This window comes from Amblyomma mixtum, chromosome 3 (assembly GCF_055824585.1).
Source record: "Amblyomma mixtum isolate Tamu chromosome 3, ASM5582458v1, whole genome shotgun sequence".
NCBI lineage: Eukaryota > Metazoa > Arthropoda > Arachnida > Ixodida > Ixodidae > Amblyomma > Amblyomma mixtum.
This window is the reverse complement of record NC_143014.1, coordinates 58,593,671-58,710,212: the sequence shown is the minus strand read 5'-3', so window position 1 is coordinate 58,710,212 and position 116,542 is coordinate 58,593,671. Positions and strand designations below refer to the sequence as shown.

The following is a 116,542-nucleotide window of genomic DNA, read 5'->3' as shown; positions in this document are numbered from 1 at the left end:
GCAACCAGAGAAAGTATGGCAGTGGGATGCCTCAGAGTTTTTTTTTTTTTAAACCTTGATTCATTATTTCAAACTGATGTAATGTTCTTACTTTTCAAAGGCATTCGATTGTGCACCCCGTTTACGTCTCTGTAAACCCTGTTCTCTCAGCCTCAATCCATTAATGTTATCTTGGATTAAATGTTTTCTCACCAACCGCTTGTACAGTCATAGGAGAGCATCCCTCATCCACAAGGACCAATTCATTAACGACTTCACCCTCTGGCATTTCATCAACCATACGCCTCTTCGCAGATGATTATGTCCTTTACCACTGAATTTCTTCTCAGATCAACCAGATCATTCTTCAGTACGGCTTACTTTTAATAGACGTACCATAGGTGTACCAAATGGCTGATGCAAATATTTCTAAATGCAAATTTATGCAACTTTCCCGCAAGTACTGCATTATCACCCACGAGTACTCATTAAACTCAGTCAACACTATTTCACAAGTGCAAACATATTGTTACCTTGGTGTCTCAATTGCACGAATTGAAAGTGGTCGGAACATATCATGAAACTGGTCGCCGACAGCTCAAAAGCACTTGGCTTTAACAGATTATAGCTGTTACCCTCTTCTGTCCGTAAATGGCACATGAAACTTTTGTCTGAACCAAACTAGAATATACATCCGCCATTTGCTGTCCAATCAGACTTACCTAAATAATTGATTCGAACCTGTCCAGAACCACATGGCACATTTTATATCTTAAAAGTACGCCTTCAAAATCAGTATGAACAATGTCAGATCATTGTTCCAGCTTCCCACATTGGTCTCTTGACGCAAAACATCACGACTGTGCCTGTTTGACAAGTTATTTCACCAGTTCCACCATCTGTGTCAATCACTTCTTCACCCACCAACACGTTCGTCACGTTTGTTCAGTACTACGAGTAACAGCACCTGCATGGATCAACTTCTGCTTTTAATAAATAATTTTTACCCACAATTCAGGAACAGAGCGAACTACCAGATTCACTTGCCACTGAATGTGATCCTGTCAAATACAAAGAGCGGCTACTGCCTCACTTTGAACATTAGAATAATGCAGATTTCTGTTCACATTCCAAGTGTTGCCGTACTTCAGCAACTCATTTCTACTTCTCTCGCTGTGTTTGACTGATTTTTTGAACTGTTTTAATTGGATTTATGTTGTATTGCAACGTCTTTGACTTAGTGTTCTATGATTTTACGAAGACCCCTTTATGTAATACCCACTGAAAGGTCCTTAAGGGTTGAAGAAACGATGATGATGAAGAAGTACCTGCATTCAAACATTAATATGCTGCACTGAACAGCCATGGTTGGCACCAAGAGGCAATTCTGCAAGAATCTAGGAATGAAGTAAAGTGCTACATGCCAGGCAGGCTCTGTGAAAAACTGTACAAACCAATGCCAGACAATTAGCAAAAGTTTATTGTCAATGAACTGTACAAACGAAAAAATGAATCTTTTACATCACCACTTAATCTGCACAAGAAAAACAATGGTCCATTTGTATTTAGCTGTACAGGGAAATGTGCAAATCAACATGATAATTCTCTAAATTGTACAAAGTGAAAGTGTTTCCAGCTTTCTGATGGAACATTGTTCCAGCTTCACAGTGCTTTCCCTGAACATAAGAGCGTCCAAATTCGTAACTCTGTGAGAAAAACAACTTCAAATAAAATATCGGTTCTCACACTAAACAACCCAACAGAAAAGAATTTGTTTTCAGGCTCTGTTTTTTTACAAAGGCAAACCCATGGCCAGTCTTTGGATACATAAATATGAAAGTTCAGAGATGCTGCCAATTCCATTTGTTATACTTGAACATCTGATTTAATTGATCAACCACTTATACAGCAAGTTCTACAGACAAATAAAAATGTGAATGCCAGCTCTACAGAGACAAGCGCTGAGACCGCACACAACTCCCCAGAATGTATTCTGAACTTGGTCACTGAGGAACTAATAGCAAAATGCATCCGACTCCTAGAAAGGGAACTTCAAATACACTTAACTAGCTTCTTTTTCAGATACCATGTGCTAACCTGTGCACATCCCTGAAGATCATGCTTCTTGCAGAAGGGCATGCAAAGGTACTGTAATACTCATGCCACATATGTGCGAGGAATGACATCAAGTGCTTAACGCCATGTTTGTTAATGCCACTATTTTTGAGGTCAGTGCTATGTGTCTTGATTTAATGGCATGAAGATACTGTTCAAGTAACAGTAAAAATTTCAACTGCATATAAAGCTCTGTTCAAAGTCGCAAAATGTGTTCACAATTGCTTCAATGTAATGCAATAACCTGGCAGAGAATGATACTGCTTTTGCTTGACAAGTAAAATAAACAGTAGCCATGAAATCGTATGCCGGCACTCAAGCCAAACATTGTTTTTACCTGAAACAGTAGCAAAAGTGACACCCAATGCATTTAAAAGGTTGCACAGATGCCCTGTCTGAGTGCAAGGTGTGAATAAATTATGTTACTTGGCAGGATGTTGTTTCTAACGGACCATATACTGTAGTACAGAAACAGGATAGGTGAGAGTGCGCTTTATGGGTGAAAAAGAGGAGATGAACTTATTGGATTGTGCATGATGTCAATGTGACACGAAATAAACGGCACTAAAACCTGAGGCATTGGGCACTTGTCATCAATTTTGTGCACGTGTGGCATGGGTGTAAAACTGCTTGCACCCACTGCCTTCCGCAAGTGTTTGCACAGCCTCTTCACAACACAGTGTGGCTGCAAATCTTTGTGCGCTTGCCTTGTCTGGCGGCAGGTGCCAGAACAACAAGCAGCAAATCACTGACATAGCTTTATCATTTTTTTTTTTTTGCAGAAAATGGGCAGTAGACGCAGTACTGCAATGCGTGTCGTTGGTCAGTGCACTAAATGCACAAAATACAGATAAAAAGCCGCATACTCAATACCACATTTTAGGCACAACGAAGTGGCATGAAACCCACAAGACAACAAAACAAATACTTTCCTGAACACAAACCTCCATTACTTTAACATTCATCAAAAGATAGAGAGTCCTCATTCCCAGTGACTCCAAGAAACATGACAAAAAAAAAAAAGGAAGTGATGAAATGTGGCCAAGTCTTTTCATATATATCTCTATATATATATATATATCTCTATACTCCAAAAGAAATAAAATTCAGTACCTACGAGACACAGCAGTAACATCTTTCTCAGAGTGATAATCTTAAAACACAAGCTTATTCCTACGAAAAACAGAGAATACGGTGTGTGCATTTCAGTAGTCATGCGATTGTGCAACATGCTGCAGGCCCTGTCCAAGTCATAATGTTTGATCTCGAGACATCGCGCCTAACCTGCACCAAGTAATGTGCAAACAGACCACTGGAAATGTAGCTCTTTATGGAACACAGCTTCCTCAGCTTTACAGTGGTTCTTATAGCAGTTGATGCTGCATGGAATGCTGAAAAAATGTGAATGCGTGGAACAGCTCCTCTGACAGCCGCTCGCCTAAGGTCCACAGCTTTTCTGCACCGCTTGTTCATAACTCCATGTCAAAGCAGAGTATTCTAGTGGTACTTAAAAAATTCAGTGATCAGTGCATTGCATGTAGGTACTGACCACGAATATGCAACTAGAGCCCAATTGCTTTCTAATCATTACAATAGGCATCAACACAAGTGATTCTTCTGCAGGACATTATTTTGTCAACATAAATTGGAAGATAAAAAATTGTCATGTGCATACAAAACAAAATATGTAATGAAAGTAGGCATTAAACTGGTAATGACAAATGGGAAGCTGCTTGAGAAAGCAGCTTTAAAGCTGCACTAAGAGAAAGAGAAAAAAAGAAAAATGCAGCCAGATAGGACAACACATAATTTCTGTCTCGAATGAAATGTGTGTTGAGCACACAGGCACACAGGCACACACACAAGCACATAGCCTCTAAATGTGCTCCTGCACCACCATAAGGAAAATCCAACTCTTTTCAGACCCATGTGCTAACGCTTGAGAATGTACACAGGCACAAAAAAGGGGCAGGATAAGAAAAAAAGAAAAGCTGCTTTAACCCCTTCACACAATTGAGCTTGGTTTAAAGACAGAATAAACGCTGAACAGCACCACTTTCACCTACAGCTGCCAAAGAAGCTATAAGCAGCATCAGTCTGTGCATGCGAACACAGGGCACAAAGGTAAGGTAGAAAGAGAAGAAATAGCAGCATATCCTATCCAGTATTCCTCACTGTTCAACACCTTTTTCTACTTTACAGAACCAGTGACACACAATGTGAGGGGCACAGACTTCTCGAAACAAGAATGCATTTCACTTATACTGTACCAGTTTGAACACTGAAATGCAATGCAGCAGAGTAGTAGCTTTTACAGCCTTTCCCACTGGATAAAAATTGAAATGCATAGTGAAGGCATAAAGTCTGAAGAAACCTGAAAATCACGACAAGCCACGCCCAAATAAGACATCCAAGTCACTTGGTTCCTGCCTGGAATGCCCAGGGAGCTAATGAAACCAGCATAATTTTCAGCTGCCTTGACAATACTATGTGTACTGCTGCATTTCAGTCATTTTCAACCCATGATCAGCTTAAATCGCTCCAGGCTCCTCAATTCAATGCAATTCAAACTGCTCTGGACTTTTGGCTGTACCCTTCACTCCAACTAGTTCAGGTTGCATCGAGTTTGCAGTAAAACTGTCTTCTGTGCAATGCTTGTGCTCGAGAGCTCCTCCTTTGGGCAGGAAAAATAGAGAAAAGTGGAAAACATGGGCCACAAGCAGGAGAGTGGTTGCTACCACATTGGACCCCCAGCGTTTTACTGTACCACAATTTTATGCACCATGCCCACTATTCTTTCATGCGCAAGTGCTATGTACACGCTCCAACACGTACACATTCCTCATCCGCTTCAGGTGACCAGCACATTGGCCGTTTGAACAAGATGTCCTTGCATGTCTCCTCACCCAATCTTTCATTCACTCAACAGAAAAAAAAAGTGCTATGCATATACATATATATATCTATATATAAAAATGTCTCGCAAAGTGGTGAATGTTGTGTTGGCACTGCTTGCTGCAAAAAAAAAAAAAAAGAAGAAGGTGCCCTCCATCTTCAGGCGGCTCTTGCTTTTTGTTCCTCTTAAGGACCAGCCCTGCAGTAAATAGTGTTGAGTCCTTCAAAGACAGCTTCTCAACATACACCAGTGAAAGAACAGATATATAAAAGCTGTTGTAAATAATCTACATTGCAGAAACCGCCAGTTAGAAATTCATTACTTCAGATAATTGAAACCAAATGATATTCTGCATTTTAAACCAAACATCCCTCTGCAACGTGAAGGCTTTGTTGACACACCTCTGAAATATGTAAAGTAACCGATTATCAAGCCAGAATTTGCAATTCAGAAACACACATAAAAAATTATAAAATTATAAGAAATCAAACCATAGAAGGTTCTCATTGTAAGCATAATTAACAACCCATACAACGAAAGTGAAAACCTGCATTGAACACAGACTGTCACCTTGAAATCCACTCTGCAGGTTTCCTGCCTTCAGTTCGAACTGAAGGCAGTTGCAGTTCAAACCTGATATATTTATGTAGAGCTAACACAGAAGGACTCTGCAACATATTATAGTAGCGTGAATTTAAACAAACCCTTTCTTCCCACTTGTGGATCCTTAAACTAGAGGGTGATATGAGCTTAGAACAGAAGTGTGCTTACATTCAGTATTGTGCCGTTTTATTCTGAAATATGGTCATCAGAAGATGAAGGGAAGTGTGTGCTTAGAATTCATGCTATAGTAAACAAAATACGTAGTCACGTGAGAATGGCTTGCATGGATTAAACATACAGCAGGATCACTTTATAAGCAGTGCAGCCACACAAACCAATGTAAACCAGAAGTTGCTCCGTGCTTCAGGCTTACACTGTAAAAGCTGTACGTATTGATGAAATACCTCTGCCACCATCAAGAAGCAAGAAAGACCACCGACTCATTCACTGAGGCGACGGTTCCTTGCTTTTTTTTTTTTAAATACAATACTTTTAACCACAAACAGCCAGCCACACCTTAGGAAAGATGGCGATGAACATGATATGAAACTTCCAACAGTCCTCCACATTTCAGAGTATGCAAAAATAATTTTCTTCTTCAATCAAAATGCATGTGCCAAACAGTATACATGTGCCACCTAGGTGATGGCAATCACATTCTCTAAGAAATGCCTCTCCAGCTGACGCCAAAGTGTTTTTAGATTCTTTCAAGATAACCAGAACCCTATGCTTTCCAAAAGGAGTTTTCAGTGCACCTTTTGTGAACTGCAATAACCACTTTTCCTTCCACCTTCCTGTCATGCTTACTGCACTCTACAGACAGTGAGGATGGTGCCCATTTCCATAATCTTGGGCATCTTGGTTAAGGCACTAGTCTACTGAGCCGGAGTACCCGAGTTCAAAGCTGACCGCGGCGGCCGCGTTTCGATGAAGATGAAATGCAAAAGGCGCCCATGTGCTGTGCGATGTCAATGTACATTAAAGATCCCCACACGGTTGAAATTATTTCGGACACCTCGACTACGGCACTTCTTTCTCTCTTTCTTCTTTCACTCCCACCTTCCTCCCTTCCCTTACGGCGCGGTTCGGGTGTCCACCAAGATGAGACAATTACTGCGCCATTTCCTTTCCTCAAAAACCAATTTTCAATTTTTGGGCACCTCAACTGTCAAGAGTGCAACAAGATCCCCACTGCACGGCTAGGCACCTGTTGCCGTCACATGCAAAGTAGCCTGGTAACTGCTGAATGCACTGTGCATCACAAATACTACGTCTGTCAAGTACAAAAATACCAGTAAATAGGGACACCAGAATTAAAAATGAGAGGCGCGGGGATTCAACTCTTTCATCCTAGATTCCACAATGCATAAAAATGATAAACAGCCCTTTGCAACTTCAGCACAAGTTGGATTCTATGCTACTCAATGATTATGCTCAACTGCTGCCTTTAGCCTCAGCCTTTAATTTTATACAGCTAAAGCAATGGTAGCTTTACCAATGAGAACAAAGGAACAAAATATTTTCCTACTATCCTATAACCATACGATGAAAACAACTGCTGGAGCAATGTGTAAGTAATATGAGAATAAAGTACACAAAAAGCTACTAAAGAAAAGAAAAGGCACTTATAACCCTGCACTAGAGGAATATACCTAGAAAGAGAAAAAAATTATTGGCTGCTAACTGTACAAGCACACTAATCATCAAGCTGCTCTAAAATTCTTACCTGAGAGAAAACTGTGCCAAGGTCTAGTGTAGCTGTGCTCCATTCCATACAATCTGTGCCTGTGCACCCTGCAAACATACAAACAACAAAATGAAACGAGGAGGCCTCATTCACGACTGTCAAATTTTTTTCAAACTATACTGTCTTTCGTAGGACTGCTCCAAAACTACAGTATGATGAACAGAAGCTTTTAAACAGTTGTAGTCCTATACCATAATAAATAAGAATAGCCAAATTATACAGACTAGCCAAGACAAGAGGCTAAACACAAATACTGCTGAGTAACTGCTGATCTCCTGGATCAATACAGCAATGCTGCTCTCACAGTTGGGCCTAAATCACGAAGGCGCAAAACAGCAGCTTCCCTTAGGGCAAAGCCAAGAGGAGGCACTTAGATATCTTAGATATCTAAGTTCCACAATGGGGTTCAAAGTTCAAGAAATGGACCTGCTCTAGAAAAACCAAACAATAGAACTGAAACTAAGCTTGCAAAGCTTAAACCATCTAGCACCTGAAGCACCTAATCGTGTTTTCGTGAGGTATGTCAGTTCTGTGAAGAAGGCCGACATGTGTACAAATGAAGATGGTACTACTGTGACAAGGCATGATCTGAGCTGGTTGTTAGGATGATGGATCCTGTGAAAAAAATAAACAAATATGAGACATCTCACAATGAACAACAAGGGGAAGGTTATTAAGATGATTTGTGGTTTTTGGGGGGTTTAAAGTCCCAAATCGACTCAGACTATGAGGGACGCCATAGTGAAGGACTCCAGAAACTTCGACCACCTGGGGTTCTTTAACGTGCACTGGCATCGCACAGTACACAGGCCTCAAGAATTTTGCCTCCTCAAAATTCGCACCCGCGACTTTCAGGTCAGCAGCCATGCGTCATAACCACCGAGTCACTGCAGCGGTTGGAAGGATGCTAAGAATTTGTGTTATGTAAGTGATGATTGCAATACGGTGATAACTGTACAGAATCAAATGAACTGAGTAATTCTGTACATTCTTCAAGGCGATAATTAGTGAAATGTTACCAAGGTCTCAACTGGAACAAATGTAATCAAGACTAAGTCAGACATAGGTAGCATAAAGTCATTAATTCAATCATGATGCGATTAGCTCTGGATGCTATGTAAGCTAGTATGAACTTTTCTGGAAAGATTATAAGTAGAGGGTGTGCGAATATTGAAATTTTCGAATACAAATCGAATAGAATATGAAGAAAAAATGGCTGCAAATACTGAATACTATCCGTACACTACGAAAAAAATATTTCAGAATGTGATATACGGGCAAATGCTGTGGCACCCGAGCTTTTCAGAATGATGCATGTTCTTTGCAACTGAAATAAACAAAACCAGACTTATTCAGCACCATAAAAAAAAACATGATGTGCACAGAAATGCATACTATTGATAAGATGGCATAACAGTATCCAACCTGTAATGTGGTCCTGTAAAATGAAATCCATAAAATGACACGACTGGCAGCTAAAAATAACATGATGGCTAGTAAAGCCTCATTAATTTGGAGTTTAAGGGACCGGAAGAAATGCCTGAATTACATGGAGATCGATTTCTTAAACTAAAGCCAAAAGAGTGTGAGTGGACGTGAGTGTGAGTGGTCATGATTGCGAGTGTGAGTGAGTGTGAGTGCAGATGAGTGCGAGAGAGTCAACATGAGTGGTGAGTGGATGTGAGTGGAAGTGAGTCCACGTGAGTGGTGAGTGGATGTGAGTGGTCGTGAGTGCACGGGAGTGGTGGAAATACGTGACAGCCAAGTCTGCCACCTGTGTTTTGCAACGACGGTATCTGCTTAGCTTTCTTCATAATGTTGACAGCTGATGGGAGCAAATATTCACTGCCAAGGGCACTCGAGGGCGAGCGCCTTTGTCTTTGGGCAACCGGAGCAAAGGATTCTGCTGGCCCAGGAACGCCAGGTTTTCTTTCCATCCTGTTCCTTACTATAGTTCGGTGTTGGCATGGGTGCAGGCCCTTTGCGGGTGCAATGAGCCTCTGCGGATTGTGTTGGGCCCTTTGATCAAATTTCGTGTTGCCACTGCTAGACAGATGGATGTCTCTTGTCATGCCTCCTACACAGCTCAAGCTCATAAGCGCAGAGTTCCAATGCTTGCTGCTCAAATGACTGTCTGCTTATTGGCACTAATTAGCATAAGGTGGGATCTTGAGTACTGCAGTGGACGCATAGATTTTTTCACGCCTGGGTGTGTGCATAATAGAGCTCTGCACTGCCCATAATTATCTGACTGGACCGGGCACGGAGCTGGCAGAGCCTTCCATTGTCCCACTGACAAAACTGACCTACTTGGCCTGGCCTGCAAAACTTGGCTCAAGTCAGGTGCTCTTCTCGATAACGCCAGATGTACTTATTTCTAACATGCAGTTGAAGAAGCCCTGCGACGCAAATCAAGCATGTACTTTCTATCTTTTGTATACATAGCATAGGGCATGGTGATGTCTCGACACCAAAGGAGATGTCGAAATGGTAAAATAAAATGTTTAATCTGCTCCAGAAATGCTCGTTTCGAGCCGATGTTGACAAAACATAGCAGCGATTTTTGGCAGTATATATGAGGCGCCAACCAAATTGGCAGTTACCTTATTGATTGGCAAGGCATACAGTTTGAACTTAACTTAATTCTTTCATACTCAGAAAACGGATCCTAAATATGCCTCTGAGTATCGTAGGCTTTTCACTCAAGAAAAAAAGAACAAAATAAGAAAAGCAGTACAAGCAAATGAAAGCTCATAAGAATCAAGCTGGGGGTGACAGTTTTCATTTCGCTTAAAAGTCTCATGGAAGTGACGGCTTCTGTGCAAACTTCCGATACCGCGAAGGCAGCGAAGAAAAAACCGCCTGACAGACCCCACAGCCGAGAAGAGAGAAGAGAACAGGAAACTGAGGGTGAGGGTGTTGGGGGCATTGGGGAGCTCCCCCTATTGTGGTTCCAACCTTCCAGTCGCAGCTCCCCAGTCTGCAAGATGTACACGGACGACGACGCCAGCCGCTGCCCTGGCAAGCGAACAACTACATACAGGCTTCCACTGCTTGTATGCAAGGCGCGGTTCTGATTTGTGGCGGCCAATATTCTGCACTGGGCAAGTAAAATGGGCGCATGAAATGCGGTTTCATTTGACCTTTGTATTTTGATATTGTCAGTGGAATAACTTTTGTTTGCATGCTCCGATTTCAGCAATTCTTTCCACACTGATATCAGGACTTCATGAGGAATCCTTAGAACTGGGTACTACAATCTCCTCTAAGAAGTTCTGAAATGTGCCTTTTTTTCGGTAATGTACTGCCCAAGCCCATAGCCTCCTTGCCACAGCTTCCAAAGGTCATGCACTACAAAACAGATGATAAAAAAACTACATTTGCGTTCTTCCACGAACGATATGTGCTGCAAACTTTAGTGAGTGAACGTGAATGTGAATGAGTGGATGCAAGTGTGAATGAGTGGATGTGAGTGGTTGTGAGTGCGAGTCTGAGTGGATATGAGTGCAAGTGTGAGTGGACATGAGCGCGTGTGTCAGTGAGTGGATGTGAGTGTCAGTGAGTGGATGTGAGTGTCAGTGAGTGGATGTGAGTGCGAGTGAGCCACCTCTCATGGTGCCGAGTTATGGTGGCCTTTGGGCTGCGGTGGAATCAACCTGACTTATGATGATGGTGATGCCTACACCATGGAAATTCATTACACTGCAGAACAATGCACGCTGAAAAGAGACATAAGTTGTCCAGAACACGAATGAACAAGGCTATTCTGTTGCGATAACAGAAGAGCGGTAATTTGGGCTTATTGGTAGGACATGATGAAGATGTCAGCAGTGCAAAAGAACACAAGGACGAGAGCAAAAGAAGAGCACAGGACATTTTTTCTCTTGTCCTTGAGTTTTTTGAGTTTTGCACTATTTACATTCCGATCTCTCGCGATAACACCTAGGCACATATAAGTAGATTAACGACACAAGTCTGGGCAGACAACTGCTGGCCACTAATAAGGTTGAGGCAACATGTGCTTCCGTTTAGCGAGTCTTCATACCTGAGGTGGTGGCTCCCCCCGGGCTGCTGACCCCTGTGCCTGCAGCCTCCGCACGTGGCAGCCCTGGCAAAGCAAGTGGCCATCCAGTGGGTAGCACCGCTTGTCCCTGTCATCCGTCAGCTGCAGGCTACACTCCTGAAATATCAATCAGCCATGAAAGCCACCCCTCAACACGTCAGCACCTCCACCGAGATTAAAAGTTTGGCGCCTGCTTATACAAAACACAGATTGAAATAAGCCATATGCGAGCTTAAAGGCCTATCTCCACGGACCCATCCGTGGAGCACGAGCGCAGCGCCTATGCGTACCAGTGTACGCCGGAGCCAGCCTGCACATGCGCGAGGCGCAGACGCAAGCTGATGCTGGCGCTTGGCAAATATCTGCCCATGTCAGATATATTTGTGCCGCGCTCGCACCGGCGCCAGAAGTGGCTCGCTGGTTTGTGGTCGGTGTACACCAATCAGTGAACGCAGTTCTCTCGACATCCGGTACGGCCCTTTGTGAGCTGAGCATGAGTACCAGCGACAGGAGGTGACAGGCCATCAAGTTGTGTATGTTTTCAGATGCTTGTCGCAGTGTGGCGCTGGGTGTGTAGACGCTGTGCTCGTGCGCCTCGGTTGGGTCCATGGAGATGCGCTTCAAGTTAACTATGGCAAACAACTTGTCTCACGACACTGATATCTTTAACTAGCATCACACTATAGTGACAACATTTAGAGCCACTAAAACACAATGTAGCACTCTGTGTGCACAAGTTTCAAGCGTCTACCACAAAGCACTCCACCATGCTGTCCGCTTTTTATTTATCTTGCATAACCCTCCTATTAATTGGTTTCCTGATGACTGCACAGTTTTAGTGCAAAGGCACTACTTCACTAGCAATCTTGAGAAAGCCAATGGGTCTCAGAAGCCTTGACCTCTGACCCTTGACCTTACAGATGAAATGACCCTGGCCGAATTTGACTGCTGGTGAACCTGGGTGTGCTCAGGTGGAAGATAGGCTTGACCTTCTTTCAAAATGGAACTGGCCCACCTCCAAAAATGGGGCTGGCCCACCCCCAAAAATTTGAAATTGAGCTGACCCCCATCTGAAACCAACCTGGAACACCCGCAAAATGGGCTTGGCACTCCCCAAATTTGGGTGGCCCAACCTAGAAATTTTCAAAACTGAGTTTACCCCTGTTCAGAGCCAACCTAGGACACCCCAAGAAAGGATTTGGCCTGTTCCAAAATTTGGGTGGCCAACCCCCAAAATTTGAAAATTGATTTGACCCACGTTCGGGACCATGCTTTCGCACAATATTTCGTACTTAGCAATGCTAAATCACCAGCAATTTTTGTGGCAACAATTTGCCTGGGATAACTTGCACATTCTATTTCTGCAGTATGAAAAATGGTTGCATTGATTGGTACATGCAATTAAACACTAAAAAATAAATTTATGCACATGGCGAGACCATCTTCTAACTTCGTTGTTGCTATTTTAGCTGATGCCTCTTTCAGCTCTGTGCATTATTATTGACTTGTACCCACTTACATTACAATACAAATTAAACAACTGACCATGGTGGCTCAGTGGTTAAGGTGCTCAGGTGGTCGAAATATGCCTTTTTCTCTCTTCCTTTTTTCACTCCCTTCCTTCATCTCTTCCCCCACAGTGCGGTTTGGGTGTTCACCGAGAAGTGAAACAGTTACTATGCCTTTCTTTTCCTAAGAACGAATCTCAATTTTTTTTTATATATTTCCCAAACACTAGTCTGACGATATGCATTACACCTTTTTCCCAAGCTGTTCAATTATTTCCGCACATGTACTTTCCCTCATGCGCACCATGTGCACATGCATCCAAATACTGACTTTCCAATTAGAGAAACTTAAGCAAATCATCACATTACTGATGCAATAAATATGCCATCTTGAAAGCCGTGTGTTACCTGTGTATAGATTAATAATAAATTCCCTGCAAAATAGTTCCTCCAGACTTGTGTAAGAGTTCACACCATAATATTAACAAATATACACCAAAATACAGAGTTAAAAATTCACTTACCTCACAGACATAGCAGTCCACATGGAAGTCTTTGTCCATTGAAACAACCCGAACAGTTTCATCTGTTCCCTGTTCAAATAAATAACATAAATGAGCACAAATGACACTCCAAGACAAATACAGATTAAACCTTACCTCCACTGGTGTAATTGCCTTTCCACAGGCTGCACACTTTGGAGCAAACATTCTGAAAAAACAAAAACAAAATTCAAGCAACAGACAAATGCTGCATAGCCCTTTGTGGCAAAGTGTCTAAGATTGTGCATATGACTGTGCAAATTTTTCTTCGAAGCAAGTGCTGTTGTCACCAAGTCAAAATATGCCAGCCAAATTTGGTATTTCTGTGCCACAGAATGGTAGAGCCACTTTGTGAATAAAAAAAGAATTTTAAATTGTAAATTTTGAGATTTAACATCCTGAAGTGACTCATGGGCAACAAGGAATGCTGTAGTGGAGGGCTCCGGATTAAATTAGACCACCTGGGGCTCTTTATTGTGCACTAACATCACACAGCACATGGGTGCCTTTGTGTTTTACCTCAATCAAAATGCGGCTGCTGCCGCCGCGGTGGCTCAGCGGTTATGGTGCTCGGCTGCTGACCCAAAAGACGCGGGTTCGATCCCGGCTGCGGCGGCTAGAATTTCTTTGGAGGAGAAATTCTAGAGGCCCGTGTACTGTGCGATGTCAGTGCACGTTAAAGAACCCCAGGTGGTCGAAATTTCCGGAGCCCTCCACTACGGCGTCTCTCATAGCCTGAGTCGCTTTGGGACGTTAAACCCCATAAACCAACCAAAATGCGGCTACTGCAGCTGTGACTGAACCCAGCTCCTCTGGCTCAGTAGCCGAGTGCTCCAACCATTCAGCACCACAACGGGTAGAAAAAATAATTGCTCTTTTAAAACAAGAAAAAGACAGATGTCGCGAAGTTTAATGGTGCACCAAGGAAGTGCTGTCCAGTGCCGTTACTTTTTTTCCTCTGACAGGGTGTACTGTTTTATTAAAGGGCACTATAGCTCAGTTTTTGACCGACAAATAAGGCTGCGATTCTACATACGTGCAAATGTATGTGCATATGTGATTTCATATATGTGTTTCTGAGTCATTCATGTTTTTTTTATTAAACAGGGGTTCTAGTTCTAAATACAGACACACACATTTTCAATGTTTTTTGTGGCCCCCTGCTACGCTTGCCTACTCTTGGAATCCAATCCGTTACCCTTAAGGACCAGCAGTTATTTTCCCTTCCCATTACATGCCCTGCCCAAGACCATTTGTTCCTCGATTTCGACCAGGATGTCATTAACCCGTGTTTGTTCCCTCACCCACTCTGTCCGCTTTCAGTCTCTTACGTTATGCCTATCATTTTTCTTTCCATAGCTTGCTGCGTTGTCCTTAACTTAAGCCGAGCCCTTTTCATTAGTCTCCACATTTCTGCCCCATAGGCGAGTACCGGTAAGATACAGCCGTTGTATACTTTTCTCTTGAGGGATATTGGTAAACTGCCATTCATGACCTGAGAGAACCTGCCATATGCGCACCACCCCATTCTTATTCTCCTAGTTATGTATCTCCCTCTCATGATCCGGATCAGCAGTCACTACTTGCCCTAAGTAGGCGTGCTCCCACACATGCATGCATGCACGCACGCAGCTCAGCTGCTGACCCAAAGAATGCGAGTTTGATCCCGGCTGCGGCGATCAAAGTTGAAATTTCCGGTACCCTTCACTATGGCGTTCCTCATAGCCTGAGTCACTTTCAAATGTTAAACCCCGATAGAACCCCCCCCCCCCCCCCCCCCCCCCACACACACACACAAACACTCTCTCTTGCCTGCTGCAGACTAAAATTGCAAATAAAAAGTGCTGCAGCCTGTACTTGTCTATCACCACAGTGTATTGCTGTTAATGTACATTAACACACCATGGGCAATGAATATATACGCATGGTGTGTTGTAGAAAATATAAACAAGAGTATACTATTAAATGTGTGCTTTTATTTCTTTCTGGTGGTGGCTTTTATGGCCCAAAGATGTGATGCTGTGAGAAGTACAAATGTTGGCAAGTGGAAAACTTGCAAAATACAGACAGCACCAGAGAGCAACAAAAGTGCATGCTTTCTAATGCTGGCAACACTTGCTGTACAGGTAGCCACAGAATATTTTGGAAAACAGAAGCCAGGGAAAAGCTGGATGCCCTTGCTGTCTGGAGGCGTGGCTTAGCATTGAGGGGGCACATTGCACAAGCCACGCATGTAAATGCAAAGCACACTCTTCAGTCCGTGGCTGCATGCTTAGACAGCCAAGCAGCTAAGCTTTTTTCGTGCTTTCAGTTTTCTAAAACTTCTGTGGTCAGCTGTGCGTTTAACCTGCCTACTCCTTTCGGTAAAGCACAATTATTCAAACTGGCACAGCCTCCCAAAGGCTTCCGGAAAAACTCACTCTGTCAAGACACTCAAAAGTACAAATCAATCCCCACAGAAGTACTGCAAAAGAATACTGACTTGTGATAATCGTTGACACAGTATATCTTGTTGTCCATGTCGATTGTGAATGGAACGCCATCCAAGCATTCATTGCAGATGCAACAGCGGAAACAGCCAGGGTGGTAAGACTTCCCCATGGCTTGCAAAATCTACAACATCAAATCATGCAGTAATGCACAATGAAAACTCAGTACATGTTACCAACAAAACCATTTTTCAATTATGTATTCAAAAAGGTTGGTTTTTTTATGCACCATTATGTGTTTCTGAATATTTCTTCACAAGATGAAACTGCTAAAACAGCTAACACACTTGTGTTAGCATGTAATATCACAGAGCTATGTACTGATTAAAAATCTTAATCTGATTAACTGTTTGCTCCTAAAATAAAACTGCATTTTACAGAACAGTTTGAATCAAAACAACATACCAGATTTACTTGCATAGTGGGCCCACTTTCGTAATGAATGAACCCATTATTTTGGATACTAAAGTATAATACATTGCAACTGAATGCACCCCAAAAGTTTGATACACTTTTCGGGAAGAAAAAAAAACAAAAACAAAAAAAGTGCACTCACTATGCCTGCGAGGACATGGTAATAGTGGCACAGGGCAAACCGAACTTTTCATCTTGACGGTGACCAAATTATTCCTTATACTTAGGCAACAAACTGATTGCTATATGTCTGACTGCAACTCTAAGACTTTTTCAAGCTCATGTTTACTCTTGGGGTGGTTTTCATAGTTTATAAGTTGCTGCAAAGCTATTGCTGAAAGCTGCACATTTATATAGCAGCCACCTTCTTTGTTTTCTGGCACTGTAGACTTGCACGTTTGATCACTGCAATATCTCACCTCACCGGCAGACAATCGACACAACTGCACTCACCATGCTGCCGAAACATAAGACACACTAACTGAACACAAAGTATACACCAAGACAACTGCAAAAAGAATTTGAACAGTTCTTGCTTGTCTCATTTGTCTATTGTTTGATTTCATAGCCTAGGTAATAAAAAATTGACTGCAATTAAAGTAGAAATCAATTAATCAAAAGGTTACTCAATCTATTACACAGCTCTGTATCAGTAATACTCGCTACTTCATTAATCATACTCCATCAAAGCAGGTGGAAATAAAATGAAGTGTAATTTAAGCTCCCTCCGTCGTTTCCATTCTTAGTTCCTGTTTACATACACAAGGATGAGCACATTCATTAAGATAACCTCCGCCCACTGAAAAGCACTCTCATCACTGGACATGTTATCCAAGAGAAAACCTTCATTAACAATGCAGTTTACAGTGGAAACAAGCAGTAACCACAGCACACCACATAGGGCACAGTGTCATGATGCCAACAGACTACACAGGCAATGATTATGTTTCAGTCTAAGACTCAATTCAAGCCCATGCCAAGAATAATGTCTAACAGTGTTCATGTAAATTATGTGAATTTCTAAGCATGCAGTGAATAGTGATGAAAATACTTCTGTCATATGTACTGTTTTCATAATAGGGCCTCTTTTTCAGCAGATCTTAAATAAAACTGCAATGAGTTCTAATTAGTACAGCAGTACTACACTTATCTAACAACTGTTGAATGTTGATTTAAACTCTCATCCAGAGAATGAACTGTTTTGTAGAGAGATCTAGTTAAGTCTGGTTCACATAGTGGTCAGGTACAGAGCTAATAATATGTGGAAAAAAATTTCGAGGGGGCACTTTGGTGATCTAAAGTGCGATGAGGTGAAAGCCTTTCCTGCAAAGCTCTCTAGCATCCTTACGCTAGACAAGGAGAACTGCATATGCGTTGGCAGGAAGTCGGCGTAGCATAGTGGTTAGCACGCTTGGCTATGGAACGGAAGGATGGTGGTTCGATTCTCGCCGTGCACAAGGTTTTAGGATTTTCTTTCTGGTTAATGACTAGTTAGTCATGACTAGTTATGACTGCCACTTCAGATGTAACGGACAAACAGACGGACAGAGTCATGGCCGCGAGTACGAGCCATTAAAGGCTTTCGCCTTAAAATCTCCATAAATGAATGGCCTTGAACATATGGGGTGAGGGTGTGAAGGACTGTGTACGGGAGGCCTAGGCATGGCCCAAAAGAACTCTCCATCCACTAGCACCAGAGACACTGTGTCTGCCTTCAAAATTATCGCTCTGCCCCGTCAGCGAAGGCGGTTGTGTGGAATGCGGCGGGCGCAGCAGAAAGACGTGCGAAGTAGCCAGAGGGCTAAGGAGGAGAGGCCGCGCGGGGCGCCCAGCGCGACCACACGCATCCCTGCGGCCCGTTTTGCAGCGCGTCCCCAACTTCCCCCCCTTTGGCGCAGAGACAGGCACGTTTGTGCGTTTGTGTGTGCGCGCATGCACGCCTGCAGACGGCCTTGTTGCGAGGTGCGGGCTGTGGACTCAGAGAAGGCTAGCAGTTGGGTCTTTATTAAGGGAAGTTAACCAAAAAGAAAAGAGGGCCCCAGGCCCTTGGAAAGTACAGACTGGCTCCCCGAGCAGCTGCTCTCTTCCGCTACTAGAGGAGGACTCTCGTTGTCCGTTGACGGCCAAGTTTTCGAATGCCGTGGTCACGTGACCAAGCCGCGGTTCTTGGAAGAGACCACCCTGAGTTCCGATGCGAGAAGAGAGAGGACAGCCGTGACCCTCATAAACATGTCAATTTCGAGAGGAGTGCGTCTTCGGCTGAACATGAACCCCGCGTTCGCGAAGTGGCCGGCACCCTGCGGCGCCGAGGGTAGGCCGGAACGTTCGCGGCACAAACAGTTTCCCGGAGTTCGCGGGCCCACAGGCCTGCAGTGTCTTGCAACGCAACGGCCTTACTAATGGCTCGAGGTGGCGAGGGAGGCCGGCAAGTTAGCACCAGGAGGGCTCCCAGCAGAGGAGGCGAGGCGCTGGTTTAGGGGAACCGCTGCCCTCCGAGGGACACCTGATCCCCTTCGACCCATCCCCAACGGGGCCCTCGGCCTTCGCGACCGGCTCGGCCGCGGCTTCGTGGAAAAATCGGCGGGCGCCCTTGGTCGGCTGCATGAGCAGCGGCGGCGAAAAACCGTTGGGCGAGGAGGACACCGAAGGAAAGAGAGAGAGTCCTCAGAGAGACGCGTTGTAGACAGGAGAGAAAAGGACAGGAGAGAAAAGGACAGGAGAGAACGAGCAGAGACGGGCGAAGTGGACGGAAGCAGATCGCGCTGGTCAGTAGTCAGTGAGGCTGGACCCGAGGGCATCCGCTGCAAACTGACCGCCAGCCGAGACGCCCAAGAAGCCGGACGCCACAACCCGTCAGAGTACCGCCAGCCGAGACGCCTAAGAAGCCTGACGCCACCACCCGTCATAGTCACCGAAACGTGGGACCGCCACCAGCCTGAGCGCCACCCTGCCAGAGCAGCCGAAAGCGAGGCACCTGTTGGCCGGACTGCACCGCGACGCCTGATACAAGACAGCGGTGAGCGGAACTCCCAGTTTCACCTTCAGGCAGAGTGTAAATAAATAAGGTTGACTCGGAGGCGTTGTGTGTTGGCTCAATTCTCCTCGCTTCAGCAGAACCCGTAGATGGCAACAAACAACTGTGTTGCATTGTGACTGACCCCCGACAGGCGGGAACGTCACAAGGGGATTCCTACTTGGTTTGTGTGTGGAACATAATTAGCATGTCTCAGGAACTGCACTGCAGGCTCCATTGACAACTGTGGTTGATGCCCTTACCATTTCCATGATCAGATGTCCACACACAGCACACTTCTCCGCGGTCTGCTGAAAACCAGAGTACTGCAAGAGATGCATGAGAATGCAAAGCTGTAGTTGTCCATTTGAATTGTCCAGGAGTGAACATTATCTTAAATTGAATTTCAAATATTTGAATGCTGACGCGTGTGAATGTTGCTGCGACTATAATTAACAGTACCTGACAAAGAGTGTGTGCTAACTGACCCATCATGGTGACTCAATAGCCATAGCATTCCATTGCTAAAATGCGGGTTCAATTCCAGCTATGGTGGTCATGTTTGATGGAGACCATGATGTACAAATGCTCGTGCATTGAGGTTTACTACACATTAAAGAAGCCCAACAGTCAAAATTAATTGCAACCCTCCACTACAATATACCTCAATGCCCTGATGAAGCTTCAGTGCACAAAAATCATTTAAGTATTGAGGTGTCCTGATCCATAGTGACATTACAGCTATGAGGTGCTACTTTAAACACATGAGCCACTCGTGTGTTACGGTGACAAGAAACGGTGAAATACTAAAGGAACGTGCATTTGTTATAATTTCGTGCTTCACTGGTCAGCTTTTGATGTGCACAAAAAAGAATGGCAGTTATGATGCCATTTCACCACACTCACGAAGGAAACAAACACAGCAAATGTACAGCAAATGAGCTGCAGAAATCATTATGCATTGCTCGCAACACAAAAATATACACCTTCAGCTTTTCTGATGAGTATCAAAATGTGACCAGGAGACGTCACCCACAACCACCATGCAATTACACTAAGAAGCTGCCTAAGATACTGGAGCCAGATAGCAACTAGCCTGACTTTAGGGCATTTGCAGAGTTGTGCATAACACCTTGCTAAGTACTGACAGACATATAGATGTGTGGGCTGCTGAAGGACACAATGGCACCATACTAAGAAAGCACTAGAAGCAGCTGGTAAAGGCACTTCCTTGATTGCATTTTAACAAAAACAACAGCATAAAAATTTTTGCATGCAGAAAATATATATAGTTTGAAACTGAGGTGCAACATCCTGCTCATAATAATGTGTTGACCAATGCAGGGTCTGCACAGTGCTGCAAGGAAATGCAGTAGTATCAATACAGTGTTGCAGTATGTGTTTCAGCTTCTATGTGGAGAAAGCAGATAACAGCACTGGTTACATATACTGTTAGAAATCATAGCACCTGTGAATTCCAAATGAAAAAGTCAGTCATAATTCATACTATTAACCACTCTAGTTTAAAATTACTGGCTGTATTTCATTTTGCCAAATAACTAGCTGTAAGTAGCCTTTGCACATTTCAACAGCTACGGGGCACAGCAACAGCTGCAATATAACTTAACTCAACAAATGCTAATTCCTGTGAATTGACAGCCACAAATAATTCTGGTTCCCATGATTGCAATGCTCGGTTCATTAGCTGCGCTATGCACCAAAACATGGAGCCAATGACCTGCAGCAATTTTTAGAAACCTGAAAAGACAGTACCTCACAGCAAACAAATCTTTCCTGTGAGCCAAGTCACACAGAATGAGGGAAGCTGACTCAGAAAACAAGAAATATCAGTGCAGACATTTGAAATCCTGCATCTGATGCGAAACACAAGGAAATGAAAGTTTGCCAATAACCATACTGCAAATGCAATACAATATGATTACTGGCTAAAAACAAGCACTGCAGGATTCCATTCCAAGGCTACAACATCTGAAATACCGACTGAATAATGGAGAATGTGAGGTATTCCCTACAGAAGGGATAGGTTGAAAGTAAGGCTATCCCCAGAAAGCATTTTTGGCAGTTACCTGCCCTCGGTTACAACCACCTATTCCCCTGTCAAATTTCCAAATATCAGTAAGAACTTGTGTGCCCAGCTGTACTGTCAGACCAAGACATGTCACTAATTTTGCAACCTCAAGATAGGTTTTCCATGCACTAAATGTTTTGCAGTGATTTAAGCACAGGGAAAGCCAAGCTAAAGAAACAGTTGCTTCTTTGGAAAAAACTGGCCAGTTGCAACAAATAACCATTTTGTGACACTCGTAATTCTCGATATCAGCATGTAAATATAGACAGCAGATCCCTCTTAAGATGAACTTGAACCGGACATGATAGCTTGTCTGGCTTGTCAAACGTATAGTATTACTGCACTATCAGAAACCACACGCTAGGTGTGAGCCAGTAATAGCTGTTACAAGAAAAACTTAATAAATAAGAAACAAAATAATAAGATACTGTAATAACATCTAGTATAACAAATATACAATTTATTATGCCTCAAAACTAATGTCAAATAGTTCAACCTGGCATAGTTCACTCTTATCCTCTAGCACCTTTGCCGCGCAAACGAAGACTTACCACGTGTCTCATGTTGCTTAAAAATCAATCATTGCCTTTACTACAAGAACCAGTATACTACTGAATTCAGAAAAATGTCAACACCATCACATACCAGCAGTTCCTTACCAAGAGCAACATTATAGTTGTCATTATCATGGCGACCAGCTTGTAACTGTACAGGTAGAAGATATACGAAAGCGAACACAGGATCGTGTGGCCGCCGCACTTCACAAAGCACTGCCGCCAAGAGTCGGTAAGAACTGGCGGCAGAGGCAGATGCCCCGTAAGCATGGTCGGTTGCTCTTTCTGTGCATGCGCCTGGTGCTGCCCATTCTAGGTGGCTCTCAGCAGCAGTGCTTCATGAAGCGCGGAGGCGATGCGCTCCCCTGGTGCTTTTCACATCACTTCTACGTGTACCTCATTAACTTTGTCAGCTACTTTTTTGAATCAATATTCCCTTCTCACATTAATTTTCTTCAATTTTTACATGCTATCTTCTACACCTCAAAGAGTGTTGCAAGTTTCTCAGTGCTCTTGGCATGCAGTATTACCTGACAGGCAGCCACTGTGAAAGTTTAGCTCAACTATCCTCCATCAACAAGGCTCTTTTGTGCATTTTTTTTCGCACTGCACGCCTTGCAGAGGCTGATGAAGCATAACCGATCAGTTCAGTTACAGCTTGAGCCTGCACTATCAAGTGTATGCAGGACTTGGTCAGTCTGCACTGTCGAGTGGCTGCAGAACTTGTCCTTAGAGATCAGTCCTGACTACAGCTGCAGTGTCAAAGTGCCAAATGTACAGTGATAATGCATATAAGGAATACACACCAGGTAGTCCTCTTCACAATACACCTTGCCATGTACATTGTAGAATGCCTTTCCCCGTAATGCTCGCCCTGCACACATGAATTGGAATCAAGTTCCGAAGATTCAATGACTAGTAAAGGCATGTTGACATTCACTTTGCACAGCAAATCAAAAGGCTTAAATTTTCACATACGTCTGTACTAAATGGGACTCGTTTAAAACTGGATTAAAGGGCAGGCAATTTATTTTAGCAATGTGGTCTGATAATTATTAATTTGCATTAATACTTGAGTTATTCTTTGTGATACTTTTGTTTATGTTACCCGGTAAAGCTAAAACCTGCTTTGCTGTTTGAACAACATTTTAGTACAGACACCATGCTACATAATTTTTCACCAAGGTACAAGTCGACATTCTGCATTAAAAAACTAATACAAACGATAATCAGTGTTGCCAACCCAAGGGATTACCCCTTGATGCACAAATCTCAAACATCGTTTAAGGCAAGGAGAAATTTGTAAAATTCAGGCATATACATTAAGGTTTCCTTTGAACAGTTCTTCAATGAAAGACACTTTCTTGTAGTATGCTGTAAGATAAAGATAATAGAGCTGATGGGCGAGAGAAAAAAGAGAAGAAAAAGCAGAAGTGACCATTTTTTCATAGCTATCTGAAATTGCCCAATGCTTACTATGCCATGTTCCTAAACACAGTGCTAGTGCTACGAATACAGCAGCAACAAGTAATATTCACTGTTTACTATATTATCTCTAGTAGGCTGTATGATTAATACCTGCAGAGTGCCATTTCACTACTTTCCCTTCCATGCATGTAACAATGTTTTTTCTACTTTCTGTTTTAAAAACTATTCTGGCTCCTCACGTGAAAGTGAAAGCTTGATTACGATCATACTTCTTAGTTGTGAGCTGTGATGTGACACATATAATTAAACAATTTTTGAATGCTGCTTTATTCTGTGTATAACTTCCATTCCATTGAACTACTAGTGTTTATACAACTGTGAAGCTACTTTTTTGTTTCATAGGAAGGCAATAAGACTCCTTACCACATGAACAGCAAATAAAGCAGTTTGTGTGGTATAAATTTCCCATTGCTTGACAGGCCTGGCCGGCACCTGTCACCTTCTCGCCACATGTATGGCAAATTCCTGCAGAGACAAAAACACCAGACAACAGTATTACACAAATAAAAGCAGCAAGTTACATAATGTCGCAAAGCTCAGGCCCAATAAACAATACCGTATTCGCCTTACCACCAGCTCACTGCAATGCAATGTGCAAATGAACATCAACAAACTCTGTTCTGAAGAGACTGCTGTCAAATCAACTAAGCTGGTAGTGCAGCAGTGGGTGAGCTACAAAGTCTACAGTTACACATCAGTCGTAAAATTTCGGATTTGAACTAGGATTTCTACAATGAAATTTGTATTACAAAAATGCAAAAAAACTGTTCAAGGCATGGATACACTGTGGAAAAAAAAAAAAAAAAATGAAATATAGAGCGAAAACTGATTTATACAAAAAAATTAAGGCAGTTTTCAAACCTGCTGTCATGAATTCAAAGGTTTCAACGAGCTGAGCTTGACAGCCATCATACTTCTAAACAAGTTATCACTGCGCTATATGTTGGCTATGACAATGGCCCTCCAAGTATCAACAGCAAATCAGCTTGCATACCTTTTTGTCTTTCAAAAAAAACCACACCATGTCAGCTAAGTCACTGAATGTCACAATTTTAAGCAATTTTAAGCAATGTGAAAGTATACAACTGTCAGTGTGCCTCAAAGATAGCTATTCCATAGAATACCCCCCCCCCCCCCCCCCCCCTCCGCAGTAATTTAGGTGCAGTGGAGAAAAGAGAGTTCCTAACCAAATTATCCTGAACAATGCCAACATCTCTGCACAAGCTAAAGGACATGGTTTTCAAATTCTTGCTTTTATTAGTCATACCATAAATGCATCTGTCAGCTGAACCAACATACAGTTGCGGACAGAATAATATGCACCACATTTTTGCTTTCCAACTCTTCCTTCCCTCACGCTGCATAATGGAAATAGAAGAGTTTGCTGCATTTGCACACAAGTGCACGAGTGGCATTTACTTGCATAAATATCAAAGACTTAAAACTTTTTACCAGATAACGCAACAGAAGAGTTTGACTGCTGAAGCGTGGTCTATATTATTATGCCTGCAATTGTACATACACAAGTTTGGGCATAATTAGGGCCCCTAGCTTTGGGGTAAAACCAGACCATTTCCGATCTTCTGCATCACTGTCAAGTTGCAGAAAAAATTATTACCCAATTTCTACCACAAAACAGCCTTTTAGAAACATACTTTGTCACTGCAAATAGCAGAACTGAGGTACCGCACAAAAACAAGCAGCCACTCTATAGCCATTTTGTAAGTTCACTGTAGGAGTTAACATTTTTATGACCCTCTTTTCAACACTACTTTTTTCTTACTCAAAGCACACTTCTGAATAAGGATGATGATTACTGATTAGAAGTTGGGACCCAAAACATAGGCTGGCTCTCCCATGCTTCTAAAACTCAAATACAAAGTGTTCTTCCTTCATATAACTGATGTTCACAAGCTATCAAAACTCACAAGAAAATGTTTACCTACTTATGGCAACACAAATTTCATGCTGGAAAGCTGTCGTAACTAACATGACACCAGTGACCAGTGTATGCAAAAGATATCTGAATGAAACAAGCCACCGTAACTGACGGGACAATGTTGACTGGTGTACAGTGATATACACTACGGATATACACTATGGATACACTATGGATATATACTATGCATTCCTTTTCTCGTGGGCAAATTCTGCGTGGCAGTCATGAATGTAGGAGGAACATCACTGCAGACATATGTTGTATCTGACTATAAGAATAAAAGTTATATGCAGTTGTCTTTAGTGACCCTTTAAAGGCCAACTTGACCGAAGTTTACTTCGGCTAATTTTGCGCTGGATAAAGTGTGCATGTTATGAACAATATTTATATTTAATATTAGGGCTGTGAAGCGTCTAGAATTTTAGTTAGAAGCGTTCAAAAACCTCTGTAGCAGACGACGCAGTCCCCTAGCGGTGTGCTGGACAACTAACAAACCTGACCGGAAATGACGCACGAATGAGACACCGGCATCGCCGGCTCGCCAGTTTCAGGCGTTCAGAAGTGAGTGCGCACTCCTTGTAAGCTCTTCTTCTGGCGCGTTTCTGGTTGTTTTCACCGCGAAGCTCGATAGTCTCCGAGAAAAATAAACTGCTAGCATCATGTTGATGAAGTGCGTGGCCGCGGAAAGGAATACTAGGAATGAGGAAAGCACCATGTATACCTCTCGGCCACTGCCCTTCACCCCGATCTTCACCCCGAGAACTGAACGCATGTTATTTGAATGATAATATTTTCAAAGGAAGACAACACGTAATTTTGATTATATGTTCTGCATTATTACTCAGTCGGTACAGACACACTGCCTACAGTAATTTGCGCGGTGGGTGTAAACGGTCGACTGGGGTCTGGCAACCACGTCGTTCTGCCCAGTTGTGTGGTTTGAAAAGATTAGAAAAACTTTTCCGTCCCTGCAGTACACGGGCTGTAAGTGATTCTAGGTAAATACAGTAATGAACGTAGCGCATAAGTTTTTGTTCATTTGAATCGGCATGTATTTCGCAACGCGCAGTGGCAGGCCCGACCGAGGCGTGCAAAGATGAACCAGCCCACCATCGGCACCGCATTGATGCCACGGCCCTCGAAGAGAAAAATATATATTTATTTTGCAACACAAATTTTGCTTCTGGCATATTCTTTCGCTTAACGCAGCGCTTGATTCTCTTGAGCTCCCTTTTTAGACATCCAGCTGTTTTTATTGATTTACCTCGCGTTCACAGCACCTGTTACAAATTTCTATGCGCAGGTGGGAATACCTTTCGACGGGGGAGAAAAATGAGAAGGAAAAGGAGAAGCAGGTCATTTTTTTTATCAAGACAACAACCATACTGCACGCACAGGAGAGCGCACATGTGCTGTTGGCAGGCGCGTGCCCGCTCAAAAAAGCCGACTTGATAATACAAGCACTTCTACTTGGCCTCCATTTGATTCCTTTCTCCGCTATGTCCGAACTTTGCGCAAGCTGTAATCGAATACTGCCAGGCAAACAACGCTCACTAACATTGCGGCGCGATCATCTTCGCTGAGGTTGAGTGAGTAGTTTTGTAGTCTACTACAGCAAATAAAACACGTCTAAAACTTTTTCTAGGGTCTTTGATCCGTTTTAAGATGTGTGTTTTCACATATAACCAGTATTTATCGCACAAAGTGCTGCACGCGCTACCGGTACCAGTGCTTTGCTCGGGCCGCAACGAGCAGACGCTCCGAACCTGTCAGGCCTCCAGTCTCAAACATGCGTCACTTCCGGCGGGCGGCAATGGCGCCCGTTTTTCCAGTTTCGGTATTGAAAACTCTGATTTTTGCGTGCCTTTGGCACCGTAACTGCTTGAAACTGGAGCGTAATGTTTTGTGGGTAGCATAATACGCGGGTGTACTATGAAAAAACAACGTTTTTACGATTAGAAAAATTTCGGTCAAGTAGGCCTTTAAGGTACAGCCGGCCAAATCTTTAGCTGGCGTGCGTGACCGACCGCGTTTTCCGTGCTCCTGCAACTCATGACGGAGCAAACTTGTTAAAATATCAAATCTAAGCAGAAGTTCACTAAGCCCGTGCTTAATATTGAGCTTTCCAGACGTTTGCTTTGTTTCAAAGCGCAGTAGCGCAGAAAAAGCGGCCTTCACGAACGCCAGCTAAAGATTTGGCCGGCTGTACATTATAAGCACTCATTATTATGAAATAATGAGTTATAAAATATAACTCGAAAAAAAAAGAGAAGTTCTCGAACAATTGCAAGAAAAACTCATTTCTACACAGTTTTTGATTAAAAATGTAACAGTCAATTTTTTTTATCCCCTCCCCCATATCCTAAAAAAAAAACGAAAATGAAGGACCCCCAGTTGAATGCACAAGAAATCAGATGCTGGCATTTACTCTGCTCCCGGTCTAGTTAAGATCGTAAACTTAAAATTGAACTCTCACGCGCGTTTGATATGAATCAACTGTAACTGTGGCGGAGTGAAGCCTTCACGACCTTCGTCAGCTTACTAACAAAAACGAAACAAAATAAAGGCGCGCTGACGCACGCTGTAATTCCTACACAAAGCTTACAGGCCCCTGCCAGCATTTGCCGCACAAAGAATAGCTTACGAAAAGCGCAAAAAAAAAAAAAAAAACAAGGGTGAAGTAAAGTCCCGGGGCGTTCGCTACAGCGCTGGGCGCGGCACGCCGTTATCGCCGGCGCGGGGCTTCTACGGGCTCACCGGGAGTCGAGGCATTAACAATAAAGGGGTAGAGAAAAAACAAGAAAAACTGCAAGCACGGGGCGCTCCAAAAAGGAAAAGAGGCGAAACGCCAAGAGGAAGACCGCCTGAGAACACACACACAGTGTGTGACTCAAGCAAGGCGCATGAGTCAGTGTCCCTGGCAGCAGCAGCAGGCGTGTGTACAGGCCACCGCCGCCGCAGAAGCAGCAAAGGGTGGGGGGAGGGGGCACAGGGCGCGACGGCCGCCCGACCCCCAAGGCGATCGGCTCGCCTACCTGTTTCTTCGGTGGCACCACCACACGCGCGCTCTCGCACAACACCCACGAGCCTCTTCCCCCCCCCCGGCTAACAGGCCGCGGCCAAACCACTCGCCTGTGACGCCCGCTGCTATCTCCTCGGAAGGTACTGCACCTCCAGCCATGCACGAAGAGCTCCGGCTGCGGTCCTCGGGGCTCTCCAAGAGCCGCCCATAGAAACGGCACCGCGGCTTGCTTACTCCTACAGTTAGCGCGGCCACGTCTCTGGCACCGCGAGTGCGAATTCGCCGCGCTTCAGGCATGGCTGAACCGGCGCAAAGGCAGGGGAAAAGAAAAGGAACCGCTGCTTTTGTAAGGCGAGCATTACAACAACCCCGCCTCCCAGTAGCACGGGGCCCGTCTTACAGGAATAAAGCAACAACGAAATCTCGGAAATATCACAGCGCCCGCGTTTAAGAGCGACAAACGAGGCTGCAATTACGCTTAACAGTGCCGTCGGTAACCACCGTCTATGAAGCCAGTCAGTGGCAAAGGGTTCTGCGGCTTTGCCAGTGAACGCTTCAGCCACCGACACTGCTCAATAGCCGCTTTCGCCTAGCGCGGATTACGCGCAGTATGCCTGCCTCCTATTTACTATTCGCCAGCCGGTGAGAAAAGGATGCCCTCTTTTGCTTTCCACTTCTTACATTTTCTTTTTCCCCTCCGCGCCTCGGCAGCACCAAACGGCGTGCCAAGACTAGGAAAGCCGCCGCCGTGCTCGCTATTGTGGCTCGGCGACTCACTACTGCGCCCACACACACGCGCAGCCGACCTCGCCACAAGTTGGAAAACGCCCAAATGGCGATTTCCGGCGGTCGAACAGGATTACAACTGCTACGTTCCCAGGGCGGACTGCCTCCAGCCACGGAGGAGACCGCTCGGTACGGGCTAAGGAGGAGCGCGCGAACAAGCACACCATCGCCAGATTGCAACGCCTAGTTCCGTCCCTTCTTACATCACCAAATCAAGTTACACATATTTTGTTAAGCCTTCAGTAGTAACATATCTGAGAAACTGCAATAGTTTAGTTCCTATTCACCTTTCTTTCTTTCTGCATGCTGATGAAGCGACAAAAGGGTACCCAACGTGCTCCACATTTTCGGCAGCGACACACAACCCCGAGCTGCGTTCTCGGCCAAGCGCCCGTCCTGTTTCTCGGTACGCTGACGCACTTTCCAATGCCAATTAGCGGCAGCAGCATTCTCACGAGCGCGCTCCTGCTTAAACCACTAACAAAACGCAGCAGCCAGCTCCATGTTGGTTTAAAGCCAAGAACGAGCAGCGCCGAGTCACTACACAAAATTTTAACACGACTCGATGGGAGCTGCCACCTCGAACGCTAGGTCGTTAATGCGTCAATTATCTCATTGGCTGAACTAGGCTACGCTAACTTAACGCACTCGCGCAGCGTCAAGACGTCTTGTAAGGCTCTCCTGCTGTTCGCGAACTGACCTTATAAGATCAGCACGTTAGGGGTCGGCTGCCGTGGGAAAACTTCCGTACCAACAGGCCAGCTCACGAGACCGCGAGGTTTCGCCAGCCCAGCGGGCAGGCCGGGAGCCGCTGGCGTAGTTCGTTCGTCAAGCGGGCGACTCCCACTGTCCCCGAACACGGAAAATCGCCGTCAGTCCACGCAGGTGCCTTATTTGAGGGTTTTAGCACATCGCTACCTCATACCACTACCGCCAATGGCGCATGCGCAAACGGCCCCAAGCCAGGTGCGCATGCGCATTTGGCGGATGGCGGCCCACAGTAACGCTATGCTACAACTCTATTACTTATAGTGGTAAGACTGTACCATTCCGTGCTTTCTCGCAGCTGCGCTATGTGTGACACAGTCACCGGGACGCCAAATGTTTCGGAGAAACAGCACTTCGTTATAACGGGCAATTCTAGTCGTCCGAAATTGCTCGAGACCGCTTCGGAAGAATACAGGAAATAACAATGAATGGAACGAACGCTAGTTACGGCCAAACTCAAGGCGAGACAAAGGTGGCGATGGTTCCGGAAGCAGACGCACCCCTTGCATAATTCGTGAAGTCGGCTTCGCCTCGCTGCGCTTTGCCCCAAACAGGCCGTCACGTGTTTTCAGTAAGACGAGGATAAAAACCTAAACCCTAGTGCCTCACAGGTGTACGTGTTGTTGTTGTCACGGTAAACACCTAGACATGTTCCGCCTAATAGGACACGGACTACACCTATGTTCTGTTTTCGAAATCGACAGTTCGGCCAATAGGCGGACAAGCGACAATGAGGTGAAGCCAGACTAACATTTAATGAAAGTGGTCTATTAACTATCAGTAATCGGGTGAAAAATCACAGAAGTAAAAAAAAAAATCTCGATCGAGAGCCAAAACAAGATAGACCGCGATGCAGTTCTCCGAACGATTGTTTGATACCAGCAGATTTACACAGTGTGGTCTCACGCACGCACAGCCAGAAACAGAAGCGAATGTGAGCAAAACATCCGGGCAGCCCCGGCCGCACCTTGAAGCGCCGAGAACAATGGCGCCAGCGGCCACCCCAGGCCAGTCGCGCGGGGGGGACAGCCAACAGTCTGCGCACCCGCCGTAGTGATACGGTGGTGCCATAGTATTGAAGGCAAGCATTATCACTTTTCATTGAACGTTGCAAAGAAATACCAAAGCGAATACAGAAATGCGACCTCTTCTGCAAAATGCAGATAACACCCTTGACACAATGGAAGATTTAAAGCCAATCGAATCGAATTCCTTAGCATATGTTGTCATTGATCGGTTGCTACACGGAATTTGATATCACTAGGGGGCGAATGACACCACTGAATGAGTCTCAAAAACTCTGTTCACTTTCCATCCCAAATCAGCAGTGAAAACAAACACCGAAAAATGACTGCCTCTGCATTAACAACTAAAAATGTTATTTCTCGTATATCATAACACTCATGATAGCTTCAGCAAAACTATCCATACTGCAGGAGGTCAGAGAGAGCTGTTAATTGTTCCAGTAAAGCCTTCTGTGGGGAAATTTGATCTACTTCAAAGGGTGAAATTTGAATATACATAACTGAATTTACTAATCCCACATGCAGCAGCTAGGTAGGCAAAAATTGTCAGCAACATAAATTCTATAATCTCGCCGCAGTGAAGGAAGAATCACATTTCTCCAAATGTGGTTATAATGTGTCGCGTCTAGCAGTATAATTCGAGCGTTTATGTTAATCACGCCGCAAGTGTACGAACTGTGCAGTATTACATGCCATGCAGGTAACATGACGCCTCGGTACAAATATTCCTTCACAGACCACGTGTCGTAAGCTCACACAAAACGACACGAAATAATTGCCCTAACACCTAGAGGCCACGCACAATTTTTCACGAGGTTTCATCTCCGAGTGCCAATATTCACCTTGCAACAGGAACAGCTTGCTTGCAACACGATGGTAACGATGGATTTGCCGGCGTTGAACGCAAATATAAGATGAGGTGCAAAATATGCGATAACAGCACGGCCAAACAATGGACAATGGAAGTGGAAAATCGAAACACGGGACATATAGTTTGCAGGGGGCACCGAACACGATGTCCATTCAATGGAGACACTTTTTACGCGTTATTGATTTTTAACATTGACATTACTTTCCCGGAGGTGATGGCCCACCACAGGGACACTTACGGGCGAAAAGTAGCTTTGCTAATAAAGCCACAGGTGCGTTTTTGGGCACACCACATGCGTATGATTGGCTATTCGGGAAAGGGAAGCTGTAGCACCTAGCTACACCTGCTTCAGGAATCTTTGCTCGGCACCTTCGCTCATAGCCGAGACACGCATGCCGCACCGCGGCCCGAAACCCTGGTGCGAAACTGAACGCCACATTTACAAAGCTGTTCGTATTTACATACAGTCACCGTCAAAAATTTATGGCAGGCGACTCAGTCATAGAAGTTTAATCTGTTCGCATGCAGAGCGTATTGCTGGAGGTTTAGTGGCGCAACGTGTAATTCGCACAATGGCAATTAGACTGCACAACGCTTTGTTGAAGGAAACATGTGGACCGATCTTTTTCAAGAGTGATTTGTCTTCGTTGGTGTTTCTCCTTTTATAGGGGTAGGCCAATGAACAGGCGAGCGAAAGACGGATAGAGAATAGAGAAACAATTAAACAGAAGTAAAAATAAATACGCATAGATATGAAGGAGGAGAAAAGGGATGCGAAGTTGGAGACATACGAAAAAAGGGAATGAGCAGAATATGTAAGCAGTGAGGGAATAAAATACCCAGACGCGACCCCTGCTTGGTTACTTACTACACGCTTGTTTACTGACAGGCTTGCCGAGCTGAGATGGGCGACAGCGCGTGTGGCCACGCGGCGACGTTCGTGGAAGATTGCGGGGGAGGTTGTCGCTCGTATTGGCCGTACGGGTATGCGAAAAGATTATATATATATATATATATATATATATATATATATATATATATATATATATATATATATATATATATATATATATATATATATATATATGGCAATAAAGTTACTTTCTGTATATTGCCTTCCATAAACTTTACACTGCGGGTGTACGTCTATGTGCCAGCCCTGCCTAAAGAAAACTGAACAACCGATCGATATTCGCTGGATTCCGGAGGTTCTAAAACCCGGAGAGACGGTGCGTAGGCGCCCAGCCCGTCAGCGCCTTCGACCTCGGAACTGGGCTCAGTTTCCCTCTAACGCCACTAGTACGCACCATCGGTTCGCTAGCTGACCAGGGCACAAATGACGGGCCAATCGCAAAACATTCTTTAACGCAGGGGTTCTCAAACTGGGTTCCGCGGAACACGGGGGTTCCGCGGGCTGTCTTCTTGTGTTCCGCGAGAACCCTCACCGGCCCTGACCCGGCAGCTGATGAGTCTGGCTCGGAGTGCTACTGAGCCACGCTTTGACTTGCTCTTAAAAGGGAAGCAGTACCACCCATCACATTAGTATTTGTATTAATCTGTGCAATAAACATTTAACCTCTGCAACTCTCTCTTTGCAAAAATGCCCTCGATAACATTGCTGGTAAGTGAAAGCGGGGGGGTTCCCTGGAACTTATTGAAGGCTTTTGGGGTTCCTCCAAGCAAAAAAGTTTGAGAACCCCTGCTTTAACGTATCGACCGGCTTTGGTCCAGGAATCCTCGCCGCAGTCGGCGCTAGTCAAACACGCGGTGCATAAGTTCACAATGCTCGAACCACGACCCCAAGCAGCGCGCTCAACAACGAAACAAGAGGTCCTCTATCTAGGAACTCTATACGCGAAGGAAGGCGCCGGCGTAGCCCCCGGCCGCGTATGACGGGGCAACGCCACGCGCTGTGCGACTATGCACGGAACGCTTCCTGGCCAGCAGCTTTGCGTGGTTTTGCTCCCGCCTCCGACAAAGAGAAAGGATCGGTGGCTGTCGCTCCCGGAAGCTGCGCGAGATGGACGTGAGGGGCATGCGCACGCGGCGAGCAGCCGAGGCGCTGTGCGGAGACGTTTCCTTCCTTGCAGTGGGCGTAGACTGTCGCTAGGCGCACGGAGAACGATAGTCACGCGACATCTTCAGTTTCAGTGCCCGCCGCAAGCGGTAGGAACTAGCTAAGGCTATCGGGCAACCGTGCCCAGTGCGCGAATGGACAGTCCGAACACGGTTTGCGACAAAATACGCCGAGATAAGCCACGCTATACAGGAGAGCACATAACCAACACGCGGAGTAATGGTGCCACGCATGATAGTGCGGCGCACCGCGTTATTATTAACCGTAATGACAATGTTTTCCTCACCTCAGACCGTACCCACGACCCCTTGCTGAAAACGGAACTTCCTCCACACGCTGCCGGACGACGGCTTGACGCCGGTGTCCATGGCTGCAGCCGCAGTTCTTAGCTCAGAGCGCCAGTGACCGATGAAAGTTCACGGGGCCGCGTGCTTTCACTGCGGCGGTTCCCAATGCTGTGTGCCAGAGAGATTCGGCTGTACGTACGCACTTCAGCGCACATTCTATCCGATAGATATCTGCTCGGCAGTGAGCTTCCACTGAATTAACTGAACACCGTCCGTGCTGCAGGGCTACATGAGCAGGCAAAAGCGCTTGCAGCAGCAGATGCATTGGTCAGCTCACGAAGAAGTCAACTTTACTGACCTCAGGGCACATTTTAAACTCTTAATATTGAAAGCCTAAAGCGGACAACGCAAGGTTCACATCTTTAGTGAAGGTCTATCGAGCGCGCTATTGAATTTCCCTTTATACCTCTTCGCTTTCCGGTGAAGCCCGACTTATGCCGATTTTCCAGCCTGAGCAAGGCTTGTAACTATATAAATATCGGATTAAATCGATCTCTACCCAGAACCCCGCCTTCTCGATGATGCAGTCTGCGAGGGTAAACAGCTGAAGGTACCGCACGCAAATAGCCGCTAACCTGAACCCATTCCAGAAGTGACTGCCGTTGACTGTCGGGGACTGTAAACCCCCTTTTTTAACCCTTGCCCAGTAAGCCCTGACTTCTCTTCAGAACAAGGTCGAACTCTACGCAAGAAGCGAGGGCCTTGAACTCCTCCGCCACGGCCGGGATCGAACCCGCGACCCTGGGATCAGCAGCCGAACGCCAAAGCCATCGCGGCGGGCGCCCCTCGGCACACAATAATAGTGGCAATAAATCTGCGGCTTGATTATGTCACGCTTCACAAAGGAAACATTTAGCACCTTTCTAACCACTTATCTTTCACCATAAAATGATTACACTATTAATTTCCAATTGATCAATACCACAAATTTAAAAGCAAATTTAGGTGACTGCTTTCTTCCTTAATAATTGAAAATCAGGCAATTCATGGCCCACGGCTAAAGAAATTCTCGCTTGTTTTCTTTTCTTAGCAAAAATCGTGCATAAAAAGCCCTTATGGCACATTTCTTAGGAAAAGAAAAACATTTGCGCGGGATTTTCAACTAAAACGCAGGACCAAAATTTTACGCCAATATAAAAGTAATAAATGAATAAGTATTAAAAATTACAACCAGGAAACGAAGACCCATAGAGTTACACTTCTCCATACGTTCTTCCTATCTGTCGGCACGCGGATGAAGCTTCCCGGACAAGCATCGGCTTACAGGATGAAATTTATTAGTTCACATCGTCATCGGAACTAAAATTCCCCCTCTCATGCTTACATGCTACGTAGTTTAATACCCTTCACACACAATGCCCACCAATGGGGTCCGAGGTTCAGCCCCGGGGCGGCGACGCCCGCCCCCCGGCAACGTTCCTTCTTTCCATCGGAGATGGCCGCAAATCAACATCGGATACACACCCTCGCCCCACAGGTGACACCATCGCGCAGCTCCTCATCTGCGCGTTCTCCAGTTCTGGGAAGATGTCCTGCCGTTGCTGCTGTCATCACCGCCGCCGGCCTCGCTGCCGTCTCCACCAAGGTCGGCCGCGAACCTTCGCGTATCGTCTTCACCAATTTCCGCCACATGGCGCAACCCGAGAATAGCACAACCGCCAAGTCAGCGGTCTTCACGCAGGGCACTCGATCCGCGCCCCTGTCCGGCACACAGGGGGTGGGTGCCTTGATGTCCGATGTCCGCCGCCGCCGGCCTGTCCCGGTGCGGCAGCCATTAGGCAGCCAGTCGTTTGCAATGGACAGCTGGCAGACCGCGTACGTGCGTCGCGTTTGTGCTACTTGAGCTGGGTGCCTTGATGTCCCTAGGGGGGTCACTGATCTGCGGGACACCAGCGCTAATCCCTTTAGACTCTGGCGACGATTCGTGTAAGGGATCGGTAGTGCGTGCGGGGTCATTACTACCGCTAATTCTTTCTCAGTACCCCGCCGCTGCCGTCTTCAATAGACCCCCCCCCCCCCCCCCCCCCCCCCCCTCGACGGGACGGGACGGGACGGTGGGGTGCGCTCGAAGGGAAGAATGACATTTCTTGGAACGATGCGCGCGCGCGCGCGCAGGCGCCGGGCCGCTCGGGCGTCCATCGCCCCTTGGGGCTGATTCGCGCCGGCTAGGCAAAAGAGCGGTGAAAGCTATGTGGCTGAAGGGCCGCCACACGTCGACCCCCCCTTGTCTTAATCCCCTCGTCTGGCGGACACCAGATATGCGACACAAGCACGCGACGAACGTCTCGTTCCAAAAGACTGCAGAATTCCTGAGGATTAAGCACTGCCGGACGGAACGGCGTCAGGGCGGCTAGCCGGGAGGAGCGAAGGCCCGAGTTGTGTGACGCTACTGACCGGGGGTCGGTGAGACGCCGACTAAACAGCCTTGGGAAGGCTAAGTCGCCTTGGAATGCAGGTCCGAGCTCGCAGTGTCAGCTACAGCGGTAGCTGCCCGCTTAAGCCCGATAATCCCCAATTCCGAGACGACGCCAAGGTCGGGAGGTCATTGGGGAAACGGTTAGCACGTGCTCGCACGAGTGTGTTTTGTGTTTGTTTTTACTTTTATTTTGGAGGGATAGAATGTTCTACCCCGCGCATGGAGAGGGTGTTTTGCCCTACGGAGGCTAGAGGGCTGGCCATGCTCTCGATGAGCCAATCGTAGGAAGAGTGCAGCATGATTGGAAGCTACCAAATGTGGGCCGGGCCTTACGGGCTTTAAAACCGGGCCCCGGAGCAGGAAAAAGGGTTCTGAGCTAAGGTCAGGTGCTATGCATCTTCGGCTACGCCGAGTAGGGGCCTCCCCTAGTGTTAGCCAGTTCCACCTTTTTGTTGTTTGTCCTTTTGCTGCTTAATATGTCTCCAGTGCCTTAACTTGTACATGCTGTAAATATCTGTACATAAATTTCAAGTATTCCCTTTATCCCTGCATCGTAACTCATCTTGAGACCGTCTCTGACGGGGCACCCCTGGTGCGAAGAAAAGCTTCAGTCTTCCAGTTAAACAAACTGTCTCTGGCGGGAGGCTGACTGGAGGAAACCGCTCATTTCCGGTGCTCAGGCGACTTTGCGGTCGGCGTCGAGAGTAACACATACGTCGATTATTTAACACCGAGGCACTTTCGATCGAGATGGTCGGAAACCAACTGAAATGTAAATCCGACGTTGCAACATGGCCACGTGGATCGCGATCGAGGGCTGCTACCCTCGTGCTCAGGAAACAGTGGAATGCAAAACAAATGAAGCATGCAAAATGGTATTCTTTAAAAGCTATAAAATTTCAAAATAGTTTATTCAGTGCGGCTTGATTTCCAAAATGGTGTTAACACTCTCAACGCTGCCTGCCTGCCTGGGCGGTAAACGAACGGCACCCACGTGCACACGCCAGTGGTATGGTGTTTGGCGCGTGCGTCTTTGATGGAACCTCCTGTAGCTGCGTCACAGCCACGGGATTTTTGATCAGAACTGTTTTTTGTTCACTTTTCCTTCATTACAAACATTTGTTTGCTATACAGTCACGTGGGCATGCAGCACCACCTGTCGTTTAGCAGGCCAACTCGCCGATCGGGATCGAGTGTTCGGAAAGCGTATCAACCTACCACGTGCAGCGCGCTCGGAACTTCAAACGAGATCGGGCTCGATAGGGATCGTAACTGCCCACGTGACAGCAGTACAAGCTACGATTCACAAGTGGCGGTGGCATAGTGGCTTTGGCGCTGTGCTGCTAAGCGACAGTCTGGCGGCATCAATTACCGGCCGGATTTTGCACCTTCACGGAAGCGAAGTGCAGAAATAACGCCCGCCGCGGTGGCTCCAATGGCATCGGTGTTCGGCTGCTAATCCCAACGTCGCGGGACCGAATCCCGGCCGCGTTAGCCGCATTTCGATGGAAGCGAAATACATTTGCGATGTCAGCGCGAGCACGTTAAAAGACCTCAGGTGGCTTACACATTAATCCGGGGACCTCTACTACGGCGTCCCTCATTGTCCATGCGTAGCTTCGGGACGTTAAGCCTCACAATTCAGACTTCGGTGGAGATGGGTCCGGGGCATTCCACTATGGCGTGCCTCATAGGCCGCCCACTGAACTGTTAAGACCCTCCCATAAAATTTCCAGTAGAATTTGCGCGACGTTCAGCGGCTCGGAGCTGGCTCCAATGTCCTGATTCGATGGACGCGCAGACCCGACGCGTTGATTCGTTTTGTTTGCTTACGGCCGGCCCGGTGATAAGGAGCTATCAGTTCTGGCCCGTCGGGATGCGGCATCGCTCGCCGACACGAGCATGTCGCTCTTCAGCCTGACGCCTGCGCCGGGGCATGCGACGCGCCTCGGTGCCAAGTGAGCCGCGCTGAACGACGGCCTTTGACGACAAATTACCGTCAACGGGAATCCCTTGCAAAGCTGCGGTTTGGCATCGAGGCCTCTGCAGGAGTATTTGCTCTTCGTTTAAATAATCCCCGTCACACTAGTCTACAGCGCCATTCATCACCATTTCCTCCTTTCCTATCTACCCTGTTCTTCACCTTCGACCCCCAGCCCCCGGAATCTCCCATGGGCAAAAAAAAAAAAAAAAAAAAATGGCCGGGTCCTATCATGCCAAGGCCGATCTTTAAGCCTGTCCTTAAAACTATTCCTATAAGAAATGCGATAACGTCAGATAACGAAGGTATGCGGTAAAAACATACGTCATAAATTGAGGGCTTAAAATGCCAATACCTGTATTTATGTAGTCAACCGACCATTGTAGCACATTTTTAAAAGTTCAGTCTGCCTGCTCGTAAAACCAGGCCGAAAGACGGACCGCGCCCAAAGTGATGAGGATGCACACTATGCCACGCAATGCGCCCACGCGGAAGGAACGACAATGGACATCCACTGGCGCCAACATCGCAGCGAGGGTAATTTCCACACAGGCAGCTGTTTTTTTTTTTTGCTAGCCAAATTAATTCGGTTTGACCTCCTGCAACGAACAATCGTCTGCAGCCCGCAAACACTCTTCTATAGGACGTAGACGTCCAGGTACGAACGCGGAACATGAAAACGAAAGTTCTTCGATTGAAGGTCAGGAGGACTGGCGGAAGCTGTAGACAGTATGCCTGCTGAGGCTCTTGTGAAAACGTCAAAGGCAACACAGAGTGCTACAGCATATCCACGCCCTAGAGATACTACGATGGGTAACGTGACCTTGCTAAGTGATGACGCCACTTGATGCGGACGCCCACAAAATAGATAAAATCGCCAATAAGCGAAAAGCCCGACGTTTGTTGGCATCACATGGACATTCTAGTCATCAGACCCTGAATGAATGGACCTCTCCCAGCCTACGTCATCAGCGCACGTGTTTCTGGTCTGGTGGGCAAAACACGGGACTTCTGGCACCGTGGTCCAGCAGGTGCGACGAGCACCGAGGCGGGTCTCATAGGGGAAGAAAGGCGGTGGGGGAACGCTTGACACGTGCAGAACTGCTCCAGAAGCGAAAGTGGATGACTTTGCCCACCAGAACACGCCCCTTGGACGTCAAACTGTTTACACTAGAAAGTCCCGGCGACTTGCGGTCATCGTCGCCGACGACGAAGCGCGAGACGCCGCTTCCGGCGCGCATCCGTTGACTGGCCGCACCTCTTTTACGCCCGTCACCGAGCTGATTGCATTTATTGCCATTACTCCCACGCAGCTACCCATCTTTGATATCCGACAGTTATTGCCTGTTTAGATAAATCGGCAACACGCGGGGCTCTCGGACGGCAGGAGGTTCCCGCGATAACAACCTTGCATGAACTCGCTCCACATACCGATCAGATTTCTTTTTTGTTGTTGTTGTTTTGTCTGGCCGTCGCCCCGACTTTCATCTGCAACCGTCGCGTCAAAGGCCACCACGCAAAAAGAATACAACGAGGACTGCAGATACAACAGGTGCGCTGTGTGACAGCTCCCTTCTCTGATGAAGTAAGCGCGTGGCCCTAGCGTGGGCATGCGAATGAAGCCTCTAGCCCACACCTTTCTACAGTGGCGCAAGGCTCGCTGTTCCCGCCTGACCGAATGAAACGATTCAAGCTATAGCTACATTTTTTTTTTTCTGTTCATCCTCATGTCACCTCCGCCGTGTGTATGCCTCCGGTTAGAACCCGGAAGCTCAAATGGCTAAAACACCGAAATAGGCAGGATCAGTACCAGCTCGACACTTCAAAAAAATAAAAACAAAATTAGAATTTTGACGGCAGAAAGAGAGAGGGCGAGGTGAGAGAAAAGAGCGAGAACCGACGAAGCATCGAAAGAGCGACGAGCCAGATATATATGTGCGCGCCGAGACGTCGCTCCCACGGGAATCCAAACGCCTGCTAGCCCAGTAATGCACACCCCAGCACAGGCACGCAGCAAATGCAAGCCAAAAGAATAGACTGAGAAAAAAAAAGAGAGAGAGAGAGGCGCGACTGCTCGGCGCAGAACAAGAGGCTCTCGTTCCCAGGATTTCCGACTGCCTGAGGCCCGCAGTAAAGTCGACGTTCAGCGATGCGGTTTGCTCACGGCAAAGATGAAACCGAGCGCTGCGCTTCCCACAAAGAAGATATCGCTAACGGAGCGTTCGGGCAAAAGTTATCTGCGTGCGTCAGCCGTCAAAACTTTTGGAACACAACTTAGTCGAATAATTTTTAATCTATTCCATTTGCATTCGGATGCACTGCTTGGCATATATATCTATGGTGCAGTGTGTCTATTTCGCTTATATCTATTCCAAGCTGTAAGCGAATACGGGGATGAAATTGCGTTTGTTTTCGATGATTTCGATCATCCCATAAACTTCTCCTTCAGTGTGTACTCCGATTTTTTCGCGCACATCGGACAGGAGCTTGCGATTGCTGTGATTCCAGGAAACTAAAAACCGCGGCCAGCAGCTGAAGACACAGATATAACCGTGACGCGAAGGGCTAGCGCGATACAACAGCACCTGCGATGCCCAGCGAAAAGCGCAGACTCCAGAGGGTGGCCCACCTGGGACGCCGGGGCATCAAAAGTCTATCAGGGCGCGAGGTCACCATGCACCTTGGTGGCGAATGATGCGTGCTTGTATAACCCAGTTGAAGAATGCGTCGCAAAATAAAACACGGAGAAATTAGAGGCTAAAATGAATGCCAGCACTGAGACGAGTCAGTGGCTAGTAGTGTACGTCGCGCCCCTGCTTCCTTCGCCTTTTATTTTGCGACGCATTCTATACCTATCAGCTAGGCTTGCCAGGACACTAGATGACGTCACGGCCAACTCGATACGCCTCGCAGTGCAAAAACCGAAACTACACGCAACGAATTGATCTACAACCAAGCTATTCGTATCCCGTTGAAATATCTCAGGTTCGTTGTCATGGTTACTGGGTCAACAGTCACTCATTAAACGAGAACAGAAAATAAAAAAATTCAAAAGACTTCGTGCCACTACTCGCTTGAGGTCTTTTAAAAGTTGTGCGCGCAGTCTCGCACAAAACAGCCCGCGTAGCATATTAATATTCTTTTTCCTTCCTTTTTGCCCGAACAATTAGTTTCGGACCGGCCTATCCCTCCAACCTCTCTTTTTCTCTTCCGGCACTTGAGCGGAAGGCGGCATAAACAGCCACGCGAAACCATGACTACGTGAAGCCACGACCGACCGCTAGAGTGCAGTCGCTCAAACGAAATGTAGAGCCACGTCAACATGGAGCACGAGGTGGACTGAAGCAAAGTGAGGCAAAGCACGGTGCCTTCGGTGAAATAAAAACAAAACCGGCCCACTTTCATCATCGCTTCACGGAGAACATGCGACGGCTGAACCTTACAGGCATGCACAGTGGTGGTATTTACGCGCCGCCGCACCAGTGCGAAGTAGTACTGCACACGGAGAACGTAACCAGATTCCGAAGAAGTGCGAATAAAAATAAGACTCTCCTTACGTTCCCAACCACACTGTTGTCCTGTAGCTGACTGATCTGTGTTGTTAAGTGTGCGCATTTATTTGCATAGTGAATAACCATATTCATTTTGAGATGTCGGGAATGAAAGCGGCTGACGTGATCAGCAGCTCTGAATGCATTCAACAAACATTTTGGGAAGCCTCTCAGACTGACCCATATTCATTTTGAGATGTCGGGAATGAAAGCGGCTGACGTGATCAGCAGCTCTGAATGCATTCAACAAACATTTTGGGAAGCCTCTCAGACTGACGCTGATATCGCACAACACATGGGCTCATTTCGCGGGACTGAACCCGGGTCTTTCGGCTCAGTCGACGAGCGCTCTTATCACTGGCCACCGCGACGGGTTAAGACGTAGCTGCGAGTTTCGCAAATCCTCCTGGCTGCTTCTAGAAGGGGCATCATCATCATCAGCCTGACACGCCCACTACATGGCAAAGGCCTCTCCCGTATCTATCAAATCGACCCTGTCCTTTGCCAGCTGCGGGCACCGTATCCCCGCAAATTTCTTAATCTCATCCGCCCACCTAACTTTCCGCCGCCCCCGGCTACGCTTGCTTTCTCTTGATATCTATTCAATTATTCTTGACGACCACCGGCTATCTTGCCTTCGCATTATATGCCCTGCCCAAGTCCATTTCTTCTTGATTTCGAATAGGGTATCGTTAACCCATGTTTGATCCCTGACCCAACCTGCCCTCTTCCTGTTTCTTAATGTTACACCTATTTGTCTTTCCATAGCTCGCTGCATTGTCCTCAATTTAAGCTAATTTAGTTAGCCTCCACGTTTCTACGCCATAGGTAAGTACCGGTAAGATACACCTGTTGTATACTCTTCTCTGGAGGGATATTGGTAAACTGCCACTCATGATCCGAGAGGAACTGCCAAGTGCACTCCATACCATTCTTATTCTTCTCAATATTTCACTCTCGTGATCAGGATCAGCGGCCACTACCTGCCCTAAGTAGACGTATTCCCTTACCACTGACAACGCCTCGCTACCAATCGTAAACTGCTGTTCCTTTCCGAGGCTGTTGGACATTACTTTGGTTGTCTGCATATTAATTTTTAGACCCACCATTCCGCTCTGCCTGTCTAACTCATTGATCATGCTTTGCAGTTAATCTCCTGCAAAGCGTGCAGGGCAATGTCATCAGCGAATCGCAGATTACTTAGGTATTCTCAATCAGCTCTTCTCCCCAAATGTTCCCAATGCAGGCCTCGGAATACCTCCTGTAAACAGGCGGTGAATAGCACTGGCGAGATCATATCTCCCTGCTTGACACCCTTCCTTAATGGAATTTTATTGCTGACTTTATGGAGGACTATGGTAGCTGTGCAGTCGTTATACATCTTCCAGTATTTTCACGTAAGACTCTTCTACGCCCTGATTCCTAAGGGTCTGCATGACTGCTGAGGTTTCCACTGAGTCAAATGCTTTCTCGTAATCAATGAAGGCCATATACAGGGATTGATTATATTCTGCGTACTTCTCTATTCCCTGATTGATAGCGTAAATATGGTCCATTGCCGAGTATCCTTTACGACAGGCTGCCTGATCATTTGGTTGATTGATTGAACAGTTGGAAGTTCTGCGCTTTGTGTGTGCGTCTTTGTGGCTCTTCTTGTCCCGTCGTCTTCGCGCAGTTTTTTTTTTTTTTTGGCAATCACTATGAACCGACTAGCCCAACAGCATGTCTTATTTCAATTGAAGTGTAAGGTTGTCCTTACTCTCTTAGCGATTATCTTAGTAAATACCTTCTACGCAACGGAGAGTAAGCTGATCGGTCTGCTATTTTTGAAGTCCTTAACTTCTCCTTTCTTATGGATTAAGATTATATTAGCGTACTTCGAAGCTTCTGTTACACCCGAGGTCATAAGGCATTGTGTATACAGGCTGGCTAGTTTTTCTATTACCATATTCCCTCCGTCCTTCAACAGATCTGCTGTTACCTAATCCTCACCAGCTGTTTTCCCCTTTGCATTGCTGCTGAGGCTTTCTTCCTCTTTCGTTGCTGGCGGGATGTCCCACTACTGTACGCTACTGCCCCTCTCATTAACGCTCCGATTACATTGGGTACTATATAGATCTGAGTAGAATACCTCGGCTACTTATCTATATTGCTAACGACATTGCCCTATTTGTCCCTTAACGCACACAGCTGGTTGTTACCAATGCCTAGCTTCCTCTTCACCGCTTTTAGACTACCTCCGTTCTTTAGAGCATGCTCGATTCCCTCCATACTAAACTTCCTTATGTCGGGTACCTTGCGCTTATTTATTAACTCTGATAGACCTGCCAGTTCTACTCTGTCTGTAGGGTTAGACACTTTCATACTCTGGCGGCTCTTAATCAGATCTTTCGTCTTCTGAGATAGTTTGCCGGTGTCACTTCGAAAATTACGGCGTCGAATAAGGGTTTGGCGGGGGATTACGCACAAAATACGAACGGAAGACGGCAATATTTTTTTCTGAAGAACCGAGACGTCGAACCCTGGCACAAGACGTGTTTAATCACAAAGGGGGGCATTGAAAAAACAGGGCCTCGCTAACATGCTGACCGCGTCCGACGCAGTGGCGTCTACGTTGCCGCGTAAACAGAGACGCCGCTTCCCGAGGCCGTTAACGCCAGGGCCCTAACGCTTCTCAGTGGCGGTGCTCAGAGGCGCCGTGTATCGACCCCGGGGGACCAACCGCTAAAGTTAGCAGCGGCTCGCTAACCCCCTGGCCCAAGTCGCCGCTGCCAAAAAAACGCGGCTCCCGCAGACTACCAGCCCGCTCTCACAACTAAACCGCTACTCGTGGCCACTGTGTGACGCCAGCGTGGGGCGCCCCGTCGGCGAGCCAGCTCGCGAGAAATGGGTGCCCCTCCTGCGGGAAGGAGGGGGGCAAAATGGGGGCCGCTGCCGCGAAAGGATTCCCCGCCGGACGGCGGTCTGCTGCCGGGCCGGAGAAGACGAGCAGCTGCGCCCCCGGCGGCACGCGGGGGGCCACGCAGCGGGGGCCAGCTGCAGCCGAGAATGCGCCGCCGTCCAAGGCCGCATACCTGGCTCCTTCTTCCGCGTCTGCCCGAACCCCGGACGCCCCCCTCGCCCGCCGAAGAAGCGCGCCTCCGCGGCAGCAGCTGGCGCCCGGACGCCGCGGCGAGAGGAGGAGGCAGCTGCCGCTCTTTATCAGCTGAGGCGGCGGTTTTAAATTAGGCAATGTCAAGGACCCAGCACTCGACCGCTCTTTTTGAGCATGGCGCCACGCAGGATGTTCAACGAGCAGCAGAGCCGTAAGCAACGCGAGGGCGATCACATTAGGCCTATCTTAATGGGATTAAAGTGCTCCACCGCAGTTCGTTTTCCAGAGAAAAGCGAACAGATCAGACAAAGTTCGAACGTCAGATGCAGAAAAACCGCGTGGCTAGGGTTGCCGAAACGTCCTTTTCATGCATAGGCGTGCGCAGTGGGGGAGCAAGAGGGGGAGGGGGGGCGCAAATTTTGTGCCATATTCTTCCCTGCTGTCCAGAAGACATGAAAGGACGTTACCATAAACTTTGCCCCCGTCCCCAACCCCCTTCTCTTATGGAAAGACCTGTGCCGCCTATGTTCACACGGTTTAGTGCGCTCCTCTGTGTCGCGTCTTTCAGCGGGCCCAGTGCTCTCATCGGGCAGACGCTCAACCGGCACAAATGAAGCTTCGCTTGGGACGAAATTCCAGTTGGCCCCACCCTTATGTGGCATGCAACAAACGGAAGCAGCGTTTTCTAGTAAACGAAGCGCCCATGTGCAGCATCAATAAAATTTCTCTATTCTTACCTCGGAGGCCACTTCGCAGCAGGTAAAAACAAACAGGAAGAGTCAGAAGAAAAGAGAAAGCAAGGAACTAGGCCATGGAGCAGACAGCCTCGGTCGGGGCCCTTATTTCGGGCATTCCAGCAAGCGTGTCGTGCGGGGCACGTTCGCGACCGAAAAGTCGCCTCTCGGCGGGAACTAACGGCAAAAGGAGGGGCGTGGAAGCCGGGCAGAAGGGAGGGTAGGGAAGGGAGGAACGCAGAATCCTTTTTCACGCCACCGGGCACGGCAGCGGCGACCGTCCGAGCGGGCGACAGCTGCCGCCTCCGGCCGCCTTTGGTCACGGCGTGAATGTCCGGCTTCCTGGACGGCGGCCGCCACACTCTCCCCGCTGGGAACAATGCAGCGCGAGGCCGCTTTCCATCTTGCAGCCGCGGCGGCAGAGGTCGACCCCCGCTGCCACGCAGCAGCTGCTCGCTGGTCAAGTGCAGCGCGCAAGGAGGAGGCTCGGGGAGAACGAGAGGGGTCGCCGACAGCACGGCGCAAGCTGGTGCGCGGCGTGACGTCACCTGCCAATAGTGAGAACCCCTACTACCTCACTGCAGGACGTCGAAAGTTGCCAGCGCAGTTTTATGTGCGTGGGGGCGCACAAGGCGAGTTCAGAGCCTTCTTTGCGAGGCCGGTGGTGACTGTACAGCGTGTGCAGAGAGGGGTATTGCTCTGCGCAGGTCCCGACAGAGCGCATGCATGCGATTAAAGGGTTAGTGAGAAACCAAAAAAAAAAAAAAAAGAAACGCTTGAAGTAAAGCTTCGCCAATTCGGCCGCTCTCCTGCACACCCGGATGTCAAGTGTTTGGGATAATAAATACTGGCCGAAGCATAAACAAACACGTATTTACCTGCTTGATGCAGACCAAACAAAACAAGGGCGAAAATATTTCCGGGATGCCGGCGTCTGAAGAGTCATTGAATAGACAAAGGCCAGAAGTTTACAAACAACACGGGCTCCGTCCGAGCGCTGCCCTTCACACTCGCACAACAAAACCCGCTACCATTTTCCGACAGTAAACCGAAGTTCACCAAACCTAGCTTTCTGTCAGGCCTTTACTTACCGCCAACACTTCATCAAACGCTCGGGTGTGCTAGCTGCAAGTAGACGAGCACAGAGCGAAGCTGCCCTTTGTCTCATGCAGGCAAAAACAACTTTTCGGCCATTTCCTCTTCTTCCGACATAAAATTTGCTCAAATTTCGGCTTTCTCAACAGCTGAGCTGTGTTCTCGGTGTCTGATAGCGACCCTCTTTCTATGCCCCTCTAGCTCACGAACAGAGTGGGCGTCAGTGGATTTTAGCTCAGATGAGAGACAACCGTCCCCCGTGCAAGGCCAATATTACTGGGCCTCGGCAGCGAACAATGGACGAAGATGCAGGACGCCCTGCGGACCAGCGCGCGCCACCGCCGCGAAACAGAGCGCGATTAGGGCGATCGCGGGACGCATCAAACGAGGTCGCGCGGACAACGGCGAAAGGTCGTCAGCACTGAGCGAGTTCCTCCAGCACAGGCCAAGAGGCGCCACTGGAGCGGGCGACGGTTGCCTCTGAGCAATCTTCGGAAATGGAAAAAGTAGCCAGGAACAGATGAGCACGGACGAACGCCGCAACTAAGCTCAGACACCGAAATCAAAAGAAGGATGGATGCGCCGACTGCCAAGCCAAGGGCGCTGCAGCGCCAGGATGAACTCCGATCTGACCACTTCCGCACAGCGCACATCGCTTGTTGCCGCGCGCGCTAGATGGAGGTCGGCGAGCTTCCTGCCAAGAGACCACGCACGACGCACGCGGCCAGTTTCAAGAGCGGCTGCACGAGGCGGGAGCAACGTTCCGCACGGCTGCTGGGCGACCAATTCAGAGTTGGTCTTGACTAACGTAGGCGTGCGCAACGCAACACCGGGTCGCGGACAAAGCGGGACAGCGCACGCAACGCGGCCGCTCGCCGACCGCAGGCCAAGGTACAGCGCACATCTTGGGGGCAAGCATCGCGGCCTACCCATGTAAAATTAGACCCTGTGGGGGCGGGAGCCGCGCGGGAGTTCGTCGTCACACACTGCTCACTCCGCGGGCGACAGGCCGAGAGGGAGGGAGAAATGGAATGCTCGGCGCACATGTTCCGCGGCGGCCGCATAACGCCCCCCGGGAATGCATGCAACGCGAGCAGCCCGCAGACGATATACTCGCCCGCACGCAGTGTCACTGCACCCTGCAGTACGCGCCGCGCGCGCGAAGGAATGCCGCACCGGAACAAAGTCCCCCGCAGAACGCCGAAACACGAGCGAACCAACAACCGTGGCAGCGTCAAACGTGAGCGGAACGCATGACACTTTAAACTTGGTCCGCCGCAGACGCGGAGCAGGGCGGGGGCTAAACAAAAGCGCTCGCCGGCAGAGGCGCACCGCAGGTTTTCCAGCGCAGACGGCACGACGACGATACGGCCAACGATACGAGCACTTGAGGTGCCAGCGCGCACAGCGGCGTGTTCGCTTAGAAGAGGGCATGCGAATCCCGGAGCCCTCGCGGCATTCCAGCGCCTTTAATGAGCACAAACTGGCTGTTTCAGCCTAATCTCGCTCCTCGTCACACTCCGTCAGGGGTTGCTGCTCTTCAGCGTTGGCGTGTTTTTCTCTCGTGCTTTTCTCTGGACGCACGGAGAAGCGGGGGAAGTCTGAATGCCATCAGGAGAACGGGGGTGAATGCTTTTTGTCCGCTGCTTAGCCGGCGGCGGCGCTGCCGGAGAGGAGGGGAGCGCCCCCTCGCCCGCGATTCAAGCTCGTCCCCTCCGCGTCGGCTGCCCACCGGGGGCCAAGATCACGAGCGCACGTTTGAATCGTACACCGCCGGCGGATAGGTGGGCAGGAGGAGACGGCGCAGAGGCGGCGGCCGCGCATGCGTGCTGGCCAGCGGCGCCCTTCCTCTCCGCCGAGGTGGCTGACCCCGGGCGGTCCGGGGAGACGACGCCGGTCGCGCCTTGCCCGCCGATGGACACACTCCGCCCAGAGGAGCTCCGGCAACCGCCCGGCGACGGGATGCCGCTGCCCACCGGCCAGGACCCTCCGCTGCCGCGCCCCGGGGTTCAAGGGGATAGATAGCGCACAGAAGCAGCAACCTGCGGCCCGCAGCGCTACTCGCCATGTTTTCTCTCTCAAACTCCATGGTCCGCCACATCCTGAACGTCGGAACCCTAGCGCCGGGCATACGCTTCCGCGGTGCGTAAACAAGTCCAGTGCAGGATGAGCTCCCATCGGACCGCGCGTCTCGAAAACGCCGACAAGTCGGGAGAACATACGCGGCGACGAGTGGCAAGCAGCTCATCAGTAGCGTGATAGCATCGAAGCAAGCACAAACGTAACCTCCAATTTAACGGATATCAGTGCCGGGCCGGCCACTAACCTTCCGCTCAGCGTCAAATATCCAACCAGGCGCATAAACCTGTTTGCGTGCACTGTTCCCCCTACAAGTGTTTTCAGTGGCCCCACCGCTATAATTCGGTCACTACCCGTGTCATGCATCGTTCGATAATAAAACCACTCTCCGATCCACGACATACGTAAGCGTTGCAGCGTCACATTTTACAGGCAAAAGACTAAGCCCCCATATTTTCAATACCCCGTGGACGACAGCTGCTCTAGATCACGGAAACAAGTTCCGTTTTTCTGACGCGACAGTTAAAAATGCGAAACATACGCACCGCACAATGCTCGCTATTCAAATGAAAAAGCATTCGAAGTACGCAGTCGGCGTCGGGAACGCGCGTCAGACTTATTTATTTATTTATTTGTGACGCTGAGTGTGCCGCGCGGCATAAAACGTGGTGTTAGTGACTAACGGTAGAATATGTTACAAAAACGCATGAAGCCCGGTTGCGTGTAAAAAGTCACATAAGCTTCGGGCGTAAATGTTTTTCGTTATCCACACGTGCAAATTAGTCATTGTTGGCAGACAGGCCTGCCTGCGTCAGACTTATCTACATAAAAATACAATGCAAAAACGGTTCGAGACTACCCAGAGCGCCGGCTGCGGGCAGTTTTGTCAGTCCTTGTGATACAGGCATAGACGGTACGTTAATACGGTTTTCATAATTTCTTGCTAGGTGCGTGACATATATTCTTAGCGAGCGCATCTTGCGTACCTTGGTCAATGGCACAGGATACGCAGTTCCGCGCAAAGAATTTTACCCGTGACACCACACAGGCAGATGACCACTGAAGTTAAGGAAGAAACGCCGGCCTTCGTTAACACGACTGCCGTTCCTAAACGTAGGCATGCGTGCATTCAGCTCCACTCACGAGAGCTCAACTGACAAAGGAATGGAAAGAGGTGCTCGTTATGACATCAATGACGGAAGCCAGCAGTCATCGAAACCAAGGAGCATATGGGATGTCTATTTTTGTAGTTGTTGTCTTTATTATCAATGGGAGATTAATAAAAGCTGAAGAAAAAAACCACATGCCGCTGGTGGGACGTGGTTGTACCAAGCACCGGACGAGAAATTCAGAGGTCGTGGGTTCGGATCCCACCGGCGGCATGAGGTTGTTTTTCTTCGGCTTTTATTAATCTCCCATTGATTAAAAAAACTACAAAAAAAGGCATCCCCCTATGCTCCTTGGTTTCCATGAGTGTTGGCTTCCGTCATTTAGGACCTCAAAAGAAGTTCACTCATTCCTGTTAACTGAAAACGCTTCCACACGCGTACAACTAATAAACCGCTTCGGAGCCGCGTTAACACATTTACAGCGAGCATTCCATATGATAGTGAAACTAATAACCGTGCTAAGCGAGTGCTTTAAATGCCCCCTAACTGAATGCCATTCGACTCGAATGCAAGCTCAGTGACGTCACACGAGGTTTTTCAACGGCATTCGGTTAAAAACGTCATTCGAGTCGATGGATCATCCCGACGACATTTGAGACTTCCAAATGCCTCCGAAACGCGACCTCGTAGAAAGAGTCTTCGCACCAACGTTTGCAAAACAAAAATTTGAGTAAATATACAGCTTAACAACATCCTTAACAAGGAAATTAATGCATATTCATGCAATATAGTTACCTTCAAGTATTGCGCCAATGCGGCTATATAACATTGCGGCTGCAGTGGTTACGCAGATGAAAAGATGCAGCTGATATATTAGCTTCGCTGGCTTCGGCTTTTGCCGCCTCTATTTCGAAGTCTATAAGGATGACAGCAGCCGGTCTATATGCAAACCAAAAGCTTTCATCACCGGCTCTTTGTTTCGCCGTCATTCACATTCGTCGTAGAACAGAGATGACATACAAAACGAGCGAACGGATAACGCCCACCTCACGGCATCACTTCAAATCATAACCCGCGTCCATAGAAAAAAGAAGAAACACGAAATTATGTCTGCACTCCTTGCGGAGCATAGCTATATGAAAGCTGCAGGTGAAGTCGGACGACGAATACAGTAATTTCACTAGAAGAGTGAATCCCGGAAACGCAGAAAACGCCGCAGAAATTAAGCGCAGGTGTCGAAGTCCGCTAAATTACTTCGCGTCGAGCACCGTGACGCATATCACAGGGGCCAGCAGATTTGCCGAGGACAGTAAATGATTCTGAAAACAGCAAAAAAAGAAAGAAAGAAAAGGAAACAAAGCAATCGCGAAAAACACCCATACTCGGCACTTTTAACAAAAGCGAAACAGAACGGACACAAAGCAATAACGAAGCACTGAAAACACTCGCTGCGGCCATATATTAATGGAGGGACTGAGTCAAGCTTTGGTTTTTAACTGCGTCCCTCCGTTGAGACTGACTCCCAATATTAGCGGCCTCGCAATCATGGCGGAGTTAACCTGAGACGAGAGCGGAACCTTGCGTGTTCGCACACGACGACTGCGCCCACACATTCGGGAACCCGCCTCCGGAGCACCACCGCATGCGACCAGCTGTGTCCACCATTCCTTGTCTGGCCAAGGCCGGTACCACTCATCAATGACGCAAACTGGCGGTCAGCTTCGCTTGTCAACGCTGTGGGCGGCGCAGAGGAGCAAGCGCCGTATCCGTGCCAGTGACGCCGGGGGCGTGTGTTACTTATCGGTAGCTGCGCTTCCTGCCGCACTGCGCGGATGCTCTTCGCGCGTTGAGTCATACATACTCAACGCTGCGAATTTCGATGCGGGCGACGCGAAAGGGAAATCCGCCCCGCGATTACAAATTCATGGACAAAGACGGCCGCCTTCTCGCTTCCGAACACGCGGCGCATCCAGGGAGGTCCCGAAGGTACCGCCACTACTGAATCATTAAAAAAAGGACAATACTGAAAGAACGCGAGTCACCCTGGCACGTATCTAGAGATTTCGGCCAGAGATTATAATGTCGCTAAGCCCGCGTAATAACAAGAACAGCGAATCGGTGATTCAATTAACAGTCCCAGACAGCCTGAATTATGACCGATCCCGCGTACTGCAGATCACCAAGTCCTTCTTGCGACGAAGCTACTTCGGTACGCACAGTGTTTTCCGGGCCGCCGCGGTGGCTCAGCGGTTATGGTGCTCGGCTGCTGACCCGAAAGACGCGGGTTCGATCCCGGCCGCGGCGGCTGGAATTTCTTTGGAGGAGAAATTCTAGAGGCCCGTGTACTGTGCGATGTCAGTGCACGTTAAAGAACCCCAGGTGGTCGAAATTTCCGGAGCCCTCCACTACGGCGTCTCTCATAGCCTTAGTCGCTTTGGGACGTTAAACCCCACAAACCATAAACCAAACCAAACAGTGTTTTCCGAAAGTTCTCAGGCCACATCTTGCATGACCGTAATTGCTGCTGAGCTGAGACGAGCGCTAGAGCTGCTGAAGCTCCACAGGGCGTCTACGTGATGGTGGGTTGACTCGCAACCCCCTCTGAAAATTACATTTAATCCTATTTCACGCTTGGGAAACGCATTTTTTGCAGCGGAGAACAGAAGCGGGCGCCGGTTCACTACTCGTGCGGTAGCGCCTCGCAGGAAGCGCCGCGAGAGTCCACTCGCTTATATCGAGTTGGGTTGACCTTGCTACTCGACCCGCCGCTGTCGGGTTCATGAAAACGAGGCTACAGTTGACACCGTTTGAAGCACGCAGGCCTTCCAGCCAATGGCGCCGACCGATTTCCATGACGCCGCGGTTAACCCGATTAAGCCGTGGTTATTCCCCATTCATCTGCCACCCCCCGCGATTTCACGCCTGCAGGTCGAAGGGGGTCGGTAAAGGGGGAGAATCGGTCGACGCCACTGGCTGGAGGACCTCCTTTGAGGGTACATTTGCGGCTTCATTCTTGAGTTGTATCAGACTATAGCAAACTTTCGAAAACCGCTGTACGTAAAGTCCCAAGCTAACGCGCTTTTCTGTAGCAGCTTCGAGAGCACACATTTTTTTTTTTGCCGAACGGACAGAACTGAAGAAAGTGAGCAGGCAAATAATTAAACGCGCTAGGAGGAGTGAGGATGACGCTAGAAAAATAAACACGACCAGACTGGGCAAAGCACGCCTGGGACCGGTGCCAGCAAGCAGCAGCAGGCATCCAACAAGGGAGAGAGGCGCGGGGGTCAGGTCCTCGCCCCACTGCCTCGTTGCAGGGAATAGCTAACCTCACTTGAAAAACGACAACAAAGGCCAGCGATCGCGAGCGGCCATTCCACCTGTTCCGACGTCGCAGTAAAAGATGCTGGAACGAGCGTGCGCCGGTCGCTCTATGTAAGGACGTCCTGGCGTGTCCGTTGGTCTTTATATCCCAACAGAAGAATGGCCCCGCCGTTGTCTTTGTCGTCACAAATCTTATCGGGGTATAAAAAAAAAAAAGGATGCGAAACTCTAAAAACCATAGTTTAGTTGCTAATGTTGACACCCCATTAGTTTTAGTATTAAAAAAAATGAGTGGAGAGAATCTGGGAGGGAGGGGACGGAATGGCAGAGAGAGGAATTCCATAATTCGTGGTGTCCGCCACTGCACAGTAGTCCAGTGTCGGCCTAGCCACAGGTGTGTTCCGCCAGCGGTATTTCCAACGGAATACATCTGTGGACAAACAGCTCCACAAAGCCGTGGGCCGAAAGGCACCCTCACGACCACACAGCGAATACGAACTGGTAAGCTCTTGTCTAGACAAAAACGCAACAATGATGGTGTCACGCCACATTCATCCCTCATAAGGCTGCGCCGCCTGACTACAAGGCCGAAACGAAGTGGGAAAACTAAACGCACCGTTAACACGCCGCTACTTTAAAAAAAAGACACACGAGACAAAAAAGCGTTCCGCCAAGCGCGGTATGGCTCGGCGACGTTTGCAAATGAGCAGGGAGAGACGAGACTGCCGTCTCCACGGCGGCGCCGCGACAGCGCGTGGCTGAACGCCAAGACGCCGGCGCTCGGCATGCGACACTGCAGCCAGACCGCAGAGCGAAGGTCGCCGCTCACCCCCGTTCGCGACTCCGGTGCTCACACGGCCCGCTCGTGCGGTGGGCACCCACCACGTCCCATGAGGAGCAGAGGGGCCCTAAGGTCTGCTCTTCTCTTCCAGGAGCAGGCCACGGCGGTAAACGCGGGCGACGGCGAAATGTTCCGGACGCCGAAAGGCCTCCAGTCGAGGATCACGCACACACGGCCACACGAACCTGCCCGTCGGCCACCGCGAGTAGTCTTCGCAACAACGGGCAAGCTTTGCGACGTGTGGGCGCCGCGGTTTGCTGGGCTCCTGTGCTCGTGCTTTACTTATCCGAGTTTACTCACTCGCCACAAACTTCACAGCGAACATCTGGCTATAGAAAAGAAAATGTACATTGAAGTATTCAAACGGGCATACACACGGCAGCAACGTTCGCTGCGGCTTTCCGTTCTGCCTGTCTCAAGCATAAAAGGACCGCAGCGAACAGCTGCTCTGGACTAAAGTTTCTACGCACACGTGCTGATGTGCAACGTGCGATCTACATGCAAGTAGGCTATGAGTACGCTCATCGAACAGTCACCGACTGGAAGGGCACGAGTAACACTAAAGTACCACGCGAGTATCGCCACATCTGGCAGCTACGAGCTCTGGCACAAAACAACAAAAAGCAACAAAGCGGGTATCAGTTGAACTAGGGAGACTGCATCTTAAGCGTCGACGACAGCAGCGCGCACTGTAAGCAGAACGGCTCTTTGAGACCACCCCAAAGAGGAGCGTCGCCATGACGCCCAAGTCCAGAAAGGGGGAGCGAGAAGCAACGAGCGTGCGGACCCCAGTCGAACGCGGCAAGCCGTAGGTTCCCGGAGCCGCACTGAGAGCGGCCGACGCCGGGGCACACAAAGAAGACCCGCCGCAGCCGCAGCATCCGCAGAGGACGGAAGACCTTACGCTTTACCTGGAGCCAAGACAACCGCCTCGGCCAGCGGCGTCGAACCCGACGCTCCGAGGGCATCTTCGCCGGCAGCATCCACGGCCAGCAGGTTCATGGCGGGGGACGACGCGCAGGAGGCCGCACCGACCGCCGCCGCACACGGGTCCCAGCCTCTGGCCCGGAGGCCCTCCCCGAGCGCCCAGCGACGCCGCCTCCCGGCGAGCCAGAAATAAACGTCCGCCACGGATGCCCGCCGCCGCAGAGACGGTGCGACGCCAAAACAAAGATGGCACGCCCGGCGGCAGCAGCAGTGTGCCAGACAAACAACGCTTCCAGCGAGCGTGTGCCTCGCGCCCAGAAAAACGCGGCTATGGGGGAAACGCAAACACGCGGAGCTGCCTGCGGCCGGAGGGACTCGCTCCGCGATTGCGAACCAATTTGGCAGCCACGGACGTGCACTGACCCGGGGCAGCGAAGGCGCGGCAGCTGGTAGGTTGCACTGGCCTCCGTGCGCCCGATTCCCAGGGGTGTGCGAACAGTCTCGCTCCCTCCTTTATCCCCCTTCACTTACGGCGAGGTTCAGGTGTCCACCAGTATGTGAGAAGATACTGCGCCATTTCCTTTCCTCAAAAACCAATTTTCAATTTTCTCTTTGCTGCCTAATCGAATACGAATCTAATATTTTCATGAACATTATCAAAAGTAATGATTACTCTTACAAAACGATTGATCGTGCAAAACAGCCCAGTGTGAGTGGCGGCGCTATAACTTACAGTCATATCTGTCAAAAGACGCAACACTGATCTCCACTAGGAGCTCTGCAACACGAAGTTGGCAACAAAACTTTATGACCGTCATGAAAGAAAGGAAAAAGAAAAATCAATTAACAATGGGGGAAGTACAGGCTAGGTGGCGCAAACTGCCGCCCGCTACAAGGGGTAAAGCCATTATCACCCATCCATCCATGTTATACGCATAGGTGAAATCACTTTTTGCTACTGATGATCACGGCGAATAAGCTCACAAGTTAGCAGCGCGCTGTGAAAGGCACAGCTCTCTTCCAATCAGGGCCAGGGAAGACAATTAGTCGCTAAAATATTTGTCTAGTGTTGTTATTATTTCTCAAACAATTACTGCAGTAATTGTTTAGCAGACATTTAGTCTTTAGACATTTAGACATTAGCAGACAAAGTCCGCATGGACACAGAACAGCAGAAGCGTGCTCCGAAGTGGTGCGCCGCCATTCGTAAACATGACGTCCGCCGAGTCTCCTGCGCGCAGGACACTACACCGTTTCATACACAGCAAGCAACGCTGCTAACGCTAGCCGGCCTGTTCGCGCAGGCTAAGTCCGCGCCCAAAAAGTAGTTCGCCCTACAACCAAAGTGAACACAAGCATATTTCTTTGCGACAGATCTCAAGTGCCGTGAGTGGTAACCTCCTGCACTTTTATCTCCTGCCACATTTTCATCCTCCAGCTCATCGAGACTTCGAGAAGAATGACATCGGCGATCTGACACGTGGCTGGCAGGGCGAATCGCCCTTACTCCATCCGCGCCTAAAAAGTAGTTCACACTCAGTGAAATTTATAGCCAGAGGGTCCGAGTACTAAGCGCCTCACAACTTGGACCGCAATTTTCTGAGCGACCACTTCTTTTTATACTGTTTTTTGTTTTCGTCTAAACACTCACCGAGGCTTCGAGAAGGACGAATTATACGTGGCGGAGTAATATGGTTTCGCGGATGCACTGCGTCCGCAGCGTTACCTGCTTATTATGAAACGGAAAGTGATCTTCATTGCCCAGAGATGGAGCTACCAGTCGCGGGGGGTAAGAGGAACGGAGGAACACGTTTTGTAGCGCACGCCGTTCTGATTGGCTCAGACCGCCGCGGCCTTCACAGCGCTGCTAACTTGAGAGATGGAGAATAGCGCCACATCTCTGCAGATGTGAAGCCATGGCCTTCGAGTTTCGGTATCAAAGCAGGTTTGCTTCTTGGGGCCTACCGCGTCGCCCAATCTTGAAGACTGGGTATGAGCACTGTGAACGCCGCACGCTGCAGCATGTTGTGCGGCGTCTCAGTGGGTCATTTTTGTAACCGTAGCTAAAGTAGGTGGAATGATCAGATTTTGAAGTTTACGGGTATAAGGTGGCCGATCTATCACAGGACCAGGTTAACTGCAGACATATGGGAGAGGCCTTTTTCCTGCAGTGGGTGCAGTCAGGCTGATGATGACGATGATGGAGAGCAGCTTTATTCTAGGTCAAAATGAGGTCTTTGTGAAAAGAAGTGCTTGCTCCGCTAGGCCTTGCCAGAGGTCAGTCGAGTCCGAACGAAGCCAAGCACTCTGGGAGGAAGGGAAAGAGTGTTGGGAAAGCTTCATCGTCAGACTAACTACACCCACTCGAGCACAACTTCGGACCTCAAATTAATCCTCCCCTGCGCCAGCTACAGCGACCTTATCCAAAACTTATACGCCCGCCTGACTCAGTGCCGCCAGCAGCTAGGTTTGCCTTGCTTTGGAATCCATTCCTTCATGCTTTGGAATCCATTTCTGCTCTCCGAACTGTGGGAAATAGGGAGAGGTAACGTTACGGAAGCGTTACGCCTGCACAGAATGCGTTCTGTAGCTGTCGTTATCTCTGGCCAGTTCGGACACTGAGCCGTTTCATGTTATCCGAAGCTGCAGAACACAGTTTTAGCATAGGTGGCTCAGTGGCTATGGTGCTCGGCTGCTGTCCCGAAAGACGCGGGTTCGATCCCGGCCGCGGCGGTTGAATTTCTTTGGAGGAGAAATTCTGGAGGCCCGTGTACTGTGCGATGTCAGTGCACGTTAAAGAACCCCAGGTGGTCGAAATTTCCGGAGCCCTCCACTACGGCGTCTCTCATAGCCTTAGTCGCTTTGGGACGTTAAACCCCATAAACCAACCAACAGTTTTAGCATAGCGGATACATACTAGTGTAGACGTATACCGATTTGCCGAGAACACACTACTTGGACATGATTTCAGAATGAAAAGAAAATCTGAAAGCACTGAAAGAAAACTCGCATGTACCTGAGCACCTCCGCCGAGAGTTCGAGAGTCCAACATTTGATCAGTGCTTTTGAATATTTTTTTAAGGAAACAAAGGGTGCTTTCATTCGCATTAACACGGCATGTACAGGCGCGGCCAAAAGTAAACGGAGCACGCTATTGCGTTCGAAGTGCAATCACGCTGTCTCCATTGGTAATGAAGAAGCGTTGTTTGTCTACAAGAAAGCTCACCAACCTCCTCTACCAGCATGCGCGTACCACTGCTAGAAATTTCAATTAGGTGACGCGTGAAAAATATTCGAAGACAGTTGCGAGCTCCGTTTACTTTTGTCCGCGCCTGTACGCAAGAAAAGCACACAACATTGTGCACAAGATTAAGCCGAGGCTGTATCGTGTTAACAACATCTGAAAAACTGTATTTACGTCCAGCTCTCGCAATTTTTCTTGCCTGACATAATGCAGCATGCACGCATATACTCCAGGAATACAAAGCGTTCAATATAGATTTATCACAAATATTGTCATTATATCTAGAGCGCCGCTTCCGAAGTTGTGTTGTCTGACTGGGCATCTTGTCCCAACATACTTGTAAATATTTACGGATCAGTAACCAGACATATTCTAATTAACTTTTAAATTTAATAGTATTTAATGAAATGAAACACCCTGCCTATGTCTGCTTCCAGGCAGCAATGCTTCACGGCGAAGTTCTCGCGGCAAGAAGTCGCGGGAGCAACGCATGGCGTTGGCGCTGCGCAAAAGTAGCAGGCTTGGAGCTGTTGCTTTCATCAATCGTGCGTTAACTGAGTTCAATTAGAACGTTAAAGCGTTTCCACGAGCGACAGACTGTACACGCCATGCACGCGACTGAATAGCTATCCGCACTGACAACACCCGCATCCCAGAGGGTGACGTGGGACGGCGCACGGAGACCCACTTGACCCATGGGTGGTGGCGTGCAAAAAAGCACCCGTGGAGAGGAGAGCGCCTTGCTGAAACGAAGGCTGTCTCGAAGCGAGGGATGACGCGGATATAAGGGCGTACGACGCCTGAGGCACAGGGGCGAATCTGAGGCCTACAAGAGGTTCTCAAAAGCGAACCTAAATACCTAGAGTTGGCTAATTCTTTACACTGTAAGACGCACCGAAAGGCAGCGCTGCGGGTAAATCGTACAAAACATCGAAATGGCAGCCATCGCATGTCCAGACTGGAGCTAGGCAGTGCGAGGAAGCCGCAGTATTAAAACGATAGCGTTAAAGAGCCAGTGTCGCAGAAAAGCCGGCGTCGCTGGCCGTGAGCGAAAAATACCCGGAGAAGCAACCTAGGTGGCATGTGGGCCACTATAGGTCATGTGACCTTGTGACGTCATCACAACCCGCCCATCGGATTGTGAGCAAACTGCCCAACGCGGCAGTTAAATTAACGACTGGCCGCGAGAGCTTGCTCGGGAAGAGCGAGACCTGGGTCTCACAAGCCCCACCCGTGGCAGCACCTGACATCGCGGGGCAGTGGCGAATCGCTTGACCACTGCGCCAGGAGGGGTTATGAGGAATCGCAGGAATCTATTAATGTAAAGTCGAGAACGACCAACTCCGCATATATGAGCATTAACCCAATCGCGGAGCTTAAGTGCCCCTCCAATTTTATTTCCTTTTTATATGACGTCTCTTAAAACTAGCACATTACTTTGGTTAACATGCAGAAAACCAAAGTAATGTTCAATAGCCTAGCAAGGGAACAGCAGTTCGCCATTGGTAGCGAGGTGATGGAAGTAGTGAGAGAATATGTCTACTTAGGGCAGGTAGTGACCGCAGATCCGGATCATGAGAGGGAAATAACTAGAAGAATAAGAATGGGGTGGAGCGCATATGGCAGGTTCTCTCAGATCATGAATGGTAGCTTACCAATATCCCTGAAGAGAAAAGTATGCAACAGCTGTATCCTACCGGTACTCACCTATGGGGCAGAAACGTGGAGGCTAACAAAGAGGGTCCAGCTTAAAGGGGCCCAGAAACACAACTTTAGTTGACTGTTCTGCCTGTTGATCGCGTACAGTGAGTTATAATGGTGCTATTAGCGTCGGTAATACCGCGTATATTCCGTTTTTTAATATTTTAATGTCCTCCCAAAAATAAATTCATGGCTCTGATGGTGTCGCCACACAGGAGCGGGTTTTAGCAGCGGATATGACGTCACCTGGCGCGAGCTTGATGATCGGACAAAGAGTAAATAAACTGCTAATTGTGTGAATAAATAGAGACACATTGTCACCTGTCTGCGTTTTATATTAGATCAACAAAAACAACTTGTTTGTCTTAGATAAAAGCCCTGAAAAGCAAGAAAAATAAAAATACACCACCAGGGGCGCTCTGGCATGAAAACGACGCTGCCAATCTCAGCAAGAACGAGTTACAGAGAGCAGGCAACCATGGAGTACAAACTTCCGCGACGTGCTCTGACAGGCTGTTTTGATTGGTTGCGCCAGGTGCCGTCATTGAGAGAGCGAAATAGGAGTGGGAAGCCCCGCCAAAATCGAGTTGAGGGCAGCGTTTTGTTTGCTTGTATTTTGAAATTTCTTCACTGAATAACTCCCGTTCCTGTGCATCGATTCCTGTAATTCTTTTTAAGTCAGTATCTGTGTGACATAAAGAACCTACCTGAAGTATAGCCGGTATCACCCCAAGCAGTGTTTCGCAGCCCCTTTAAGTTAAGAACAACGCAGCGAGCTATGGAAAGGAAAATGATAGGTGTAACGTTAAGAGATCGAAAGCGGGCGGAGTGGGTGAGGGAACAAACGCGGGTTAATGACATCTTAGTTGAAATCAAGAGGAAGAAATGGGCTTGGGCAGGGCATGTAATGCGAAGGCAAGATAACCGCTGGTCCTTAAGGGTAACGGAGTGGATTCCAAGAGAAAGCAAACGTAGCAGGGGACGGAAGAAAGTTAGGTGGGCGGATGAGATTAAGAAGTTTGCGGGGATACAGTGGCGGCAACTGACAAAGGACAGGGTTAATTGGAGAGACATGGGAGAGGCCTTTGCCCTGCAGTGGGTGTAGTCAGGCTGATGATGATGATGATGAAAACTAGCGCGATGGCAGAAAAAAAGGATTGCTGATAGGTGGCGTCGAACCAGGGGCACCGGAGCGGTTAACAGAAGCATTCGGCTGACTAAGCACACAAGCGGCAAAGTCACTTTAATAAAAGAAAATATATTTCTACTTCGAGTAAGAACTCCTCAATCGATCGAGTCTTCGCCATTTTAACCGACCGAGCTAAACTGCAAGGCATCCGAATAACCAGTCCGCCGCTACAGCTGAATGGTGCGCTCTTCGCGGTCCCCTAAGCTTCTACACCGACATAAATGGAGTCTGTGTACGCCGCCGCGACCGAACGGGCGGCAGGCAGATCGGGGAGCGACGGCCGCACGCGACGATGCCGGGCCGTGGGCAGCGGTGGCGGCGAGACTGTCCCGCCCACGGCGAGATAAGCAACGCGACAGCCAAGGAATGGCCACCGATGCCGTGCTCCTCCGCGAACGGCTTCGAACCCGTCCCAGACTCGCATCTAAGCGCGCCGCCGGCCGAAAAAGAAGAGGCACGAAACACGGCCAACGGCTGCGCGGGATGGCCCGATAAGGCCGCATTCCACGCGCCGACTATCCGCAGCCGCTTCTCGCGGAGACATGCGACGCGACTGCCAACAGATCGGTCAAGCGCGCACAATATCAGCCTCTCCAATTTCTCCCGCGTAGAATACGTGCGCGCGCGCCGGGTCCACCAGCGGCGGCGGTTCGCAGATAGCCGTGCACCGCGGAGTCGCGCCACGAACAAAGTCCGGCTATCTTCGAGGCAGGCGGCGTGCGACTCGAGACGAGACCGCCGAGCAAACGCGAACACAAGTGCATCGTCACGTGCCCGCCGCTCGCACGTGCAGCGGCTTCTGCGGTGAACGGGCGCGTCTCATCGGCTGGCTGGACGTAGAGGGAGCTTAGAATGATCCGATAAGAGAAGCTAACTGCGGTTTCCCGAAGGAGCGGCAATGCTTCGACATCGGCTCTCCCTCGAAACGATTTCACCGGAATTGCGCCACACGATATCTGAGCGTCGCGCTCCGAGTGATGGCAACCTTTGTACGCAAAACTAGCCACTCTGCGGCCTCTATACGTCACGAAGAGCACAGTGCGCCTCAATTTTCAACAGCCCCTTCCCCGCCCGCTCTGCCTAATCGCTTCGCGCAGTGCCACGTCTCGGCTATTTCTGCTTGCTTTTCTTGCTGTGCGTATACTGAGTTCAGCAACCCCGCCCATAGCCTGTAACAAAAGAAATCAGCCAGCCCTTGTACACACTACTTTGCACTCAATCTGACAGCAAAGGCATTGTACAGTCCGCAACAAAAGTTACAAGGTGCGCGTGCTCGGGAACAACTGAACTGGCGTGCTATGGTATGATGCCATGAGGTGCAACGTCCCAGAGCGTCATGAAATACGATGGGCGAATTAGTGGAGGGCTCCGGATTAATTTCGACCGCCTGGGGATTCTTAACGTACACTGCATTGCACAGTACACAGGCGCCTTCGTTTCGCCTCCGTCGAAACGCAGCCGCCGCGGCCAGGATCGAACCCGTGTCCTCGGGCTCTGCAGCCGAGTGCCCTGACCACTGAGCCACCGCGGCGGGGCCGGAATAAACGTACAGTCGTGAGCAACGTGAGCGGGAACAAAGTTTGAGCATTCATTTATGATTTGTGAAAAGCACAGTTTCTTCCCAATTTCTTCTCTTGGCATATAATATCCAAAAGTCATCATCGAATTTAGAAAATTCGAATTTCTGTACAATACGTTCCGTCTCATCACCTGGTAGTGATTGACAGCAGCGATGGAGCATGCATGCCTTCTTATACTTGCAGGCATTTAAGGTGAGTGGCATCCGTGAGTTCCCTGAAACTGACTGTCTTCTGCGCACCAGCATCCCGTAAACTTTTGCTGCCGACTGTAGATCAGCCTTGGGAATCGGATCTTTTTTTCAAGCGCCGCATACATTAGCTGATTCATTTTTTTTCAACATGGTATTTATTACAACAATGCCGTTTTATGAACATGAACTATGTACGAACCACGAGGAAAACAGTGGCAAATCAACATAATACGACGCACCTAACCAACCCAGCCTTACAAAAAAGTCAGTGAAGAGTACAGCACTATGAGTGCGTGTCACTCCCGTTCGAACTCGGTCTGGGCGTACACTTACTTTAGACGAACAATCGGTTTGGTTTAGGTTTATGGGGTTTAACGTCCCAAAGCGACTAAGGCTATGAGAGACGCCGTAGTGGAGGGCTCCGGAAATTTCGACCACCTGGGGTTCTTTAACGTGCACTGACATCGCACAGTACACGGGCCTCGAATTTCTCCTCCAAAGAAATTCAGCCGCCGCGGCCGGGATCGAACCCGCGTCTTTCGGGCCAGCAGCCGAGCACCATAGCCACTGAGCCACCGCGGCGGCAGACGAACAATCATTCAACTGAAGTGGTCTTCTGCAGAAACAATAGATTCACAATGCCGGTCCATCATGCGTGTTTTCCAGCGGCTGTGTAGTCCAATTAGAAAGAACATGTCTCAGGGTTCATCAACAAATGGCAGTGCAGTGATATCGTACAGAATGCGGTGTCAAAGTCTTTCCTTCAATGTCCGTTGCATGATATCCCAGAAGAGAACTGCATCTTTGCAATTAGATGAAACAATGCTCAATCATTTATGAAGCATCAGAAAGGAGGCAATTCAGCGTAGACACAAAAGTGCCGTTTTCCTCTAACCGTGTTTTACCGGGCAATGTCTCGCAGTGCAGTTTACAGAAAAATGTCTGTAGACAGCGAGAGGGTCATTTCACCTACTCTTTTGAGTACGTCGTTACCGATGCTACCGGCGGTACCGATGCAGTCAAGTGACCATCATATGCTCATAATAATAATAATAATAATAATAATAATAATAATAATAATAATAATAATAATAATAATAATAAAACACTAATAGTGGACGCCAAAATTTTAGGCCTTCAGGATCCTGCCTGAAAGAGCACCGAAACCTTACAGTACAGTCGCGTTTTCGCATTTCCGACCGCACGAAAATACGACCACAACAGCGGCGGGCACAGCCGTAGCGCAAGTGACGCGAAAAATGACGCCAATTATCCGCGACGAGAGAACGGCTGGCGCATGCGTATCTCATCACAATGAGGCGACGACAGCGACGGAACTGCGAATGCAAATACATCATTAAGGCAACACGGAAACGCCACAGCAGCGGCCCGCAAATGAGCGCACTACAGTCCTGCGCTGACCTCAACTCGTCCCTTTACTGCGTCGCGTGACGAGATGACCCTTCCCTTTCTCGCTTGATGGCACGGGAGAGAAGGAAAGAGGGGCTATGTGCTACCGCAAGCCAACTTCCAAACATTACCAGCGTTGCCTCGGTTTGGCATGCGGACGACATCGGAAGGAATTCTTTTCAGCACACTTTTCCGTGGGGGTTTGACAAAAATCAGCCGCTGCATACGCGCCGAAAACAAGAAGGCAAAGACCCGAGGCAGCGCCCTGACAGGCGAAAAGTATCCGCGGAATGCAAAACGTGTCACGCAGCGTCCCCGCCGGGAGCAGCGAGCGACTCGATGCGTCGACTGCGGAGCGATAACAAAAGCCGCTCCAGATTAGCCCGAGCAGCGCCGCCGGCGATAGCGCCCGCCACGCGGGCCCGATAACCGCCAGGCAAGCCAAACACACAGACGCGGGGGCGGCGAGTTCCGGGCCCGTTTGTAGAGGCCGGGTAGAGCACAAGGCGCGTCGTTTGCAAGGGGCGCCCCCCTTCAATGAGAAGACAACGCGGCACAAACACCGCACCGGAGGAAGCGCCGCTGCCACGTCGAGGCCTTTCCATTTCCTCGTTTTCGCTTCGGAACACGGTTGCGCAAGCACGCGGCAGCAGCAGCCGGCGACGAGGGCGAGGAAAGCGACGGAAGAGAGGGCGAGGGGGCAAGAAAAAAAGGAGAAGCACGCCGCCTTTCGCGCGCTCGGTGAGCCGGCCGAAGAGGGAAAGAAATAAGCTACCTGGCAAACTAAGTAACAGCGGCACGCTACTCAAGAAATTCCGCGCGCCAGCAGCAGCAGCCGAGGAATTCCTGCCCGAGGGGGGTCGGGAGGCTTTCTCGCGCTTTTCCCTTTCTTCCGCGGCGACGGGTCGCGCGCCCAGAGACGGCGGCAGAAGCCCCCGGCGAGAGTCCGTGACCCAAATCCGCGCCGGCGACGCTCCTCGGCGGCGGCGCGTCCGCGACAGCTCGGACGCGCGGTGCCGCATTGCCGACGTCATGTGGCACGACGACCGCCGTCCGGTGTTACGTCGACGCAGCTGGTCCGGCCATATCGCCCCTCGGCCGGAGAGAAGCGCCCGCCTGCACTCAGCGGCCTGCACGACTGCCTACCCGAGAACGCCAGACGTCGCAGGATCATATAGGCGTGTAACAGCGACCGGGCCGCAATCAGTCCGTTCACTTGTGTTTATTTTCGCTGAATTGTTCACGCAACGAGCTCCCGCGGTGACAACTGACAGCCTCATTCGTGAGCTTTCATTACGAAGCTGTTTCAGGCCCTGGCGTCATCAGCTTCGAATCTGCGCCGAAATAACCGCGCGCGCACACCTGCCAATACGCCGTTGCAGCATACAACGAGAGATGTAAGTGCGAATATTTAGACCACATAGAGAAAACCCTGTTCGCTGAAGCCGGGTTTTTACAGCAAGCCCCCGCCCCTAACTAAGCGTGATGAGCCGCGCTCCTCCATGCAAGCGATAACGCGCAGAGTTCATACGCAGCTCCCGCAAGCGCAGTAATGGGCGAGATTCCTCAGTGGCAATTATACGGGTCTTTAGACTTCCAGTAGGCTGCGAAGCGTATCGACGCCACAGGTTCGAAGCGCCGTAGGAAATAAAAGGCTCTCTCGAGGTAATGCTTCTCGTAACGCCGAAGCAGAGTGCGTTTGGTAGACAGCTGACGACGGAGCGAAACTGCGCGCCTCTTTGCAGCTTCCGTTATCAAGAGTGTGGCGCCTCACTGGCGCCCTGTAGTCACGCGCGTAGAACCCGAGGCGCCAAACAAAAGCACGTGGCGGCCCAGAGGCGCCGAGGGAAGCACTCCTCCAACGGTGCAACGCAGGGCAGGACGCGGCTGGGGGCAAAGCACAGACGTCCGGCCAGGAAAGGCGCACGCTCTCCCAGGGCAAAGTACGCTTTCCCAGCACGCGTCCTCTTTTACCTCCTGATGGGCCGCCACGAGAAGAACCCGAGGCACCGACCGACGGCGGCGTGCGCTATGATGTCGCGGAGGCTCTCCCGTATACATCCGGCCCCGACGCGAGCGCAGTCACAGCGCGGCACCCTTGTGCGGGCGTCGGTTTCTTCTCAGGTGATCCGATCCGCCGGTGCGCTTTCGCTTCCCGAGAGCCGCCGCGTGCGGCGGCTCATTGTTTCCCAGGTGCTGCACGCAGTAGCTGCGGCACGATATACGCGCGAATCCGAATGCTGTCCGTGCCGCGTGAGAAAGCGGAAAACGCGCCAAAACGCGGGGCACGAAGCTGCGCGCGGCTCGACGAAAAGGCGAAGTAACGCGTCGAGGTAACGCTCTGTCTGTCTGTCTGAAAAACTTTATTATTGTTACATAATAGGGAGGGAGTTTGAGGTATCCGGACGGATGGCTCGTGAACTCACACTCGGAGCTTCGGCATACTTTCTGCTCGCCGTTCTTTAGTATTTATTCGCAGTAAGTGAAAAATCGTCGGCACATCACTCGCGGCTTCATTACAACCGCAACATGAGATCTCGCAGTCGTAAGACCCTCTAGGTTTCCCTCTACTAAACAACATGTAAGTAAACTAGAACAAGTACAAAGGAAGGCAATCAGATTCATTTTTAATAAATATAGCCAAACTGACTCACCAACTGACCTACTCCATAAAGCTGGTATGCTTACCTTGCAGAAGACAGCCAAACTAGCACGTCTTAGATTCATGCACCATTTGCTCAATAATCAGCTGCATATTGACACTTCCAAATATTTATCCTTTACAGATACCAGGCCCACACGCCATAAGCACTCTCATACTTTAAACGAGTACACTTTCCGGACCGACTGCTTTAAACACTCATTCTTCCCACTAACCATACGCGAATGGAATACCCTTGACCCAACCATCACAAGCTGCTCATCATTAAATACCTTTGTAGCCCTCGTCGAACACCAACTGGGTACGGAATAAATGCTTGACGTACTTTTTCATATGTACCCGCCTTCCAGTCAGGCTCAAATCGTGTTCATTGTGTGCGCTTTTCTATATGTTCTTCCGTTGCATTACCTTCCATTTTTGCCTATTATTTTTCAAATATTGATTCATTGGCTTCCAGTGTCTGTTCTGTTCCATGATTACTGTTTTCTGTTCTGTCCATTTGAAAGTTTATACCCCTTTACTTCTATTCTTGAGTTCTTGTTAAACATCTTACCCCCACAACGCTGAGTGTTTACCTTTGTATTATGCTTGCTTGCCTTATTGTTCTTTAGACTGTTCAACTTATGCCCTTCCTGTTATAATCCCATATGGGATTGACAGTATGTACCAATAAATAAATAAAATAAATAAACATGAGTCACTGAAAATACGACAAAGTATGTTTGTGTACGCTATATGTCGCAGGGACCAAAGCTCGCACAATGATTTTTAAAAGAAACAAAAACGAAGTTGTGAGAATTCCATGTTTACTGAGGAGGAGAAGAAGAAAGAGCAGCAAAAACGTTGGCGTTTCATTGTCTACACCGAACTCTACGAAACAGAACTCTACGAACCCTGAACACGAGAAGCTCGACTACTCATCACGGCCACACCCACCGCACATACGCGCAACCAGGTCACAGCACACACACAGGTGGAGGGAAAAACTTCAGTGAAAAAAAAAAAAAAAAAAAAAAACTACCTAACGGTTTTTCGCAGTGTCGACATAGCTGCACGTTAGCAGGGACGCTAGCATACGTTTTGGCGAATAGCATGGCGTGTATCAGTAGGCCGCCCCAACAGCTTTCACGACAGTTTTCTCGCTAGCGCACTCTTAGACCGAACGATATCACAACTTCTTGCTGGGCAGTGGAAGCTGCGCGAGCAAGGCGAAAGCTTAATTAGTAATAACAATAATTGGCAATAAGGAAATGAAGCGCTCTCACTCAGAGTGGACACCTGAACTGCGCCAAGAGGGAAAGCATGAATGAAGAAGGATACCGTGCTGCCCCTTTGATACGACTCGAATTATGGACAGTTTTTCTGGGGATCAAACTTCTGCAATGTATTTACGCCTCGTTAATATGAAAACTCGCTATCCGGACAACGGAAAAGGGGAAAACCTAGAGTCCATTGCAGGCCATGTATTTTTGTCGGGTTAATATGGACAGGGACGAGAACATAATCTCTACTGTCCCAGCCAGATATTTTATTTTCTGTATTTTGAGTGCAGGGCACAAGAGAAAGACATGCGCTAGAATGGGCTGGAAAAAGAAAGTAAAACAAAAGTGCCCAGCCCGCGCCGCCGGTTAGCACAAGGAGCTACAGGCGAAAGACAGTAGGAAAGCGCGAATGCCTGAGTGATGGCTTCTCTTCTGTGGTTTCATGCTTTAATGTGCCAAGCGGTCCGGTCGACGCGCCTTACTATATTCGCCGTAATGCGTGAATGGCCGTGAAGAAAATTCGTTCCACTGTACATGAAGTACCGCATTCGGCAGCTGCCAACCGACCGAGTACAGGTGTGTACTTGCGGTTTGAGATCTGGGCAGTTGAGACGCGGCATCACGCTATGAGACGGTATAATACGGGTCTCCTGGACCGCTAGGCGCTTCAAACTGCACCAAATTAGCTTAAAAGATAACGGCTACAACGATAATGCACTCGGAGATCCCAAGATTTTGTATAATTTCCAATTCACGTCCCACCGCTATGCGCAGAAGCAGACCTCAGCCATATAATTGCTTTTCTGAACATTTGTTTTCCCTTCACAATTCGTTATTACGGACGATCTGCTTTGTGGAAAGTTTTGCTCGGGGACTAAGGTGCCCATATTAACGCGGCACGACTGTGCACTAAAGGAAGACGGGGTAAGAGACTACGTAATAGTGGACTCCGGACTAATTTGGGCCACCTCAAGTTCTTGAACGTGAGCACAGAACACGGTCGTCTTTTGTATTTCGCCTCCATCAAAATGCAGCCGGGATTCGATGCCGCGACCTCGTGCCCACCAGCCGAACGCGCCACAGCTGTGCTGTCCTCGCGCGCTCACCAGCAAGGCGGTCCTTGCCTCCACTCCACTGCAAGCGCTTGTGATAAATCGTGGGTTGGCGCAGGCACCAGAAATGCTTTGCTGTACAAAACGTTTTCGGCGCTAGACTCCCTAGATTCGTGCTCTGTTTACGCGTAAGCTGCCTCGTGCTTCGCACAGCGAGAAGGCCGGTACTACATGCGATAAACGTCGAATGCCGTGTGGAAACGACTGTTAAGACAAAACTTCAAAACCGAGGGCTGAATTAACGTCCTCTTGTACGCAAGGTCAGTGCGTGATTTGCTCAACAGTCACAATGGCGAATGAGGCGACAGCCATCCACTCTAAAATATATTGAAAAATTCGTGAATACGTCCCTAGATCTCCTCGCTTAAGCAATAGGCCCTGAAAAGGTCGGCTTTCAAGCTATAGAGGCAGACCCAACAGAAAAGGTCGCTGTCCTATGCGCAGCAGCAGCAGCCAGAATTTGCGAACCGGCAAAAGGTTTCCGCCCGAGGCTCCGAAATCCAAATCTACCAGAGCGGCACAACACGAGCACCGAGAGCCGGAAAAATGGGACTTGAAACGGTTCCGAAAGTCGCGCTACATTTGGGCCGTTCCTTCGCCGCTCTGGTCAGATAAGTCAAGCTTGGCCTGCTCAAGGAGGGCCTGTCGTCGCTGAAAGCGGACTCCACAATCGCGAGAGCAAAAAGAGAAAGAAAAGACGGCGGGAAAGGGCTTGCGACACCCGCGACCAGGAGCAACAATCCTCCGCCTTTTTACCCCGCGAAGGACATTGCGACAGCGTGTTTGTGGTGCGGCGATGTACCCAACGACACGCCGCGTTCGCTTGAGGGACTAGGACGTGCCGCCGCTGCGCACAACGCCCGGAGTTTGGTTCGCGGTGCTCCGAGGGACGCACTGAGACGTCGAAACGCATTGACGGCGCTCCACCAGTCCCTCGCGTATCGAGACGCATTGCTCAGGGAGGCGAAACCGCGCCAATTCGATTCGACACGTATCCGCAGCCGCTGAAAGCAGAGCAATCCGGCGTACCGCAATGCGGAAGTCACGACCGCGCTCCGCTGGAGCTGCCGCTGAAATCCGTCGTCGTTGGCGGAGAAACAAAGAGCGCGCGCTGCGCGGCGGAGGTAGCAGCCGCTCCGGAACGACTAGCGAAACTCGCCAGACCTGCTTGTGCGCGACCACTGGCGCACGCGTTGGCCCGCGCCAAGGGAAGCAGAGAGAGAGAAATATCAGAATATTGCTGGAGATCGACCAGTGGGATTCGCCCGTCAGAATAATTCTTGCACGCGGCGTTCCGTACACTGCTAAAGTATACACGGTTGCCCACGACTGCGGCTGCGGCAGGAGTGCGGCTGGAGACACCAGACAGTCTTTTCCAAGACTTTCACCAAGACCAGTATAGTTGGTCTCGGCGGCACAGTGATTCGCACCCAGTACTTCCGCCAAACTAGGCAGGCAGCCTTCCCTCGACTTGTCACAGACGGTAGCAAACAGTTCCAACAAGTGTTCTAAGCGGAGCAGAGCTGGATCTGAAACGCCTTCTTCGCAGACTAGGCCCCTTCACAAGTTACGTTCGCGAGCACATGACGCCGCGCGGTCACAACGCCCAAAAACGCTGCACTGCAAGCCTCACGAAATGCCTTTCACCGGTCACGTTAAGCCTCTAAACAAATGTGTAAAATCCCACAATTTTGCAGCCGACAGCCAGCATGCTCGCGAGAAGTTCGACATCGAGTGCAAGACGCGTGCCGTGGTCTGAAAGAGCATTTCAGTACTTCCTGGCAGCTTCAGACGCCGCAACGACACCGCCAAGGTGTCCAGAAGACGGGCTGATTTTTAGACATGGGATGGGGGGTAATTCTGCTCTTGTTTGGAGAAGCGCTCTGGACGAACAGGGCAAAATCACGAAAGTGAAGCGCTCCTGATTCTTCCTGCGACAGAGCATCGACTCCTACCTGAAGGCAACTTAGAGCTAACTATACAACGGCGGGTTCTCGCGAGCATGTAGGAGAACAGCCTGCACCGCAAGCGCTGCTGTCAACTCATTTGTTTTATATGACGGGAATGGCACATTCGATCGATCGGCCAGCTATGCAAACCCCGGCCTTCGGGGAAAAGCGACAAAGCGACGATAAAGTTTACGTCGCTCGAATTTCCGTAACCCTCAAGGCACCTTCACCGTGACAGCCGACGTGAGAGGCTTCGACATGCCCACTCCGACCGGGACATCGGGGTTCTTTCAGGTGTGTGTGTGTGTGTGTGTGTGTGTGGGGGGGGGGGGGGGGGGGGCTGCGGCCGAAGACGACACTACGCCGCCAACCACGTCGGCATGCTGCGGAAGATAACGGGCCTCACACCCAAAGCTTGCCGTGAGCTCGACGCACCGCGCGAACAGTTGCAGTGAAGACAGCGAGACAGATTTGAGAACTCGCGTTTTAGCCTGATGCTCTGTGAATTATTATTATTATTGGTTGAATGAAAGGGACACGAAAGCTTGAGTGATATGAGCCAAATCGGCGCAGCTGGGCTGCCGGTGTCAGAACGCCACAAGTACCGGCAATTTTCAGTGTGCGTTGCGAATGCATTTTAATACAGTGAATGATGTGCCAGACCACTGTACAGTACATGACATCTGCTTCCGATCATCATTTACGGGCACACTCTGGCAGCTGATCCATGTCGCCATCGCGCCGCGAAATATGGCCTCGCACATCACGCAAGCTGTGCAGTAGGAAGAGGAGGAGCAGGTGGCCAAGGGGAGCTCAGTAGTACGTAAGTCGCGCTCGCATGAATGCGACAGCAGCACGTCGTGTACGCTGGCACATCGAAGTGATTTGATGCGCCACCGTTTACATGTAGTACATCACCCCTCGCGTCAAGGAGGGAACGCGTCGAGTCGAGTCGCTGGTACCACCTGTCGCACACAATCCCGCTCTCTTCCACTGATGCGAGGCATCATTTACCGCTTATGTGCACCGAAAATGTGGACGCCCACCTGGCGCACTGATGAGGTGAGCTTTCCTATAGTGCACTGCTTCCGTTCACATGGATCCGTTCGAAAGTTGAAGCGATGCCCTAGTCGCAGCAGTGCGGAGGACAGGCGCAGATGATACGCGAGGGGGCCAGCTGCGTAGGAGGGCGGAGGTTGTGAGGAAAACAGAAGCAAAACTGTTTTACAAGTCTGAACCGCGCCGTGAGGAACGGGATGCGCTGAGAGGCGCCCGGCAGCGCGGTACCTCGACGTGACGGCAGTGGTGCCTCGGATCGCTCACAGGAACACCACTCCACCTAGGCCCGTGACGCAGGCCAAGCACGGTCGCTGAAGAAAAACGGGTTTACTCCGGCTTGCGGCCCAGTCGGCGAAGCGGGTTCGGCCAGCGCTGATTCGGTCAGGAAGGGCAGGCTGCTTTCCTCGGCGTCTGCCTCCGAGTTTGACGCGGACATAGGCTGCCGACCGCATTTGCAATGCGTCTACGGGAATGAGTTCCTGAATATTCTAGTGGACCAACCTTGGACAAGTGCTCTACCCCGCGGCCGTCAACAAAGCGAAGCTAAGAACAGCAACACCAACAGCGTCGTGCAAATGCCATTAAAATTAGCGCTCGGCTCACGAGGAAAGGAAGGCCGGGCCTTTTCACCGGCAAACTTCCAGCGATCCCTTCGAGGAAAGCCTTTCGCGACAGCCCGCGCGTGCGACGGTCCAGGAGACCGTAGCCACCTGCACGGCCGCGCTGGAGACAAAACAACCGCCGCCCGGAAACGGCCACGGCTTGGTAGGCGCTCGCGCGCTGGTGCACCGCCCGTCGGCCACAATGGCCGCGGAATAACGGACGACAGAAATGTCTGCCGCGCCGCGACCTTGCTTCGGGCGTCATTCAGTTGCCCCGCTGAGCTTTGCTTACGCGCGTTCCCGGCGGGGGCACGCGAGAAAAAGCGCGATCGCGTGCTGCCGGCCACGGAACAGAGCACGCGATCGGCACTTGAGGAGACGCCAGCCGGGCTCGTTAGGCGCTGATGCCGCTGAGGATTCTACACGTAGGCTATATTTGAGCTATGCTGACAGCTGCGGCAAACCCCAGCAATAACGAGGTACTTCACAGATGACATGAACGGGCTGGGACTAAACAACGCGCCACGGTACCCGCATTGCGTAAGATACCACGTTGCGTTGCGAACACTGTTCACCTTTCTCAGTGACAATGTCGGCTACAGCAGACCCCACAGGCACCATCGATGGCGAAGCTACAGAACAATACCACTGAAACGTGGTTCCTCCCAAGCCTTTCCCGTTACACTCCATACACCCTCAGCACTAGGTTAGCACCGCCTCTTGACTGGAAGACAGAAATCAGTCTACCGCATTTTCCGGTTTAGAACTGGCGCCTGACCATTAACAATGGTATCAGTGTTAAAATGACGCGCAGGTCATACCGCTGCCATAATACCGTCAAGCCTAGGCGTAGCACGAGCCGCTTCGCTTGTTGCGACGTCGCCTCATTTCGTCCTCCTCGGCATTCGCCGCTGCTACAGCCCGCTTCCCAAGCGTCGCTCTCAACGCAGATGCGATCAGACGAGCTAGTTCTTGTGTGCTGTTGATAATCTTGCCGCGAGCTAGTTCTTGTGTACTGTTGATAATCTTGCCGCGAGCTAGTTCTTGTGTACTGCTGATAATCTTGCCGCGGGCTAGTTCTTGTGTACTGTTTGTAATCTTGCCGCAGCCTCACTCAATTAGAGCCAATGAGCCGCACCGGTGCGTATTAGAGAAAATAACAACCACACACCAAAAACAAGCTTGTTCACACCTGACCTTGACGCACGATCTCGACAAACGAGCCATGCTTCACCGTGGTTTCCTTTGACGTCCTGCAAGATTCTGTGATTAAAAATAGCAGCCAAAATGCTCAGTATCCCATTCAATATGGAAAAGAGAGATTGAAAGTTCTTGGGTGGATCAAAGCCTCTAGATCAGTTTTGAGGCGGATAACAAACTGGCAACTACCCAAAGACAAGTCGATTCCGAGAAGCATTCAACTGATTTTACTTTCGTGACGTTATCAGTACGCCATCCTCCCAGTTTTCTCTAACGCTAAAAAACGGGGTTGTGCACGGGGAGGGGAATTATAAGATAAGAGAGGAAAATTGGGGAACGGGAAGAATCGTGCTAGCCCCGCGAACCTTAGATTTCAGATGGACGCAAGAGCGCCGAGTGCAGAAGCATAACTATACATATAGCGGCCGCCATCTTCAGGCCTAGAGAGCGTGGCGAAAGCCAGGCTGTTTTCCTAATATGCTTCTCGCCAACCAGTTACTTTTCATGGCAATGCAGCAGATGGTAGACAGGAAAGGAGAGACGGTCCTTTGTCCGTACGGTAGTGAATGGGGAAAGTTGGACAGAGGGTGCGGGGCGGCTAGTGCTGAGGAGCCATTCTCCACGGCACGGGGAACGTCTTACACACGCAGTGCCGAGCGGTGAGGGTTTAACCTTATTCTTTGTTTTTGCATATTTCAGCAGACAGGCATCGTCCGCGACCCTCCACGTCGTGGAGGACAGCAGGGCCTGGTTGTGCGGCACACGCCTGCTGCTGTCTCCACCACCAACCCTCATAGCGCGGTTAAGGCGATTACTACGTCTTCCCGCTTTTCGATAACCTCTTTCCGCGTCAGACCAGCCACGAACGAGAGTCCGGCAACCGCGAGAGCCACTTGAGAGGACGATATCGAGGGAGCCCACCGCTACGCCTCAGGCGAGAAGCAGATACGACGCCGAGAAACCGAACACCGAGAAAGGTGGCGGCGGCGGCGCGCACACGTGTCGCTAGCCCCCAGTTCCGTCAAACAAACGACCCCCCCCCCCCCCCATCTGCTCACCCATCCTTCAGGACTCTCTTTCAGCGGATAAGCCAACAAAGGACTGCGCCTGCGCAATCGGCAAACGCGCCAGCTAAGGGAACGCATGGTGTTGGCGCGCCCCAGCGCGCACGGTTCAAACACCGTTGCATCCGGTGATGAGCGATAGCCAAACAGGCCACGCGATACTAGAAGGAATGTCAAACTCGCCGGCATTACACTCCAGCACAAGGACAGATGTTATCGGCCATCTACTGATGCACAAACTCGGGCGCGAGCAACGTCAATGTGCACTTAAGGGACGCTGAGGACAACGCCACACAATTTTTTTTTTCTTGGTAGAAATCGATTGTTCGCTCTTAGTGGCTACACTGATGTTTTTAGAAATGTTAATCAACCTCGCTTGTATTTCCTCTCCAGGAGTTGACATTTTTATGTTTTTGAGTTGTTATTGCAGTTCTATTGTTTGCATTTCTTTTGTTGCTGATAGTATGCATGCTATGAAGCAAGCATAGAGATAAGTAACTATGGTATAAGAGAACAAACTTGCGGCCCACTGCCCAATTTTTACAGATAGTCAAACCAGAATGACGCACAGCTTTGCTAGCACAGTGCCTTTCAGGGCATTTATCACTGTAGCCGAACTTAACACAGCCAACATATTGCCCCTGAGCTTGATTTCATAGAGCTAATTAATCAGTGAGTCCATCTATGGTATCTGGACATCAAAGCCTGTGATATCAGCTTGATGGCTACCGCTGAACAGCTCCTAGCACTGCTCCGGTCTGCTTAGCAGCTCCCTATAAAAGTAATTGCGATCTTCAATAAGCAGCAACAAAAAGGGTTTCAATAGCAATGTATCAGCAGCAAGCTACAAGTATGGACACCGACACCATAGTATTTGAAAACATTAATGCCATACAAGAAAACTTCCTCTTATTATGCCAGAAATATTCGTAATCTTTCCTTTTGTCTCAATACATACACCCATAGTACACCTTTTCCTCATGCCCTTTTATATTATGCTGTGCCAAGTAATTAGCCAAAGGCACCAATGCCTGCACGAGCAACCTATGTTAGCAAGAAGCATTGGATCCCAAAAAAATTGTTGGATCATTTCGCAATTACAAAAAAAAAGAGCCAAGTGCCCTTATGAAGCTTTAAACCTGCACTGAATCATCACATGAAAGATGTGTCCGTTCCCATCCAAGCACAGAACAATAGGGTGTATAATAACCAAGAAAACTGCCTGACACTAAATCACAGAGCCCTGTCATGTGCCAAAACAGGAGATGCATTTAATCAGATGCACACAGTTCCACTTGAAAACCAAAAAATTTGACACTTTAATTTCATCGGTCTTTTTGTCCAGAAATGTACATTTGCTTCAAATAAGAATTCAATTTGTAACAAAATGTCCTGCTTAAATGCCCTAAAAAAATGACTGCCATGCCACTGCACTTTAGCATAAACTCAGTGTGCAAATCCTACCCTCAACAATACATGACACTCACAAACATAACAAGAGCATTACATTGAGCTGCACACATTACGTTCCAAAATCTTCTATTTTCACACAGACATCTACACTTGACATCTAATATTGATATCATTAGCATTTGAGCTTTCGCATTACAAATGCAACCCCATGGCAGAATGTGAAGTTCCTAAGGGCTGCTGGTTGATGTAGAATGATCTGGGCTCCTGTGGCTATGCTGAAGTCTTGATACATGAGTTCTGTAGTTAACACCAAATGGAACATAGACAACGACTGAATCAGCAACCTCATTTTGTGCTCAGCAGAAAAATATCTTGGATGTTGAGATGCCATAAAAGATGCTTCTGTATTATGCACCTAAAAATAAAGCCACTAGTCTAACAACAAAACAACTACCACAAGGCCAGGACGAATATAGCCCACAAGACAGTACCCTAACAAGTCCACACGGAAGTGCAAAACTCTATCAAAGTTTATTAGCTTTTTGAATGATGGCAGCATGCCCTGTTGGATACAGTGTTTGCAGTTCAGACAAAAACAGAGAAGCGCAATCATTAAATGTTAGTTCAAGAAATAATGTAGAAATAAAGCAGCCAGCAGAAGCTCAAGTATTGTTGAGTGAATGAGTACTGCGAAAGTACAGTCTTTGTCAAAAGTAACCAGGCTCCATGGTTTGCTTCTCATTCATATAACAGAGCCCTCATGGCTTCCCTGAAGGTCAAAAAGTCTTTTGAAGGTGAGAACAGGGGTTCTTCTTACCATACAGAGATTTAGAGCTTGAGTGCTGGCATAATAGCTTTAGTATAGGACTGAGAAGAAAAACGTGCAGCCTGGTTACTTTTGACAAAGACTGAACATGCTAAACAGTGGCACCTGGCTTTAAATAGTCCAAATTTGCATTAAATAGTTTAGCTTTCATATTAAAGTTGTCTGCTGGATGTTTAAGTGCAAAATCATCAATGGTGACAGTGTTGCCACAAGCGCTTGGTGTGAGATCACCGGGACTTTCGATGGCAATCGAATTTTCCATGCAAGAGCAACAAATGATGCAATTTTGAGAGTATGGAACCCTGAAGGGCTTCGATTTGACAGCCAACTAAAAGTAACTATGTGACACAGGTATGATTGAGCAATGGTGGTACTCTTGATGCGATGCTGAACTATGTCAGAGCAAATACTAGATCGGCACAATAAAAAGCCTCCCCACTCAAAGATGATCTTAATAAGAAGAGTGTAGCCTACACATATAATGACATGGTGTTCAGATAAGCCATAAATACTATTGTGCAAGCATGCCATACTTTGTCACACAGTTTTTGTGCTCCCTATTTTTGACGCAACAAGTACATAAGACCCTAGTGCTCATAAAGTAGCATCAGGAGCATAAAGAATATTTTATAATTCAGAAGACAGCTAGGTCTGAGCCACATCAGAGTAAATTGCAAGCTTGTTGAAGCCAGACTCCAAGACAGTGTGGGGATAGAAATAAACGTTACTTATAGAAATCAAGCTTGAGTTTTCCGATTTTCCGAAAAAAAAAAATATACCAACTGTAATCAGAATCTAGAAATTTTACCATGAAATGTCAACACACAAGAATGTATGCAAATGAAACTTCTGACTGTGTAAGCTCGAACATAATAAAAAAAAAGTAGAAAAAGGGAGGAATGTCACTATCACAAGTAAGTAATGAATGTGAACGTTGCTTTTGATCTCATAGCATTTGAATGCATCTTAAGGCTTTTCAGTGTATGCCATGAAATGTAGGCAATAAAAAAAAAAGTCTAGCCTCAACAGCTGCTCCAGAACATGCCTGCATGTTGCATATTTTCAGCAAATGTAATGTGACTGCCCTGTAATGCATGACAAAAATTTCTGACTACGTTTCATGAACACCTGCCACAGATGCAAGAAGCAGAAGTTGCACAATCCTCTGTAGTACCACATGCAACCAATCAACTGGTGTTCTCTGGTGGGTAATGTGAGCAGACACGTATGTAGTACAACAAAGTGCACTCGTAAATAAAATGCACAGAAATGAGGTGCCCTGCATGAGGTGCGAGAGCATAAAGACATGGAACATTCTTATCAATTCACACATATTTTTGCAGCAGCATTAGTTATTCCACGTAATGAAAACCAAGCTTGTTCTTCAGGCAGTGCTGCAAGAGCAGACATTGTGCTGTCAGACTGCACATTATCTGCTGGCATGGGACATGGCCCGGCAGCTGACACACCTCGTCCATCCATGCTCAGTCGGCACGTAGAGGAGAGGCAGCTCGCGCGTTTCTGAACAAATGCGAGGTGCTCAGTGACAACCGAGGACCTGTAGTCAGTGAGCACTCACGCTTTGGTCACCGATCGCGCGCTCCGGACTGACGTGACACGGATTACTCACCGAAAAACTCTCCCTCCGGCGGGTTCTGCTCGAGCTCGTCTTCGATCTGGCGCATGAGGGCCTCGATCTTCTTCTCGGCCTCGGTGGGACCTTTGGGCCGCGGCGGGGTCACGTTGTACGGCAGCAGCGTCTTGGTGTTTAGCGTGTTGGGCTTGTAGCCAGGGTAGGGGGGCGGCGGCGGCAGTGTCTGCGGGCAGGGCGCCTGAGCAGGAACTTGCGGACAGGCGGCCTGGGGGCTGCGCGCTGCAAGTCCCGCGGCGTTCTCGCAGGGCTGGCTCTTCATTTGGAAAACCTGCTGCTGCTTGCCGATCGGATACGAGCAGGACAAGCTGTTGTTGCCTGCTGTCGAGTATCGCACGCTCGACGCGTACGACGACGGCTTCTGAGCGCAGGGCCTGACCAGGCCGTTTCGCTGCAGTGATGAGCCGTCCAGATTGGCGTAGATGGGGTACTCGGGAGGGGGCTTCGCATGCGGGTACGGCGGCGGTTCGCAGTGGCTGGCCCGTGGGCTCGGAGGCTTCGAGTCCTGCGAACTGAGTGACGATCGAGGGCTCTGCAAGGCCGTCACGTTCTCGTAGATGGGTGCAGCGCCGGCGGAGCTGTTCGAGTGCTGCGAGTCTCGGCTAGACGAACTGACGCTGCTGCGTGGACTCGAGTGAGCGCTGTCCGGCAGTCTTGTTTTGCAAGCAGCCCACCGAGCATAATCGGGCGGCGGCACTCCACTCGCCACTTCGGTGCACGGTGCTTTGGGCGTCGCGAACTTAGAAGCGGCAATTACGCTGGCACGGTCAATCCTGGCGTATACAGGCAACTCTTTGCCGTCGGCTAGGCTCTCGATTGCACCCAAAGCACGCCTGCTGGATGGGAGGTATCGTCGGGGACTGCCCAGCACATCCGCCGAAGCGTAGCTGCCTTGAGAGGTGGCTGCCCGAGACAGAATGCGCCCATAGTCGTGATCACCCGCCAGCGCAAAGTCCGGGTAAGACTTGCTGTTCAGATTAGCATATATTTCTCGTTTCTTTTCAAAATCCTCGCCTGCAGAAGTGTCCGTGCGTTTCGGCGTCGCAGCCGTCAAGTGATCCCTGGTCGGCACCTCAAACAGACTCAGATCTTGCAGTATCCGAGTCGCGTCGCTCGCCAGCTCGTCGTCGTACATTGTTGCCTCGTTCGTCCGTTGGTCACTTTACTCATCCGCTGCGACGAAAATTTGGAACTTTGTGATCTTGCAGAACAACGCCACCGCACAGAAGCAATGAACAAAACAGAGCATTGCAAGGTTACATGCTCCCGCATGCACACCTGCCAAGAGGCAGGGCACCAACTTTCACCATTCTTCCCCGCTGCGTCTCTCCGTCGGCCGCGTACGAGCGCAACCAGCGGAACACCGCCAGGTATGACGTCACAACAGGCGCTTTTTGCAAAGAGCCGTCGCACCTACGAGCGCGAAGATAGTGCAAAATGTACAGTTTTTCCTTCGATGATCCAAAGCATATCAGTGCAAGTTTGCAGAGCAGAAGAATTCTTCATGTGCTATACACTTCTAATGAGGTTTCAATACTGAAGCAGTTATTGCTGGTCCCATTTTGTACGTAATTACAAAAGTTGTAACCATCCGCCCCAATACACACACGCACACACACAAAAAAATTAAAACAGTGGAAGAGACATTTGTTGTTGATCGTGTTTAAATGAAATTTGTTGCTCGTACACACTCATAATCAGCTCGCATCATTTGAACCGTACTCAATTTTAATGCATCATCACAAGCACAGCTAGCACAGCTCCGCCAAACATCTGAAAAAACTACGGAAAAGCTCGATGCGCGCAGGCGCTTGCGGCCTGTGCCATCTGTTGAATACTTTTGTAATCTTTGTAATTTTCGTAAAGAAAGAGAAGTAAATACTTACTTGAATACTTTTTAAAGTTACCAATGCTAATTAATGTTATTAAATGTACAAAAAGTACGGCTACGCTTTAGTTTTAAAGGTCCTAAAAAAAAAAAAAAGCTGTGGGTTGAGGCGGCGGCCGGCAAGAACTTTCTTCAACATGGCAGCCTCGTTGCGGCGGCAGCCTGTGAGTTCTGAGGTTAAGATATTGTTTATTTCAGTATTTCTTCGCTATCCGAGGCTCAGAAAGTATATAAGCTGTGCTGATGTCTTGGAACGTGCTATTTTTGCTGCGTATATGTGTGTTTCTGTTCACAACTTGCCAAAAAGTAATCTGAGCCGCGTGCATGGAACCCTTGACGTTTCTGTCTCATGTGACAAACGTGCGTTTAGGCCGAGAGAATTTTTTTTCGATTTTCTCTGATTTACGCAGCAGTCGGTATTTAGATCTGCCTTAACCACATGTGATATTACATGTGGAATTGCGTCCCGCTCGAGTGCATTAAAAGTTGATGTTCAGTCTGCTTACTGAAATTTACGGGATCCTCTTTAGCTCCGATCTCAGACAACGAAGTTGTGCTTTGCTCTTGTTTACTGGTTGAATTTTGACAGGTTTAGAGATTGCATCTACGTTCTCTCTGAGCTGTGGGGTCTTACTCTGGCCCCGAGGATCATGCAGGGTGGGAACACTGCAAAAACCGGAAAATTCGTGTCGCACTCCGCCCGCCCACAGCCCCCCTCCCACGCCCACGCTTATAGAGTAGCATGCGTGCCCAGTGACATAAAATAAAAAGAGAGCATGCTGCGCTGGATCCATTAATTTTTCGCCACCAACTGCGGTTCTGGAGTTCCAGCTCAAATATGTGCTGGGAAACTTGATACAAGAGACGGGAAGAAATTTATTCGTCGTACTGCGAACGCCGTTCACACGAACCACTCATGACCGATGCATCGGTTACCTCCACAAGTGCATCGGTTACCGCCACGGTTTATCTATAACTGCCGGTTTTACTCCCAGTGCCATCAAAAACGTGTGCGGTATGGTGTGATGAGCGTTGGCCACTGCATTTCAGGAAGGCGATGTGCAAGTCACTGCTAAGGACCAGGAGATGATCAACAATTTCGCGAGGCAGAACGCCAGGCTTGAAGATGCAACAGAAGAAATGAAACAGCTAGAGGTATGTTTGTCGTCAGTAAGCATTTTTTGTTTGCAAATGATTCACTTGTTCACCCCGGGATGAGGAAGTATTGAAAATGTCTGCTAAATGTTAAGAAATTCCACGATTTCATTACTAATGGTCTCTTCATTGCAGAAATGTGAAACATTGGCAGATTTATTAAAGAAATTATCATTACAGCAGAGTTAAGATTTAACTAATTTTGATAATTCTGAATGTCTGAGGACCATAAAACCACATGCAATTACGAAGGCAAGTTGAGTAAATCAAAACACCATCAGGCTGTTTTGCTGTTAGGGTTAATTTGGCATGTATTTATCTTTAAGCACGCCTCCTGCATCTTTAGCAGCTGGCACTTCAACCTTGTTTAGTTGAATATTCTTGCAGAACAGCACAAAAGATATGGACGAAGGCACAGAACGGATACATACAGCGCTTACTCTCAGCTACATTTAACAGTCGAAATTTTACACATATATATACATGTCTGGATGCATGATGGATGGCAAAAGGGTACAATGCGCAAGCAAGAAAGAAAAGTGGCGTTAATCGCCTTTTTACAGGTCCTGCCATGTATGTGATTTCCTTCTCCGATAATGCAATGAAATGGGTGCATGAATCACCCAGTGCAGTGATACTTTGGGCTTGGATAATTTCTTTCATGGTACGATCCTTGCTTCTGCAAGTTCTGCACTTCTTGAACAATGGTTTTCACTTTTATTTGCGGTCTTTAGATTTTGTCCAACTTTGTGCCTTTGACTGTGTCTTTTGCATTGTTTTGCAAGCATGAAAAATCAGCTAGCCTGCACTTCTACCCTTGTTAAATATGTCGGAAAAAAGCTGCTGTTTCTGCAAGTGTGTTAGCGATGTATGTAGTTTTTGGCAGCAGAAATGAAAGTTATTAACTTTTTTGCACTCTGCTTTGGAGTGATATTCTGGGCATTATGTAATGGTTTGAGAGCAAAAGCTACTGGCCTGCAGTTTCTTGTGGTGCCAGAATATTGCTTCACGTGATTAGTTTTACTTTTAACCCTAAACTGCCTCAGCCCTTTTAACTGCCAACCCCGAGCTGTATTCATCGTTGGAGATTGTACCACTATCCCCATTGACTAGTCACACTTGTCTGGTTTGATGTTGGGCTGCTCACGCTGCCAGAGAAGAGTTATGGCTGGCAGTTGCATTGCTTGCAATTTTCGACACTAGAGGGCAGTAGTTGGCCATGAAAAAGTGTTTCGCGTTTTTAGTGCATGTTTTAAGCCTGACAATAGTCATTTAGTGAAGACATGAAGAATGCCGGTGGCGGCGATGTCCCAAGAAAAATAGCTGTTTCCTGAAGTAGATCTGACAGCAGCGTTGCTGAGAATTGAGAATTTGTTTCTTACAGTGACTTTGTTTGCGAGCTGGAGATGTCTTCAGATGACGGCGAGAGTGACGGTGACGCGGTGGGTAGTGCACATTAAATGTGAATGAAGAAACCTTGTTTGTGTTAGGACGAAGCAACGTCTGCACTTTGCAGAGTGTTACAGCGTATCAGATCAAAAAAAATACGGCACATTTCAGTACGTTGTAACACATTGCTGTGGCATGCACCGAGAGAAAGCTGCCCTCAAGAACAGCTCTTTTTTTTAATTTTGTTCATTCTAACCAAAAACCGATAAAGTACTATATATTCAGAATCAGAATTACATTTTAAAAATTATGGCGACTTAAAAAAATCTGGCAATTTTGGTATGTTTTTTGGGAATTAATTTTGTAGTTGAAGGGTTACCATGAAGTGCCTCCTTTTTCTTGCTACAGTTAATGCTACAGTATGTATGGAAGGCTCATAGCACAAAAGGTGGTAAAGAGCAGTTCGTGTGACTGCTAATGAGGAAAGTTGTTTGAATATTTGTACCTGCTTTGCTATTGGAACTATCATAGCTATTGAAATTATTTTGCCTTTGCAGCAAGAGCTACGTAACTTGGAAGATGCTGCAGATGAAATCCTGGTGGTTGAAGACGACGTCCCTATACCATATCCTTAATCGCTTTGGATGCCTTTTTGGTTGCTTTCTACTGCTTGGACATTTTGCATTTTCCGTATTTCGTAAGAATTCCAGTGTGCATTGGGACTATATCAGTCCCCTCTTTGTTTATCCATCGGAGGCTCAGCAACAGAGATTTAATTTATTTTACTGGGTAAGGTTATGGCCAGTCTGTAAATACTGCAAGGTTTATCGTCATGCATGTTTGTTGTTTCATATTTTGTGCAGCTGGAAGCTGGGAAGTGCTTGGCAACTTGAAAGGGACACTGAAGACAAAGTGCAGTTTGGCCTGTATCAATAGGATACCACATTCTAACCATAGAGAGATTACTCTCACCAGAAATTGAATTTAGCTACAAAAGCTAGAAAAGACAAACAAAACAAAATACAGGCGTTGCAGTAAACTGCGTGCATCAACACCGATTTTTGGGCACTGATCCCAGAAGCCAGGCTACACTGCCATTCACTTCAACAAAACGATGGCAGTTGGTCCTTTTTGCTGAGCGCATCACGAGTTTGCATCGTGTGGCGTGAAAATTTAATTCAATTTTCTAATTCGTAAATGCACCTTTAGCTGCTGGACAAACACTAACATAGCCAGAAAGAGCCAGAGAATCAATTTTTACTGAGAACAGTAATTGGATGGAGTTATCTTAAGTGTACCTTTGAAACAGTTGTTGTTCAGGCTTGCCACTGTTTGTCTTGCATGTCTTGTAGACAAATTGCTGACTTCTGTCTATGACGTAATATGTGGCTATGTGTAAGCACTTGCAGTAGAGAGAAATTTTGCTTCCTGCATACTAAATAAGAGTTCTTTTTACTCCTCACTATACAAATACAGGTTTGGGCATGCCTAAGTCATTTATTGGCTTGTGTGGCAATGTAGATACAGTCGAAACCCACAATAACGAAATCGCCGGGGACAGCAAAAAAATTTGCTTTCGCGAGAATTTCGTTGCCGCGAAAATGAGACAGAAAAGATAGAAAACAGCCTGCAAAAAGAAAATTTATTGCCAAAAGTCAGTCAGCTTAGTTTGCCGAGCCTTGCCTTGCAGCAACTTCATGGTTCTATTCTCACACTGCAAGAAGTGATCCATTGCCACGTCGTCGTCACAGAACCAGGCAAACACCGCCTTGTCAACGTCCGGGAACGCCGCAGCCATCACTGTTTAATGCTGTGCTCGAGCACCATTCTCAAGTGCACCGAGAATGGCTGCCTTGCTTTTCAAAATTGTCTACAGCGAGCTGCACGCAATCCCGTACTCGTCGGCGATATCCATTTTTTTCCTGCCTTTTTATGCTTGAGCAATGATGGCAGCCTTCTCTTGCAGAGACAAAAATCTTCGTTTTTTGGCTGGCGGAGACATCTCAAACGCAAACGTGCCGACTGCTGCTCATACACACCGCCACCGCACACAACGAACACATGTGCACCGCTCGAAGGCCTAAAAGTGCAGCGCCGATGATCTAGTGTCGCCCCCTGATGGTGTCGCTGCGAGGCTGCCTTCCCTGAACATAGCCTCCGAGATAAACAACCACGCGGAACCGATCACAGAGGACACGCGCTGCTCCGGTATGGTGGCTAGCACCGGCTCAAAGTGGCTAAAGTTTTTAAAGTCGTTCCGGCTGCAAGGTTGCCAGGCGCCAACACTCTCGCTGCAGCCACGCAAGCGCGCTATTGCAGTTTGCTCAATTTGAGTGCTTTTTTGACGCTGTTATTCATAATATTGGAGACAGTACGCGGACCGACGTTGCAGCGAATTTCGTTATCGTGGGAATGCGGTACGAAAATGTTTCGTTACCGAGAGATACGAAATACATTGGCCCCTATGGGCATTTACCGGGAATTCGGAAATATTTCGTTGCGGCGAGAATTTCATATTCTCGAGATTTCGCTATCGCAGGTTTCTACTGTAGATAAACGGCATTTTGCACCTACTAATGTTTTTTGTCATTGATAGAAAACATACCATATTCCACCACATACCACATAATAAGCATTTCACAGTGCAGGCCGAGCAGTTTCTAGTAACATAAGGCCTATATTATGTGCTCACACATGTGACAGGTTCAGCAAGACATGTAAAATTAAATTTGTTGTGAAGTTATGGTCATGGCTCTTAATAAATTGAGGCATGGCTGTTTCTGAAGTTTTCTTCCATGCTCGTGTAGCAGTACTTAATACTGTTTGCAGTATTTCTATTGGCTGTGTCAGCAGAGCATTGCCCACAAATAGGACACACTGTAGACTTGTCACACAAGGTGTTTCTGATGGACATCTGTTACATAGTTTCTTCGGGCAGTCAAGCGGTATTGTCCCTTTTCCTTAGCTGGAACCACATATCAGCTGGGGGACGTATTTGTCAACCTGGACTCTGAGGAGGCGCAACAGATGCTAGAGCAAGCAAAAGCACAGAATAAGGAACGGACCGCAGTTCTCGAAGAGGAGACCCGCACTATTAAAGGCATCATGGCTGAGCTGAAGTCACAACTGTACAACAAGTTTGGCAACAACATCAACCTGGAGCCTGATGATAGCTAGCGTACCCTGCCATGTACATGCATACATGCACCTATCTAACTTAATCAGTTTGCTTGAAGTGTGCCTTTGTTTCTCTGTTCCTGTTTTCTTTTATCTCTTGGTGCTTAAAATGCTGTTTTTTTTCAAGCCAGTCATAAGTTAGAATAACTGTGGAATATGTTCATGCATTGAATGGAGTGCTGCCTTTTTTAAACTGTCCACTGACCGTAGACATTGTGAAAGCTGCACACTAAGTTGTGCGACTACTGAGAATTGTAACGTGTATAAGGTGAAGCTATAATGCTTGTGAAGCTATGATGCTTGCCTATATTCGTGTATAATGGTAGGTTTCTGGTGTGCACGTGCTGGAATGAGATTTCAAAACTGAACAGAAAAGACATTTTCCGTGCTAGTTTTCCGTGCTAGCTAAAAGCACAACCCAGTGGTTAGAAGTGCCCACATATGCTAGCTGATAAACAGCTGCAGTTGAATAAAGGATGACTTGGCACTGTTTTCAGTAAACACCAAGTTGCCAAAATGCGTCAGTCTTGTGTGTGTTTGAATTCCTTTTTTGTGTGGTATTAAATACCATTGTCATGGGAACTACAGGTTTTGTCATGGAAACATTTAGGAGGTGTATAGTTTGGGTAAGTAGCTCAAAAACTAGTTGGCCTTAAAATTATGGTACAGCAATGATGGGACTGAAAAACACAGGTGACTTGGAGCTTGCATATTATAAAAAGATTGCTAAGTAAACATTCATGTCATACTTAGTGCAATGCAGACCCCTCCAAATTTTAGCTGTCGTCATCTAATGTTAGCCTCAGCCACCCCTTACCTCCAGCGCTATTTGTCTTGTCCCTCCACCTAGTTTTGTGTGTGTGTACATCCACTACATCCTCGGTCTGTTTATTTTCCTTTTGCCTGTATTTTAATGCAAAAGTGTTACTAGTCCCATTAGAAGAAAAACTGCCGCGGTGTCTCAGTGGTTATGGCGCTCGGATGCTGACCCGAAAGACGCGGGTTCGATCCCGGCCGCAGCGGTTGAATTGAAGGTGAAATTCTAGAGGCCTGTGTGCTGTGCGATGTGGGTGCACATTAAAGAACCCCAGGTGGTCGAAATTTCCGGAGCCCTTCACTATGTTGTCCCTCACAGCCTGAGTCGCTTTGGGACGTTAAGCCCCCACAAACCAAACCATTACGAGAAAAGCTGGTGGCATGTCTAGGTGTGTGTACTCGCAGGTGGTGCAGAAAATCCCAATGTTGGCAAGAAAAATAGGATGACATTATTAAGCGGTCGTAACGCACACACAGCAAGTCGAGCACCGCCAGTTCAGACAGTCATATAAATGTCAGTCATCTATATATACCTACACTGGCTGATCTCAATGTGGCGCCAGTTTTCTCCGACTAAATTCAGACCGAAATTGGCAGCAACCGTTTGTCGTGCAGTATTCCGGGTGGTGCCATATGATTTCTCATTGCATATAGCTTACATGTGCGAGTCAAGTTGGAGGATAGCTTGCGACAAGGGATTCAAACTGACGACATACGAGGGGGTACCCAAAAGAAACCGGACTTATTTTTGTTTGAACTTATTTGTTCACATTTTAAGCACAGACCTTCAATCTCCTTCAAAGTATTCCTCACTTGCAATGATACGCTTGTCGAATCTTTCATTGCATTTTTCAAAACATTGTTTAAATTCATCTTTTGTGATGCTTGAGAGTGCCTCCGTCGTTTTTTCTTCACCTCAGTAACAGCAGCGAAACGCTTTCCATTCACCTATTTTTTCATTCTAGGAAACAAAGAAAGTAGCACGGGGCAAGGTCGGGAGAGTATGAGGGTTGAGAAATAGGGGTCATGCCATTTTTGGTCCAAAATTGTCGTAGAGACAGAACTGTGTGAGCAGGGGCATTGCCATGATGGAAAAACCAGTCACCCGACCGCCACAAATCTGGCCGCTTCCACCGCACACTGTTGCCCAATCTTTTCACAACATCCAAGTAGAAAGCCCGGCTAACTGTCTGACCCTGCGGAACAAATTCTCAATGGACGACTCCTCTCACGTCGTCGAAAATACAAATCAGCATTGTTTTGAGGTTTAGTTTCACCTGACGAGCTTTCTTGAGGCGAAGAGAATTTGAAGTTTTCCATTGGCATGATTGTTGCTTTGATCGATGCTTTGATTTTGCTTTGTTGTTGTCCCCATAGCATCGTCCTTGTACGTCTTTCTTAATATTTCAAGAGTTTCTATTCAACTTTTTCCGTGCAAAAATCAAAATTTCACCGGCGCACGCTGTTCACGAAAATCAGCCATTGCAAAAACGACGTTCACACAAAACAGCCGTCACTCTAAAACTCTGCCTAAACCAGTCTGACCTCCTTCAACGATGACACTCGGCTTACTGACTCTGGAATGTTCGTTCTATGCGCTCCTAGTGGCAAAACGCGGTACCACAGAAGCTTTGCCGACCAAAAAATTTAGTCCGGTTTCTTTTGGGTACCCCCTCGTATGCACCTTCAATTGTATGCTGTCCCAGACTCTCTACCTCTTCCCTTAGGGCATGGTCTAGGTGTCCACCTAGATGCGAGACGGTTACTGTGTCATTTCCTTTCCTCGAAAACCAACTTTCTTATCAAAATTGTGACTCAACCGTTTGTCGAACACCATTGCGGGTGGTGTCATATGATTTCTCATTGCATATAGCATATGTCTCTTAGTCCGGTTGAAGGCTAGCTCACAACAGGTATTTCGACCACCTGGGGTTCTTTAACGTGCACTGGCATCGCTTAGGCCCGGTTAAAGAACCCCAGATGGTCGAAATTTCCGGAGCCCTTCACTACGATGTCCCGCATATCCATAGTCTCTTTGGAATGTCCCCCATAAACTGTAGTCGAACTGAGTGTTTCACTCAGACCTTTGTGGATTCAACGTTTGTGAAATCAGCATTCGGAGGAGCGTCTTCATTTCATTTCTTGGTGCGCAACCTGCGTCAAGGTCAAATGCTCACGATGACACACTAAGCACCGAAGCGGTGGCCTTGTGGTAGAGCATCCGCCTCGCATTCGGGAGGTGCTGGGTTCGATCCCCAGTGCCGCCGGGTACCCACCGGTTTCTTTAATGGGTACAAGATTTCCCCTGGCCTGGTGCTCGGCTCTTCTAGGGTGAGATGCTTGGGAAAAGGGTTCTAGACCACAGTTGCCTTGATGGTTCAGAGATAAGTTCCGCCATCAAGCAACCCTAAATCTGCCTCGTGCAGTAGAAGCCCAACTTGTGTCCCTTTTACTGTCTCTTGTCTTCAAGCCCACTGTGACGGAATTTGAAGGCGCAGGCTCCTTTCCCAAGCTATGCAACAATAGGAAGCCGAGCACCAGGCCGGGCCATAGTTTGAACCCATTTTGAGAAAACCGGTGGGTACCCGGCCGGCGGTGGGAGTCGAACATTCACAGCACGTAAGCAGTCTTAAATGCCATCTGAATTTTTTGTCTATTTTTTTTTTATCTGAAAAGGGAGTGGAGAGGAAGATTAGCCCTACAACCTTCACTAAACAGGTAGATCATTTTCTGGTTCCTGATCCACTTATACAAAGCACTAAGCTCCTGGATAAAGAAGGTTTGCCATCAGCAATGGTGCTAACTGCTGACATGTCCAGATTGGTTCTGAGAGCTAAAAAGCTTAGAATGTTCATTAGTGCTTCTATCAATACTACCCCATGCAGCTACCATTTGATACATACGCTTTTGGGAGTAGAGCAAAGAGGTGGAAAGCTGCGTTATAGAAGAGCTACATTTAGCTTCGCATTCTTCAGCTGACTTTACAACTACCAACAACCACTTGAAGTACTCCTCTCGTAGTAACTAAGAGAGAATCTGGAGATCCTAAAGATGGTTTGATGCAGATGACAAAGACTGTATCGGTACACACTTGAACCAAGGGTGGAAGGAAAGCTTCCGTCAATAGATGGGCCTTCCTTCCATCCCTTATTCCAGCTTGTGCTGTCAAGAATTTCTTCTTCTCTATATCTGTTCTAAAAATGTTCTGTTAATTATGCCAGGAAAAAAACTTTTGAACGAAGGGCAACTAGGCGTACCGATAAAAATTCATGACCGTCATGATGCTGATATCTACAAATGATGCTCGGTGAGGATGCTGTAAATTTTTTTATTGCATTTCAGTGCCCTTAAGTTGACCTTTAATATATAAACCTTGCTATATGCAACCTCGCGCTGCTATGTAGCAGTTGTGCATAGTGGTTGGAATGCACATTGAGAATAAAGGGATAAAGATGGTTTTATACATTGCCCATTTGCTTTTAGAAATGTTCAGACTGACAAACAAATTTACTGCAGTTTATGTGCATTTCGATGCATTTTCCTTCACAACCAGAGCGCCTTCATAGAGACTGTTTGTTTGCACTTGTGCTCTAAATGCAACTAGCGGTGTAATAAAAAAAAAAGTCGCAGGATGGTTAAGCGTGTGTAAATGCGAATGTTTGAGCATTAGCTGTGGTGTGACAGCCAAGAAAGAAGACGGGCATTGGGCCGGGGGATGCTTGTACCTATCCTTGTTTGGCAGTGGGTTTCGAACCAACAACCTCCCGCTGTTGAGGCAGACACCCAAGTCTCTAGGACACCCGTCGCCTCCCACCGTCTTCCCTCTTTCCTCCCCCTTTAAAAGTACCGAGGGTGTTTTCCCTCTTTCTACTTTTCCACCTGCCAGCCATGGCAGGTGACGCTGCAGACACAGATGGCACTTAACTGAAGAAAGAATAAGAGTTAACGCTCTAAAATCCTGCCTGGCAAGTTTGGATGCCATTCTTTGCAACCTGTCTTCTTGGGTTGGCTTGGTCATGCTGGCCTAGCTAACGGTATGGATCACTGGTTGAGCTAGCATGCTCAAGCCAGCATACCCAAAATGACACAAAAGAAATGTCCAGCATAGTAATTCACAAAAGCACTGATACAGATTCTGGGGATTTCGTCTGTGTTATTAATAAACAAATAGAAGAACTGAAGCACGGCTGGAATGTTTTGTAGCTTTTCCATACCTTGTTAAATGAAGGATGTTGCAAAATTTTTTCCTTTTGGCAGTAACTACGTTAAATGATGCTGACAGCGGCAATACAGGTCCTCCACTATTCATTCAACACTGCAACGCTCGCGCTGCACACAAGTCAGGAGACTATCACCGCGCTGGAAGAGCTGCAGCAGTTCCATTCCGTTTATGCTCGCTCATCTCACAGCCTGAGCCTCATGCCATCAAAGCCGGGGGCACATTTATAGGTAGAGGTGAAAACAGTTGCATCCTCCTTCCCCCTTCAAGAGATAGAAGTAGTCACCCCCCAAGCAAAAAATTTTGCATGTGAAAACCATGCTGAGCCCCATTTTTTTTGGACAAAAATATACCAAAGAAGATTCAAATGGGACTGCTCGCTCTTAAGAGGAACTGATAAATCCTCCCCTGATGAAACCTCTGGCTGCAAGGAACATCCAAAGGGTACGCAGAGACTAGTGCACTGGTGAGAAATAATCTCCAACTAATTTGTGCTCAGTATGACCTGCAATGGACTAGCAGTAACAGTAGTTTGCAGTTTGCACTTTTTACAGCAATAGCAAGTGTTTTGATACAAACTGCTGAACGTCCTACTCTTCCAGCTGGCAACTAAATGAGTTTTAACCACCGCCATGCTTCCACTGCTTTGTAAAAGAAGGTGCTACCATACATGTGTGCTGCAAGTCATGTTTGACATGGCCATGTATCAAAAAGTGACGTGCTCCTGGGATAAAGGACATTCCAAACTTTCATTTGAATATAGCATCTTTCAAGTTCATCACTTTTTAAAACGGCGCAACCCAAAAGACAAAACTTATTTAACATCTCTCACATAATGCACAGTCGTACTCAAGTCGCTCTAGTATCCCTTTAAGTACATAAACCAAAGGAGCCAAGAAAGGACCGGGCAGTTGTCTAGTGGAAAAATAACCAGTTTCTCAGATTGCTGATGAACTTGAAGTAAGTAGAACTGACCATGCCGCTGGACTGAACCAATGGCCTCCAAGCCACCACGGTGGCTCAGGGGTTGTGGTGCTCGGCTGCTGGCTTAAAAAATGCAGGTTCAATCCCGGCCACGGCGGTCTCATTTCAATGGAGGTGAAATGCTAGAGACGTGGATACTGTGCGATGCCAGTGCATGTTAAAGAACACCAGGTGGTCGAAATTACCCGGAGCCCTCCCCTACAGCGTTCCTCATAGCCTGAGCCGCTTCGGGACGTTAAACCCCATAAATCAAAGCAACCAACGACCTGCACATGAGCGCAGTGCTTTTACCAGCTGAAGTGTGGCAGCAGCTGTCTTTCGTTCCACTTTCATAGATATAATGATGTATGCACTGGCCCTGACAGGGTGTTAACTAACAAGTAGGAACTACAACAAACATGTTTCTGTCAACTGGAGGAGAGAAAGAGGTAACCACCCATATGTGGCTCTGCACACTGTGTGATGAGTTACACTACAGCTACTCCTTGCCCAGTCTTAAGTTTTGTTGCTTATGTTTCCATCAGAGCTCAGTTTGTGGTAGATTCTGCAACAGAATTTAGGATTATATGTAACTATGCTTAGCCCTTGCTTCAGTAGGCTATGGCACAGTAATCAGTGGACTGAAACTGTCCCAAGTTAACAAAGTGTCACATCCAGCACATCCAGGGTAACACTCTAGAGCAGAACAAACAGTAAAACTCTTGAGTTAGCCATAATATATAACTGACACTAAATGTGTACAATGGCATGGCAAATTTACTATATTGTTCACTGAAGTAGAGAAACATGACATCTAAATTGTCCTTAAAGTATAAACACTTCTTAACTTTTGAGTGCATTTCTTGTTTGTAATGATGCATAAGGCATTATTATACATAAATCACCGTGTGGCATTCTTTTACAACCGGCAAATAATTTATAATCAAATTTCTTTTTCGCGCTGTTTCGGTTTCAACAGCCCACCGACAACTGTGATGTCAAAGTGTGGTTAGAGGTCACATGAGGCATGAAAAAACTGCAATATAATCGCTGCTTCAACATCGTCATTCCAGCTCTTCAGGAAGGCTGACTTCAGCAGTGTAGTGAACTAAAATGATGTAAGCAGCGATTATATCAACATTTTTCCATGCCTCACCTGACATATAATCTCACTTTGATGTCACAGCTATCGTTTGGCTGTTGAAACCGAAACAGCAGTCGTAGGCAAATACCACATGGTGATTCATGCATAGCAGTGTCTTCCGCATCATTGTAGAGAATAAAACATGCCACCAAAATTAGATGCCTACACTCCTTTAAGATGAGACTATGCACCTAAGAAAAAAGTGGCTGTGTAGCCAGTACTCCAACAACAACTGCTCTGTTATGCTATTCTCCTTGCGTAGTTTTCGAGCTCGAGAACATAGATCATGCGTTGAAAATCTGCTGCCCTGATATGTGAAGTCGTGGCATTGCAGTTGTAGGATCTATATCACTAGGGCCAGTTAAAAATAACTGCACACTGCAGCCGCATGGATGTCCTTTGGCAACTATGCAGGCAGCTACAGCAGGCTCTTGCTAATTCAAACTTTAGTTTATTCACAGTGATGCTTTGCTCCCATAAGCATCAAGTGTATTAAAAAAATCCGCTTAATTTTACCTCTGTATATTGTTGCAGAAGCAACACTATGCTAGGTGTGAGTGATTTCGCGGAGCCCCGGACAGCCCCAACTGCGCATGCGCAAGGAGAGAGTGTGAGACAGTTACTGCCTAATTTCCTTTCCTCAAATACAATTTTCATTTTCTTCATTACGGCCCCTCTTTCTCATTCTTCTTTCACTCAGACTTCCTCCCTTCCTGTACGGTGTGGTTCAGGTGTCCACCGAGATGACAGAGAATTACTGCGCCATTTCCTTTCCTCAAAAAGTGTTGCGTTCAAAGGGCAAGGCATCGTGCTGAATGGGTGGTGGCGTTCCGTGGGCTCTCTGGCAGCGCTACAACATGCTGTCACGTTGCACTCCTAAAGGTGAAGCTTAAACATCATTAATTAGCAGTTAATTAGTATTTAGTCATCAATCAGTAATCAGCCATTGATTAGTAATTTGTCAGTACTTAGTAATTAGTACTTAATTATGTGTGACGTCATCAGTGCCACAGAGGGAGTCAAAGTGGTGCGGAAAACGCTTTCACCTCTACATACTTTAGACAGTCAAAGTGCCCTCTGAGATGCCGCCGCTGTGATTTGCCTCGCCGCTGCTTCCGCAATTCTACTCTGGATGGCCATTGGTCAAACCACAGCCAATTTTCTAAATCAAATTTTTGGTCTCCTTCGAGTGCGAGCTATCGAGAGTAAGCTGTAGTTTGTGCCGACTACTTTCTGCTCATATGCACAATAACAAGCTGGACTGTTACACAGACCAGTACGAGGCTATGTACAGAGGTTCTTTTTAGAATTGGCACGGCCTTTCTGTATGCTTGCAATGTTTATCTTAATGTAAAACCTCAATGGAAACTTTGAAAATGTTCTGCTGAACTTCATACTTTAAGCTTCCTTTCAATGCATTTATTAATGCTGCACGAAGATCCAATGTTAAACACATAAAAAGGGCTCAGATAGGCATGAATGCATCAATTTAATACGTAAGCTACATGAGTTCATCCTTCATGCAGGTACTTGTCGTTCTTTGTTTTCATGGGAAAAGGAAAGTCTTCTAAGCAGTACACTAACTTCCATGCTATTGAAGCTCAAGATAAATTTGTCAAATACTGCTACTAGGAATGCACGCACTGAATTTTTCAGCAAGCTTTTTAGCCCTTTTCTAGACTCAGTGAATGAGAATCCAGAAAATGATGGATGGATAGGAACAAAACAAGTTTTTCAAGTTTTTTTCAGTCCCGGACAGTCTGGGACTACTTGCGGACTCTAGTCCGGTATATGTTTTTCTCGGGCAGCACGAAAGCTCCGCCCACCTGCTTGCATCGCCATAGCAACGCGTTCTTTTTTCGCCTATGGCTGTCCGCGGGCTACTTGGGGCTGCGGGCAAGGCAGCAGACGACAGCTGCGTGCCGCGCTGGCAGCCATATTGAGTTAGACTCCGTGTGCATTTTGCGTACTTTTCGTGTTCCTGGAGGACGATATCGTGCGTTAAACCTTCACATGAGCTCCGTAGCTGCTCTCTGAGCCATCGTAAGACTTTTTGTTCTCGCATCTTCGTTTATTTTCTTGAAATCCACCGCACACGGACGCACGTTCGGAGCTGCGAGCGCGTATTGTTTGTTCGTGGCATCAAGAGGTTCTTGTTCGCTTGTTTCGCGACATGCTGTCTGCGCGCTTACCTGAAAGCATCGCAGGTGAACCACTCGTATACTGGAGCAGCTATAGCGCTTGTTGTCAACATTTTGCGAAGGCTTTCATCTATCTGCCTATCCGCAACGAGTTGGACTACTTTGTGCGAACTTCGCCGCAAGCAGTAGCGGCGAGCATACCTCCGAAGCCGAGTTCTGTAATGCACCTACACTAAGCTGACAGTACGGTCTTCAAATCGACTCAGTATCATGATCGAGCGCACGGCGTTGCTTCGGCGTCGTGGTGGCCGTGGCTTGCGTCGTCTGCTAGCAGATGACAGCGTCCTGGTACGGTAACTGAGGGGGAGCCCGGTTCTGGCGTTGAGTTCGCAAGCAGCCTATGGCAAGTAGGTCAAGTGACCATGACGCTGTTTCCTGTCCGAGCGGAAGCCGAGACCTGTCAGCAAGTAGTCCGGGACTGGAAAAACAAATGCGGCCAAGAACACAACAGAGTAGAGACGTGCCACTGCCCACTACTTGCTTGCACTGTTTCTACACATAAATAAGCACCAACTAGCCTGTCAAAAGGTTCCGACATCTAATTGATCTCTCGTTAACAACTAATTCTAGACATAGTAAGACAAGCTGACTGCAGGACTTGACCCGACGAAGAAGTGGCTCAAAGTATCATGAGATAATGCAAGCAAAGGTAACTTTTAAAGATGTGACACAGCAAACGTGAGAACAAAATGAGGTAACAAGCAAGCTTTATTTGATGCATCTAAAATGTTTATGAATTATGTTCTAGTGCCATCTGCTACTTTTCCGATATTTTTTTCACCTCGGGAGCAGCGGGAAATGCCTTATAAGGTGGGGTCAATCCAAAGACTTCACTCTGACGGTCAATGTCTTTCACAAAATCTGTGAAAATGCACTTCTGGCCTGTTATAGGGTCAATGATGTTGCCATTCTTGAAGACGATCTTTTCCACTTTGTGAGCAATCTTCAGACTGAGACGTTGTGGAAGTTCCTGCAAAGTCAGAAAACAATGAAAGGCAGAATGATGGTTCAGTCACAGAAGTACTGAAGGCTAGTAGTTCGCAAGTCAGGGCGGCAAGTGATATGTGTGAATTTTTCGAAAGGCTGGGTGAACTACACACTGCATCCATCCACCAGGCATGCAGCCACGTCTTGCAGCAGGCAATACCTTGGCAATATACAGTGGGTTGTGTTTGTTTTATTTTTATCAATGATGCGAAAACTGTTATGGGTGTGTGTTAAGATTTGTTGTTAATGCTGCCAGCAGTAAGACAGCAGATGATGCACTACTTGGGCTGCTCTGCATGTATTAAGCGAGACACACCTGCATGTTTCATCTCGCAAGTCACACAACTGCACAAGGATGGCACTTGTTATTTGTTGTAATGTGCAAAGTGTGCTCACTGCTTTTAAATTACGCAGTAGAATTGCTAGCCATGCTAGTTGGTGAACATGCATTGTCAGAGCTACTGCATTAACAGACATGGCCCAAAGAGAAGGAAGAAGACGGGACGTGCGCAGACTTGCAGCTAAATTTTATAATGAAAGATCATAAAAATTATACACGCGAACCTAAGGAAAAAAAAACATGTGACAAACACATTCAATACCTACTATAATGCTGCTGTCATAGTTATGTGGCATTCAGAAACCGCACCCCGCTATCAACAACCGACACGGATGGCTGGCTCACGCAATCTTTGCTTCTGTAGCTCGTATATATTTCCACCAATTCTCAAGTAAATTTGCCTTTATGGCAATACAAAATGCTAGTTTTTACGAAAAGCAGTCAGCACTCGCTTTTACAGTTCCTGTAGTACACGACATGCGAATATGCACTGGATGATGGAGGACTAGAATGCTCCCCAAATTTATGTTTATACAACGCCCCGTCTACTCCACGTGAACTTTACTGCAGGAAAACAACAGTTCATGGGCAGCCACGAACATGTAAGGCACAGGCACATGGCTGTTTTGGAGGTAACTTGGCAGTGCAAGAGACTACAGCTTGATGACATAAATCTCTCTGTACTTGTGCATACAAGCAAGCCAACTTTGAAGGAGTGGAAAATGCAACATCAACTCCAAATTTCTGCACAATTTTTTTCATGTTATATCATATTCTAATATAAGTACAGCATCACAGCCTATTTCCTGCCACTGCGGGAACTAGCATGTGGAGGGTCAATGAAACCACTCTTGAGGATTTTACCAACTTTTCATGTCTGCAGATAACCAGCAGCAGACATTTCCTTTGATGCACAGCACTTCACAACTGCACGAATGCAAGATTAAACAACGGTAGCATGAAGGCACGGCTTTTGCATGCCCCGATGGAAGTTTCAGCAGAGCTTTTTAAAAACCTAGGAAGCCAATAAGTATGAATCTGCTAAATATCATACCCGGATATTTTAATTATATCGTCAATAATATCTGGTACTCTGCTCTTGCAGCAAAATTTCGGCACCTGCTGTGGTCAATTTCTGGAGGCCAGAGGAGAGAAGTACCTCTGGTATTTGCAACTGGTGATACTGTTACAAGCAGCTCATCTTGCTGTTGTAAGTGGCCGCATTTGTTTTTCCAGTCCCGGACTACTTGCTGACAGGTCTCGGCTTCCGCTCTGACAGGAAACAGCCTCATGGTCACATGACCTACTTGCCATTGGCTGCTTTCGAACTCGGCGCCAGAGCCGGGCTCCCCCTCGGTTACCGTACAAGGACGCTGTCATCTGCTAGCAGACGACGCAAGCCACGGCCACCACGACGCCGAAGCAACGCCGTGCGCTCGATCATGATACAGAGTCGATTTGAAGACTGTACTGTCAGCTTAGCGTAGGTGCATTATAGAACTCAGCTTCGGAGGTATGCTCGCCGCTACTGCTTGCGGTGAAGTTCGCACAAAGTAGCCCAACTCGTTGCGGAAAGGCGGATAGACGAAAGCCTCCGCAAAAATGTTGACAACAAGCTCTATAGCTGCTCCAGTATACGAGTGGTTCACCTGCGATGCTTTCAGGTAAGCGTACAGACAGCATGTGGCAAAACAAGCGAACAAGAACCTCTTGACGACACGAGCAAACAATACGCGCTCGCAGCTCCGAACGCGCGTCCGTGTGCGGTGGATTTCAAGAAAATAAACGAAGATGCAAGAACAAAAAGTCTTGCGATGGCTCAGAGAGGAGCTACGGAGCTCATGTGAAGGTTTAACGCATGATATTGACCTCCAGGAACACGAAAAGCACTCAAAATGCACACGGAGTCTAACTTAATATGGCTGCCAGCGCCGCGCGCAGCTATCGTCTGCTGCCTTCTCAGCAGCCCCAAGCAGGCCGCGGACTGCCATAGGCTAAAAACGAACGCGTTGCTATGGCGATGCAGGCAGGTGGGCGGAGCTTTCGGGTTGCCCGAGAAAAACAAATACCGGACTCGAGTCCGCAAGTAGTCCCGGACAGTCCGGGACTGAAAAACAAATGCACCCAGTGATGCAACAACCTCCAGACCCCAGAACCTTGAGCCAAACAGCATGCCAGATTTTGAAGCATGGTGCCCATGGTGTATTGCAGGAGCTGATATAATTAAAGACAATGCACAGTACTTACAGTGCCAGCATGAGCAAATGTGTAACTCCCAAATTCAACTTGTGCAGTTAAACGGAAGTCTTCGAGAAACAAATAGAAATTTGTACAAGAAAAGCACAGAAGTGGGAGACCGTTTGCTGGTTAAGGTCTAAACAGCTGGACTTTTGAAGGGCTTTACAGAAACTCCTGTGCACATGTTACTTTAGCTACTTAGTAGACAAGGGAAGGGAAATGAGGGGCTTGTTACGACATACATATGAAGCAAGCCAACAGTCACCAAAGAAAAGAAGCATAGAGGAATGTTTCTTTTTTTTTATTTGGGGTGTTGACCAGTGAGAAAGTGAAGGTGTAATTATTTTATCCCTGAAAGACAACTGATTAGAAAGTAGAAGAAACGACATCCACTTGCCGTCGCTGGGATCTAAACTGACAACCTCAAAATTTTGCGTCCAGAGCTCTACCAACTAAGCTATAGCAGCTGTTCAATCTTCAACTACAGGGAGTATTTACGCTGCGTGTAACCTAACCTTGAGAATGTTCACCAGCACCACCCTCATCCATAGCGGCGGACACAGCATGTCCTGTATTACCATGAGTGCCACATGAAACGTAAACGTGATCTAACGGCGAGAGCAGAAAGTGTGTGAGAACCCTCTCATGCTACATGCGGCATCAAGAATGCCAGACCCAAAGCCCTGGTTAAGCTACTGAGAAGGCATGGAAGGGAAATGAATGGCTCGTTACAACATGCATATGAAGCAAGCCAACAGTCACCAAAAGAAAGAAGCATAAGGGAGTGTCTTTTTTTAAATTTTGGTGATTATGAGTGAGAAATTAATGGTGTAATTATTTTATCACTGAACGACAATAATTACACCATCTATTTCTCGCTGATCACATAAATTAATAAAAAAAATGCTCCCCTGTGCTCCTTGGTTTCAGTGGCTGCTGGCTTCCTTCATAAGGAGCTCTTTCGACGGCTTTCACAAGTTTACCAGTACTGAATTGGGCTAACCACAGCATTTTTAAATTTGTTTGCTTTCTTCACAAAAAAGTGGACAGGCAGCATTGGCAAGACGTTAGAGACTGCAACGAACTGAAAGACAAATATCTGCCAGCTTCTGCGTGAAAAAGGCAGGTAGTAACGTAGGGGCGTTTAACGTCTTGCGGAACAATTATTGCTCCCCTGAGGACTCCGCATTAACTTCTATCGTTAGCACAAGACAGCATTCAGCAATGCAACCATGTGCCACAGCTGATGACTAGACGTTTTAAAATTTGTTTTTCGGAAAGTACGACTACAGAACTAATTTTCAAGCCTAAACTCCTTAAAGGCTGGCAATGCAGCATCATACGTATTCGGTTACAACAGCATGGTGGAAGCTTCAAAAACTGCATCGAATGTGACCTTCCGTATGCAAGTACAATACCGCAGGGCACAAATGGAATGTCCGGCGTCTTCCACCTAACGCACATAAAACCGGACACACGCCGGATCAAGCTTCTCACTTTGACAAGGACCCAGTCACCAGGTTCGCACTCCTCATTGGCATCCAGTGCTTCGTACTCCGTCCTCTCCTTATAATGCTGTAAAACGAGAGCATCAAAGTACATCAACACAACAAAATCCGAAAACGACCTCAGCGCGACCCATGCTTACCGCCATCAGAAACTGGTCTAGCGTGAATCGAGTAACAACCACCCGGACAGTTTTCTTCATCGCCGACGTGACGCATTTTCCTAGAAACAGTGCAGGTGATGTTGATGCTGCCATTATTAGGACCAAAAAGCTAGGTGCATCAGAACAGCACACGCCCGTACGAAAAATAAGCTTCAGGTGGGCACTTCACGCGAACGCGCACATGGAAGACGCCATGTTTTGCAGTACTGACGATGACGATGCGGCCTATACAGGCAATATAGTGGTGTTGGCGAAAAACAAGGGAAGACGCATATGCGACTAATGTTCGGAAAAAATTGGCCTAAACTTTGTCGGAGTTTTTAGTTAGAAAATCAGAATAAGTGCTGCAGCACGCATAAATAGAAGCGTCCAGAACCAAGCAACTGAAATATTTAGGCTCAGGCAAAAAAAAAAAAAAAAGTGACGGTCACAGGAGGGGCGCGTCATGTGCTTCTCATGCGCTTGGTGCGCGCATGCTTGTCCAGTAGGGCCGGTAGGGCTGCCGAATTTTACGGCAACACCCCATCTACCCTTTTAAGCATGAAATGCTTTTAGCACCAGTTCCCGGCATGAACCTGCGGTCGCAGTTATAACGAACGCTCGCTTATTACAAACTAGGACGGTGTTACCGTCAAAATATGTATTCGGAAAATGGCGATGCGCCTCAGATACAACGAACTGCGGCCGCACCACTCGGTTGCAGCGAACGAGGAGGCGCCGTAAACTCGTCCCAGTGGTCGAATATACTTGCGCGTCCCGCAAGCGCGAACACTGATGAGCGTCTCCCAGCTCCGTGACAGCTACCGGATAGAATTTGGCGGCTCCAAAAATAAATAAATAAAAGGCAGCATTGAAACTATGGATAAAAGCGGGCCCAGCGCGCGCCGATGGCCGGGCTACATGGCATACATGGTCGGGTACAGGCTGGGTAAAACGTCCAAAGTGTCCAAAGTGAGGGTGCAAGACAGGAGCAGCGTTGAAAGCGAATCCACTATGCTCGGTCGGAGATCAAACAATAGGAGAGGATGTATAAGTTCGAACACCAGTCACGTAGATGGTATGCCTTGCTGACCCAGCCGATCAGATAACATGTGTCTCCTCCCCATTCGGTTCTCCACTTTCTACGCCGCTGCAGTGTAGGCAACGCGTATACAGCAGTCAGTGCAGTTGATACGTTCTGCGCCCAGATGCACTGCGCTAGCTTCGCCACTGCATGAGGCCAGTCGACAGGGGCTGCTTTCGCAAACCCACCTGTTCATATGTGTGCGACTTTGTGGGCAGGCGTTATTGATGCGCTCCTGGTTGCACTTGTATGGTGAGGATGATGACATCGACATTACAGAACGACAAAATGACGAGGGCGCGAAGTACGCGAAGTACGAGCACACCCCGACACCGAGGAATCTGAAGTAGACGATGGCGAGAAGGCCAACCTGCTAGCAGTTGCCTTGATATTAGTTGCATTGCGCCCGTAAAGAAGCTTGTTGGCAACGTACGTGGGTATTGGCGAGGAGCACACGACCGCGCTGGAGCGCTTGGAAAGCTTTAGGTTTTAGGTTTTACGTGGTTTAACGTCCCAAAGCGACTCTAGGCTATGAGAAACGCCGTAGTGAAGAGCTCCGGAAATTTCGACCACCTGGGGTTCTTTAACGTGCACTGACGTCGCACAGTACATAGTCATCTATAGCATTTCGCCTCCAAGGAAGTGCGACCGACGCGGCCGGAGTTGAACTCGCATCTTTCGGGTCAGCAGCCGAGCACCATAGCCACTGAGCCACCGCGGCGACGCTTGGAAAGCGGCGTACTTTGCAGAAGGAGACGCGCATGACGAACTTTTTACAAGAAACAATGGGAAGTCCACTTACTATGAACTTCGGACACAATCCGCGCGACCGCCGCGCTCATTATAAGTGGACTCGACCGTATTCCGAAACTTTGCTTCCATTGGTATTTAGAGGTAAAAAAAGCTTCAGCCCCCGCATTTTTTTTATTGCCTTTATTTCACAAAACGAAATACGCACTGGACGAATCGCAAAGGTGAGCTGGTTTTCAGGCAACTGGTCTATGAATTATTCATGTTTGCCACCTTTTCTAGTACACTTATCCTCTCAGGTACACATTGATGAGTTCTCGAAACCTCTAGATTTCACGAACAGAATCACCAAATATTGACGAATATTCCTGACACTAAAATCAGCATATCAAACAGCTATTTGGCGTTTTCACATGCTATGTAACCCAATAGCATTAACATATCATACGGCACACCACCATTCTCGGCTGCCAAAACTCGAATTCCGTGGGGATCTAAAGGGAAATCTTTCATCAAAGTTTGCTGCAAAGCATCCCACAAGAAAACCCCATCCCAACAATCTATAAAAACATGTTCAACAGTCTCCCTCTTTCTGCACAAAAGACGACACCGTATGATAAAAAAATTTCCTTTCCCGCCATCCATGTCTGTATCGGGAAAACCCTGAAATGCAGTTTAAAGAAGGAAGTTTTCACAGCAGGCTATACAAGCATTTCTTTTACACGTGTCAGTACATTTTGCTCTGGTTCAAAAGAGTACGGTCGTCCCCACAACTTTCTAGAGCGCTCAAGCGGCGCGCTTTCTTGTTCATTTTTGACTGTCGCCACCCTCTGGCGGGCCCGATATAGGTATTTAAATACATCAGGAGCTAAACACGATCCATGGCAGTGTGCATGTGCGATGCAGTCTTGTTTCGAGCCCTACACCACTCGTAAGTGACGTCAGTACACTCCCCGTTTCGTCGTTCGAGCGGTCTGAACAAATCTGTGGACGAATGTGCACTGACCGATTCTGAGGAACAGGCAATGCTACTCCGACAATATCTCTGTAAAGCTATTTTTTTTTTTTTGGCAACACTGGCAAAATATTCCATTGAGAACCGGACACCTAGCGGGATGCTTGGACTATTTCACGAAAATAATCATAAGTTTCACCAGTGGCATGACAAGTTGATACAACAAACATCGTCAAAATTCTTGCCATGCATACGTAACAAACGGTGTGCAGGAAGGGATCCTCCACATTAGAAGATCAACCGGTTAACAATGCACTTGACGCGAGACTAAGTGCGACAAAGAAAGTTCACCAGAGCGTACGCGCAGGAAAAGATTCGTTGAACTTGTTTTCTCATACGATGAAGCCCAGCTCAGATAAATGCTGCAAAGATCCAGTGTAACAAGGAAAGCGTCAAGATTTTTTGTAGGGTTAGTAGAAGTGCTGTCAATCTGAAAAAAAAAATGTTTGGCGTTTTGGCAAGGATACTGGGAAACAAAGCCTCGGCTATTTGAGAATGTGACTTGGTTATCGACTGCAACAAAATCTCGGAGTACCATTAGAAAACTACAGGGACAGTGACTCATAGAGACAGCAGCAGACAGAGGCGTATAGGAACAAAGCAGCAAAATGGGGGGGATGTGAGTGTTTGCCCGTGCAACCGCATGCAGTTTTTTTTTTTTTTTTGTCAGCAACGTGTAGCATATGCTGCAGGTTTTGGACTGTTTAAGGACGAATACACAAAAGCTCAGCCATCTCCGCAGCCTCTCGCAACTGGTAGGCCCCTTGCGGCATGCTTTGAGGAGCATACAAGGGCGGGGAAATGAGGTGCTCGTCACGACACACATTAAGGACAATAGTCACTGAAACCGAGGAAAGCATAGGGGCACGCTTCTGTTTGATTTGTGGGGTTGATCTATGGGAAATTTGTAGTGTAACCATTTTTTACGGGATAGATAAATGAGTAGAAGTAGAAGAAAAAACAACCACATGCCGCTGATGGGATCCCAACCCAAGACCTTCGCATGTCGTGTGTGTTTTGCTCTGCCAACTGAGCTACTACGGCGGCTGTCCAATGACTTTCGAAGGAATTTATGTTGCATGTAACCTAAGCAGCGAAGGTATCCGAGCACACTGTCGCTCGCTATGAAAAGCTAAGAACAGAAAAGTGGCTGATGATGGAGACTCCACGACTTGACTGCGGGCACCGCCTGAGCCATGCTAGAATGCGTTACGCCTTCTTTGCAGTGCATTTCAGGCACTGCTCTCTGCTCTCGACAACGAAAATACAGGTTGTGAATTTTTCGCCTCCGCTTTTTTCTGCTTCCACATTTCATAGTCCTCTGCTTTCAGTGCACCTCCACCTCTGTTTTTAGCACTGGTATGAACGACTACAGGTAATATGGAAGGCACAAGCATTTTGCCAAAGGTTACGCTGCAATTATGACCGAAGCATGTAACGCTTTTAGCTCCCGTTGTCAGCACGCCGCGAGTGACCTTAGCTCCAGAACGGAGGGAGAACCCGACGCCGAACCGGAGGCGAATAGGGCGCCTTGATGGCCAGCGCCGCGGAGGCGAACCTCGGCGAACCATGGCGAACCCATGGGCGAACCTTTACGTCTGCCCTCTGGTGCCTACGTGCTGCGCTGCAGCCGGAGCAGCGCATGCGCCAACAGCAGTGTCTGTCCTGCAACCATGGAGGTAGGAAAACTCCTCCATGCCTGCAACATATTAACTCTATTCCTGCAACGCTCTATCCTTCAGCCCGAGCGGCGCGCGCGAAGACCTCGCGACGTGTGCGCGAACCGAGAGCTCCGTGCCAACGTTGCTCCGTGCGTGTTGCGCAATCTGCGCGCCCGCGTTCTCGTGCGGAGCAATGATGCCATTGTTAAGCGCGGCGCGGAGCCCAATTTAAACAATAAACTCTGGAGCCCGAGCGACGCTGCGGACGGATGGTTGTGTTTGGCCGAGACGAGACTTTGGCTTGCAACAAGTGCCAATACTGCGAAGAATTTTATGCTTACAACTACTCTCGGCTATGCGAGAGTGTTTTTTTTCTTTTTTCTAAGTATTTTTCTTTTGAATTCATAATAACCGCAAGACATTATCAACTTTAATGCAGAAATAATAACAGAATTCGTTCTTGTGTGCGAACTGTTACCTTTTGTATTGAAGCTACCTGTACCACTCGCTGCAGAGTTTCCTGCACTGCGTGGATAACACGAATCTAATATACGTTAAATACGTATTGTATAATACAAAATACAAAAGTTAGATGTTAGAGCTCTTACGCTGCCTTGGTCATGAGTCCAATCACAGTTTTCCACATTGAAGGTTCGACGCCCACAGCTGCTACGATTAACGCGCTGACACAGTGGTTGTTAAAAATGCGCCAAAGTGTGCCCAGGTTGGCCGCTCGGCTTTTATGGGCTGGGTAAAAGTCTGCGCCTTCTGTTCCGGTCAGCTTTTGTCGGTGCGCTGCCATTAAACAGAAACTACCTGTCTCGACTGCAGTGAAACATCAGAGGACGGGCTATCTGGTAAAAGAAGATGACAGACAAAGGGCGACAGACACGAGCGGGATCTATAGATGCTCATATTTGGATAAGCCAAATATGAGCATGATATCCTCATCATCATCATCATTTATTGTCCCTTAAAGGCCCCTGTCGGGGTATTACATAAGGGGGGAGCGTATACAAGGTTGATGTGGAAGAACAAAGGTCACAAAAATATAACAATGCAACATAGGAACATAAAGAGAAGCAAGGAACGCGATAGTTAGAACGGTGCAGTTAAAAAATGCCTTTAGGCCACAAGCACCACACACGTCGGCGAGAGGTTAGGGCAGCAAAACTCAATACAGGAAAAAGAATTACATATAAACACAAATAGAAAAAAAAAAGATATGTCAACCCAGGTGATCTAACAACATCGCCTTAAACCTTGTCGCATCGTGCACATTTGTTAGTGAATCGGAAGAAGGTTCCATTCTTCAATTGCGGTCGGAAAGAAGGACTTGTTGAAAGCATTGGTGGAGCCATGAAGTCGTTGGACACTATTTGAATTAAAAAGGCGGCGCGATGTACGAAAGGGAGGAGATATGAGGGAACCACGGAGACATGGGAAATTGAAGTATAACTTATGGAACAAGCAAATGCGCGCAACTTTTCGTCTGAGAGCTAAGGAAGTGAGGTCAAGTGATGATTTAATGGAACTTACGCTGGAATGAAAGTCGTATGTTGATGATATGAAGCGGGCTGCACGGTTCTGGACGGCTTCAAGCATGTTAATTAGGTAGGACTGATGAGGACTCCAGATCGCGGATGCATACTCCAGCCTACTGCGGACAAAAGTTTCATAAGCCAGTTTACGTATGTTAGCGGGGGAAGAGGAAAGTGATCTTCTAATAAAGCCAAGTGTACGTGAAGCGTCGGCCGTGATTTTTGTAATATGATCAACCCAAGTTAATTTGCTATTGATTGTGATGCCAAGGTAACGATAAGATTCAACTTGCAATAGGTCCTCAGAAAATAAAGAGTAAGGATAAGTTAAATTGGAGCGTTTCCGAGAAATTTGCATAAAACTGCACTTCCTAATGTTCAGTTCCATCATCCACAAAGAGCACCAATTTTCGATGAGCTTCAGATCGTTTTGGAGGGCAGCTTGATCGTCTTTAGTATTTATACGGCGGTAGATAAACACTCAACCACCTGTTTTTAATGCAACCTGCTGCTTAAAAAGGCAAGTTGCAACTCGCCCGCAGTCACACCTGATGAAGGAACCGAGTCATCGTGTTTTTTTCAGTTTTTGGTTAACGTTATTTTCTAACCTAAATTAAATTCCTTTTCCCAACCAGCTAGACCTCTGTCGAGTGTTTTCTTTTGAGTTTTTGAACCACCTGCTTATGTCGAAAAAATCAAGAAATTTAAGAAATATACAATACTGGGAAACCTTTTTACTCAACCACGAAGTAGAAGAGCAATGCAAAGTCATCGGCCTCGCCTTGACCGCCGCCGAGTCCCAAGGGATTCGCGATAGTTAGGGGAATGAATGGGGGTTTAGGCTAAAGCCTTCTCCCCGTCATTTTTGACGGGTGCAAATAAAAGTTATTGGTCGCTCTCTCGAAAGGCAATATTTTTTTGGGCAATCTTGGTTCCACAATAATACTCCTATGCTGCGGGGATTGTTACGCGTAGTGTTGGCAGTCAAGCACAGCTCCAGCTGAGCATAACAAAGGGCTTGTTTCGGGTAATCCGCGTCCGTTTTCACGCACTGTCACAGTCATGGGCACTGCGTTGGATCTTATTCACGCAACCCCAGAACCTGCTGCCCTAAAAGATGGTCTTTATGCCCGTTTTGACTGCACGCTGACTGGAACTTGAGGAGCTGAACAAGCAAACAGCCCAGAAAGAGGCGTGGCACCAATGCTCGCTCAGCTTTTTGAACATTGATAATGCTCAATTGAAAAAAAAAAACATGCACGCAGGACACTGGGAAAAATGTAAAAACTGGCCGAATAATTAGGAAAACAATTATTGCTCTGTGAATTAAATTATTTAATTATTATAACTTCTGTGTGTCTAAGAACGACAAAACTGCGCAGACTCAGGCGCATTGGATGAATCAATAGGCAAATTCATAATTGTGTCATCAATTTGGGAAGACGAAGGAAAGACCCTTCCCAGTTTCCTGTGTGTGTCCTCTTTTGGTTAGTGTTATTTCATTGCTAGGTTTTGAGCCTTCAGCGTGGCACGGCGGTAGTTACAGTTGACCTTTCGCGGAGTGACGTCATACCAGCTGCGAAAAAAAGGGCCCCCAGCTCGATCTGTCGGCGGAGGGCGGCGGTAGTCACGGCGGTGAGTCTCGCGCTCCTCTCACCAGTGGCGCTACAGTCGAGGTGACGTCATACCAGCTGCATAAAAAAGGGCCCCCAGCTCGATCCGTCGGCGGAGGGCGGCGGTAGTCACGGCGGTGAGTCTCGCGCTCCTCTCACCAGTGGTGCTACAGTCGAGGTGACGTCATACGAGCTGCATAAAAAAAAGGGCCCCCAGCTCGATCCGTCGGCGGAGGGTGGCGGTAGTCACGGCGGTGAGCCTCGCGCTCCTCTCACCAGTGGCGCTACAGTCGAGGTGACGTCATACCAGCTGCATAAAAAAGGGCCCCCAGCTCGATCCGTCGGCGGAGCGCGGCTGGTAGTCACGGTGGATCTTTCTCACTGTGTACAAAGATAGTTTGCCATTTGCTTTCGCAACCTACCGGGCTTAACCAAGCTAAGCCTCTGCCAATTTTTCATACTGCAATGCACCAAATAGCCCAACAAACTGTCCTACTATAATGCTTTTACGTAAGTGGAATATTTTTTTTATGTGTGTGTGGAGGGATGAATCCATACCCGCTCAGCATATAAAGACAAGCGCAACTGCACGCTCAAATAGCAGTGCAAGTTGTGTAAAACCTGTTTCCCCTTCCGTCTCGACTCGTCCGACCATCATCATCATCATCATGCATCCGGACTGAGCCGCCTGGGCGAGAGGTGAGCCCGGGGGCGTGAAACTTCCTATAGCTCCCAACGGCCACGAATTACAGAAGCTCTCGCCGCCTCCTCCTGCAAATGCCCGGGGATGGCTTTGTCCCATGAATGTGGCGCGCATGGGAAGACCACTGCCGCCATTCTCGGTGTGTATAACGTTCGCCGCCGATACCTCCGAAGCCGCACGCCTGCCTGTGCCGGTAAGTCGGAAGTCCCTACACACAGCCTTGTACTTCCGAGGAAAGCCTCGTTGATGTTTTTGTACCTAGCTGGACCGCTCTGCGTAATATTTGCAAGTGTAATCAATAGCATATGAGTGATCACCGCGCTTTGTTGTCCCTCCCTTTGATCCTCCCGGCACGAACCACTCCGCGAATAGCGAACGAAGACGCTGCAGCCGCAAAGCGGCAGTGCCGAGTGGAAGACTGCCCCCATACTTCAACAATGACGGCCCAACGTAAAGCATGCTCTTGGGACAAGGGACGACATTCAGTTCGGTTCGTGGAATGCCCGCACCGGACACGAACAGCGCTAGGCCTGCCCCGAATTCGGAGTTGCTAGCAAGGCTAATGTGCTTTCTTGACTTTTCTTGACTTTCTTGATTTTTAGTTTGACTACCTAAGACTCTGTTGATCGCTTTCCAGGCGGCTTCTGATTTTTTTCTTCGTTACGTCAAGAAACAGGTGCTCAAAGTAGGCAGTCTTTGCACGCCGAAGTTCACTGTTTAACTTATTTCGAGCAGCTTTGAATTCTTTGAACGCATTCAGTGTGCGCGCAGTTAAAAATGCATGATACAGATTGTTTTTCTTTCTTATCATGGCTAAGTGAACAGGAGTCACCCATGGCGTTTTTATCTTTTTTGATTGGTGGAATGTTCTGAAGGGAAAGTGCGCACAGTATATTTTTATAAACGTTTGAATGAAACCTGTGTATGCGTCATTAGAATTTCGCTTCCTAAATATAAACGACTAGTCATGTGTTCTAATATCTTGCACGAAAGATTTAAGTTCTTCGTCTGAAATCTGTTGGAAAGTAAAAGCGTCGGGGAGATTTTTGTTCGACATTTTGGGTGAACGATAAAACATGAAAACAGGGCAATGGTCACTTATATCTGCAGTGATCGTACCAGCGAGGGACACAGCTGTTTCGATATTTGTGATTAACAGATCAAGAGTGGAGGATGTGGACACTGTGACACGGGTGGGTTGTGTCGTGATCACATTTGTGAAACCGGTTGAAGTGAGCCTTGTCACAAAATCATAGGTACTGGCGTTAGCGTCTAGCATGTTCAAATTAAAATCACTGCCACAAATTAACTGAGAATTATTCGCGCACGAATATTCCAAAAAACTGAAAAAAATCAATAAACTGTCCATATACCTTTCAGAAGAGACGAGGCTTGGGCATGTTGGTATGACATACTTAAGGGAAATAAATAGCGCACAAGAGAAGACGGGACAAGCGAGGAGACACAGGCGCTTGTCTGTGTCTCCTCGCTTGTCCCGTCTTCTCTTGTGCGCTATTTATTTCCCTTAAGTATGTCCATATACCTGCCATTGGGGGGACGGTAAACAACGGCCAAGATTTCGAGGTTATGTTTAAGTGTTAAAATTTCATAGTCATTCGTAATCAGGCAGTATGCACGTACAGGCTCATAATACCAGGAGTCATTAATATAAATGGCTACGCCACCTCCACGGCGGCCATCACGATTAATGACGAAGATTTTGTAACCATCAAGGTGAACCCTATCGCCGCCATCATAGTACCAAGTTTCGGTAATCATTATAACGTTATATTTAAATGAAAACTTGCTCAGTAGATCGACAATATTATCTTCTTTGTTTATAGCGGAGCGCGCACTTCTTTGTTATTGCGGAGCGCGCACTGAATTGTTATATTGAGTTTTCTGATGGGAGAGGAGATTCGAACACTGTGTGAAAAACAAGTTCGAGGTAATTCATTTCAGGGAAGGCAAAGATGTAGTACGCCTAGTGTGCTCAGCTGTCGGGGGGCGGCGGCGAGTCTATCTTAACAAGGTCTTTCTCACTGATGATCTGAATACTTTCTGATGCGTCACTTTGGCGAGCGAAAATCTTCCCGTTCTGCGTCCAAACTGACTTCCAGCGTTAGTCCTTTTTACGTTTGATTGCCTTTCCAATAAATCGCTTCAGAGTTGGGCAGAGGTGCCAATTAATACAAATGGCGTCCGTGCTGTTGGTTCCAATGTCTTCATTACTGATTCTAGCCTTCCTAGCTGTATAAAGAGTGGTGTCCCGTTTCGCCTTACACTTGAATTTAACTACAATATTTGATGTGTCAGGTGTTCGAGTTGGAACACGGTGGCAGGCTTCAATATCACTCATTATTAGGCTCCTTGATCAGTTCTCCAATTTTGGATACAATTTGCAAAACATCCTATTGTCAGTCTTCGTCAGTCGAGGCCATTTACTGGCGACTGATCGAAAATATTTACCTTCCGATGATTAAAGGCTGCAACAACCAGCAATGACCAACATTTCATTTTTTTCATGGCGCTTCTACCAACTTTCAAGGTAATTCGCTTGTCTTTCTTTGTAGGCGCAGCCTTTTTCGACACAGTGACTTCAGCATTTCTTCGCACTATGCCCTCGCTGGCATGTGAGCGCGAGCAGAAGACAAGGAAGCCAGCAGCGATCGCCTGCCACGCGCAGTACTGCCCTGCAGGCCGCGAGCTAGGACGCTCGCTCAGGCATTCGGCGATCGCGCCTTCCGCTTTCCCAGAGCCTTGCGCCGATAGGCTGCGGCTTCTTCCGGTCCCTACCACGCCTTAGCAGCGGCAGCGCGGCTAGGCATCACTTCGAGACCTGAGGCTCAGTAGCTGCCCGCACCTGTCCACTAAGAATCCTGTTCCTGGCTCTCTCGAGCACCGACAGCACCAGCCGCCGTACCCCAAGGAGACCGACCTCACCACTCCATGGAGAGCGACCGGTCCGGGAACGAAAGGCAAAGCTCCAAGGAGGCTCGGAACACAACCTCACCACACCATGGAGAGCGACCGGTCCGGGAACGAAAGGCAAGGCTCCAAGGAGGCTCGGAACACAACCTCACCGCACCATGGAAAGCGACCGGTCCGGGAACGAAAGGGAAGGCTCCAAGGAGGCTCGGAACACAACCTCACCGCACCATGGAGAGCGACCGGTCCGGGATCGAAAGTCAAGGCTCCAAGGAGGCTCGGAACACAACCTCACCGCTCCGTGAAGAGCGACCGGTCCGGGATCGAAAGTCAAGGCTCCAAGGAGGCTCGGAACACAACCTCACCGCTCCATGGAGAGCGACCGGTCCGGGAACGAAAGGCAAGGCTCCAAGGATGCTCGGAACACAACCTCACCGCTCCATGGAGAGCGACCGGTCCGGGAACGAAAGGCAGGCTCCAAGGAGGCTCGGAACACAACCTCACCGCTCCATGGAGAGCGACCGGTCCGGGAACGAAAGGCAAGGCTCCGAGGAGGCTCGGAACACAACCTCACCACACCATGGAGAGCGACCGGTCCGGGAACGAAAGGCAAGGCTCCAAGGAGGCTCGGAACACAACCTCACCGCTCCATGGAGAGCGACCGGTCCGGGAACGAAACGCAAAGCTCCAATGAGGCTCGGAACACAACCTCACCACACCATAGAGAGCGATCGGTCCGGGAACGAAAGGGAAGGCTCCAATGAGGCTCGGAACACAACCTCACCACACCATGGTGGTGGTGGTGGTGAAAAACATTTATAATGCAATAAATATTTACAGAGAGGTGATTGGGGTAGGCCCTATTGGCCCTTTCCCCTAACAATACTAGGTGGAGCCCCTATTCCGGGGCCCCATTGGCAAGCAACGCCGCCCGCGTCCGGTGAACCAAGGCCTTTTGGGTCTTTAGGTCCTGACAGCCGAGCAGGGCCGCCTCCCAGTCCTCTCTGGTGGGGTTGGGGTTGGGGGGATAGATGGGTTTGATTGACACGCCCAAACCATGTGGAAGGTGTCAGCCACCTCCCCACAGAACTGGCACGTGCCATCAAAGGATGCGTTGAAATGTTTAAGTACCGCCGGGCACAGTACAGTGTTAGTAAGAATTTTGATGAGGAGGCGCTCGTCAGCGCGATCCAGTCCCTTACAAGGGGCCGGGTAGCGCCGGTGCTCCTCCTTGTAGTAATCGGTGATGTGTTTGAATGTAAGGGCCAGATTGTCTGATTGGGAGTAGGCGCCCAAGGACAGGGAGATAGCCCGGGGAGAGAGTGCGGGGGCGGCCTGATCGGCCTGTTCGTTTCCCTGGAGGCCCTGGTGACCGGGGGCCCAAATCAGGTTGCGTGGAGTTGGATCTTCGCATCGGCAGCTATATTCAAATATGCGCCAGGCAAGCGGGGGAGCCCAGCCCAACTCATAGTTCCGACAGGCCCCTCGCGAGTCGGTGATGATGTGTTTCGACTTGGGAGTAGTGAGAGCAAGAGCAATGGCAATCTCCTCCGCGTGTGTTGCGCTGTAGGCTTTGAAAGTGAGCCCGTTGACTGTGTTTGTGTTGTGTACGACTGCGGCCGTGTACCACACCCCGTGGTGTGAGCCGGCAACGTCCACGTAATACACATGTTGTTGGTTACCATAGTATCGCGCCAACGCTTCCGCGCGCGCCTGGCGACGACCGCTATGGTCTTCTCTGGACGTGGAGAGCGACCGGTCCGGGAACGAAAGGCAAGGCTCCAAGGAGGCTCAGAACACAACGGAAACGTAGTGAGCCGAAAGCAAAGAGGGGGCTGGAAGAAGGCAGCGGTGGCCGCAGGGGCGGCCGACTCTGCGACTAGGAAACGAAGCACGGCCTGCGAGTGAGATAAAGTGGATCGTTCGGCATAGAGAGGATCGTTCGGCTGACCAGGCGATGAAGGTCAGTACTCTGTCTAAGAACGAGCCGACACTGGTGAAGCCAACCGCCGCTGACAAGAGCCGTCTGCCGAAAAAGGCTGTGGACGTCCAGGCACTGAAAATCCCGGGTCTTCAACTAGTCACACGAAGACAATGACTGATCGCCGCAAGGCAAGTCCTTCCCTTCAAGATTTTTCATCGGCCACCACTGGCGTCAGAGGAAGGTGCCGCCGGCCAAGGAGCATATCTCAGATGCAGTTTGCAGCGAAAGCGAAGGAAGCAGTCATCGGCCTCGCCGCAGTGGGGCAAGAAGCGTCGCTCCAAGTCGCGTGGGCGGTCCGGTACAAGGTCCTCCGGCCCCAGTGCCACCGGCAAGAGGGCTGGCAAGAAGCTGCGGCGGTCCCGCTCGAAGTCCACAAGGCGCAGCGGCGGACGGAGGCGCGCAGGAAGACGCCGCCACCGCTCCAAGACCGACTCGTCTGGGCGTAGCGCCGCGAAGGGCCGCAAAAAGCGTGGAAAGCACGCGGCTAAGAACTAAAGACTAGCAAGCCTGCCAGCGAAACGCACCGACCTGATTGTGCCATTCTACGAGAAGGCAACTGACTCCTACGAGGATAAAGAGAACTTTTAAACAGCCAAAATCAGTGTCCGTGGAAAGATCTCAAGCTCTGTGGGGGTCTGGGATGGAGCGGGCAGAGGGGAAAAAATGGTTCCTTAAATCGCAGAAATGCGAATAAATTCTTATTCCACGCCCTAGCACTTATCTTCTTTCATTATCTAAGTGAGTGCATGGTTTTCGTCAAGATTTCGGCCATTTTCATCAAGTAGCTGCAAAAAACACGCCTTCTACTGTCAAATTTTCTGAGTAAGAAGGCCATTTTAACCGATAGCATTGTGTGAGTTATAAATAACGCTTATGTACGGCAATTCGTTTCATGCATATGAATAAGTGATTCTTTTTTGCAGCGGTCTATGCACTGGGGAGAGACTGCGAGTTTCGAGGAGTTTTGCAAATGGGCGTAACACAGATCGCGATGACATCCATAAGAAACCATTGCGCTTACTATAGCACGATTGGGACTGCACGCGGCACTGGAACAGATATTCAAAGCAGGCAGGAGTTAAATGTTTGTCTTTTCGTACAGGCCCTTCCTCATAAATATCGCCACGGGAGGAGTATGGGGACCACGCAGACCTGATGGTAATTATTGGATTTTATTGGCAGAAGCAGAGCTTGACCAAACAGCGCCACAGCTAACATGTTTTGGACCGCTCGAGATTGGATAAGAACCCGTTTTCCCGAGCATTTTACCCCAGAAAAAGTGAGCACCAGGCGAAGGGAATGCTTGTACCCATTGGAAAGTAGCCATTGCCTTCCTTTCAAGGAAAGTTCGGCAGAATGCAGTGGTGTCTATTTGTGGGGAATGTTGCTGCTTTTTTTAATGGGATGCTTATTGCCTGAATGCATACTATATGGAAAATAAGGGGAGAGGTTTTTTTCTTTAAACATGTCGAAGCAATTGTTTAGACATCATATATAGTT

At 48.2% G+C, this 116,542-nt stretch overlaps 3 protein-coding genes across 4 annotated transcripts; 1 reads left to right on the top strand and 2 right to left on the bottom strand.

The window, feature by feature from the left end:
* Positions 1–1,436: 1,436 nt before the first annotated feature.
* On the bottom strand, positions 1,437–80,971 carry jub (LIM domain-containing protein jub). Its single transcript, XM_089579326.1, has 10 exons — positions 79,578–80,971; positions 23,864–23,965; positions 22,819–22,886; positions 19,633–19,695; positions 15,936–16,066; positions 13,571–13,622; positions 13,436–13,504; positions 11,386–11,520; positions 7,320–7,387; positions 1,437–5,188 (listed from the first exon to the last, which is right to left on the bottom strand). Exons 1-9 carry the CDS (start codon positions 80,731–80,733, stop codon positions 7,343–7,345), a joined length of 1,821 nt encoding a protein of 606 aa, XP_089435452.1. The 5' UTR covers positions 80,734–80,971; the 3' UTR covers positions 1,437–5,188; positions 7,320–7,342.
* Positions 80,972–81,521: 550 nt separating this feature from the next.
* On the top strand, positions 81,522–87,731 carry Pfdn4 (prefoldin subunit 4). 2 transcript variants are annotated; one of them, XM_089579325.1, is made up of 4 exons: positions 81,522–81,650; positions 82,537–82,641; positions 84,588–84,660; positions 87,011–87,731. In XM_089579325.1, exons 1-4 carry the CDS (start codon positions 81,528–81,530, stop codon positions 87,205–87,207), a joined length of 498 nt encoding a protein of 165 aa, XP_089435451.1. In that variant the 5' UTR covers positions 81,522–81,527; the 3' UTR covers positions 87,208–87,731. The 2 variants fall into 2 exon arrangements, with proteins under 2 accessions (XP_089435451.1, XP_089435450.1); XM_089579324.1 differs by having other exon boundaries at positions 81,609–81,662.
* Positions 87,732–97,240: 9,509 nt separating this feature from the next.
* Positions 97,241–101,971, bottom strand: mRpS17 (mitochondrial ribosomal protein S17). The gene is made up of 3 exons (XM_089579323.1): positions 101,764–101,971; positions 101,613–101,690; positions 97,241–97,520 (listed from the first exon to the last, which is right to left on the bottom strand). The coding sequence occupies exons 1-3, from the start codon at positions 101,875–101,877 to the stop codon at positions 97,308–97,310; spliced, it is 405 nt and encodes a 134-aa protein (XP_089435449.1). The 5' UTR covers positions 101,878–101,971; the 3' UTR covers positions 97,241–97,307.
* Positions 101,972–116,542: the final 14,571 nt, after the last annotated feature.

Bases quoted from the DNA above. Each gene is read 5' to 3' on its own strand.
- mRpS17 (XM_089579323.1), bottom strand. From the start codon at position 101,877: ATGGCAGCATCAACATCACCTGCACTGTTTCTAGGAAAATGCGTCACG. The intron at 101,691-101,763 runs GTAAGCATGGGT...CTCGTTTTACAG, and splicing joins TAGACCAGTTTCTGATGGCG to CATTATAAGGAGAGGACGGA. The intron at 97,521-101,612 runs GTGAGAAGCTTG...CTGACTTTGCAG, and splicing joins GTGACTGGGTCCTTGTCAAA to GAACTTCCACAACGTCTCAG.
- Pfdn4 (XM_089579325.1), top strand. From the start codon at position 81,528: ATGTACAAAAAGTACGGCTACGCTTTAGTTTTAAAGGTCCTAAAAAAA. The intron at 81,651-82,536 runs GTGAGTTCTGAG...ACTGCATTTCAG, and splicing joins CCTCGTTGCGGCGGCAGCCT to GAAGGCGATGTGCAAGTCAC. The intron at 82,642-84,587 runs GTATGTTTGTCG...TTGCCTTTGCAG, and splicing joins AAGAAATGAAACAGCTAGAG to CAAGAGCTACGTAACTTGGA.
- jub (XM_089579326.1), bottom strand. From the start codon at position 80,733: ATGTACGACGACGAGCTGGCGAGCGACGCGACTCGGATACTGCAAGAT. The intron at 22,887-23,863 runs GTAAGGAGTCTT...TCATGTGTGCAG, and splicing joins CTTTATTTGCTGTTCATGTG to GGCGAGCATTACGGGGAAAG. The intron at 19,696-22,818 runs GTGTGTATTCCT...CATCTCTTGCAG, and splicing joins ATTGTGAAGAGGACTACCTG to TACTCTGGTTTTCAGCAGAC.